General features: G+C 41.6%; 2 protein-coding genes across 2 annotated transcripts; both read right to left on the minus strand.

The window, feature by feature from the left end:
• Positions 1–2,844: 2,844 nt before the first annotated feature.
• LOC147882214 (uncharacterized) lies at positions 2,845–77,397 on the minus strand. Its single transcript, XM_087401826.1, has 8 exons — positions 76,831–77,397; positions 76,210–76,392; positions 54,461–54,609; positions 28,470–28,721; positions 13,126–13,287; positions 12,914–12,978; positions 4,186–4,274; positions 2,845–3,885 (listed from the first exon to the last, which is right to left on the minus strand). The coding sequence occupies exons 1-8, from the start codon at positions 77,150–77,152 to the stop codon at positions 3,809–3,811; spliced, it is 1,299 nt and encodes a 432-aa protein (XP_087257952.1). The 5' UTR covers positions 77,153–77,397; the 3' UTR covers positions 2,845–3,808.
• A 38,869-nt stretch (positions 77,398–116,266) lies between these two features.
• LOC147882215 (uncharacterized) lies at positions 116,267–119,606 on the minus strand. Its single transcript, XM_087401618.1, has 5 exons — positions 119,094–119,606; positions 118,885–118,999; positions 118,660–118,786; positions 117,478–118,434; positions 116,267–117,377 (listed from the first exon to the last, which is right to left on the minus strand). Exons 1-5 carry the CDS (start codon positions 119,230–119,232, stop codon positions 116,940–116,942), a joined length of 1,776 nt encoding a protein of 591 aa, XP_087257744.1. The 5' UTR covers positions 119,233–119,606; the 3' UTR covers positions 116,267–116,939.
• Between the last annotated feature and the right edge of the window lie 1,348 nt (positions 119,607–120,954).

Consider the following 120,954-nt stretch of genomic DNA (forward strand, 5'->3'; position numbering starts at 1 on the left):
CTACAGCATCGAAACTAACCAATGTAGCCATTAAATTAGTTCTAGCCACCTCGGCTTGTTCATGATAGCCTTCTTGAGATCCTTCCTCCATTGACTCCAAAAAACAAAGAGGTGATTGCAAGCTTTGGAGATCAGTGGTGTCCGAGACTGCATTAGGTATTTTTTTAAAAACTCACTATCAAAAGACAACTTTATGTTCTATGTTGCATTGAGTAGTTGTGTTCAAGAATATCTTTGCAAAGGTGTTGAGTAGTTTTGTTTACAAGCGCTTGTGAAGAAGAAAATGTTCAATTACTGTGTAAAGAGATTTAAGTTTATGATAGCAGCTCTTCTCTTAAGATAATGCTTAACCAATTTAAATGTAATCTATGTTCAATGTTGGGTTGTGAATGGAGGCTTATTAAATTTATAGTTGTTACCAATGCGAACCTAACTTTACATCATGTGACCAAAACATGAGAAAAACTTGAAATGCCAATAGCTTTACAAGTTTTGGTCACATGTCCAAACCTTGGAGAGCACACACAAGACATGGAGCCTTTATCACAAGTACTTGGAAGTTTCTAATATCACACTTAAAGGTCGGGTGACCTTAACATGAGCCAAATCGTGGAGATACTCACTAGACATGGAGCCTTTATCACAAGGACTTGAAAGCAATGTCAAAGGTCTTTGTGGGATTCATTTTCAACGTGCACCCATGTATGAGTTCCTTGTGTACTGATTAGATGTTTAATAGATACAAAGTAATATTTGGGATGCATACCCAAGAGTGTGATCACATGAGCTTTCCATAGATATGCATCTTTTGTTGCTTTTTAAGAATAAAGTGTAATCTTCTGGCTTTGCATGATCATGATTCCCTTTACTAATACAAACGTGGCAGCAAAATATGGTCATGGTAGTGCTGACCCTAAAGCAAACGAAACAAATGTCATAGTGACAAGTACAATTTGTTCTCCTCCTACTCCAATTAGTATCGCACAAGTGATGATATTGAGAACAATCCCACGAGTTTCTACACTATAGGAAACAGAGGAAGTCGAAATTTGATGTCAAGGTTGTCATCTTATATTTATAAGTAGTATGTCCCTTGATGTTATTTTTTTACATTTCTATAACAATTTATCGATATTCAACAAGGATCTATTCCCAAAGACGCTCCATGTCATTGTTCACAAGATAGTCATGAAAAGAAAACCACAAGTATGATATCTCATCAATGATATGAACACCACATATTAGGTGTGATATTTTATCGATGACTATCAATTCTATTGCTTTTATTCATGGACTTTACATAATCTTCTATATATTGAATTCAAAACTTCTAAATCTTGTAGTATTTGTCAATGGCCCATTATCAAGTATTATTAATGTATACTTTGAATCTATTAATTCATTGATCTATTGGTATAATAACGCTTTGAAAACTTGCATTTTAACGTACTAAAGTGGGAATTAGAATATGGTGCTATTGGGAAACCACCAAGAAGACCCTTGGGTATTGATGGTCTATTCTCTCCCAATGCCTTGAACGATTCACACTCATGTAGCCAAAGGACTTCCACTAAATTATCTTGATGGTTTAGTGGATGTGTCCGCTTCAGATCCACTCTAAATCACGACCTTTTCCTTTTCCCTTACCTACTACCATTGCCTTCATCTTTGTGGTAGCCCACCTCCGGACACCCTTGTGCTTTTTCCCTCTTTCTTTAGTGCCTTTGACTATAGTTAAGTGATTGCATTCAAGGAAATACTCACTACTTGTCCTTGTTGTATCCCTCGACAAATTGACACTTTTCATATTTGGGGTTACAAGTGTTGCTAGACTCCTAAGTGGGCAATCGTTGTAGAAATGCTATACTCCACATCCATTGCATAGAGATGTTGGTGAGGTGGAGTTCTGGTTCGCATGAAGGTTATATCTTGGGCACTCAACAATTCTGTGTGGCCCTAAGCAATATAAAGATGCAAGTGCTGCCTTTTTTTGAAGGTAAGACAAGTTGTTGCCTTGTTGGATATTGGATGATCTGCTATTTACATTGGGTGGCATCGTGATGCCCTAACCTTTCGTAGTATGCACAATAGAGAGCTTCTCTGGCTCAAAGGTGTAGAAATCCAGTGCTTGTGTGATTTGGGCAACATATTGCACTCCAAACTAGATCTCTTCTAGTGTACATGTGACAATTCCCATAACCCTCTCATCTGCACCCAGGTTGAGTTGGTTCATTTGATTAAAGATGTTTGCACTCAATTGTTCAAGCATCATCTTGATGATTGGAGTGTTAGTCTCCTCAAGCTCTGTAGCCTTTGGAGTGCTAGGCACGAGAGACACTTCTACTGGGGCAATCATTGATGTTGTGTTTGAGGATATCACCTCCATCTTGTTGTCCTCCATGTGGAAAACCACCTTACAACATAGCTTGAAAAAGTGAAACCAAAAGCTTGAACATAGGCACTCTAGTGTATACAACCAAAAGGTTGAGCGGTGATATTGAGTGGAATTTAAATATTTAAGGTCTCGGCTGCCCATCTCCCTACCATTGTATTCACCCATTCCAATGATGCACCTCATGGATGGGGAGGGCTTGCCCTTTCTAATTCTATAAATTCAATCGTATCGAAAAGTTTGGAGGTGCAGAGGACTTCACACCAACTGCATCGGGTAAGGGTTATGGGCTGCATATCTAGTTCATATAAGTTAGTGGGGTCGAAGAGGGAGATCGTGTATTCGTTAGTGTCAAAAAAGGGCTTGTGGTGGGACCTTCCTCAGGTGCCAAGAGAAAGTGTTGTGGTTGGAGGATGGCGGTGAGATGAGGGGGGGGAGAAGGTGTTAATGCATTAAAATACATGGCGAAGGCTTGTGATGCGGTGCCGGGAGCCAAGAAAAGGTTTGTCATTTCTGATGTTGTTCCTATGATTGTGTCAAGGCGGGCCTTGAGCTCTTCATTGACAGTCATCTCGCCTAGAAGGGCCAGGGGCTCTTGCTCCAACTGCTCAGTGAGCTCTGCAAATTTCTGATATTTCTCTTGCAGCCATATGATTTGCAGCAGCGATTGTCAGCTCCTTCAACTTGCATTCAAATTTTTAGAGGTGGTTTGCTGCTGTTGAAGCGGTCCTTCCACTTCAAGATACTTTCCAAGGCTGCCAGGTGCTCATTGTAATCGGCCTTTGCTTCTCGTTGTACCTTGCCTTGCCCTACAATGCTTATTCGTGGGCCTCCTCCTATGCCTCAAGGAGTTGTGGTAGCGTGACCATTTGTGCTTGGAGCTCTTGATTCTGCATTTGGGCTACTTAGAACTACTCCTTGAGTTGGGCGTGGTTGTGAAAATCCTTGGTAACCCATTCTGCCTTCTCCTTTTGTTGGAAGGCCTAGAGCCAAGCCTCGATCAGCTGACCTGTTGTCTTCATTGCCCCTTCCCTTTGGTGACTGAATGAATTGGGCCACAAGAGCACACAAGGGCACATCACAAGCATATGTTCATGTGCACCTACATGCACTGCACAAAGCACAATATTCTGGTGTGCATGTAGATGTGCATGCCTTAGTAGACTGACTGAATTGCACTGTGCTGCAGAACATTTCTCCTTTAGCAAAAGGATTCCTATTTTGTTAATAGATTACAACATATTCATCCACCTTATGGATATACCTCTGACAAACATGCCTTACAATGCTGCATAATGACATGCAGCAAAAGTCACTACACAAATGAGGCACTCAACTATGCCTTAGGCTTTCCTTTTTCTATGGCTGATACAACCAGGCAGAACACGTGCAAGCAGGAGGTCTATGCAGCAGCTGTCAAGTTGCTGTTACAGACCCAATGATAAGATGCTCAAGATCCTTCTCCACATCAACAGCATACGGCATAGCAGTTCCTACAAAAGACAAGATTCCTGACCCTAGTTAGTGAAAAACTTGGAAGATCCTAGTTAGTTAAAAACCTGAATTTGTGGTTTGTGCAAATTACTGCTACAAAGCATCATAGCCTCCCTTGCTGCACAGGTTATGGGGGACATCTATGCCTTGCTCCTAGACCAGGGCTGCCTCTTGGGTTAAACTAACCAAACTCCTAGTTTTAAAGTATCCAAATGTTAAAATCTGAAGCAACTGAGGGTGAAGCATTTCCACATCCTTTTGATATACATTTTGGTATTGTACAGGAAGAAGAAAGATACCTGGCGGAAGCATGTGTTTGTGTAGAAAGTCAAGGCATGCCCTGCTATTGATGTTCTTTGTGAGAACAGGATCCAATGTCCCTGCAACTCTGCATCCATTGCAAGTAATCTTAGCACTATTCCATGTGTACTAAACTGAGACATGAAATTATAGCAACCATTTGCAACGATCAAAATAGATGAGAATAATGATAAGCAGTGCTCCCTTAAGGAGTCACAAGTAGCAACACAAATAATAGAAACTTCTCTCTTTTGAGATCTGATTCCTGGAGTAGCAAAAACTTGCCAGGTTTCGCCTTTGGTACTTTGGTAAGGCTAGAAAAGGAGTAGGACCAAGGCCATCAGATGAACATCAGACTGAGATCTAGCCGATCATAGCTCAAAAGCGTAGTCTACAATCGCGGGTACATGAATAAGTGTAATAATAGTAGGTACTAAACAAACTACAGGCAACTCAATTTTTTATCTTCCCTTAAGCACCCATTCTCATGACTTCTTTCGCCGTTGCAGCAGGATCTAATAAAAGAGTAGAAGTCACTCATTGTGAATCGTGATGCCTTGTGGATCGGCCGACTTTGAATGCTCCGAAGAGAAGGGAGTGGCGTTGAGTCAGGAAAAATGCAAACATTGGTTGAAAGGATGAATTAAGCAATCTTTAAAGGGGTCGTTCGAGCTCCTAATGGACATAAAAGTCTGAATTCTGAACAGAAATCTCATTTAAAAGTGGAAATGGGTGATTTTTGTCACCCTTCTGTTTTCCGTCAAGATGGATTTTCATGTATAACTAACCTCTATTTGCTGAGGCCTGCTTTAATCACGTTGTTTTTAATCTAACAGCCGGAACACAAGCATGTGGATCAAGCAGGGAACAAAGAAAAAGTGGTTCATTGATGCCTGCATGACGACAAGTTCGCTTGGTCTGTTTTGATTGATTTACTGTAGAGATACGGTCTCAACCCTTAGAATGTTCTGTTCTCCCTTTCGCCGCAAAATGTCTTTTGGGCATACACATTATCCATACGATTACTCTGCTTTTACAGTATTTTGGTGTAGCTCCTTAATGAGACAACATTGAACACTCTTTGTGTTCCTCTCCTGTACTGATTAAGATGGGGTAATGTTTTCATGCCATAGAAATTATCAATATAAGCAGATACATTTCGTAGTCTTGCTTAGCATCATGTGTCCCACAGATTTTCAGTAATTAGTATGTAAGTGGAAATGTACAACTTAAATATCAACAAGAAAACCTATATTTGTCATTCTTCTTTTCGTGCATTTAGCTCGTCAATTTTAATGATGCCAGACTTCTGGCTCATTTTAATGGAGGTAAGATTCCATCACAGCTATTGACCTTTCTTTTTCAAAATATGAGTTGCTGATTTAAATGAATATATGAGTTGCCCCGTGGCTGGCATGAGGAATGCAAGTTATTGCACGTATTATGTATATGGATATGGCTTAAGACGCATACAGTGTGGGTTGTAATCTGTCTCAGTCAATCAACCATTGCTGTAGCTAATTCTTCAGCTTATTTGATGTATCAAGTTATCAGAAGAAAGGCCCTCCAAGTACGGACTCCCTTCAGGCTTCAGGTTATAGTGAGAATTTTTGTCATTTTTGGGGTAAAGGCACTGGCCACCCTTGTAACAGTATTAATCTAGTACTACTAAGTACACTAAGTACACATTGTACTTAGGTACTTAGTGGCCCTAGTCTTATCCATATATATACTAGTGTGTGTACTTGGGGAGGTACCACTCATTCCTTTATCCCCACCCACTGGTGTGTGACTACTGTGAGTGTGTCTCTCTACTCCCTACTCTATCTCTCCCTCACACTCTCCATCAACTGGTATCAGAGCCAACGGGCTCTCTCCCTCCGCTTCCACCCCCTCTCTCCCTAGCCTACCCCTACCGTACGGACAAGTCCGTACGGCCGTACATCGTCCGTACAGCCGTACGGACGGATTGCGACAGCCAGGCTGCAAGGCGGGAGCGCGGGCGGCGTAGCCAGGGAGCGGCTGCACGTCGCAGCCAAGGGCTGCTGCAAGGCGGGAGCGCGGGCGGTGTAGCTGGAGCGGCTGCAAGGCGATGGCGCGGGCGGTATAGCTGGAGCTGCTGAAAGGCGGGAGCGCGGGCGGCTCAGCCAACGCGTGGCTGCACGACGCAGCCAAAGGCTGCAAGCAAGCGCAAAGGCGCTGCTACAAGCTCGCAGGGCGCGGCTGCGAGCCAAAGGCTGCAGGTCGTAGGGCGTGGCTGCACGTCGCAGCCAAGGGCTGCATCTGCGTAGGCCTGGACTTCAAGGCGTGGCTGCATCGGCGTCGACAAGGTCTCCGGGCAGCGTGCACGCCCGTACCAGCCCCCCCCCCCTTTTCTTCCGGCTCCTTTTGTTACAGATGAACAGCAGCAACGGCCAAAAGTACAGCCAAAAGGCGGGGTACCGCAGCAAAGGTGTTGGTATCTACTGTGGCAGGGCATCACTCAACTCTGAGGCTTAGCTTATGCCGCAAACAGAGTTGAGACAGGTTATTCACTTGGCCAGTGAGGGTTGACACAGTGTATGCATTATCAGATTTGCAGTGTGTATGCTTGACACTTGGGCAGAGGTTTATGCTTTTGTCAGTGTGTACCCGCACATGCCTTGTGAGCAGTAGCAGTTGATGCCATTTACTGTGTTAATGCACGGAATGTGCAGTCAATTCAAGGGGCTTTTGATGCTATTATGCTTGGGACAAATGCTTTAGTTTGTTGCTGCAAGTACATCCACATTTGGTACAGATTTGGTCGATTTTGACCAAGTTTGACTTTAGTCAAATTTGGGGCTTTTGTAGCCTGACCGGAAATCTGTCAAGTGGGAGCACTCTACATGCATCAGGCTATCTCGTAAAGCACTACTATGCTTTGAAAGTGCAAATTTGACTTACAGTTTTTTTTTTTTTTTTGGTCAAAGGTCAATCTTTTTAATTGGAGGTCAAATCTCTGATTTTCTTCATGCATTCAAAGGGCTTTTGAGCAATCTCACTTCCAAACTGTGAATTCAGTTGGGGGGGAAGTTTCTGCAGCATATGGAGGTCTAAAATCAGAGATCTTCATCCACAATCAGAGATTCACTTTTTTTTTGACAGTCCGGGACTGTCAACCAGCAAGTTTGACCAGATTTCACTGTCAAAAAGCTCAACAAGTACTGCTACTTTTTCAGAAAACAGTTCTGGGATTTTTCTGGAGCACTTTGAAGGAGCTGTACCGCACTTTCGCCAGCAAAAAAGACAGGAACAGATTGCTGTACTGTTTCTGCAGCAAGTGGGAGAAAGACTTTCAGTTGGTTTTATGCCACTGAAACAGTACCAAGTTCATTTTCTGATCGTACTTCCGCTGCGGGGGAATTTTCTTGGAGTAACTAGTGCTTAATCGCACGACTACAGGGAGTCAAACTCTATTTTCTTTACCATGAGTTCCGGCAGCGATGTGTCGTCCTTGTTTCAGATAAAGAAGCTCGAAGGAGCTAAAAATTACGACATATGGAGGACACAATGCTACAATGTGTTGATGCAGAAGGACCAGTACAAACCTATAAAGGAGAAGGGTGTTAAGCCCTCCAACATTACTGATGAGCAGTGGGAGAAGATGGACGGCTTGGCCAGGTCGACCATTATGCTTACAGTTGTTGATTCACTGGTTGTAGGCATCAGGGATGAACCTACTGCGTGGGAGATGTGGCAACGTCTTGAGGATACTTATGCCAAGAAAAGTGCCACGGGAAAAGCTTACTGGCTAAAAAAGCTTGTTGGTCTTCAAATGAAGGAGGGGACAGCTATGTCCACTCATATTATTGAGTTTAACAGCATATTCAGCCAGGTGATCAACCAGGGGTTGAAGCTCGATGATGAGCTGAAAGCTACACTCATCCTATGTTCTCTACCTGAGTCATGGGACACATTCAGGACTTCTACCAGCAACTCAAAAACCATTCTGGTATTTGCAGATGTGGAGAGTGCTCTTCTACAGGAAGAGATGAACAGAAAGAACAATGCTATTGGGAAGTCAAATGCTTTGAATGCACGCAGCAGGTCCAAAACACGTGGTAAAGACAAAGAAAGAGAGAGGAGCAAGTCCCGCTCTAAGAGTGATCTTGTATGCAACTATTGTGGCAAGAAGGGACATATTGAGAAAAAGTGTTTTCAAAAGAAGAATGACCAGAGAGCCAAAGAAGGCAAGGCTCAAGGCAAGTCTAAGGGCAAAGAAAAAGAAGAGCTGAATGTTACTTATGTTAGTGACAGTGACAGTGGACATGAGATATGTTTCACCTCTTCACTGGAGGCTCATACACTTCATGCTGGTGATGGATCAGATATGTTTTCCTGGATTATAGATTCAGGTGCTTCCTTTCATGTGACATCCTACAGAGATTTGTTTGTCAGATATGCAGGAGGGCAGAAGGGAGTTGTCTTTCTTGGTGATAACCATGCATGTTCTATCATTGGTATAGGTGATGTCAGGCTTGTTCTTGAAAATGGCCAGCAGTTAATGCTTAAAGGGGTCAGGCATGTTCCTGAGGTGAAGAAGAACTTGATTTCCACAGGGTTGTTGGATGATGATGGTTATCTTACCACCTTTGGTAATCAGAAATGGAAAATCAGCAAAGGGGCAATGGCTATTGCCAGGGGTCCTAAGGTTGATACTTTGTACTCACTTCATGCTGGACATTGTCCGCATTCTGATGTAAATGCCACCGAGCTGCCAAAGATTTCATTGTGGCATAGCCGGCTTGGCCATATGAGTATTAAGGGAATGGAGCAATTGGCTCATTTTGGTTACTTGCCGAGTCTAAAATATTCAGATTTGCAGAAATGTGAATTTTGTCTCTACGGTCGTCAAGTACAAATACCTCATAAGAGAAGGTCAAATCAGAAATTACAGCTCTTGGAGCTAGTACATACAGATGTGTGTGAGATGCCTACACTCTCTTTAGGAGGTTCAAAGTACATACTGTCATTCATAGATGACGCCACCCGCAAAGTGTGGGTTTACACTCTCAGAAAGAAGAGTGATACGTTCAAGGCTTTCACTAAGTTTGTTGCACTAGTTGAAAATGAGACAGGCAAAAAACTGAAAGCCTTACGATCTGACAATGGTGGAGAGTACTTGTCCAAAGAATTTCAAGAATTCTGTGAGGCAAAGGGTATCCAAAGGGTTTTGTCTGCACCATATGATCCTCCACAGAATGGTACAGCTGAAAAAATGTTCAGGACCATTCAAGAGAAAGTCAGATCCATGTTGTCACATGCTGCATTGCCCCACACATTTTGGGCTGACGCTGTAAAGACAGCTGTGCACCTTATTAACAGGTCACCAAACAAGAGACTATGTGGTGGTGTGCCTGAACAAGCATGGACGGGCAAGCCTCCGTCTTACAAACACCTACGGGTCTTTGGTTGTGTCGCGTATGTGCATGTACGCAGGGAGGACAGAACTAAACTGGATCCAAAGTCTCTTAAATGCATATTCCTAGGTTACGGTGACAAAGGTGAGATGGGCTACAGGATTTGGGATCCCAAGAACAGAAAACTTATACGCAGCAATGATGTCGTGTTTGATGAAACCATCATGTTCAAGGAACCTGTTGTACAGCAGGAACCTTTAAAAGTAACTATTGATGATGACAGGCATCATGGGCAACACAGACAGGCTGTAAATCAGCCACAACAGCAGCATAATCAGCCATTAAATGATGCTGCAGCAGATCCTAATGGACAGCCAGTTATGGCAGAAAACATCCCAATGGATGAGGCACAGTTAGGTGATCTTCCTGACATGCAAATGCAGCCAGGAATCATGGAACAGCCACCTTATCTGGGTGATGAACAGGCTGGACAGCCAGCTCAAGATGATGGTCTTTGGGTTAGAAGGTCAACCAGACAGACGCGGCAGCCAGAAAGATTTGTTCCAGGCATTGATTATTTGATGCTCACTGATTGTGGAGAGCCTTCATGCTACAAAGAGGCTAGGCAGAGGGCAGACAAGGTTCAATGGGATCTTGCTATGAAGTCTGAAATGGACAGTCTTCACAAGAATGGCACTTGGGAATTGGTACCCTTGCCTACTGGTAAAAAGGTACTGCCATGCAAATGGGTTTATAGACTTAAAGTCACACCTGGTGAAAAGCCAAGGCATAAAGCCAGACTGGTTGCCAAAGGGTTCAAGCAGGAATATGGTGTTGACTTTGAGGAGATATTCTCTCCCGTTGTCAAGATGACAACACTCAGAACTGTATTAGCATTGGTTGCACATGCAGATATGGATTTGGTCCAAATGGATGTCAAAACAGCATTTCTTCATGGTGATTTACATGAGGAAATTTTTATGCAGCAGCCAGAGGGTTTTACAGTGAAGGGCAAAGAGAAGCTTGTATGCAGACTGAAGAAAAGTCTTTATGGTCTAAAGCAGGCACCCAGGGAATGGTATCATAAGTTTGATACATTCATGCGAACCCAGGGTTACAGGAGAAGTGACATTGATCACTGCTTATATACCAAGAAAGCTTCAGATGGCAGTTTACTTATCCTCATTTTGTATGTGGATGACATGTTAATTGCTGGAAAATCTCATAAGGAAATGAATGCCTTGAAAAAGAGATTGCACCAGACCTTTGATATGAAGGATCTTGGTGATGCCAACCACATATTGGGTATGCGCATACTTCGGGATAGGGAAAAGCGGTTGCTATACTTGTCTCAGAAGGAATACATTGGCAAGGTCTTGCAGAGATTTCACATGGAAGGGGGGAAGAGTATTGGTACTCCATTACCTCCTTATGTGAAAATCAGCGCTTTGGACAGCCCTCAGACAGATGCTGAGAGAGCTGAGATGTCAAAGATTCCGTATGCATCAGCTTGTGGCAGTCTCATGTATGCTATGGTTGCAACCAGGCCCGATATTGCGTTTGCAGTGGGAGTGGTTAGCAGATACATGGCTAAACCTGGCAAGAAGCATTGGAATGCAGTGAAAGGTGTCATGAGATACCTAAAGGGTACACAGGACTTGTGTATATGTTTCGGCAGTCAAGATGCAAAAGTGCAGGGTTATACAGACTCTGATTATGCCGGTCACCCTGATACCCGGAAGTCTACTACCGGCTATGTTTTCACTTTCACTGGAGGTGCAGTGTCGTGGGTATCTAGAATGCAGCAATGCGTTGCTTTGTCTACTACAGAAGCTGAATATATTGCAGCCACTGAGGCGTGCAAGGAAGCTATATGGCTATCTCGGCTAGTGGCAGATTTGGGCTACTCTAGTGATACTCCATTGTTGCATTGTGACAGTCAGAGTGCCATACAGTTGGCACGAAATCCTGTTTTTCATGCAAAGACGAAGCACATCGACGTGAAGTATCATTTTATCAGGGAGGTGCTTGAGAACAAGCAACTTCAGCTTGTGAAAGTTCACACTGATGACAATCCAGCAGATCTGTTGACAAAAGGATTGGCTGCTGAGCGGTTTGCACACTGCAAACGGCTTATGGGTATTGGATAAGCAGACCAACTGGTCCTGTACATGATGATGTATATTGCTGTTTTTTCTTTTACTCTCTTATGGGCACACTGCCTTTAAGTGGGAGGTTGTTGGGGTAAAGGCACTGGCCACCCTTGTAACAGTATTAATCTAGTACTACTAAGTACACTAAGTACACATTGTACTTAGGTACTTAGTGGCCCTAGTCTTATCCATATATATACTAGTGTGTGTACTTGGGGAGGTACCACTCATTCCTTTATCCCCACCCACTGGTGTGTGACTACTGTGAGTGTGTCTCTCTACTCCCTACTCTATCTCTCCCTCACACTCTCCATCAGTCATTAGCCGAAGTAACGCTTGCTAGATGTAGACTCTTGTGTTGTTGAAGGTGACTTCCACAATGTAAAATTTGCAGAAGACAAGCTTGGGCCGCTTCCTTCTCAGAGATCCTCCCATAGGAAGAGGGTCTGGGGAATCATTTCATGCTCCTCATCAAACGTAAGGATCCTTGGCGAGAGCCAAACATCAACCCAATTGTAGGGTAGCCTCAGACATGATAAACTTCAAGAGAGGCTGTATAATTTTTACATTGGGAATTGGTCTCTGTAGAAGGAGCTTCATGGCAGGTATGACAATGTCCTACAACATTGTCATACCTATGCCTAAAGCAATCACAACAGAGGCTACCACAGCATGGATTTAGGATCCTCAACTACCTCTACCAAAAGGAAGTTTGGGAGATCCTCACTTAGATCTGGACCCCCTCAAGATGGATGGGCACTGGGGATGGTAGAGTCCTTTCTGAGCCTATCTGAGGAGCAGTACAGAATTTCAGGAGCAAGCACTTAGTCCCCATCAATCTCTCTGGGAGAAGGAGCATCTAGGGAGCAGCAACCAGGCTACACATGGCTGGCATACCAGTATAAGAGTATGCAGTTGTTACCAGACGAGCAGAGTACTCATTCTTTCCAAGCTAAGTGCATGCAGCACTGGCCACTTGAGCATATTCTAAATGTTCTCACGAGTCCAACTTGCTCATGTCAAACCCCAAACACCATAGCCCAGTGTGATTTTCTGATTCACTATTTTTCTGAAACTCAATATCCATGCAACCACGGGACATTGGAATCTTCTTGCCACCATCAAATTAAATTGTGCAATGAAAACATTGCTGACACTAACTTCTTTTTTTTAAACTGTGACTTATAACATACCCGAGCATTTTCATTATCCTTGGAAAAAGCATGGTAAGATCAGATTGATCTTGATGGGATGTACCCTGCATCCAGCAAAATTCAAATGATGTAAGAAAAGTACAAGGCGCAAATGAATGACACCAAATTCTGTCAAGCACGGTCACCACTCGCAGAAAGCATAGGGTAAACTTTTCATACTCACTGTAAGACTTATTTAGAAGGGAATTTACCTTTATAGTTTTAAGTTCAGTTATTAGTGTTTTTCCATCTTCTGTTGCTTCTGCTCTTGCCTTGAGAAACATCATTCTTCCATCACGTAAAGCTTTCCAATCAAAATTTTCGGTGTTTAAGAGCAATACAGGCACTTTCCCTGCCAGTCTGTCATAGTCCACCTGTGGGACACAGATGCAACTATCAATCTGCCATCTGAAAGGAACAAATCCATTGTCCAAACAACTGTAGGGTCTAAAAGAACACACAAGCAGCACTATATTCCCTTTACAACATTTCTTTGGCTGTGATTCAGACTCTTATCAGAGTTGCTATGCATCGGTAGGAGAAAAAACTGGCATCGATATACGAAGCAAGCTAGATTTTAAAAACTGTAATTCAGACTCTTATCAGAGTTGCTATGAATCAATAGGAGTAGAAAACTGGCATCCATATACGAAGAAAACTAGATTTAAACAAACTGTCCCCAAATTCAACGACACAAAAAGGAACAAATCCATTGTCCAAACAACTGTAGGATCTAAAAGAACACACAAGCAGCACTATATTCCCTTTACAAAGTTTCTTTGGCTGTGATTCAGACTCTTATCAGAGTTGCTATGCATCGATAGGAGTAGAAAACTGGCAGCCGTATATGAAGAAAACAAGATTTGAAAAAAATCCATCCCCAATTTGGCAACACAAAAATCGGCTTCTCAAACCAAACCAAATGGATACAAAGCAGCAACATCACAATGAATATTAATGAATATACCTCACCATCGTCATCCTGCCATATTCTGGACTGCTGCCAATTTTAAGCATTCATTAAAAAATTCTCTTTTTACAAGATTGATCATTCGCTTTAAAAAATTCACAGATATGTGGTGGAAAAATCTCAAGTGTGCTTGCAGGAATAAGAATGGATAGAAAGCACAAGTCCAGCCATATACTATATGGCCTAACTTAGGACTAAATGTCCTAAGTGTCCTAAACCTAGATAGAACTAGTACTACCAGTGCGAACTGTCCTAACAGGGCTAAATCTAGCCTACAAGGCTCATACCATGGAAAATGTGGCAACAAACCACCCTCCCTGTAATGGCTTAAATGTCCGAGAACATCACAAAAATACCTAGAAACTAACAAGGATAGCAGTATCACATAACAAAAGGTAGAAAGTGTAAAGCTTGCCAAAAAGATTTAAACTGGGGTCATAGGTAGTAGAGCCTCCATGAAGAGATATGCCAAAGTTATCCTCCATCGGAACATAGGACAAGTGTATGTCTCCAGCTGACACTCGCTCTTGGACATAATGATAGTGAACCTCTATGTGCTTGGTACGCACATGAAACACGGGATCACGCACAATAGCCAAGGCAATCCGGCTTTTAGTGTAGATGGTAGTAGAAGATATATGGCCAACATAAAGATTTGCAAGTAGCGTACGAAACCTAACACACTCCACAGTAGCTGTAAAGGCTGCCTTGTGCTCAGCCTCCCAAGTGAAAGTAGTAGCTGTAGGCTGCTTCCTACTAAACCAAGATATGCATGAAGCCCCAAGCAATAAACAATAGCCACTGTGCGACACCTTAGTGTCATAACAACCAGCCTAGCCACTGTCTGTATAAGCAAGCATGATCAATCGAGATTATCATCATACAGAAGCCCCAAAATGATGTGTGCCTTTCAAATAATGGAAGATACATTTTAATGCCTGCCAATGCTGTGTACTGGGTTTGTGCTAAACCTGCTTAACTGGGTAACAGTATACTACAGATCAGGCCAATGTGATACAAATAAATCAGGCAATCAATAGCCTGCTAATATAGAGTGGTATGACATGGATCGCTGCCATCTTCTGAGGAAAAACGGAAGCCAGGCTCCAAAGGTGTTGCAACCATCTTACAACACTCGAACTGAAAGTGATGCAAGAGCTGTCCAATATACTTAAGACTGGCTCCTCATAATGCCCCCCTCGAGTCAACATTATACAGCCCTCTAGTAAGTACAATCCTGTTATCATGCCCAAAGTCATAAAAATCACTCTATAACCATTTGTAGCAATGGCTGAAATAGAAATCAAAATTTTCTTGATGCCTGGAACATATAAAACTTCCCAAAAAAGTGACTGCATCACCTAAAACTGATGTGACTTCCACTTGACCAATGCTTTTAATGAGGTAAGATGCATTGTTGGCACATGTGACTATGTCCCCCTTAGGTACATCCTCCAAGAACACTAACAGTTTCTTGCAAGAGGTAATGTGCTTGGAAGCATACTAGTCGTACATAGAAACAGCTACAGATAAACTGCATCATGCTTGGAGGATCATAGTGACATGTGACAACAAATGCCCAATCATCAAGAGCAATAGTTTTTGCCTCATGGCTGTGTTCACCTGCAGTAGCAGAATCTGAAACAGCAAGTCCTGATTACTTTTCTTCTTCACTCAAGCAACGCACTCTAAAATGTCATGTCAGGGCTTCCTGCAGTAATTGCATCTCTTTTTCTTCTTGCCATCACCTGGCCAGAAGGAGATGAGGTACCAGTATTATTGTTAGGCTTGCTGAAATTCTTGCCCCACTTACCTTTCCCTTTATGGTCACTGGCAAAGGCTTGATGGAGGCAATTAAATTTGCATGGCTCTACTCTTGCAAAAGCAATGTGACAAGCTGATCAAAAGTATAGTGGTTGGGATTACCCATGGCCACCAACCTCAATGTCGTGGCAAAGCCCGGATAAGAATCAAGAAGTCCTGTACTAGACACAACCTGAGGATTTGACACAATCTCATCAACATTAATAAGCTGCTCTCTGTAGTCCCTCATCTTGGTCAAGTAGGCATCCATGTTGTCCGTTGTCCCTTAGAACCATCAGACTGCTTTCGCAAAAAGGAAACTCTAGCCTCCTTCCTTATCTGATACAGAGATGCCAATTGATCCCATGCAGCCTTTGTTGTCCTGCAAGACTGATATGAGGAACAATAAATCTCTTCATTGACAAGGTAATCAAAGCATGTGCCTATGCATCTCTTCAATCCCATCGGATCTGGTCCTAAATTTTGCCTTATTTAGTCTCGATATGCCTCTTCAAGCAGTTAATACAATTTCATCTGTAGGCATGTCCCTACCTGTTTCAGTTAGCCCAACACTTATTACAGTCTGCAACAGCAGTGCTGGATGATCCGGGGTAGCAACCGTACCACCACCCATAAAACCGATGAAGTGGCAGCGGGAGCCTAAGACCCAAGTCTCACATCCATTCCTGTAGCACTACCCCAAAGATTTCTGGCAAACAAGTGGTGCACCATGTATGACGACATAGGATAGTTGGTCCCATCAAGCTTATCCTGTGCTGAAATCATCCTAAGCAAACCATTGCTGGCCATTGCTTTCAAGCAACAAGGCTAAAGAAAAAGTGATCTGCACAAATACAAATGTCCAAGCCTCAAGGCTATCACTGCAAATGAGCTTGCTACCCACAGAAATGTGAGAGTGCAGCGGAAACGGAACAAAAAGAGAGAGCACACACAAAAGAACCAAACTCCAGGAATGGAGAGAAAGGAAGAAAGAAAGATATATTAACTCATCGGAATCCCTCACGGGCCTATGGGACAAAGTACATCAACAAAAGGAACTCATACAAGCCTATGTGGGCAGAAGCAAAGGGCGCCCTAGGACCCCTTCTGAGTGCTATGCTAAGCTAAACCGCTCAAGAGCTCAAACTCAAAACTCAAGCTGAGACTGAAAGTTGCAACTGACAAAACTGAGACTCAAAATCCAAAACCCAGTGCCGTGGTGGCTCTCCAGTGGGCTGCAAGTATGTCATGGATCTACATCTAGCAGGCAATCTCTCGATGTGGCGGAGAACATGATCTCCTCTATCTCTGTATCTGATGGGTGATGTCAAGAGTGACACCTCGTCTCTAGCGATCTCCTTTGGGAGGAGGACTGAGATAGACACACCCCGATCATGTGTGCTCTTGTCACTCTCTATGACACGTGTGGTCTCTGAGTCTTTAGCTCGTCAACGTCGCGTCTTCTCTCCCTTCTGATCCACACTTCCCTTATGTCAACTAGCTCCTCCTCCTCCACCCCATTATGCCCCTGGAAGCTGACGCAAATGCATAGAAATTTGTGACATGTCGTTGTGCTCGGTCTACCTTAGCCTCCTACGGCGTGGTCACCTCTTGCTATTGTCTAATGTTTCTCAGTAGTGTCTCTCTATGCCCTCACATCTCCATCAAATAGAGCCCGATACAAACTTGATCATGGAAGTGTATCAGCCATGAGAGTGGAATCTGTAATTTCAGATTCCCACTTATGCCATGCAAGGTTGGGTCACCTCAACTACAGAAGCTTGATTAAAATGCATTCACACGACATGGTGGTTGCTCTCCCACCCATGCATGCACCGGTTAAACATGTTTGTGAGGGATGCTTGTTGAGCAAAATGCACCGTTTCTCATTTCCAAAAAATGGGATAGTTGGTGCATCCAAGATGCTTCACCTTGTGCATAGTGATGTGTACGGGCCGATGCGGACAACATCTCTAGGGGGCTACCTTTACTTTTCTACCCTTGTGGATGACCACACCAAATTTGCTTGGATATATGGCATGAAGGCCATATCTCATGTGTTCCCATGCTTCAGACATTGGCTTGCCATGGCTGAAAATGAATCAGCGCACAAGCTCCTTACTCTACGCACTGACAGGGGGGGAGAGTACATGTCCCGTGAATTCTCTGATTATTCATCAATGTACAGTGCCTTATACTCCGCAGCAAAATGGGCTGGCAGAGAGAAAAAATCGGTCAGAAATGGAAATGGGCAGGTGCATGCTCAAAGGAAAGTCTTTGCCAAATAAGTTTCCGTTGGATGCTGTCATGTGCTCCAACTATGTGCTCAATTGGGTACCCACAAAGGCATTGAAGACTATCACACCTTCTAAGGCATGGCATGGTGTTTGGGTCATTGGCTTATGCTCATGTGCCATCTCAGCTGAGGCACAAGCTTGAAGACAAAGATGTAAAATGAATATTCATTGGTTATAGCGTAGAGGGCAAGAGATACGGGTTGTATCAACCAAGCACGGGCAAGGCCAATGTCAGCAGGGATGTTGTATTCACTAAAAATGTGCCTTTACCTTGGCTGGAATGCAAAAAACAGCCTACTGTTGATTCCTCAAATGTCTTTGATACATTGTTGCCTCTCTTTCAGTCGCCCACAGATTTAGAGCAGCTAGTGCGTAGTATTGTGCCATACACTTCTACCAGTGCACATGCTCCACCGATAGCTCCTGCTCAGCCTAATATGCCTTTAGTTGATGATCATGCTATTGAGTAGGAAATTGCACAGGAGAGTGTTGTCATTAAACAGCAAAATTCAGTCCCGAGATGGCTTTTGGACACACTCAGGGGCACCTCTAGTGCGGGTTGGCAAAGGCTAAGCTTTGGCCGTAGCTTTGGCTGCTACTGCTTGCAATGAGGAACCTTATGTCACAAGGATGCCTTTTGACAGCAAGGAATGGATGGATGCCATGAAGGCTGAGCTTGAATCCATTCATGCAAACAACACTTGAGTTGTGTGATTTGCCAGCAAGCAAGCGTGCCATAAGCACAAAGTGGGTCTACAAGGTGAAAAGGAAAGCTGATAGCAGTGTCAACCACCTCAAAGCCCGCTTGGTTGCAAAGGGATATGCACAGCAGCACGGCATTGACTTTGAGAAGACCTTTGCTACCACCTCACGCATTACTACTATTAGGTGTGTTATTGCCATGGCATCTCATCGGCATTGGGAGGTTCATCAGGTGGACATCAAGACTGCCTTCCTTCATGGTGATCTTCAGGAAGAGGTCTATGTCACTCAGCCACCTGGTTTTGAGCAGCTAGGTTCTGAAAATATGATTTGCCGGCTCAAAAAATCCCTCTATGGCTTGAAGCAAGCACCCCGGGCATGGTATGCAAAGATACATGCATTTTTAACAGTCTGTGGCTTTTAGAACAGCCCAACCGAGGCCACTCTTTATGTCCGAAAGAGTACATCAGAATTTTTAATTCTGATTTTATACGTGGATGACATGCTTATCACTGGCCCAGATGTGGAACAAATTGCAGATTTCAAGGCTGATTTACAGCAGTCTTTTGCCATGACAGATATGGGCCAGTTGCACTATTATGTGGGCATACAAATGCATATGTTAAGGGGGGTATAATGATGAGTGAGTCCAAGTATATTGGACAGCTCCTTGATCGCTTCCAGGTCGAGGATTGCAAGCCGGTTTCTACTCCATTCGAGCCTGGCTCTTGTTTCTCCTCCGAGGATAAGAATTCGCCATTTGATGCATCCCTTTATCAGCATGCTGTTGGTTGCCTCACATACCTTTGTCATACCCGGCCTGATCTTCAGTATGTCATTTCCCAGCTCATCACGTACATGCACAAGCCTAGTACGCAGCATTGGCAAGCAGTGAAGAGGGTCTTTCGATACTTGAAGGCCACACAGCATTTGGGTTTACTCTATGGTTCACAGGCCCCCCTTGTTTTGCATGCATTCACGGACAACAACTAGGCAGGATGTTATGACACTAGGAGGTCACACAACAGCAACTGTTTTATACTTAGAGCTTCATGCATCTCTTGGTTCAGCAAGAAGAAGCCTACAGTTGCCACATTCAGTTGTGAAGCTGAGTACAGAGCAACTTTCACAGCTACAGTAGAGTGTGTTTGGCTTCGCAAGTTACTTGCAGATCTTGATATCATTCAGCCCGACTCTACTACGACCTACATCGACAGCCAAAGTGCTTTGGCGGTTGCTAGAAACCCCGTGTTTCATGCGTGCACAGAGCATATTGAGGTCCACTATCACTATGTTTGAGAGCGACTGTCTGGTGGAGACATCCAGTTGTCCTATGCTCCCACCGCGGACAACTTGGCACATCTTTTCACGAAAGCTTTACTACGGCCCAAGTTTGAGGCATTTCAACATGCTTTACACTTGGCTCCTTTTTTACGTGATGGATCACTCTGTACATATCATAGGTTGCTATATTCCCCTGAGACGAATATGTGCAACCATGCTGTAGTTTCCAGATATTCCTAAGATATTTATAGGATACTTCAGCCATACCATGGAGGGGGGTTTTTAGCACTTAGCCCTGGTATGAGCCTTGTAGCTCAAGTCAACTCTATGAGTAGACGTCTCAGCTCAACCATATGGTTGACTTGGGGGCCATATAGGCAACCCTTTGTATCCTTTTGAGCAGTAGTTCGCGCTTGCTTTAATCTGTTGTTTTCCTCCCTTTGCACTTCATACTCATTCCATTGCTTCCTGCACCCAACAACGGCTAGTTGACATTCCTATGATACATGAGCACACGTTTTCAGTTTCACATATCAGATCAAGGTAATGTCTCCCCCCAAGAAAAGATCTAGAGATATGGCCTCCAGCGTGGGCAGGAGCAAAGATGTGCACATTTCAGTAGCCCCAACAGTGTTCAATCAAGGTGAGCTCATAAGAGGACCGTTGTGTAGATAGGCTTCTCGGGGAAAGCTCCAGAAGTATGGTCTCTAGTGTGGGCAAGAGCGAGGGTGTATGTATTCCAGTAACCCAAGCCTTAGCCCCAAGAGGTGTTCCATCACAGTGAGCTTAGGCTGTGTGGAAAGACTTGAAGATATGGGAATCTAGGATGGGAATCCTGAACGTGTATGCGCCCGAATGTCGTTAGCAACGTACACCTTTCTAGAGATGGCTTACCGAGAGCATCTTAGACGTGGACTCTTGGATTGTTGGAGAGGCCTTCGACAATGTGAGAGTTTGGAGATGGACAGATCACAGCAACGTGGAGCTCGGCTAAAATGATATTGCTACAAGAGGAGTGTCAACATGACAAAACCCTTAGAAAAACCTAGGGTTTTAGGGTTTACAAGAATGAGATTGCAAGAATCAAGTACAAGAGAGCTTTCAACATCACAAAACCCTGAAACCCTAGCTTGACAAAAACAAGATTACAAGAATGAAGTACATGAGACTGTCAACATAACAAAATCCTAAAACCCTAGCATGAGCTGAGAGTGAGTCAAAACTCACACAATTGCTAACTCAACCACTAGCTATGGTTAGGGAAAAAACCTTACAAAGAAAACGTGTCCCTTACTCTCCTAATTAACTAATAGATGGGCCACTGCCTTCAATATTACAATATTTCATACACCCACTACAGTGACAATGTCCTGGTGCACAAGGCGTTACCTCAATCACCAAATGGAAGTAAGCCTAAAGCTTTGCAGGAAGCTTCAAAATTTTCTTTCGAGAGGCCCTTAGTGAAAAGATCTGCAACTTTTGAAGTATAGGACAGTAGATCATACTGATCTTTCTTGCATATAACCTCTCTCAAACATGATGATAATGGATCTCAAGCGTGCATGAAACACCGAATTCCGTGCCACTGAAACAGCACTCTGGCTGTTAGTGAGTATAGGAGTAGATGGCTGCAAACCACCATGAAGATTTACCATCAATCTCCTAAACCATACACATTAAACTGTAGTTGTTAAAGCTGCCCCATACTCAGCTTCACAAATGAAGTGGCCACAATGGAAAGGTTTTTGCTCGACCAAGAAATTTGCCAATAAAGCAACATTTTCCACTAGTGGAATGTCTAGTGTCATAATCACCACCCCAATCTCACGCATGAACAGCCTCCACCCTGGCTCCATGAGAGTTGAATAGGCTTGCAGTCCTGAAAATTAAACCTTTGTAACAGTCCTTGAATGTAATTTGACTGCACAATGCCTTCATTTGTTTGCATAACCTTGATACCAAAAAAATAGTGTAACAAAACCAAACCAGAAATCTCAAATGAAGCTTCAAGATCCTTCTTGAATTCTGCAATTTTCTTTCATTTGTGCCTGTGAGCAACATACCATCCACATACAAGATGACAATCAGCAAATCCTTTTTGTCTTTCTTGACTGAAGGGTACTTCTCAGTTGGACTATTCTATAGACCCTGATTGGTCAAAAATGTATGAATTTTCTCATACCAAGCCTGTGGGGCTTGTTTCAGCCAATAAAGTGCCTTGTGGAGTTTCCATACTTTAAGTTCCTGACCATGCACCTGAAAACCAATGGGCTGACTCACATACACTTCTTCCTACAAGTCCCCATTGAAAAAGTTTGTCTTATGCATCTGAAAACCAACAGGCTGACTCACGTACCCTTCTTCCTACAAGTCCCCCATTGAAAAAGGCTGTTTTAATACCCAATTGATGTATTTTCCAACCAATATGAGCAGCCAATGAAACAACACATCTTATCCTGAAACTGGGGGTAAAGGTTTCATTATAATTTAGCCCCTTCTGCAAAGAATAGCCCTTGGCAACCAACCTTGCTTGTATCTATCAATGGTACAGATCTTCTTTTAATCTGATAGCTTTTTTCCCTATGGGAAAATCCACAAATTCCGATGTGTTGTTCTTCGTGATAGAATCCAGTTTTACCTACATGGCCGTCATCCAATGATCATCATCTTCAGCATCCTCAAAACTGCTTGGTTCTTTTGTATCATAACTGAAGTCATCCAAGTTCAACAACGAAGTTTGCTTCACATGTCCCTCTTAAACCAGCCCTCATCTACTGGATAGAGGGGCTGAAAGTATGCTGTCTTGCAGAGTCTATAACAGCCATCTAAGGACTGTTCTAGCTTCCTGTGAAGCAGCCCTCTCTTCTCTGATCAGTCTATAGGCTGATCCTGTACCTAGTCTGGAGCATCCTATGTATCAGCATGTGCAGGCTAATATTCTATGCGTTGCCCTGAAGTGCCTTCAACTACCAAAGGAGTTGCCCCTTCAAACACATCCTGAGTGCCTGTAAGCAGCTGTAAATCAATATCAGTCATGGACTGATCTGAGTTTTCTGCAAATATCACATCTCTACTAACATAAATCCTTCTCATCTGAGGATTGTAGAGATGGTAATCCTTGCTCTCACTGCTAGCCAACCAAAATACATTTAACTCCCTTTTCATCCAGCTTGCTTCTCAACTGACTAGGCATATGTACATAGGCTACACAGCCAAACACCTTAACGTAGTCCACCTTGGGTTTTCTTTTGTACCAACCTGGCAACCTCTTCCCTTTGAAAATGCATCTGACCATTTAGACATGTGCTTCTCTGCAACACCATTTTGTTGAGGTGTATAAAGGGCTGTACATTGATGCATAGAACCCACTTTCCTTCAAGGATTCTTTGGAGGCATCTGAGATGTATTCCCCCTCTACCTATTCTCAAAGGCTGCACTGTGCACCCAGACTCATTCTCGGCCATAGCAACAAATTGCTTGAAGCACTTAAAGACATCAGATTTTTCTTTCGAAGGATACACCCATAAAAATGTGGAAATTTCATCTATGAAGGTAACAAAATATAGATGTTATCCCAAGATGGTATCCTCATAGAACCACACGCATAGTGCTGTGTACGAACTGCAGTTTTCTCTCAGCTCTAACAGATCATCTCTAGAAAAGGCATTGCTGTGCATTTTTCCCAGTATGCACCCTTCATAGACATGTCTAAGAGGAGTCGCCACATGAGGCATATCATGTGCTGTCCCATGTCTCTAAGCTGAATCAATCATGGATTGAGAGACACCAAAGTGAAGATTATTTTTGCCTTTTGCTGACGAGGTTGATAATTATCATGCACCATAACATAAATTATTTTATTTGTCTATTCTTCCTGCAACAACAACAGCCCCAACAAGATCCTAAAAAATGAGCAAAGATGTACAACCCCTCATGGACAAATTCAAAGATGTATGAAAATTCAAATACGTCTCTGGCAAAGAATTCACAATTGTTGATATAAGATGACTATCAGGAATGACTTCGTCAATGTTCAGCAACTATTCTCTAAGATCTTAGTCAAATGATTTGACATTGAGTCACTTCAGCATTTTCACATTATCAAGTTCTCTATTCAAGAAAGAGACCCTAGCCTCATTATGGTATGAAACAAGCACAGGCTTGGTAGAGAAAATACATACTTATTTAACCAGACAGGGTTTTAAAAACAACCAACTAAAAGTACCCTCTATGTCAAGAGTGATGGCAGTTGTTCTCTTGATGCCACTCTATAAGACCACACTGTTGTCTACCTCATTTACCTATGCAACACCCATCCTGAAATTCAGTTCGGGGTGTCATAGGTGAGAAAATATACCTAAGACCACACATTGGCATGAAATTAAGTCAGATACTTACAAGGCACTTAGCATCTTCGATTGTTCGATGCCAAGGGGGTGATTTTCAGTTTATTGCAATCAATGATTCAAATTGGGATGGTAGTCGGCACTTGGCAGCTCATGCCTATCTTGGTCAAGCTAAAAGCCTCCTCATGAGGCTAAGTGTAAGGCAGCCTTCACAAGAACAGTTGAGTGTGTATGGCTTAGGAGATTGCTAGGGAGTCTTCATGGAAGTTTGCAGTCACCCACTCCTCCACTCATAGTCAAAGCTCTATTGTAGTAGCACGGAATCCTATGTTCTTGCTTGAACGAAGCATATTGAAGAACAAATTGATGTAATGGGGTGTACGAAAGGGTACAAGGTTTGTGTGAGGTTGTGTGTTGGTTAGTGTGACCAGGTTAGGTGGTAGAAGGTTCTATTAGGTGTAATTGAGAGATTCATGGGCTTGGAGTGATTTGTGGATCTGGAGGTGCTCTCCTTTGGGGCACATGCATTGTATCAATAGCCCTTATAAGGGCCTCTCTACTCTTGAATAAACTATCTATTCACTTCATTGTTGATCTATTATATTCCTTCCTTGCTGTTCCATCATGTGGTATTAGAGCTTGGATCACCCTCCTTGATCCCTCTTTGAGTGCCATGTCATCATCTTCCCCAAATGAAGGTTTTCTTCATTCTCTTCCCATTGAATTTGCTTAGGCTTGTTCTCCTCATTCTCTGAGACATTTCCCACGTCCGCTGAGCCCAAGCATGGGAGGAATCCCTGGCTAGGAAAAATTAGGGAATAGTTGCTTCTTCTGCCCGTGCTGACACCTATTCCAATCGTCGAAATTTTGAGCAATTATGCCTGTAGAAGCCATCATTCATAAAATGGCTCTGGCTGCTTATGGGCGACACTATAAGGAGAATTCTAGTCTAAGCAACAATGCTCCAGTACATGACTGAAGAAATAATGGAAAAACAAGTCGAAAATGGCACTATTCTTTCTTCTCTAGGAGGTCCTCTCTGGTAAAAGAGCTTCCATTCCATTGTAAAAGCCCCTTGAATGCTTGACTCTACAGCTCGAATTTCAGCCTCCAATCTCTGCTCATTTTTTAGTTCAAGTTTTGGCAATTTTGTGGATTTGAGGGTTGACCAAGTCAACTAAGATTTGGGGCTTCTTATATTGACTGCAAGATTTTTGAGCACTAACTATGCTGGAGTGCTAAAGTTCAGTCATTGCACTTGTGGGAGTCTCATTCGCCTATAAATATTCTACTTGGTGTATTGACAATCTTTCCTTCATAGCTTTGTATTCATGGAAGGTTGTTATTGAAAATGCCTTCTTCTTGTGGTTCTAGCAATACTCCATGTGTTAGGAAGATAAAGAAGAAGAAAGCTCCAAAATACACCAATAGGAATGTCACTAGGCTTCAAGACAAGAAACAAGTACCTCACTACTATCAGTATAGAAAGGACCTTGGCTTTTCAAATTTTAATGCTTGCAATATGCATCTATATATGGTGATGGTTCATTTTGAAGAATTGTAGAGGGATTAGACACTACCAGTACTGGTAAGACCTTCCCTATGGCTCCAAAACAAAGATAGATAAGTTTGAAGAAGGGGTTTCACACATGGCAGCAGACCAAACTCAAGTTTATTCTCATGAAGAAGGGGATCTGGAATATTGCTAATGGGAATGAGAAGAAACCAACTACTAGGGAAGGAGGCTTTATGGATACATAGGGATGAAAAGGCACTAGCTATAATTGCGCTTGGATTGAGTGATTCCTATATTCATCACATTGATGATTGTGACACTGCATAAGCTGCATGGAGTCATCTTGAGATTGTTTTTGGAGCACAGGAGAAGTGTTCCAAGTATAGTATCTACAGAGCCTTCACAACTCTAATGACCTAGCAGCATCTACGGAGCTGCAGCATCAACAAGCTCTTCAACAGCTTCCAAATCTACAGACAAGAATGACAATCAGCTCTAAAGCAAGGCCAGCGAGCCTCGAAGCACTTCACACAGCGCCTTGCAACTCGGCGTCATGCTGCGATGCTTCATCAACAGCCATCACCTCCCCGAATCCTACCTCACTGCTCAACGACCACTCGACCTAGCTCATCCAAAACGCCCATGCAAAGGACTATGCTCAACTATCTGCCCATCGGTTCCATCTCAGAGACCAAAGCCTGGACATTTTGAGAAAGAGTGCTACGCAAAGAAGAAATTTTTAGCAAACATTGTGGAAGAAGCAAAGAAAGAAGAAGAAGAAGAACCAGAGCATGTTAAATTTCTCACTGCTTTCACCACCCAAGTCAATCTTAACAAGGGCGATGACCCATATATTTCTAAGTTGTTTTGTGTGTGTGGTCAATAAGGGTTCTCTACCCTGGGATGTCCCCCTTAAATAATTCTTAGTCTTATGTTTGGGTTTTACCTTCTTAGACCCATGGAGATTTTCATACATAGTCATTGTCCAATCTCCCAGTTGTAAACCAAGAGCCATAACTAGAGTGAGTCACAGGTTGGGGTCATGAGTGTTGTTACTAGGTGTGAACAAATCATGAAGCTTCCCATGTACTACTGCTAGGGTGAGGTCATCAATTTGTGGGGGGGTATGAAGGACAAATTGATGTAATGGGGTGTACCAAGGGGTACAAGGTTTGTGTGAGGTTGCGTGTTGGTTAGTGTGACCAGGTTAGGTGATTGAAGGTTCTATTAGGTGTAATTGAGAGATTCATGGGCTTGATTAAGAGAGATCAATGTAGTGATTTGTGGATCTGGAGGTGCTCTCCTTTGAGGCACATGCATTGTATCAGTTGCCCTTGGAAGAGCCTCTCTACTCTTGAATAAACTACTCTATTCACTTCATTCCTGATCTATTGCATTCCTTCCTTGCTATTCCATCACACATTAGATACATTATCACTATGTCAGAGATGTAAGAGACATCAGCTTGATCTATTGTCCTACACATGATTATGTCGTAGATCTTCTCACCAAGGCATTATCCTGAGAAAATTTTGGAGCATTTCGCAATGCTTTAGGCTTGATTCCTTGTAATGATTGATCTATTTTCTTGTACATGTTCGAAGTGCCACTACAAGGGGGATTTATTGAATATTAAGTAGTGTGGTGTGAATACCCATTGGGGCACTTTTTACATCTAAGAGGGTTTTTGCTAAGGGTTAGGATATTAGGTTTGAAGTACATAACATTTTTTGTTATACTTTTGTACTTTATGCATTTTGTAAAATATGTACAAGCTATTGCATGTGTATCCAGGCTTCGTCCTTTTCTAACAAAATTTGTAGAATAACCTCAAGTTGAGACTAGAAGTAGCATGGATGAGGTTTACATCCCATGGACAAAACTAATATAGGAAAAAGAAGCCTACCCTAGAAGAGCAAGGCGCTATGAAGAAGCGAGTTCCGATTTTAAATACAAGCAAAGGGCTTAATTCATGACCATCTTGGGAGAAGGAGTTCCCAAAGACCATAGGACAAATTGGCCTGGGAGGGATATAGGCTGATGGAAGGGGCATGTGGTCTAGGACACTTGACTTGACCTCCAATCGGACTAGCTTCCTAGTGGTCTAGCCTTTGGCTTGGGAGTGGTTGGAGAGAAGAAACCTATGGTTAAGAGGTAAGCTTGCTAGCTCAATCCTATGGGGTCTTGCTTCCTAATTACCGTTGCTCCTCCACCTCGTCCACCTCCAATCTAGAACACATTGTATAAGCCTCCCAAACATGATAAGTCCGACCACTGCTCCCTCACGTCACTTAATGGAAGCTAAGTCGTGACAAAGGGCCACTTCTCCTTCCAAGAAGACTCTCGTAGGTTGATAGCCTGCTCTTGTATTGTCGCACTGCAACTTAGGATGGCCTTTGCTTTCCATTGCGCTCGACCTTCTGAAACTGGAGCTGGAATTGACATCTCGATCAGGCTTTCACATTTTCCGTTTGGTAAGAAGAAACAGAAGTACAAACGTGCACCCCCAACAACCCCTTCCGCACACATGTGAGAAACAAGAACATCGGAAAACAGCTTCTTCCAGCCAGGAACTTTGTACATTCTTAAACACACAATTAGCCTTGAATAAGAGCAATCCTAAAAACTTCCTCTTTACCTTATCTATAGGTTCCCACCATACATCCATGGCAAGGCAGCATTTTATCCTTTTATCGACTCCAGCTGCAGCTACAGCAGTCGCACCCCCAAAGGAATGGCCTGCAATTGCAATGAAATGAAGATCTAGCCGAGCTTGAAGCATGCTCACATTTAATCCAGCCTTGCCACTAACAGTGTTGGCATTTTGTGTCAATAATCCTCTATCAAGGCTTTCAAGAACATCCACCACTTTACGGATTTCCAAGACCCTCTGCAGTCAAGTCAATCAAAGTGTTTTCAGAAAACAAGAGTAAAACAAAAACTACACCCTTGCCCATTCCATAAAAGATGCACTTAAAGAAGTCTAATGTCTGCTTTAAGTGCATTTCACAGCCAACGCTGGTTTTTCAGATTAGCAAAAGCTACATTGCAATCGCTTGTCGCAATTCCTAGGCAGACATCAAGAAAACACATGTGATAAAGAATTTATTCTTTGAGCTTTTAAAAATTGACTTCACCCTAAAAAGTGTTGACATGACTGTTAATGTCCTCTACAAGCATTCCTGCCGCAAATCATCCAGCAGAATTTTAAAAACTATACAATATCACCCATAATCTAACAGCCAAAGTCATCATTCAGCCTGTTTCAATAATCATCTGAATTTGATATTATAGCGCATCCTTATATGAAAGAGTTTTCTACATTAGCAGCATTCCTTATCCTTGTCCTCTAAGCATGCAACACATCAGTTCTGCCATGATGCGCTTCAAATGCTTGGCCACGCAATTCTCTTGTGGAGTGTGTGCCTGTGTGATCTGATGAAAAGGTTAAAATAATATTCTCTTTCTCCATGGGATCAAATAGTGAGAGACTAGCCTATGCCTCAACTAGAGCCTTAAATAGTTGACAATTTTCAAGGACTTTCCCTTATAGTGAAGAAGATGTATAAACACTTTATGAGAATGCTCATCAATAAAGGTCAAATACCATGCCCCTCCTAACCAAAATGTTTTCATTTCACGGTGCGGAAGCTAGAGAACAAGAGAACCACTGCACTCATCTTTACATATTGACGATGGCAAGACATGCAGCAAATTAAACAAGGAGTCAAAGGACCTTCAAGAACAAGCTATGCCTGTATAGAAACTAGCATCGTGTAGCATGCTCTCCTAGAATCTCAAATAAAATATGTGGCAGCATCAATCCAACTACTCAGTAAACTCTTGGACTTGCACTCCATGTCAGTTCTCGCACCTGCAACAATGGTGGTTCCAAGATGCATCCATTAGAACCTCTCTAAATGTGTCCAATACACTTCATGCTTTGGAAGTACTTCCCCATGGTGCAATCCAACCGGCCAAAAGCGAAAGACAAGTCCAACTACACAAATTTCGATCAAGATAGCTTTTTCTCCTAAGCACTTACCGAGTATCTATAGCCAACCTGCTCGAGCATATCCCTAGCCCTTTCTTGATGACTATTGAATGTTAACCAATCCCAAGTTCTTGTCCAATCCTAGGCACCTAAATCCATCAATTTGCAATAACCTTAAACCAATCCAAAATCCTGTGCCAATATTGGATACCTGAATCAATCAATTTGCAATGTTCAAAGCCTCTTCCTCCCTTGCAAAAACCTTAAGTAGATACAACAATTGAGGCTTACATCCCTACCAAATGCACATATAACTTTCCAATGTAATACCACTCCACTGTGACATCTTGTACAATAGAATGTGCTACAAAGTTTATGCCAACCCTAGTTTTTATTATCAATCCATTCAAATTTACCAATCCCACCAGTAGACCACTCTTGAGGCTAGCTCACCCCAATCTACGACTCTATCCCCTCTCCTACTGCCTCCCTCATGTACCACTTCCCACTTCCCCACCCTACCGTGCATCCAGTTGTTGTAGGAGGATTCGGTCTCTCCTCTACTTCAGAGGAATAGGATCCTCATCCATGTGAACTTGTGGGTGATCTCAAAGAGGTGCACGCTTGCGTAATGCAGCCAGTCGAGTCTCGTTCGACCCACTACGTCCCCTTAATGCCATGTTCTAATACCCCAAGGGTGGGGGTCACGAAGCTGGTAGCATTTGAGACGATGAAGGTGGTACCTGGACCCCACAGGCCCTAATCTTGAGAACCTTATTGGCTCTCTATTGTTGCTCAAGCAGGTTGGCTGAAAGGGTTGCCTTTGCAGAAATGAGTTTCAAAACATCCACCCACTTGGAGGCCTTCATAGTTGCCAATTGCATCGTAGCGTTGCGCTCCTCTACAATGGAAGTGCTCGGTGGGGCCACCTCTACTTGACGTGATAGGTCCTCTACCTCCTTTCGAAGATTAGAGGCCTTTGCTTGGATTGTGAGAAAATCACGCATGAGGGCATCTATCTGGGTTTGCTACTCCATCTCTCGGGCGCGCATGTTGTGTATCTTCATGAGGAGCAGCTGCATCTTGAGTGGTCCTAGATGAAAGTCCATTGACACACTCGCCTAAGGAGGTGGGGTTTATGAGACTCACAAGACCGAGACCTTGACCTGTACCATTTGAAACGGTAATAGAACCTCATGGTCAAAGCTAGGGAACTTCTTGGAGTCATACACAGGACGAGAGATTGTATTCTACATAAAGACTCGTCAGAGCCTAGAGTGCCCAATATGACCGGTTTGTGGGTACACTTGGAAGTCAACCTATTGGGAAGAGACTAGGGAGACGGGAGGGGTACAAGGATCTAGTATGTTGTTGTTCTATACCGATCCTCTTCTTTAAAGAGCTTTTATGCGCCAAAGTTCAAATCACATTGGATAAACTTCTAAATCTTGTTCTAGCATTCAAGAACCAATTATGTCAGAGTTTGCATTCTAGGGACATTTCTCAAACAAAAGATCATCCATAGAGTGAAGATGAAGATGAAACATCAGACATTTACACATCCACCATTGAAGATGTGGATTACCAAGTCCCACTCACAGATGTGGATTATAAAAGGCAAAGGATACCAGAAGTATTAGTAGATGGAGAATCAGGGGTGAACATCCTCTCTGAGGATCTATTTAAGAAATTTTGTTGCAATGAACTTGCACCAGCCCCATTTCAGGTCAGAATGGCTGATCAAAGAAGAATACAACCTCTTGGCATACTAAGAGGACAGGAAATTAGCATAATGGGACTATCCTTTACAGTCATATTTGTGGTACTCAGAATGGAGGAAAGAGTTTGTGCCTATTTCATGTTATTGGGTAGGCCATGGCTGAGAGCTCCCAAAGTGAAACAAGACTGGGGATCAGACAGAATAACCATCAGGAAAGGCAAAAAGAAGTTTAAGATCAATCTCTCTTCAAAGAGAAGTTTCCTAAGACAAATTCATCCACTACAAGCAAAGGGCATCAACATGATAGCAGAATTTGAGGAAGATAAGGAGGAGATTTTCCTTAGGAGAAATCCTACTATTTTTTCCATATTTGAAATTGATGTAATCAAAATCATCGATCAGTATACATGCTCGAATCAACAAATACAACAGCCTAACCTACAGCCGGCCACTGCAGAATAGAACATTATCAGAAAGCAATCAGAGGCAAATTCTACCAACCACAAAATGACAAATGACAATCATGCAGAGACAAATGACGCCCTACAAGAGAATAGTCAAAAATTAACTGCACAAGCCATCCTAGAGCTGAAACTCAATTTGAGGAGCATATGCAAAAGAGTGCCAAAGTCCAACAAGATGACTTGGAAGAGATGAACCTTGGAGACCCTGCCAACCCTATGACAGTTTTGGTAAGTACAGGTCTTCCTCCACCTATCAAAATGGCACTAAAGGACTTATTGACAAAGTATAAAGACATATTTGCTTGGCATTATACTGATATGAAGGGAGTAGACCCTAAGATTGCTAGATGTTGTCCCAGTGGTGCAAGGAGATACAAAATGAATCCCAACTATGCAAAGCAAGTCAAAGAAGAGATTGCTAAGTTGTTGAGAGTTCATTTTAGATATCCTCTCACCCATGTTGCATGGCTTTCACCTATTGTCATTGTGTCCAAAAAGAATAGAAAGCTCAAAATATGTGTGGACTACAGAAAGCTGAATGCTGCTACCATTACTGACCCTTTCCCTCTACCATTTTGTGACTCTTTGCTAGATGCTGTAGCAGATCATGAAACCTATACATAGTTTTCTTGATGGTTTCTGTGGCTACAACCAGATAAGAATGGCACCTGAAGATAAGGACAAAACAGCATTTGTCATTGAGTGGGAAGTATTTGCTTCTAATGTCATGACCTTTGGTCTTAGAAATGCTCCGCCAACATTTCAAAAGTACATCCAAGAGGTGTTTGCTGAGTATCTTACATCTCTTATGAAAGTCTTTCAGTATTTGGGAAAAGAATGGAACATCTGCAACACTTGGATTTATGTTTTGCAAAGTGTAGAGTGGCTGGTCTCAGCTTAAACCCAGCCAAATGTGCATTTGCTATGAGTAGAGGAATTCTCCTAGGGCATATTATCTCACAGGAGGGAATGGAGATAGATCCAACAAAGTGTCAACCATACAACATGCCAAACCACCCAAAAACATAAAGCAACTTCAGAGATTTATAGGCCAGATTAAATGGCACTGCAGATTTCTTAGATACCTTGCTGATATATGCTATCCACTCACAAAACTCACAAGGAAAACTGAGCCATACATCTGAGGTGATCCACAACAATATGCTTTTAATATCCTGAAGAAAATGTTGATGGTAGCACTTGTACTACAATCCCCTGACTGGACTCTTTCATTTGAGGTTTTTGTTGATGCTTCTGGTGCAACACTGGGTGCAGTGCTTATGCAGCAAAAAACACCTAAGTGGTTCAGACCAGATTACTATGCCAACAGAATCTTAACAAAGCATGAAAAGAACTATGCAATCACAGAGAAAGCACTTGGAGTGATCTATGCATTGCTCAAATTTAGGCATTATTTATTGGGCAACAAAGTGAATTTTCATGTAGACCATCAAGCTCTCATTTACTTGGTGAATAAACAGAAATTAACAGAAAGATTGGCAAGATGGATGCTCTTGTTGCAAGAGTTTAACTATAGCATTGTGCATAGGCCTGGAAAGCAACATGCCATTGCTGATTACTTAAGCAAGCTGTAATCAGGGAAAGCTCCAGCAAGTATAACAGATGAACTTCCTGATGCAAGCATTTTTATGGAAAGAATTAAAGAACCACCAAATTGATACGATAAAATGCTGTTCTTTCTTGCTGATGGTTTGATCCCTGAAACATTAACTAGGGATCAGAGAAAGAAACTCGTTTTATAGAGCAGACCTTTCCTAGTAATTGCTAGTGTTTTGTATAGAAGAGAAATTGACCAGGTGTTCAGAAGATGTGTGCAAGATCATGAGTAGCAGGCTGTCCTAGCTGAAGCCCATGGAGGACCAGTAGGAGGACACTTCTCTGGAGATATTACAAGTAAAAAGATTTTGCAAGCTGGTTAGTGGTGGCCTACAGTTTTAAAAGATCCTCATAATTGGGCCAAAGCATGTTTGCCATGTCAGAGAAATGATAAGCCACTTGACAGTGATAGGATGCCACGTCAACCAATTCTCCCATTGGGATCTTTCCAAAAATGGGGACTAGATTTTACTCGACCCATCAAACCTCCACCAAAGTTTTCAGGTAATCAATACATTTTGGGTGCCACTAACTATTGTACAAAATTAGTTGAAGCTATAGCACTCAAAACATGCAAAGCAAGGACTGTGGCACATTTCCTTTATCACAACTTTGTCACTAGATTTGGTGTTCCTATTGAAATAGTGTCTGACAAAGGGACCCATTTCATCAACAAAACAATTAGGAAGATGTCTAAAATGCACATGATGTTGCATAAAAAGTCTACAACCTATTACCCACAAGCCAATGGGTAGGCTGGGAGCTCCAACAAACTGCTGAAAAAAGTGTATAGAAGAACAGTAGCTGATCACCCAGAGGATTGGGATTAACACTTGGATTTAGTGCCATGGGCACTTAGAACAGCACACAAGGTTCCAATTGGATTAACACCTTTCAGATTGGTGTATGGCTGTGAGGCAGTAGTGCCTATAGAATTTCTTGCAGGTAACTTAAGAGTAGCAATAGATAATAGACTATCCCCAGAAGATTCCATCAATACCAGATTAGAACAACTTCTGCAATTGGATGAGGATAGGCGCACAAGCTCACATATTGCTAATATTATTCAAAAAAGGAGGGCAGCATGGATTAATAGAAATATAAAGTTTAAGTTGTTCAAAAAGGGTGATTTAGTGTTGATGTTCAACACAAAGTTGGAAAAAATGCCAAGGAAGTTTAAGCTGAGATATGATGGCCCATTCAAGGTACTTGAAGCTTTTGATCAAGGCACCTTCCAATTGGCTGACCTTCATGGCAATGCATTTGACAGACCAGTGAATGATTTCAAGCTAAAACCTTATTTTGGGCCTGATCCCACTCAAGCAAAGATAAATACAATCTCTCTGCAGCTCTCTATTGACATTAATGAAGATGATGTTTGTGTTTCAGCTATTTAAGTTGAAGGATTTGTGTACAACAGACTCCAATAGAAGTCCGACGCCAATTCGACAAACGCAAAAGAAACGAGTTGTCTCATCTCCAACAAAACTCAGTTATGCTCTAAACCATACAGATCCAATCACATAAGTGGTAAAGGTACACGGAAGTTAGCAGACGCGGCCACAGTGGAAGCTTGGACCCCACGGCGATCCGACGCCAGTCCCACTACAAAGGGTCCGACTCCAATCCAACTACTATGACGCCCACGACTAAGAACTACGAGTACGATCCAAGTCCGACCAGTGTGTCCGACTCCGACTCCAATCCGACACGCACGCGCAAGTGGACAAACAACTCCGACTCCGATCCGCCCGACACATGCGACATGAATCCTACCGTACGACCCGACTCCAACTCCAATCCGACGAGTCTATCTCATCTCCAACAAAACTCAGTTATGCTCTAAACCATACAGACCCAATCACATAAGTGGTAAAGGTACACGGGAGTTAGCAAACGTGGCCACAGTCGAAGCTTGGACCCAACGACGATTCGATGCCAGTCCCACCATGAAGGGTCCGACTCCAATCCAACTGCTATGACGCCCACAACCTAGAACTCCGAGAACCAATGTGTCCGTGTCCGACTCCGACTCCAACCCAAGATGCGCGCGAGTGGACAAACGACTCCGACTCCGACTCCGATCCGCCCGACACGTGCGACATGAATCCTACCGTCCGACCCGACTCCGACTCCGATCTGACGAGTCTTTCTGAGTTTGCTCTGACAACACAATCCGATTCCGATCCGACTGAGACGTTCGATTCCAATCCACTTCAGGCAAGAGAAAAGACTGCGCATCCAATCCGACCACTGATTCAGCATCTGACCCAGCTCCGACATTCAAACGAGACTCTGATAGCGCCCTGACTCTCCACCAAAACCAACACAATCTATATGCCACTCCACCCACACCATCAAAGTTCAGCTGATGGTTTACTTCCAGTGAAGGGTTCAAGTCCTCCACTTTTTTTGCAAAAAGGTTTTACCACCAGGTGTGCCAGGTGTTGAGGATGACTCCACCCGCGTGGACCTCAACCAAGGAGGGTTAGTAGACCTCTAGTAAGGGGGGGTTACAATAGCAAGTAGTGGATACTTTTGTAACTGTAGGGACAGTTATAACTGTCCCTACCAGCATGTAGTAGTGGCCTTATCCACCACATCATTTATGGGACTATGTCTCTTTTCTGACTGTTATCCAACTGAGGTCGGAATACCATCGGATGTTGTTATAAGCTGGTCATCACCTCCTGCATGGAGTTGAGTTGTTGCTATCTGCTGTAATACAAACTATATACAATATTTTCACTCTACAAACGATTGTCTCGGCTATTTGTATGCTTTGTACTGTCTCTTTCTTTTCCTACATTAGTCAGATTTAAGTCCGACCCTGGCATTCCCATTGCCAGGAGTGGATGTGTGTAGGTGTTTTTCAATCTTTTGGAGACACCGCTAACAGGCATAGTGTCACTTCAGAAGTACATACAGAATTGGTTTTCATGATTACAAGCCCATCTCTACTCCATCGGTATCCAGGCTGAGTACTTATGATGCAGAAGATACATGTCAATGCCCCACCTGTGAGCCCCCAGATGACGAAAGCTCAGGGGGGTGACACCTCCGCATACATGTGGGTAGATGAACAAGGGCTCAGGGTGCCATGTGAGCAGCAACATGGCTGCCACATGGGCAGCAGACCATATTCCTTGTTATGGTTCATTTGGGGCTGCCTAAAGGGCAACCAAGGAATGCCTACATGGGTTGGCTGTGGGCTGCAAAGAGCCCAGCCATAAGCCCAAGTAGGGAGCACAATATTGCACAGAAGCAGCAGGAAAGAATGGGTGCTGAGGACAGCCAGTGGAGAACAGCATGTACAGGTCAGGGCTGGAGCAAGCAGCAGACTTATAGCGGGTACACATCAGAGCAAGAGGCTGACGGACAGCAGGTCGAGGCCCAGCAAAGAGGCCTGGAAAAGGGCTACAGACAGCAGTAACAGACTGGTCAGCAAAGACCAGTCTGTGGTCAGTCTGTTTCCAGGGGGATGCACTTGGACATGTCGGCTGATCTGGTTGGCCACAGGGCCAGACTCCCTACTTTGGAGGGCATACTGTCATTTATAAAGGGCCCCAGGAAGGGGGCCAAAGATGTTCCAGAGAGCTTGGATTGGGCTGCATACTAGGAGTCTACTCAGCAGGCGGATCACCTCGCATGAGTGAAGAGCATTGGGAGCACGACATACAGAGTATTCTTGCAAGGTGCATACCTAATCACTGTTGGAGAGCATAAAGGTGCAGCAAACTTGCAAAGGGAGCTTTGTCTGCAATACATCATTGGAGCATATCTTTGCAGGAGTGCTCAGCCTTCAGCAGCTACTGAAGTCTATCACAGAGGCACATCGCAGAGAGGAGAAGTTTCCTTTAGAGGGTGCAGCAAAACAGAGCCTTGTTTTGGTACCTTGCCTCAAGGATTGTTTCTAGAGGTGTTGGTACATTTGTAGGCAAGTATTTTGTACTTGAGATTCATCTATATATCTATTAGATTTTGGCTACACATCGGAATACTATTTCAGATCTGAGTAGCACGGTGCTCCACATTACTATCTTGTGATCTCGGGGGAATTTTCCGCTGCGGAGTAGTTCTAACCTTAAGCAAGCAACCTACCTCCACTATTCTAGCAAGGTATCAGATCTCACATTCAGAGGTGCTTGTGAGGCTTGCAGTTAGCGCAAAATAGGTCAGCAGACTTCAGGTCATCCACACCAAACCATGGGATCAACCCCCAAACTTCAGAGAATCTGGGAAGCTCGACCGAACCAACTATCCGATCTGGAAAGTGAAGGTTCATAGCCATCTAGTGGCCAAGAAATCTAGCAGATGACGGAAGGCACAGAGCCGAAACCCATTGATGACACCTCAGGGAAGATCATAATTGTTAGGTTGCTCGGAAGCAATGGATCAGGAAAATTGAGCTAGAGAACCAAAACCGAGCTGTACAAGTTATTGCAGCAGTGCAAGAGTGCAAGAGACGTACAAGTGAATTGATGGTACATGAATTTTACGTCTAACCCTAAAGCCCTAACTCGGTCAACAAATTTTTTAATGTATAATGTTGACTTTATGCTAATGAACGAATGGTGAACAATGTGCACACTAGCACACAAACTAGTCCAGGCCATACCAAGGGCTAAAACCTATCAAACGCCCCTCCATGGTGTGGGTGAAGTACTCTAGAAACATCTTAGAGATACTTGGAACTAATGCTATATATGTTCCTCCAAGAGGATATAGCAACCTAAGGAATACAGGGAGGCAGAATCATGTAACAAATGGAATCAAGTGTAAGCTTGCCGAAAAGCTTCAAACTCTGGTTGTCGAAGCACCTTGGTGAATTGTCTTGGGTAAGAACATAAGACAAGAAACATCCCCTACTGACAGTCTGTATCTAGCATAGCGATCATGAACCTCAACGCGCTTCGTGTGTGCATGAAACACTGGGTTCCGTGCAATGGCCAAAGCATTCACACTATCACAATCGATAGTGGTAGGAGATATTTGACCAACATCAAGATCTGCAAGTAGTTTCCATAAACACATGCATTGCAGCGTGGCCATTAAAGATGCCCTCTAATCAGCTTCACAGCTAGACGTAGCAATTGTAGGCTGCTTTTTGCAGAACCAAGAAATGCATGAAGCTCCAAGCATAAACCAGTTGCCACTGTGCACTCTCGTGTCATAGCATCCAGCCCAGTCACGGTCTATGAAAGCATGCAGGATAAGTGAAGAATGGTGGCCACAGAGGGAGCCCAAACCATGAGGGCCTTTCAAGTATCGGAAGACACACTTCACAGCCTGCCAATGCTCTGTACTGGGACAATGCATGATTGTGCACAACTGGGAAACAACATACCTAAGATCTCACCATGTGTGACACAGATATATCAAGCATCCAACAGCTTGCTGATAGAGAGTGGCATCAAATGACTCAACAGCATCATCCATGGAAAAATAGAAACCAGGCTTAACAAGTGTAGAAACTGGTCTGCGGTCCTCAAACTGAAATCTCTGTAAGAGCTGTCAAACGTACCCCCCTCAACATGAGGCAACCCGATTCCGAGAGAGTAGTGCAGTTGGCCCAAATCTGTCATAGCCAATGGCTCCTGCAAACAGCCTTAAAGGCTGCAATATGCTGTGTAGAAGGTCCAGTCAAGAGCAGATCATCCACATATAAAATAAGAATCAGCTACCATGCCCGGTGTGACTGCTTCCAACCATATAGTGCTTTGTGCAACTGGCACACCTTACTTTCAGATCCTCTGACTTCAAAACCAGGAGGCTGAGAGACATAGAGACCTGCTCTTGTCAATATCAATGAAGAAACGCCGTTTTCACGTCAAGCTGATGCGCTTGCCAATGATGCTAAGTTGCTATGGCAATGATGCACGCAGTGGTTGTAATACATTACGTGGGTGCAAAAATTTCCTCAAAGTCAATATCATACTGCTGAGCATAGCCTTTTGCAACAAGGCAGGCCTTATAACGGTCAACGTTGCCATCGGCCTTCCTATTGAGTTTGTAAACCCACTTAATGCCTATCACACAATTACCTTAAGGCCAATCACACAACTTACAAGTGCCCTTTTGATGTATTGAATTCCAACTTGGATTTCAAAGCATCCATCCAATCCTTACTCTCAAAATCTTTGTGACACAGTGGCTCATTCCATGCTGTAGCAACAATGCATGTGACAAGAGGCGGCCCTCGTGCGGCCTGACAAAGGCTCAGCTTGTTTGCTGTCCATTAAGGTATCTAGGGACTGTCTTCTGCTGTCTTATGACAGCCCTCTCTTCAACCACTGCATGATATGAGGGGGTGAAACCAGCCTCAACAACGTAAAGGGTGGTAGGATCCCACTTAATTACAGCATACACAGTAAATTGACAAGTAAATATGCACCACAGAACAAATCACAGGGGAGCTAGAGCGCTCCTACTCAGAAACAAGACACCGATTGGCCCCAAACATTGGCGTCCCTTGCATTTGAAGCCAAGCGGCTGATTACAAAGGTCTTTGGGAAGCTATACCACAGGCAAACCAACACCCGCAAACTCCTCGTCTAGCCCACCCTGTAATTCCCTGCTCAACTTCAAACGATGAACGGCATCCAATCACTAGACAATATTATATCCTCAGCCAACCAAAGTATGCAAAAGAGACCCCAATAGCATCCACTATCTGAGCCACACTTGCAATCGCACAACCAAGTGCCCAACCAGCGAAACACGGTTAAACAACTGCAAAGACAAAGCCCTCAACAACTGAACTCAGGTGCAATCAAACAACCAAACACTCCCCAGGGAGTTGCCTCAATCTAGAGCCTCCCTGGCCACTGCCCAACAGCATAAATCAACCCTTCTTCGCAAGGAAAGAAACCCAAACGCAATAACTAGCCAGCAACCAATCAGGAAACGGCAAAGACAAGCCTTCTTCTACCCGGAATCCACAAAAGAAAGGTCACCCTGGCTGGAAAACCCTAGATCCTGCGGAGATAAGCTGATTCTGCTCTGGCACAGCCCCAAAAGCAGCTTAGAAGCGACCCACGCCTGAAAAGTTACCAAATCAGCTGGCACAGCCTGGACAGCCTAGAAACAAAATCACAATTTCCCTGGGACCGCCTAGACAGCCTGGAAACTCCTGAAAACAGATCGCTGTAGCAGCCTGGAAATACCTAAAAACAGCACCAAAACTGGACACAGTCACCTAGCACAGGCTGGAAGACCTGGAAATGGAATCGCAATTTGCAACAGACACCCTAGCAGAAATCGCAATCTGCAACAGGCTCTGAATCTGGTGCATTTTCCTCTGGTAGGCCCTAGATGCACTGGCACAAGCCCTGACTGGTGACGATTTCCTCTAGCAGGCCCTGGCAGCTCACAACTGATGATCTGGCTCCTCCTCGAATTGATTTGGCCAACTGAACCCAAAATAAGAGCTCTGGGCCCTTTTTGTAGTCTTGTGCTAAAAATAGCAATTTTTAATTGCACCACTCTTTTGGCCCCCATGTTGCACACTTTGGCCCTAGGAATTAATTGCCTAGTAATTGGGCGCACATTCACTATTTCCAAGGGCCCACTAGGACTTTTAATTCTCCAAGTTCCCACCCAATGGCCGGACCCTCGCGCCTAGAGGCTCAAGGCAGTCACGCGCAAATCACGGGAGTCGCAAATCAAAAGTCCCATAATTTCACGTTCTCATGACAGGGGGCACGATCAATGGGGAGGCATATCAGGCTGTAAATCAGATACAATATGTGGCTATAGAGCACATGCCTGAGGCTGAGTTGAAGTCTTAATGGGCTCATCAAAATGTAATAGAAGCAACAATACTTGGCTGTTTTTGAGCAACGGAGGCATGACAATGTCTTCAACAAAGACAACATCTCTGCTAATGATAACTTTGTTTGTACTACGGTGATATAACCTGTACCCTTTGCTTTTTGAAATGCATTTGGCCGCCTTGTTCTCAAGCTTAAGTCGAAGCTAAGATGTAAAATCTACATATGCTAGGCATCCGAACACTCTCATGTGTGAGACAACCAGCTTATGACCTGTCCATGCCTCATAAGGTGTGATATCTTAAATGCCCTGGTTGGTGATCTACTTAAGACATAATTTCCATGACAGCATCCAGCCAGAATCTATGTGGCAAAGACTCCCCTTTCATCATACACCATGCCATCTCTATCAAATTTCTATTCTTTCGTTCTGTAACACCATTATGTTCTGGTGTGTATGGCATTGTAATGCTCCAGAAGAAGCTCGAATAGTCAAGGTCGGACCTCAACTCTGCTCTGATACCACTGTTAGGTTGTTGTGAAGAAATGGAGTAGGAAAAATTGAGCTAGAGAGCCAAAAATGAGTTGCAGAAGTTTGCAGTAGCACAAGAGTGCAACAAAAGTACAAGGGAAGTGAAGGTACACCATTTTAGGTCTAGCCCTAACGTCCTAGCCTGGTGAACCCACTGTTAGGTTGCCTTTATGCTACACAAACTAGCCTTCAAGGCCATACCAGGAACTACCTATAAATAATTCTAGTAGACCCAAATAAAGTGAAGAAGTGGAACTTGAGACATACAGTTGCTCTTCCCTGATTATTGTGTCAACTGCGGATTCGGTGATACCTCACATCGAACTAGTGGACACAGCACAAGAGACATGCAAGACCTTACACAATCTCTCTGAGACAAAGAACACAAAAAGGACCATCATGCTTTAAAGTCAACTATTCAACTTGAAGATAGATGACGGAGAGTCAGCTCACGACTTCCTAATGAAGGTAAAGACACTCAAGGATCAACCCGGAGCAATTGGTCACAAGGTGGACAATAACCATTTAGCCATGCTCTTGCTGGTCAGTAAGCTTCCAAGGAGCTGCTGAGGGTTGGTGATGACTCTCACTGCCGAAGAACAAAGGAGGCCGCTCAAATTCGAGGGACTAAATCCATTGTTGCTTTAGGAGGAAGCTCAAACGAAGTTGTAAGGCGAAAGGGATAATAAGTATGGCAACGAGAGGGCTCTCATAGCAATGAGCAAGCGTGGCAAATGAAAGCCACAAAAAAAGAAGCATGCTAGGAATGACGACGGGACAATTCTAATGGTGAAAACAAAAGAAAAGGAAGAACCACTTCTAATGGTGGAAACAAAAGAAAAGGAAGAACTAGAAAAAGTGCTTCTATTGCGACACACCTGGACACTTTGCTAAAGATTGCAGAAAGAAGCAAGCAAGCCACACAAAAGAGGAAGACGGCATCTCTTAATGTGGTAATTGAGGAACTCTTCTTAGTGATGATGCCATGTCCCATTGAGATAGAGTATGCAAACCCAAGGTAGGATCAAAGGACTACTACAGTACCACCTAAAGACATAGTGTTTTTCAAACGTTACCATACACATATGACATACGGGTACTGAAGTATGATTGGAGTATGGATCAACCCCTGGGGCTGAATCATATACGTGACCCTAATTTTACTACAACAAAAAAAGCAGGAAAATATACATTGTACTAGTTCAGCCAACCATACAAGTACGGAACCAACTATGCCTGCAGAAATGGCGGGGCACACAAAGAGATGGAGCTTGATGAGCAAGCCCTCACTAGGAGTATAATGAGATGGTTACACACAAGCACGGAGGATCATGGTACTTATGGGTGTGGTACCTAGCTTGCTTAGATAGCAAGCATCAATAGACTGAATTACGGAGCATGTGATTGCATTATGTTTTTATGAAGATTTCAGTAGATTGCTTTGGGACCATTGTTTCTATAGGTATTCTTAGTTCAATGGAGAGCGCCTTGTTGGAATGGTCATCTCCCCATCTGTAAGCCCCCATATGAGGAGAGCATGGGGGAGGTAGACCTGGAGAGAATGGGGCTGCCACATGGGCAGCACATGAGCTGTCATGTGGGCAGCACAAAGCTATGGAATCCAGGTGCCAAGGAAGGGCCTGGCAGAGGCTGTACATGGCGACCTGCTTGGGCAGCTTGTGCACAGGGTTAGTGCCTGCAGCAGGTCCTGAACATGGCACGGACCTGTACAGCTGCAGTACGGCTGCTTGGCGGGGGTCCATGGGCAGGTATGCAGCCTGCAACAGGGTCTCCAGCAGCAACAAAAGGGCAGCCTAGCAGGAGCCCAAAAGGGCCTGGCTAGGGCTAGGGCTGGTTGGACCAGCCAACCAGGTCGGCCAGCAAGCAGACTGGTCAGCCAGTCTGGACGGCCAGGATGAGGCTGGCTGGTTGGTCCATTCAAGGGGGCCTTGTGCCCTATAAAAGGAGGGCTTCCATACCCTCATTAATCATCACCTGGAGCAGCCAAAAGTTAGCAGATTGGAGCAGCAGTAAGACCTACCTTGGGCCTATCTTCTGGAGGTGAAGGAGGTACATCATAGCCTGCATACAAAGCTGAGAAAGCGCTGCCCACCTAGGCTGGCTTCCAGACAGCAAGGTGGAAGGGATCTAGACAAAGAGTCTACATATGCTCGAGGTGGAGCACGTGGGCTCAGAGATCTAGAAGTGCTTGACATTTAGTAGGAGAACCTTTTAGTATTGTATCTTGTCCTCCTTTGTGGACTGAGAAATATAAAGTGTTGCTTCTATTTTTGTCTCTGAGCATTGTCTATTTACTGGCTTGCACATAAGTTTGAGAAGTTTGTGATTCCACACCCCACACCACCGTTGTGCGTACCCTGTGTTGGGTAATTTATAACATGGTATCAGAGCCCAAGTAGGAGGCTCACAGGTGTGGGAGCCTAAAGGCAGTTAGGGACCTTGCTGAAGGACCACACTAATTCAGAAGCTCTTGGAATCGACTTCCACGACTCGAGGACAGTGCCCTTGCGAGAAGGAGGGTGGCTCAGGTTCAATCAGGTGCGTTCGGAGTTCTGGTCTACTGAAGATTGAGTTTGGTTGACTTTGCCGTAAGGTATAACAGCAGAGATGTCGACCGCTACAAGCTCTTCAGCACCTGCTCTCCCTTCCTCCTCCCCCAATTTTATCTCATTCACACTGCTGAACGACCACACTAATTCAGAAGCTCTTGGGAATCGACTTCCACGACTCGAGGACAGTGCCCTTGCGAGAAGGAGGGTGGCTCACGTTCAATCAAGTGCGTTCGGAGTTCTGGTCTACTGAAGATTGAGTTTGGTTGACTTTGCTGTGTGGTATAACAGCAGAGATGTCAACCGCTACAACCTCTTCAGCACCTGCTCTCCCTTCCTCCTCCCCCAATTTTCTCTCATTCACTATCCCTAACTTCGGAGAGTCTAGGAAACTGGACGGGACCAACTACCCGATCTGCAAGCCTGCTGCTACAGATGTGGGTAACTGGTTGACAGGAACCTTGGGTGGTTGCTATGTCAAAAAAGTTCACTATGCAGCAAGGGGCTTTTTTGAAGTGACCATGGCAGATGAAGAGAACAGGCAGATTTTGTTTGAGCACTCCCCTCTTTTTTATGGGCAACAGATGGTTCATGTGTTGCCCGAGTCTCCTACCAGAGATTATCAGGCCTTAATCCAACACATATGCCCTATCTGGGTGGAAGTTGTGGATTTTCCTCAATGTATGGCTTCTCTTTTGCCAAAAATTGCAGCCTCTCTTGGCAAAGTGGTTTGTCCACCACGGCCTAATGGCAATTCAAATAGATTTTGTATTTTGTGGGACACAAATAATCCCACCCCGGACTCTTATTTACAATGAATAATATTTTGATGGATAGTGCCTTCTATAAGCTGAAATGGGGTCTCTTTGCAGGTGCTTGCTTTGAATGCAAGAAGTTCGGACATATAGCTTCGCAATGCCCTTCACATATTCCCAAAATGCCATTGCAGGCTGATTTGTCACCGCCTCCAAGCAAGACTTCTACTACCTCCTCTTTGATGAAGACTAAGAGGGTGAAACAGTTCTTTGCTGTCCAAGATAAAGGGAAAGCACCGGTTGCTTCGAATGGTGATGTTCCTCCTTCTGTGCCTTCAGCCTCTCATCCTCAGGCGAAGGAAAAAACTTTGAATGATGCTTGGCAAACCCCAAGAAAAGTCTTCTCACCTAGGAGACCGTTGCCCTCACAGACTTGGAATGGTGCTTCCTCTCAGGGCAAAACACCGGCTAAAAATTCAAGTATTGGTTTGACTTGGGCTGAGGTGACTACCAATCGTACCCTCTTTCCAGAAGAGGAAGTTGCTGCCTTATTGTCTTCTCCTCAGGCTGAATTTTTCTCTCAGGGCCGAGGCCCAGATATTGAGGTGGAAATGCAGATATAGAAGGAATTTTTGATGTTGTACATACCTGTCCTATATCTGTAAATATGCTTGATCATCTCAAATGTGTCACTTTGAATGTACAAGGCTTGTGTGATGGTCGAAAATGGAAACTGGTCTGGCTGTATATATGCCAATTGCAGCCTGATATAGTGGCTTTATTGAGGTGGAAATGCAGACATAGAAGGCATTTTTTATGTTGTACATAGAAAATGTCATAACCAGCAAAATGTCCAGATTTGCCAGCATACATATGCTGATTATGTCTTGTAAAGCCACTATATCAGGCTGCAATTGGCGTATATACAGCCAGACCAGTTTCCATTTTCGACCATCACACAAGCCTTGTACATTCAAAGTGACACATTTGAGATGATCAAGCATATTTACAGATATAGGACAGGTATGTTGGAGAGCACTCTTTCTTTGGGGTAGCCTTTTTGGTTAAGCATGATCTTCACCCTATTGTGGCCTTCAATGATCACCATGGTCAATGGATGATCATACAATGCCTTGCTCAAGGCAACATCTTTGAATTTGCATTAGTATAGCTTCTCAATCTTCTGGGAATCCAGCTTTAATTTGGGATGCCATGCATAAATATCCATGGCGGCATTATGCTTTTATCTGTGGTGATTTCAATAATGCCCCACAATCAAGAGATAATACCTCAAGCCACACTCACATGATGGCTTCTAAAAAGTAGACATGGTCTGATTTTTTGCTTCAGTTGTCTCTCGTGGATCTCTAGAAGGAATTGCAGCCCATGCTTCTAGGCTATACCTTTCAGCATAATGCTCAATCTTCATATCAGGCACGCTTGGACAGATGGTATCGGGTTGATCCGCTCACATGATGGCTTCTAAAAAGTAGACATGGTCTGATTTTTTGCTTCAGTTGTCTCTCGTGGATCTCTAGAAGGAATTGCAGCCCATGCTTCTAGGCTATACCTTTCAGCATAATGCTCAATCTTCATATCAGGCACGCTTGGACAGATGGTATCGGGTTGATCCGCAGCATTCTAATGCCTTCACTTGTCAGCTTTGGATAGACCATGCTTTTTGATCATGCTCCTCTTTGGCTCAGGCTCTCTTTGCATGACTTTCCACATGACAGATTGGCTTACAAACGCCTTTTGCTGATAAATAATGGTTACCTTGACCATGCTGATTTTAAAGCCATGGTTTCCGATGCCATTCAGCCTCTTTCTAATCAAATGCACATTTATGCATGGCAGGCTTTTGTTGCAAGCATGCAAGCTGTTATTCGGGATTATGGTAAATCTTACATGCAGGCCACACAGGAGACCGTGAAGCATGCCAAATACACTTACCAGAGTTTGATAGACCTCAGTCATCTTCGGCCTTTGTCTTCAGAAGAAAGCATGCTATTATATCAAGCTAAATTTTCTCTCTAATCGAATGATCAAAGAAAGCTTGCTAAATGGGAGACCCAATCTAGGCAAAGGGCTTTTTTCGATAAAGGTTGCTCTTCCAAGCAATTCTTTAAAAGTTTGCATTACAAAAGACAAGCTGCCAATATTTGTTGGATCCAGATGCCTCATGGTTCTTGGTCCTCATCTCCGTCAGAGCTTGCTGCTTTTTGTGTGCAGCACTTTTCATCTCGTTTTGGGCATGTGGACATTCTTTCTCCTCAGGTTGTGTCTGCCTGCTAGCTTCTTTTGCAGCATGTCCATCCCATCCTCTGATGCTCAGGCTTTGGAATTGGAAATTCCTTTCACTGAAAGAGAATTGTCAGATGCTGTTAACTCCTGTGGCAGATGGAAATCTCTCAGATGGGATGGTCTCACTGTGGAATTTTTTCTTGCCTTTTGGGATATCCTCAAGCAGACTTTGCTGCAAATGGTTAATTCAGCCTGGAAAAATCAGCAAATGCCTATATCGTGGAAAAAAGGACTTGTCAAGCTCCTTCCAAAAAAGCAGTTATGTGATTTGCTCACTGATTGGAGACCAATAACGCTCATGCCAGTTATTTACAAGATCATAGCCAAAATGGTTGTTGATCGTATTAAAGGTTATTTGCATGATGGGCTGCATCCTTCGCAATATGGCTTTGTTCCCCATAGGCATATCACAGATAATATTGCCAATGCTTATATTGAGATTGAATATGCCAAGTACACACATCACGATGTTCTGCTCTTACAGGTGGATATGCAAAAACCTTTGATGGAGTTCAATGGGAAGTCATCTCGCAAACAATGAGAGCTTTGGGGTTTGGAACAAAAATGCAGCACATTATTTACTAGCTTTACAAGGACAACAATGCATCTTGCATTCTTTCTGGGGATCTCTCCGATTAGTCGACTCTTCGTTGTTCGGTCCATCAAGGATGTCCCCTTAGTGATTTATTGTATGCCATTGCTACCCATCCTATGCTGCAATATATTGATCATTTCGTGGCTACAGGCTCTCTTCATGGTTTGGAATTAGATGCAAATCGCAGCATGGTTGCTCAAGCCTATGTTGATGATTCTTTCTTTACCCCGAAGAATACGTAGAATGATCTTTCTGCTTTGATGCAGGGTCTCTCTGTTTATGGTTTGGCAGCTCGTCTTCATGTAAATTTTCAAAATTCCAAGCTGCTCCCATTGCATTCTAAAGACTAGCATAGTCTTTTATGGCCCGGGGAAATCATTCCACCCACTCAGATTATTCCTCATCTTGGTTACCCTTTGGGGTGGGATCTCACTCGTCGTCAACAAACTGATTGGGTGATGGTCAAGCTTCGGAAAAAGCTAAACTATTAAAAATTGGCAACCTGGCCTTTCGCATGTTCAACTTCTGATAGTACAGTCCATCCTTGTGGCATATATTCAATTTTATTTGCCTTTGATCATGTTCACCAAGGCAGATCCTTGGGCTTTTATGATTAGATCTCTAGTTACACATATCAGTATTTCTGCCTTTAATCACTAGTAAATCAATTACTAGGATTTCTTATTTGGTCGCATCGATGGCACTTTGCATGGCTGCCCTTTGGTCTCCAATTTGCTTCTTGATTGGAAGCACATCCTCTCTCATCTGGAATGGAATGGTCGACAGTCTTTGCTGGGAAATTATTTGTGAGCTGGAAGCATTCACTGGTCGACAGTTTTTCAGTCTCCACTGGCTGTACAGGAACCTCGTCGTTCCTATTTTCTTTCTTTTAAGGACATAACTTATGTTGCTGATGTTATTCAGAATGATGGCTCTGTGCTACCTTTTTCTCTGAGAGCTACACAGTATGGCTTGGGCTCTAATTATCGTGCTTTGTGGAAACAAATTGCTTATATACTTTCGCCTTTTGTTCTGATTCCTCCTTTGGAACTTCGGGACAGGTTGGAGCATTGGACTTTGACTTCACCAAGGTCCTCTTCTTGCCCTTTGAGGCTATCTCAGATTACGATGCCTGCATTGTATAAAATCCATTTGCCTCAACCTTGGGTTTCAGAGAAAGGCAATTCTATTTGGTGAATGCATCGCACAGCCAAGTGCTGGAGAAAGAGATTAAAGCAACTTTGGGCTTACAAAACTCCTCTTCGACAACAAGTTTTCTTCTGGCGAGTGCTTCTGGGCATTTTTCCATCTGGACAGATGTTGGCCCGTAGACACATTGCTCTTGCTCGTTGCCACAGATGCTTGAGTCCTCAAGAGACTATGCCTCATTTATTCTGGTTTTGTCCATGTTCTCATGAGTTCATTGATCTTCTTCGGCAGTGCCTGCGAGTGAGATTCTCGACTAGTCTTTTTGGGAAGTCTTTCTGGCTCTTTGGTTTTCATCCACCTAGACCAAAGTTTCATCTTTTCTTTGTTTGGGTGCGCTATTGGGCACTCTTGACTTTATGGACAAACAAAAACTGTAAAGTCTTTGGTGATCCCGTATTTTCCTTGTTTAGTTTTTTTAAGCGTTCTCTGCAGCAATCCTTCTTTGATTGCTTGCAGACGCACTGCATAGATCATGATGTATATTTAGCATACACTGAGATTATCAGTTGATGTATTTTTTAGTACCTCGTTTTGAGGTTGCTACTCTTCTAATATAATCAATCAAAAGTTTTCACTTTAAAAAAAAGTGTGTGTGTGTGTGTGTGTGTGTGTGTGTGTGTGTGTGTAGTTAAGTGGTGGAGAAAAAGACTGTGGCAACTTTGAGCATACAAGGTTCCACTTCGGCAACAGGTTTTTTTCTAGCGAGTGCTTCTAGGAATTTTTCCATCTGGATAGTTGCTGGCCCGTAGGCACATTGCTCCTGCTTTATGTCATCGGTGTCTCATTCCTCAAGAGACTATGCCTCATTTATTCTAGCATAGCCCGTTTTCTCAATAGTTTCTGGATTCTCTTCAACAGAGGCTACGAGCGAGATTCCCGACTCTTCTCTTTGGGAAATTTTTCTGGCTCTTTGGTTTTCATCAACAGCAACTGGAGTTTCATCTTTTCTTTGTTTGGACTCATTATTGGGCACTTTGGACTTTATGGACACACCACAATTGTATTTCTTTAGTGATCCCAATTTTTCTTTATTTGCTTTCTTTAAGCGTTCTCTGCAGCAATCTTTCTTTGATTGCTTGCAGACTCGCCAGATAGATCAAGATGTATATTTGGCTTATACTAAGATCTTCAGTTGATGTATTTTCTAGCACCTCTTCTCTGAGGTGACTATTCTTGTAATATAATCAATAAAAGCTTTTACTTTTTTTTTTTGGAAGTGTGTTTACGGTTTGGCAACTGGTCTTCACGTAAATTTTCAAAAGTCTAAGCTGCTCCCATTGCATTCTAAAGACTGGCATAGTCTTTTGTGGCCGGGGGATATCATTCCTCCCACTTAGATTGTTCGTCATCTTGGTTACCCTTATCCTTTGGGGTGGGGTCTCACTCGTCGTCAACAAACTAATTGGTTAATGGTCAAGCTTCGAAAAAAGCTAGAGTAATGAAAATTGGCAACGTGGTCTTTGCATGTTTGGCTTCGAATAGTGCAGTGCATCCTTGTGGCATATATTCAATTTTATTTGCCTTTGATCCTGTTCACCAAGGCAAATATTGCTTCTTTCATGTCTGCCATTATGGAGATCTTTTGGCGTTCCAAACATGGCAGAAAAAGTATCAAGCTGCTTTCAGTGCATCAACTTTGTTCTCCCAAGATGCATGGTGGTTTGAACATCACGAATATCCAGGTGTACATCCTTGCTCACCGGAGAAAATGTTGCTGCAATTTTTGCAAGGTGATCAGCCTTGGGCTCTTATGATTAGATCTCTAGTTACACATATCAGTATTTCCGCCTTTGGTCACTAGCAAATCAATTACTGGGATTTTCTTATTTAGTCGCATCGATGGCACTTTGCTTGGCTGCCCTTTGGTCTCCAGTTTGCTTCTTGATTGGAAGCATATCCTCTCTCATATGGAATGGAATGGTTGACAGTCTTTGCTGGGATTGTGAGCTGGAAGCATTCACTGGTCGACAATTTTTCAATCTCCACTGGCTTTATAGGAATCTCACCGTTCCTGCTTTGTTTCTTTGCTGGAAATTTATTTGTGAGCTGGAAGCATTCACTGGTCAACAATTTTTCAATCTCCACTGGCTTTACAAGAATCTCACCGTTCCTACTTTGTTTCTTTTAAGGGCATCACTTCTGTTGCTGATGTTATTCATGATGATGGCTCTGTCCTACCTTTTTCTCTCGCAGCTACACGGTATTGCTTGGGCTCTCATTATCGTGCTTTGTGGCAACAAATTGCTTATATGCTTTCGCCTTTTGTTCCGATTCCTCCTTTGGAACTTCAGGACACGTTGGAGGATTGGACTCTGACTTCCCCAGGATCCTCTTCTCCCCTCTGAGGCTATCTCAAATTACGGTGCCTGCATTGTACAAAATCCTTTTGCCTCAACCTTGGGTTTCAGAGAAAGGCAATTCTATTTGGCAAATACATCACCCAACCAAGTGGTGGAGAAAGAGATTACAACAGCTTTAGGCCTACAAAACTCCTCTTCGACAATAGGTTTTCTTCTGGAGCGTGCTTCTGGGCAATTTTTCCATCTGGACAGATATTGGCTAGTAGACACATTGCTCCTGCTCGTTGCTTCTTCGGCAGCGTCTGTGAGCGAGATTTCCGACTGTTCATTTTGGGAAGTCTTTCTCGCTCTTTAGTTTTCATCCACCCAGACCGGAGTTTCATATTTTCTTTGTTTGGGTTCACTATTGGGCACTCTGGACTTTATGGACAGACACGAACTATAAAGTCTTTGGTGATCCTATATTTTCCTTGTTTGGCTTTTTTAAGCGTTCTCTGCAGCAATCCTTCTTTGATTGCTTGCAGACGCGCTGCATAGATCATGATGTATATCTAGCATACACTGAGATTTTCAGCTGATGTAATTTCGGCTACCTCGTTTTGAGGTCGCTACTCTTGTAATATAATCAATCAAAAGTTTCCACTTTTTTTAAAAGTGTGTGTGTGTGTGTATACATATATGTATATACATACATACATATATATATATATACAACTCCTTAGCTTACAACGCTACTCTTTTGCATATCTTTATCTGCACTATTGCGAGTCTAGAAATCTTCAAGAGCATGTGATTGTTTGATTTTACCCTTCCCACGACATGCTTACTACCTTTCTACTTTTCCTCGTCCTTCTATGAATTGCCAGTCTTCATATTTCTCCAGACATAGCTATTATATAGAAGGACGCGCGTGAAAATCTTGCAATTGCTCGTAACCTTTGTTGAGATTCTCAGGAGTGCAAGCAGGGATATCATGTACTTGTAGGTCCACAAGAGCTGAATGGAGCGGAATTTTCTTGTTCCGGAAGTTTACAGTAGGGTCATCCTTCAAGGTAAGCAAGGCAGCCACTCCTCTCGCAGGACTGACACCATTTTGTGTACGCTCCTTCACAATCGCCCCCCCTTCTTGTGACTTATTTTGCCTCTACGAATTTTGATGTCATGTTTAGACACCTCAGGCTGAGCATGACCAGGCTCTCTAAGCTGTTGGGGACTCTTTTGCAAAGGCTCACTAAACTGTTGGACTCTTTTCAAAGGCTCATATACATGTTTGGCTTTTTTGAAGCCACGGAAGAACATCCGAAACAGACTCTAGGAGCACCAAGCGCTTGGACCTCCCAGTTATGGGAGCATTTCTTGCTAGTATGCGTAAAACTTATGCATGAGGAGCACGAGTTGGGGATGTTTTCGTAATACAGTTTCATATTTTTACCACTCTGCCTGGCACATTAATTTGTATAAGTTCATGCACACTTTTGCTGTAGGCCACATGGAGAGAACAATAGCAACTTTACCTCTCCTAAGGGTTGAGCTATCTTTGTGACAGTGTCTTAATCCTACAGGACACCAGTGAACACGGGCAATCACCTTGTCCGTATCCTTGGACTTGATGACCACCTCCAAACTGTTCCATAGTTCAAAATCGCTTGTATACCTTTGTTATATGCAAATTGTTTGCGCAGCTTCCGCAGATTGAAGCCTGGGGTCCAGGGCCATATTTCCATGTTCTGTGATCCCAGTTTAGAAAAAATGTCTCCGATATTTTGTTATTTTGTTCTGCACTACTACAGACGACCTGGACAAAGCCTGTGCCTACAGCCTATACTTATGCCTTATCTTAGCTTCAAAGCTTTTCATCCATTGGCAGTAACCCAATTCCCTCAACAGTATAGAACTGTTACAAAAGAATGTGAGGTCTTCCTGTTTAGGGCTATCCTCCCTCATCAGGTAGGTGGTGGGGCAGCGCACATGGATTCTTAATATAGTCAACTGGAGCACGATCAGGGGATCTAGGAGAGTGTGTGGGTTGACTTAGGTGATGGCTGGAGGTATTTGACATTTTGCAGATGAGGCCTTTTTTGGTCACATAGGGTTGAAGGCCAGAATACCTCTCTGCATGCATCTCTGCATGCATGGCCAGAAGAAGTTAGAGCGTTAATGTTAAAAAAACTAGGAGACCAGATTGAATCTATGGCATCGCTGAAAGGATGATGGGAAGGAGCAGCCAGACGAATACGACACGAGCGGCTGCCCAAGATGAGTTTTTTGGTTTAGATTTCAAGTCCCTTAAAGTTGACATCTTCATGTCCAATGTACCAAAAGAGCAGAAGAGAGGAATTTATAGAGCAGAAGAGAGGGATTTATAGGAAAGATCGAGGACCTGGCACGAACAATAATTTAAGATTGACTGCTACACCTTTGTTACCTGATGATTGAGTGTTTATCTACAACTCTACTAGTGTGGACCATTGAGCCTATAATGGCCAGATTTGAGACATTCAATGACCCTGTAATGCATTTCAGAGAAATCCTTTGCCAGGTTAACTTTACATCCAATGCCTACAACTGTCTATTTTAGTCTGGAGCTGGACATATTGCACAATACAACTATTGTGACAAGACATTGGTCTCTTATGAGTACAATAGGTAAGTATCAAATCTGTAGCAATTACTTTCAAAGAACAACTATAGAACGCTACAACACAATCATATCTGCAACATGCATTCACAGGCAGCTTAATATGTGAGTATTTATGGCAACGACACTCTAAATAATAAGGTATTGTATCAAAGTTACCTGCCTGAGCTGTTTGGCACGATCCTGCATTGAGATTTGATCCACAGGAATACTAGCAAAGCTGTTCTGCAGCCACTTTCTTTTACCATTTTGATCAGTATAGCTAGCCATGTTGGCCGATCCATCGAGGTGCTCCGGGGCTACAATAACTGCAATTCCAAAAACAAATATTCAATCATTTGAATCATGGTTCTGTTACTGAAGACATCTCAATTTCAAGACCTCTTTGTTAACAGACTGGTAGCTAACAGACAAAGCAGCTGGTTAGAACTGCCACAAGCTAATTTAACAGTATTTTCTGCTTGTCCCACAAATCTTTATGGTCTCAAGAGAATAATTGTCTAACATATCTTTTCCTTTTCATTTTGTGTAATGAACCAAAATAGCTCAATGAAATCCTTGCCAATCATATATATCTAGATGAATCCACCAACATAACCAAACGGATCCTCTGAAACAAGCAAACAGTGCAGTTTTCACCTCGTGCCAGTGAAACTCCTTGCCTATCATGAATACTCCCATTTTGCACATGCCCGATCCCAAGCCACCCTGGATGCAGTATGTTGTTAACCAGTCGAGCTACTGAACCAATTCTGGAATTGGATGACACCAGATACTCTTTGTTATCTGGGCCTTGACTGCAATTATTCAAACTGTGATCCACTCTGCCATTGACAATACGCAGAACTTCTTGCATATCACGATTAGCACCCGAGACGTACAAGTTAGAAACTTATCAACCCTGTTAGCTATCCACTCTTTGAGTTTTGTACCTATCATCCTACCTCACCACTCCAAAACAAATACCATGAATGCAGTTCTTATGACTCCATTCAGCAACAATGGCCATGGAGAGACACTCTTTCCAAGCCTCAGTAAAGCCAGACAATTGGATAATCAAACATGGATTACTTTCAAAATTAAAGCAACGATACTGTGCTATCCTGGGAGTCAGTCTCTTGGAGGACCATATCCCAGCTAATCACAGCTGCCATGTCACCAGATCATACAACCTGTAGGCCATGGATTCTATTACTGCAGCTGATGAAGATGTATTTCCAGTTACTTCAATACAGCTTGTTCCTTGTATCACTTGACATCCTATGTATGCCTCTAGAGGTGTCTTTGCTTCAAGTGTCTTCATTGCAGTTCAGTTCAAAACATGAACTGCTGCATTGATTGCCTCTGCCAAGAACGAATGTTGAAGTTTGTTCCCTTTCAGCATGCTCAGCCCCATCTCAACAATCACTCGATTCCTTTGTTCTGCCACCCCGTTTTGTTGGGATGTCTAGGCCATTGCATCTTGATCCAGAGCTCCCTGCAATAACTGTCAAATTCGATCCATGTGAATTTGTTAAAGGCCAGAGAATTCTTGGCCAGAGTATATATAATGTCCTCCAACTGAAGTCGTCCACCAATATGAGGAAGGACACTGCTCCCGCATGTGACTTCATAGGAAGCGGCTCACAACCATCAAAGTGAACAGCCTGCAAATGATTTCATGGCCCGATTCATGGCCATTGTCATGGATGAATCTCAATGTTGCTTGATGTCCTCCAACTGAAGTCGTCCACCAATATGAGGAAGGACATTGCTCCCACATGTGAGTTCATAGGAAGCAGCTCACAACCATCAAAGTGAACAGCTTGCAAATGATTTCATGGCCCGATTCATGGCCATTGTCACCGATGAATCTCAATGTTGCTTACCCGATCTCCCATAATTCCTCTCAATGGATTCCATCTCGGTTTCCATTGCAATTTGCCATATCCTAGTTGTCCTCTGCCGCTTCAAAGGACCTTGGTGCTCAACTTGACTTGAGCCGTGAGACCTAGTTTAGTATCATCCAGTCACCTCGATCTTTGTATCCACTCAAAACTTGTCTCCCGGATACGGTATTGTCGGAGTCTTCCACTGTCTTTTTACACCAAAGCGGTCTTTGAATCTCCTTTGCCGATACCTCTCTCTTCCCTAAATCCCGATCCTAGGTTGCACGTGTCCGTCCAAGATGGATATAGGAACCTATCATAGTACAAGTAGATCAACATCACCTAATAAATGGTGCCAAGAGTAAGGCATGACAAAAAGCCTCAAACTTGGGTCATGATAGAGCCTTCATGAAGAGATCTACTAAGTTCTCCTCCGTGGGAACGTAAGACAATTAAAAATCTCTAACTGATAGTCGCTCTCGAGCGTAGTGGTAGTGTATGCGCTTCGTATGCGCATAAAACATTGTATTACGCGCAACAACTAAAGCACTCTGGCTGTTCGTGTCAATGATGGTAGAAGATGGCTGCATAATGTCAAGATTTGCAAGCAACTTGCATAGCCAGACACACTCTTCTGTTGCTGTGAAGGCTGCCCTGTACTCAGCTTCACAACTGGAAGTAGCTACTCTAGGCTGCTTCTTGCTAAACCATGAAATGCATCCAAGCATGAAACAGTAGCCACTCTGAGACACTTGTGTTGTAACAACCTGCCCAATTACCATCCATGAAAGCATGCAAAACTAGTGAAGACTCATGACCATAGAACAGTCCCAAACGTTGCATGGTCTTCAACTAACGGATGATCCGCTTCACTGTTTGCCAATGCTGTGTGTTGAGCATGTGCATGTACCTTCTTAACTGGGAAACGGCATACTGCAAATCAGGCTGAGTATGACATAAGTAAATGAGGTAGTGGGGCACTCCTATTTCGAAGGAGAAAAGGAAGCCAAGTTCCAATGGAGTAGAAACCAGCTTACAATCCTCGAATTGGAAGCGCTCCAAGAGTTGTAATATATTTAGATTGACTCATCATTATGCCCCACTCAACATTAGCAAACGAGATGCCCAAATAGTAGTGCAACCAGCCCATATCTGACATTGCATTAGTTTCAAAGTCCTATCAACAGCTTGCAAATCATTATTTACACCAAGTAGCTTCTGAATCTGATCATTTTATCAACCTCCCTCAGCCCACATAGGATTGAACCCAAGTTCTCCTTCAGCAAAGCTCTTCTACAGTCCATAAGGTCTTGGATATCATGTCTAATCTTTTGAGGGTCTTTCAGCTTGTAAGACTCGGGGAACAGTCATGTAAGCGAAGCTTGATTGTAGCACATTCGACCTTTTCAATGTATACTTCGATCTTAACAAAAACATCAGATTAACAGTAAGGCAATTCTGGAAAGATCTTATGCTTAATATAAAGACATGGAGGACTATGGTAGAGAGCCTCAGTAGCAGAATATTTGAACATTGCGTATAGCTAGAGTACTATAGTGAGCCAGTGTGACCCCATGAAAGTTATAAGAGAAGAAAGGATGTACAGTAGATTGTTTGTGCGGGCACTTCATCATTGACTATGAAGCTGTAACAGTGCCACATAAGGTCACCGTCACAAGACCTATTGTTGGCTGAGATATCAACCTCGCTGAAATTTTCATAGTCCATAATCTGGTAAACAGGATGTATTGGCTGAAACTGGCCTTCAGAAATCTAAAGGGCAGTAAACCTTAACTGACTTAGCATACACTTCATTCACAGCCACATTGCAACATTTATAGCCACTTCCATTAGTTAAATTCCACTGAAAGACAAACCTTAGACGCACTTATGATGAAGCTAGAGTGCCCCTGCTCAGAAACCAAATGCAAGAGACGCAGATTGGCCTGAAATGCTTTGGCGCCCCTTTCGCTATTTATTTAATTCTTCAAGCAACGGCAATTGTGCAATTACATGAACAGCTCACTCTTGCACTCCACTACACTAGCAGTTCACTACCCAAGCCAATACTTGGCAGCAAAATGCATCCAATTCTCATGTGTCACTAGAAAGCTAAGGCATTCCACACTCACTGTGCCCCACTGAAAGTGACAATGCAACAACACCAGCCCCAACAAATGCTCAAACAGCCTCAAGGCATAAGAACTACAATACAGTTTCCCTCTAGCACCTTTCCAGGCATACCCTCTGTGGTTGGGTGTCTGGTTACAGCTTGTATGGCCTAGAGAGAGCCTCAAAGCAAGCAGAAGCAATAACAACTTCAAAATTGGCAAATGAAATCCAAAAGGAAGTCACAATATCCATACCTGCTGTCCATGGAAGAGGAGCAAGCTCTATCCCTGCACCTATCCTCTGTCCAGGCCCCCATGGGTGCAGAAAAGGCTTCCAATCAAGGAAAAACTGAGAGAATAGGAGAGAGAAAGATTCTAGGAGCTGAGAACCGAAAGAAGAGCAAGGCTCACACATGCAGAGGCCAAAAACCGGAAAAGAGAGCTAATCCGCGAGCCAGAAGACCTCAGAGCGCATGCCAATAGCCCATACAGTAAAAGGGTGACCCATACAACAGCGAATCTGATCCATACAGCCATAAATGAGGCCATACTGCAGAATAAGTGGCCTTGGAAAGTGTGAAACTGTCCGTACAGCAGCTTAAGCAGGTCTGCATTTAATGAACCATACAGTAGCTAGAACAGATCCATACTGCAATTAATGCGTACGTATAGTAAAAAATGCACCCGTACAGCAGCTAGAAGGCACCTTGGGATACATGCCAAGAAAGAGAAGCGTGGAAAAATCCCACAATGAAGGAATGACCCAAACATTGGGTGCAAGGGGAGTTGGAGAGAAGGAGGCATGGGATTGATTGTGCCACGTGGCACATTTGACCCCCCTTCATTAAAGTCCTAACCCCTGGCCTAGCACTTGGGCCTAGTGATTTCACCTAGGCATTGGATGCATTCCTAGGGACTTCGTGGAAGTATCACTTCCCCGAGGCTAGTTTCCCAAGCCAAAGATAGTCACGATTACCTAATTCACGTCCTCATGACATACCCTCCTCTAGAAACAACAAACTACCCAGTTTGCTACTAGCCTTTACAACAAATAAATAACAATGAAAGAGGCATGAATAGCCCATACCAGATAATACATGATCTGTAAAATACAACCAGCAATGATGATATGGTCTAGGAGAGCGTGTGATACAATCCATAAATCAATGCATCACCTATGTAGAGTGACTAGTACACTCATCATAGGTAGTCACGGTTACCAAATACATGTCCCCGTGACATGCCCTCCTCTTGAAAAAGCAACCTACCCAGTTTGCTGCTAACCTTTACAACAAATAAATAACAATGAAAGAGGCATGAATAGCCCATATCGGATAATACATGATCTGTAAGATACAACCAGCAATGATGATAAGGTCTAAGAGAGCGCGTGATTTCATCCATACATCAATGCATCACATGTGTGGAGTGACTAGTACACTCATCATTGAAGTCCCGTGGCAAAAATATTGTCAGCAATCAGTACCTCGGTTGAGACCAGCAGTGTCACCAAGCGACCTCTAGATACGTGAGTCTATTTATCCTAAAGGAGTGGAGGTGCTACCCCCCTCTTGAGCATCAGGCAATGCTCTAGACCGTTGCTCTGCTGAGCCTAAAAGAGCCTCAACCGCAGTCGGCTCAAGCTGAAATGGTTCCAGGTAGAGCTGCAATACCCTGGGTGAATCTGCATGTTCACTTTCCTCCATCCACTTGGCATCCATTGCTGAATACCTTCTGGAAACTCTACCTCTGACTTTCCTTTCACAGTGTGCCAGGATCTGTTCTGGAACCAAGATCTCATCAATTTCCTCCACTTCAAGCTGTTTCTCATCAAGCATCTCTTCACGCACATCTCCTTGGAAAGGTTTCAACAAACTCACATGAAACGTGTTGTGAATTGTCCAATGCTGTGGCAGCTTCATCCTGTAAGCTACATCCTTTATCTTCTACAAGACTTGAAAGGGTCCATAGTATCGCATTTCCAGTTTGGTGTAGACTTTATCCTTGCCTTTCATATGCTTAAGTCTTGCTTTCTGAAAATGCAGCAGCACCCAATTACCTTCTTTCAAGGCCAACTCACGTCGGTGGCGATCTGATGCCCATATATACTTTCCCTGTGGAAGAGTGCATTGTATGGTTGTAGGCAAACTCAACCAGAGGCAAAAATTGCTCCCATTTTGACTGTTGGTCTAAAACATAGCCTTTTAAAAGAGACAAGGCAGTAGAATTTGCCTCTTCTAACTATCCATCTGACTATAGGTGGAAAGAGGATGAAAAATTCAGCGTAGTGCCCATGTTCTTGAAGAGACCTCTCTAGAAAAGGCTGGTCATACACGGGGGTCTCGATCACTGACAATGGATTGAGGCATCCTGTGGTGTTTGAAAATATTAGACATGAATAATCTCGCCACCTGATCTGCTGTAATTTTCTTCTGCACTGGAATAAAGCGGGCTTAATTATGGTCCAAATACCATCATGACCTGATGGTGTACGAGGCTGATCAAAAATAAAATCCATGGCAAAATGCTTTGTCATGGTCTATCCAGAATAGGCAATGGCTGTAGCAATCCAGTCGGCTTCTCCATGTCATACTTTACCTTCTGACAAGTGACGCATGTCTTCACATATGCCTCAACATCTTTCCTCAAAGCTGGCTAGTGCTCCACTCCTTTGACTATGGCTTCGCACTGGAATAAATTGGGCCTGCTTGCTGAATCTGCAAATTATGGTCCAAATACCATCATGACCTGATGGTGTACGAGGCAGATCAAAAATAAAGTCCATGGCAATGCTTTGCCAGGGTCTATCCGGAATAGGCAATGGCTATAGCAATCCAGCCGGATTCTGCATGTCATACGTTACCTTCTCACAAGTGACGCATGTCGTATGCAATGGTGATAGCTGAAACTTGCAGTTTCTTTGAACTGCATCAAGACTTGACTTCCTAAAAAGTGCATCTACAACAACATTCTTCTTGCCAAAAACATGCACAATCTGAAAATGAAACATTGAAAGGAAGTTTGCCCACTGCATGTGTTTTTCTGACAGCTTTCTCTAAGTGAGAAAGTACCTCAAGGATTGATGATCTGTCTGCACATACAAATCAGCACCTAAAAGGTAATGTTTCCAGGTAGAAACAGCATGTATGACAGCCGCCATCTCTTTCTCATAGATCCTGAAATTCATTTCAACATCAATGAGCACCCTGCTCTCATATGCAACCACTCTACCGTCCTGCATAAGCACTCCTCCTATGTTGTTCCCACAAGCATCACATTGGACAGCAAAGGGCTTGCGTAGATTTGGTAAGATAATGACAGGATCAAAGCATAGCTTTTCCTTCAACTCTTCAAAGGCTGCAATTTCCTTAGTACCCCTCAGACACTCCTTTCTTCTGTAGGGCATGAAGGGGTGGTGCTATATCAATAAAGTAGCGGATAAACCACCTGTAGTATGAGCATAAACCGAGAAATATATGTACTTTATGGATTTTCTTCAATGATAGCCAATTCCTTATGGCTTCCACTTTCACAAAATCCATCCCGACTCCATCTTTGGATAATAAATGTCCAGAGAAAGTGGATCTCATGCATGAAAAATTCACTCTTTTTAGCATTAATCAACAACTTATGCTTCCTAAGCTCTGCAAAGACAATTGCCAGATGCTCCTTATGCTCAACCTCACTCTTAGAGAACACTACGATATCATGAAAGAAGGTACCCATAAAAGCTCGGTGCTCTCTGAAGATTCTGTCCATCATTCTATTGAAAGTGGTAGGTGCATTTGTCAACCCAAATGGCATCACAAGAAATTCATACAAGCCAAATGTGGTCCTGAAAGCTGTCTTATGCACATCTTCGGGTCGTATCTTGATCTGGTGGTACCTGCTCTTCAAATCTATGCGGCTGAACATTGCAGACCCCTCTAAACTATCCAAGATATCATCAATTCTGGTATCGGGAATCTCCTTTGGCAACCCACAACAATACTTCTCAATCTGTTCGAACAAATCCACACACTTGTAAGAACTCACGGGTAGCAAAGCTTCCCAAAACTTCTTATTGTACTCTTGCAAGTTCTTACAATTGGCTGCGTCTAGCTTGTGCAAGCCTGTCATAATGTCCACCTCAAAAGTGGTGGTGAGCCAAGCAGATGAAAAGACTTGCTTGAACTCAACCCAAGTGGCAGGGGCTCTACCTTGCAAGAGCAAATTAGTCCACCAATGAAGTGCATTGCCCTTGAAAAATGTGGCTGCCTTCCTGACCTTTGATGTCTCCGTCAAGTTCCCACCAGCATAAGCAGCACCAAATTGTTGCACAATGGGCAAGGCTTTCAGTGTGTCCTGTGTCCCATTGAATGTCTCAAACTTTACAGCAGCCCACCCTCTTTCTAGTCTTTCAATTTGCCCTTGGGTGCAATAGTTTCATACACAGGTGGCTGCAAATAGGGAGGTGGAATCATCTAGCCCATACTCTATGCATTACTACCAATTTCCATTGTGATGTTAACCATTCCAGGTCCCATTCCCTACACCTGAAGAATTTGCAATGAACCACTTATCATTCCAAGCATGCCCCTTTGCATTCCGGACTGCATCCCTCTGTTGGCATACATCATATTGGGATTTCCAGCCTGCATACCCCCCGCCATTTGTTGCTGAAAATTTTGCATTCCTCGATCCTAGGTCCATCACCAAAGGAGGGAAGGGTTTCTGTCCATAATTCACCGACTGAAAATTGTTGCCCTGTGGAGCATTCCCCATGCCAGGAGCAACTGAAGGCATAATAGGTGGAGTCACGGGTGGTTGTCCACTTGAAGATGTATCATTGTGCATAGGCCTTTGCTTCCTCTGCTTCTTATTGGCTGTCTTTTTTCTCTTGGGAGGGGCATTCAAATTTCACAAGATTTTGGGTCAATTGTGTCAAAGTGCCCACTGCACTTGCCAATTGCACCTTGAAGAGGACTTCTACATCAAGTTCTTCCGTCTCATCGGCCTCCTCATGGTGGTCCACAGTGGCATGCTCAAAGGGAACATGCTGTCCTGCATTAAACTGCACGTGCTATGCTTCATTCTATCATGCCTCCCACTGTTCCTCCCGTTCTAAGTCTCTATATTCTGAGTCATAGGATTCGAAGGACACTTCCCGATCACTGGCTGAGTCAACCATGGTGGTTGAATTGTGTGGCCGTAATAAAAGTGCTATGCTTCATTCTACCATGCCTCCCACTGTTCCTCACGTTCTAAGTCTTCCAAGTCTATATATTCTGAGTTGTAGGATTCGAAGGACACTTCATTAAACTGCACGTGCTATGCTTCATTCTACCATGCCTCCCACTGTTCCTCCCATTCTAAGTCTTCCAAGTCTCTATATTATGAGTCGTAGGATTTGAAGGACACTTCCCGATCACTCGCTGAGTCAACCATGGTGGTTGAATTGTGTGGCTGTAATAAAAGTGCAGGAAAGACTTCCTTTGCCTAGCACTACCAGGGCTCACCTCTGTGGGAAGATGGTAGTTGTCTCGGCAACAAAACCACTAAAACCAGCCTTCAGAAATCTAAAGGGCAGTAAACCTTAACTGACTTAGCATACACTTCATTCACAGCCACATTGCAACATTTCCAGCCACTTCCATTACCATTAGTTATATTCCACTGAAAGACAAAAACACACTGTGGTGAGGCTAGACTGCCCTTACTCAAAAACCAAATACAAGAGACGCAGATTGGCCCCAAATGCTTTGGTGCCCCTTTCGGTATTTATTTAATTCTTCAAGCAATGGCACTTGTGCAATTACATCAAAGGCTTACCTTGCACTCTGCTACACTAGCAGTCCACTTCCCAAGCCAATACTTGGCATCAGGGTAATGCTTTGACTCTTGAGAATAGGGTAAGACAAAGGGAGAGAGGAAAGACCCCAAGACATCACAACAAGTCAAGAAGAAGAAAATCTAAATACAAAGGAAACCTGGAGTGTTGGTATCATGAGAAGACAAGATACTTGAAGAAAGATTGTTGGTTGCGAAAGAAAAAGCAAGGAGATGGACAATAAGAGACTACGTAGGAAGCAAATGTAGCAGGTTCTTTGTTGCAAGATTCCTTAATTATTTCATTGGATACTATCACTGATGCATGGGTAGTGGACTCAGGGGCTTCATTTCATGCTACACCACATAAGAAGACTATGTTTAGGGTGGGTGAATTTGGAATAGTCCATTTAGGTGATGATGAAGCATTAAAGGTTGTTGGAAAGGGGTAAGGTGCTGATAAATTGCAAAATGGAAACCAATGGTGGTTGAAGGAGGCAAAGGCATGTTTTTTATCTAAGAAGAAACGTAATTTCTGTAGGACAATTGGATGATGAAGGCTGCACAATCACATTTGCATGAATTTTTTGGCAGGTCACTAAAGGGTCACTGGTAATAGAAGGCAACTACATTGTATTTATGTATCGGTAATGCTTACTTATCTATTACTTTAGCTTCTACAGGAGCAGATACAACGTTGTGTCATCATAGGCTTGGACATAGGAGTGAGAAGGGGATGTAGATTCTTCAGTCAAGAAAGTTGTTTCCAGGTTTCAAGTACGTTGATTTGGAGTTTTGTGAGAATTGTGTTTATGGAAAACAAAAGAGAGTAATATTTCTTCTCTTGGTAGTTCTCACTATTATGTTACTTATATAGATGATGAAACTAGAAAACTTGGGTTTATTGCATTCAAAGAAAATTTGATGTCTTTGAAACTTTTAAGAAATTGAAAGCAAAGCTAAGGCATTCCACAGTGAGTGTGCCACACTGAAAGTGGCAATACAACAACACCAGCCTCAACAAATGCTCAAACAGCCTCGAGGCATAAGAACTACAATACAATGTCCCTCTAGGACCTTTCCAGGCACACCCTCTGTGGCTGGGTGTCTGGTTACAGCCTGTATTGCCTAGTGAGAGCCTCAAAGCAAACAAAGGCAATAACAACTTCAAAAGTGACAAATGAAATCCAAAAGGAAGTCAGAATATCCATACCGCTGTCCATAGAAGAGGAGCAAGCTCTATCCCTGCACCTATCCTCTGTCCAGGCCCCCAAGCGTGCAGAGGCCAGAAACCAGAGAACCGAGGGCTAATCCACCAGCCAGAGGACCTCGGAGCACGTGCCAATCAACCTGTACAGCAAAGGAGTGACCCATACAACAGCAAACCTGATCCGTACATGCCGCCATCCATGGAAGAGGGGCAAGCTCTATCCCTGCACCTATCCTCTGTCCAGGCCCCCAGGCATGCAGAGGCCAGAAACCAGAGAAAGAGGGCTAATCCACCAGCTAGAGGACCTCAGAGCACATGCCAATCAGCCTGTACAGCAAAGGAGTGACCCATACAACAGCAAACTTGATCCGTACAGCCATAAATGAGGCGGTACCACAACAAAAGCGACCTTGGAAAGTGTGAAACTATCCGTACAACAGCTTAAGCAGGTCTATACTGCATTTAATGAACCGCACAGCACCTAGAACGGATTCATACTGTAATTAATGCATCCGTACAGTCATAAATGCACCCGTACAGCAGCTAGAAGGCACCTTGGGATATATGCCGAGAGAGAGAGAAGCACAAGCGCCGTACAATGAAGGAATGACCCAAACATTGGGTGTAGGGAGGAGTTAAAGGGATTGTGCCACGTGGCACATTTGCCCCCACCTTCATTAAAGTCCTAACCCCCTACAACCAATGACACACTTAAAAACTCTAACCCACCTTACCAATGACACATTGGTTTCCCTTGGGCCCAACAATTAGACCCCTCTTGACCTTGCCTTGGCCTAGCACTTGGGCCTAGTGATTTCACCTAGGCATAGGATGCAGTCCTAGGGACTTCTCGGAAGTATCACTTCCCTTAGGCTAGTCCCCCAAGCCAAAGGTAGTCACGGTTACCAAATTCACATCCCCATGACATTGGCAATCATCAAGCTTGTGATCCAAAGCATCCATGTAAAAGACTGCTCAAACGTTTTGAACTAGTTGATGGAACAAAAAGCGACATGCGGCGCCTATAAGCAGTGAATTCTGTTTGCCTAATGGTTTCCTTTGCCTCAAAAAGTCCTTCAGTATATAGATACCATGCTTAAAGCATGATTAAAATATCATTGCAAATGTTACCCTTCCTATGCTGGACCAATGCAGCCTTTTGGTAAACATAGTAGCCTTTTTCTAGGTGCAGTAGAGTTGAAAAGTCCCAAAAGAAAAGTCTTAGACATAGCCAAATTGATTTACTACACACAACTTTAACAGAGATTTGCACTAGTAAGAAGTGTGAAAACATGTCTAAAGAGTGACATAGCACCCCACAATCTGACAACCTAGCCAAAACGGTAAATATTTCTCCTAATGAGTCTCATGGAAAATATTCTTAAGATTCAAAGGAATGATTGACTTGCAGGAAGGCCGATAGACAGTCAAGTCTACTAGACAAACTTCAACACACGAGCACCCTCTTTCTAGATGGTTTACTCTTACAACATCTGAAATTCCTCCAACAATATAGAATTTCACACCACGTAAGGATATATTGATAGCTTTACAAGAAGATTCGGCCTACAAAGATATACTCTAATATTTTTTACACAAACACACTTTTTTTTTTCTGTGAAATCCATATTTGTTTATATTACAAGAAGCAGTTCCCAAAGTGGGAACATGTCATTACAAACATCAGAAGACTTCAATATAAGACAAGTAGACAGAGGAATCTATCTGACGTGCACTCAGACCAGCATAAAAAGATACACACACACTTTTTTTTTTTGGGTGAAATCCATTTGTCATTATTAAAAAAAGCAATCCCAAATAAAAAAGGGACAGCTAGTTACAAACATTAAAAGATCTCATTATATGACAAGAAGGCAAGATAGTCAAGTTCCCGCCCTGAAGACAATCATAAAATGATTGCCAGAGAGAAGCGCGGAAGTAGTGATATATAACAATGGGGGGGTCACCAAAGACCCAATAATTGTGATCCTTCCATAGGGTCGAGAGTGCCCAGTAGCAAACCCGGTAAAAGAACAAATCATATCCCTATCTCTAAGGATGAAAGCCAAACAACCAAAAAAGCTTTGCCGAAGCAAGCACTCCAAAAACGAGCCTGAAGCCTTAGCTGCAAGAGAAGTAAGAAATCCCTAGATACAGGGCGATGCCAGAACAGATGAGGCACAGACTCCCGCAAAGACTAACAACATCGGCAAGTGGTAGGAGCAATATGACAATGAGCTAGAAGCTGTCCAACGTGAAGCGAAAACTGCCAGAAGATAACCTTTTGCCGTAGCGGAAGCTTTAAATATGCTGCAACCTTTTCCTCCACCAGCAAGTGGAGCGTGCCATGGGCCAAATGTGAGAATTGGGGAGAGAGAGAGCAAGAGAGGGAGCTGAGAGCTGAAAGCTTGAGAGCTTAGTTGCAATAGAAGAGTGTGAGAGTACAACTGAAAGAGTGAGAGATAAGGTTTTATCCTAGTGACAAAACCTTAGTAGTCACTAACCATAGTTAGTGGACTAACTGCGGTTAGGGGGAAAAACCTCTTAAAGAGGAAAAAGTGCCCCTAACTAGCTTATTAAATTACATTGGTCACTGCTGAATTATATCTATAATTCTAACACCCCCCTTATATCTATAATTCTAACACCCCCCTGCAGTACCAATGTCATGTACAAGGATGATTAATCACCAAACGGATATAAGTTCAGGGCACTGCGAAATGCCTCAAACTTCACGTGGTAGTGCTTTGGTAAAAATATGTGCAACATTGTCATGTGTGGACACAAAGATCATACTGATCTCTCATGCATGCAACTTCTCTTTGACGTAGTGATAGTGAGCCTCAATGTGCTTCGTGCGAGCATGAAACACTGGATTCTTTGCTACTGCAATGGCACTCTGACTATCAGTGAGAATTGGAGAAGGACCCTCCAATGACAGATGAAGATCAGCAAATAGACGTCGCAGCCAGACACATTCAACTGTTGCTGTGAAAGCTGCCCTATACTCAGCTTCACATGATGAGGTAGCCACTATAGATTGTTTCTTGCTCAGCCAAGAAATGCAAGCTTTACCCAAAAAGAAACAATTGCCACTAGTGGATTGCCCAGTGTCATAATCACCAGCCCAATCTCAATCACTGTAGGCATGCATCTGCAAGTCACCCCCCTAGGAAATAACAAGCCAAAAGACTTCGTGCCCTGCAAATAACGGAAGATGCGCTTAACTGCCTGCCAATGCATAGTTTTTGGGCTGTGCATATACCTGCTCACCTGAGATCATGCAAACTGAATATCAGATCTAGTGTTGCAGAGATAAATGAGGCATCCAACAGCCTGACTGTAAGATGTGGCATCAATTGATTCTCCTGCATCATGCATTGTGAGTTTCAGCCCCGGCTCCATGGGAGTGGCTATGGGCTTACAATCATGCATGTTAAATCTGTCCAAGAGTTTCTGCACATACTTGGACTGAGACATAACAATGCCACGTCTCTCTTGAGAGAACTGGATCCCCAAATAAAAGTGAAGCAGCCCCAAATCTGACATGTCAAAGGTGGTCTGCAAATCAGCTTTGAAATCTGCAATATTATCTTCATTGGAAGCTGTGAGCAGTAAGTCATCGACATAAAGAATGATGACTAAAATTTCCCCCCCATCCTTCTTGATGTAGAGGGTGCTCTCAGTAAGACTATTATGCAGCCCCTTGCTGGTCAAAAAGGCATGAATCTTGGCATACCATGCACGAGGGGCCTGTTTCAGCCCGTACAAAGCTTTATTTAGCTTGCATACATGAAGTGCATTTGCTGTAATTTCAAAGCCTGGAGGTTGTTTGACATAAACCTCTTCCAACAAGTCTCCATTTAGGAAGGCTGTTTTAATGTCCAACTGATGAACATTCCACTCAAAATGTGCAGCCATTGCAATAACAGATCGGATGGTGGTCATCCAGGATGTAGGAGCAAAAGTCTCCTTATAATCTATGCCCTTTTTTTGAGCATAGCCTTTGGCAACCAGCCTTGCCTTGTATCTGTCAATGGAGCCATCTGGCTTCCGTTTCACCTTGAAAACCCAGCGTGTACCAATGGCATGTTTACCTGGTGGCAAGTCTACGACATCCCAAGTTTGATTTTTCTTAATGGACTGCAACTCATCGTGCATGGCATTCATCCAATGCACGTTGTCCTTTGCTTCTTCGAATGTTGCAGGCTGCTCCTCATCGAGAAGAGTACCTGCATATGCTGATTCCACTGAATTAGCACCTTCCATGTGCCATACTGCACTGCGAGTCCTGCCAGGTAATGGAGCATCAATTTTGCTCTCCCTGAGAGTCTGTAACAGCCAGCGTGTACCAATGGCATGTTTACCTGGTGGCAAGTCTACGACATCCCAAGTCTGATTTTTCTTAATGGACTGCAACTCATCGTGCATGGCATTCATCCAATGCACGTTGTCCTTTGCTTCTTTGAATGTTGCAGGCTGCTCCTCATCGAGAAGAGTACCTGCATATGCTGATTCCACTGAATTAGCACCTTCCATGTGCCATACTGCACTGCGAGTCCTGCCAGGTAATGGAGCATCAATTTTGCTCTCCCTGAGAGTCTGTAACAGCCAGTTTGGGACTGTTTTTGCTGCATGTATGTCTGCAATTTCTTGCTGAACCACCTGTTCCACTGCCTGTGGAGGTGGCAAGACATCATGTGGCTGAACTGGAGCATCGGGAGGTGGCTGTAAATTCTGATTTGCATCAGAAATATCAGCAGGGGAACCCAAGGCAATGGGTAGCAACCCCTCAAAAACATCCTCTAAATAAGAAGGCATATGAAATTCAGCCTGAGTGTGAGCTGAATTTTCTGCAAATATCACATCTCTACTGACAATGATCTTGCGTGTAGCAAGATTGTAGAGATGGTACCCCTTGCTTTATGCACTGTACCCAACAAATATGCACTTAATTGCCTTACCTCACAACTTATGCCGAAATTCAACTGGCACATGAGCATATGCAAGGCATCCAAAGACACGGAAATGATCCACTGAAGGCTTTCTCCCATTCCAGACTTCATAGGGAGTTTTTGTTTTCAAAGCCTTAGTGGGAGCCCGATTTAAGATGTAGTTGGCACACATTAGACCTTCAAACCAGAATTTGTGAGGCATGTGTTTGCTTTTCAGCATACATTTGTCCATCTCCATAAGAGTTCTATTTTTCCTCTCAGCTTTGCCATTTTGCTGAGGGGTCAGCCTCATTGTGAGCTGATGCACAATACCCTTGCCTTTCAGAAAAGCATCAAAATCTGCAGACAAGTATTCCCCACCTCTATCTGTGCGCAATGTCTGTATCTCGAGTCCAGTTTCATTTTCAACCATGGCTGAAAAGTGTTTGAACACCATGAACACTTCTGATTTGCGCTTCAGCCCAAAGACCCAAGTGAAATTGGAGTAATCATCAATAAAAGTGACAAAGCAGAGATGACCACCCAATGATGGAGTCCTCATGGGACCACAGACATCACTGTGTATAAGCTGTAATTTTCGGACAGCTTTAACTGAACCATTCTTTTTTAAGGGAAATCTATGCATCTTGCCTAAAATGCACCCTTCACAAGCACGTGGAGGAGGTATCTCAAGAGGTGGCAATGCATCAACCATAGAGTGCTTCTGAAGTGTCATCAAGCTGTTGTAATGGATGTGGCCATACCTGGCATGCCATAACTTTGCATTCTGCATGGCAGCAGTAGGAATAGAAACTGCAAGAGCATGGGCTGCTCTTTTCTCAAAAAGATCAAGCTGAAAAAGCCCACGCAGCAGAGTACCAGATAATCTCAAAGCATAATCATTTTCCCTGTCTCGGACAGCACATTTGTCATCCTCAAAGATAACCTGAAATCCAGCCCTGTTAAGAGTGGACACTGAAAGGAAATTCTTGGTGATACCAGGCACATACAAGACATCTGAAAGTCTGAAAACTAAGCCATCAATGGCAGTAAGCTCAACTTCTCCTGTACCACGTACCGAATATGACGAGTTGTTGGCACAAGTGACTTTCTTACCAACGGGAGGTGGATGCAAGGAAGTAAAGAGACACTTTCTAGAAGTGATATGTTTGGAGGCACCACTGTCAAAATACCAAGTATTCAGTGTTTCATTGACACTGAAAGCTAATGCATCCGTAGAAGGGTCATAACTGCAAGTCAAAAAGGCATATGTATCATCATTACAAGTGGCTGTACTATCCCGAGCATCTGGAGCAGCCAGCCTAGAATCTAAAATGCAAGATAAAAAGGCATAATCCAGTCCAACAAAGTTGGCTGCAGCATCCCCACTGTCAAATGCATGAGGAGCTGAATCTGAAACAGCCATACCGGATCTGTTTTTCTTCTCTTTTGCAAGCCTTTTCCTGCATTCTGCAATGTGATGACCTGGCTTTTTGCAGTAATGACAAAAACCCTTCTTCTTGGGCTTACTTGCATCATTCTTAGCCTTTTGTGAAGGCTGTCCTGACCCACTGGAAGGCTGATTTACTGATGTCTTTGCCTGCGCCTTTGTTTTTTACTTGAACTTTGAGAGCATAGCCTGTTCACCTGCACGTGAAGCCAAGTTTTTCCTGGTTTGCTCTTCCTAAAGCAGAAGTCCTATCAACTCATGAAAAGTGAGAGGATTTGCAACCCCCCTCAATGATAAGTTCAGCGAGGTATGAAAGCTGAGATAAGACTCAAGAAGAGAATTCAGAGTGGTGGTAATCATCTCTGAATCAAGAATAATCTCATCAATGTTCAATAATTGCTCTCTGAGATCCTGTAGCTTTGTGAGGTGGACTGATATAGAGTCACCCTCTTCCATATGTGTATTACTTAACTCTCTTTTCAAGAAAGATACCCTTGCATCATTCCGGGCTGCATACATGCTTTCTAAGATATCCCACGCTGCCTTCGAGGTCTTACACGACCGGATATGCGGAATGATAAATCTTTTCACTGAAAGAGAGATGCATGACAAAGCTAAGGCATCCTGTGAATCCCATCTCTTCTGCTCTGGAGTAGTGGCTATAGCTGCACCAACAACTTGTCCTGCAGCTGCACCCTGTGCACGACATCTTCCACCTCCTTGCTAGGGAGGGGTATTAGGTGCTATACCTGCTGGTCGGATCTCACCCCCATTCACATAATCCCATAAATTGCGAGAAATCAGAATATTGCGTACCATAAAACTCCAGAGGGAGTAGTTGGTACCATCCAACTTGTCTTCCTGTAAAAGAACCGAACTGAAAATCATTCTGATTTTGTTGGGCCATATCTGAGAAAGAGATTTTAGCATATACAAAGCTGAATTCCCTTACTGGGAATGAAATGCACAACTCCCCAAAAAACACAGCCAAGCACTGGCTGTAAATGCAACTCAGATTTCTGCACTTGCACTGTCAGAAATCTGTCCAAGCATCAAAAACTCTCCAGAATCTGCCAAAAGTGCTGCAAAACACTTCAAGAAAGGCAGTATGAACTGAAATCTCCAAAATTGCTCTCCCAACACAAAAGCTGGGCCCAAAATAGGCCTGAAATTGCAACCAAAAGGGGGCAAATTGATCAAAAGCCCCAAATGTTGCAAGAATTGCGCTCTGTCAGCAAAAGCCCCGAATTTCACTGCAAAAGTACAATGTAATCACAAAATCCCCAAATTTCTACAAGAAATTGTACTGCAAAACTGAAAGGCCCAAATTTTGATCTTGAAATTGCAACCAGAAAGGGGCAAAAGCACAGGAAGCCCCAAATTTTGCAATTTCAGCAGAAAGCCCGAAATTTTTGGACTAAACCTGTGAATCTGCCTGCAATGTCTGCTTCACAAGCAACTATGAACCCAAAAATACCCAAATGACTACAAAAGACTGCTAATGTCTGCACAAATACCACCAGATCTACTGGTACGATGATTGTACGACAGAGTACGGATGAGCAGGTACAGATCTACCACACGTGCGGATGAGCAGGTACTGATGTACGGACAAGCAGATCCGGGATGTACGACGAAGTACAGGTCTACGGCGCAGATACATATGGCGAACTGCACGGAAGCAGGACCGTACGGCGAACTGTACGGACTAGTTGCATGAGCTGTACGTTATACGGGAGTTCCCTACAGGGCAACTATACGGCAACAAGATTGCATGTGTGCTGGTACGGGCATCAGCGCAGGTACGTACGGGCACCACAGTACGGACAGCGACTGTTGTACGGCGTGCAGTACAGAAGTTGTACGGCGAATGTACAAAACGATAAGGAAGCGCACGTACGGACGACGAACTGTAGGTTCGAGCAGGTGCGGCAAGACTGTACAGAATCAATAGGTACGGACAATCACGATCAGTACAGACAGCGCAGGTACGGAAGATCAGTACAGACAGCGAGCGATTGGAGCAGGGAGATGTTGGGCTAGAGCTGGAGGCAGAGAGCAGGAGCTGAAGGGAGCAGGGAGCACAGAGCTCTTGACCCTGCTCTGATGCCAAATGTGAGAATTGGGGAGAGAGAGAGCAAGAGAGGGAGCTGAGAGCTTAGTTGCAATAGAAGAGTGTGAGAGTACAACTGAAAGAGTGTGAGATAAGGTTTTGTCCTAGTGACAAAACCTTAGTAGTCACTAACCATAGTTAGTGAACTAACTGCGGTTAGGGGAAAAAACCTCTTAAAGAGGGAAAAGTGCCCCTAACTAGCTTATTAAATTACATTGGTCACTGCTGAATTATATCTATAATTCTAACACCAAATACGATTGGCATGTGGAGCAACCCAAGGAGAAGGTAACAATACCTTATACACAGATGCAACCTTGATATTTGCCAATGGCAACGCAAGGCGCACAATATCATCTGATTGAAGCACCAACGTCGGCAAGTGGCAGGAGCAATATGACAATGAGCTAGAAGCTGTCCAACGTGAACCACCCCAAGCGAAAACCGCCAAAAGATAACCTTTTGCCGTAGCAGAAGCTTTAAATATGCTGCAATCTTTTCCTCCACCAGCAAGTGGAACGTGCCATGGACCAAATACGATTGGCATGTGGAGCAACCCAGGGAGAAAGTTACAATACCTTATACACAGATGCAACCTTGATATTTGCCAACGGCAACGCAAGGCGCACAGTATCATCTGATTGAAGCACCCAATCATTGAGACGGTCAGAGATCTCAAGCCAAGGGACCGGCTGAAATCATGAAGCATGAGAGATAATATATGCCATAAAGGTCTATGATGCAGTCCCAATGCATACTTTCGGGTCGCTTCAAGAAAAGAGATCACTATACCAGCATCATCCAACACATCATCCACAGTGTATATCCCTTTAGAAGAAAGAAAATGGGAGCATCTAGACTCTTGGAGTACCAATGGGACGCGCGACGCGAGCACACACACACACACTCTTTTTTTTGTAAAAAAAATTTTGCATTAAGAAAGCATTTACATTCATAGCTGTCCCAAAGTGGGACAGCTACTACTCATATCTCAACACACACACACACACACACACCTTTGTAAGACTATAATATATCCAAGTGTACAAATTCAGATTTTTGTTGTTCTAAAGTCCACACACACACACCCTTTTTTTTTTTTTTGGGGGGGGGGGGGGTTGAAATCCAGTTCTATTTATATTACAATTTGCAGCCCCATAAAAGAAGGGAGAAGCAATGAAAAGGTCATTATACACACACACACACACACACACCCCTTTGTAAGACTAGAACATATCCAATCATACAAATTCAGATTTTGTTGTTCTAAAGTCCAAACTTCTACATTGAAATAAAAGAGAAAACGAAAGAGGAAAAAAATGAGCTAACAATTTTTTTTGAAAAGCTAACGGTGGACATACCTAGCAAGCCAAGCAATCCTTATGTGATCATCGGTGCCCAAGCATAAGCAGCTATACTGGGTTTCTAGAGGTATATTATAACTATACAAGAAGATTCAGCCTACAAAGATCGACTCTAATATTTAGGGACCCATCATGAGGCCCACCTCGTCTATCTTCCAAAGTCCCTATGCTCTACAGTATCATAATGATTATACAAAGCAATTCTAGCGAGAATCTTGTTGCCTATCTTTTTCCTATGAGGAAAATTCCTCTTGCCTTTAGCAATCATCCCCCCAAGAAATTGGACACAGCTCACACACAGGACATATTCAGCAACCATAGCAGCGCAAAACAGTATCAAGGGTAATGTTGGACCTACAAAAGGTAGCCTCCAACATTTAAGGTCCCATCATGAAGCTTGACGTCCTGTGTCTTCCACATCCCTGTATTTTCTACGCTATCATTACAATTATTTAATAAAAAGTCTTCTTGACTTTCCCATTGGCCCCCAAGTAATTGGATATAGCTCAGACAGGACATAATTCTGACAATTACTTAATCAAAAGCCGTGTGGACTTTATCATTGGCTGCCTTATCCATTGGCCCCTGCAACCTACAAAAGACAGCCTCTAATATTTAAGGTTTCATCATAAGGCTTGAACTCCTGCATCTTCCAAATCCATATATTCTGTACATTATCATTACGACTCTTGACTTTACCATGGGCCGGCCCCCTGAGTAATTGGATATAGCTCACAGACAAGACACATTAATTAAGCAAAAGTCTTCTTGACTTTATCGCCCCCCGAGTCATTGGATTCACAGACAGGACATAATCAGCAACCATAGCAGGGGAAACAGTATCAAGGATAAATGTTGGCGACCATGCAAAAAGAAATCATCTGACATTCGGAAATCTCTGCTGTAACCCAAAAAACAGCTGCCAGTTTCGCCTAATTCACCCTTCTATGATACCAACCATAAAGGCAAGAGCCTCCTTTGACAATAGATTGATAACTTTGATTTCAATCGTTATGATTCAGAAAGCATCAACCATGGTATCAAACTTACTATAGCCATGAGAGGCAAGATCACAGCACAGAGCACTGTATGCAGTTCTACAAGCCCATAAGCCATGAGAAACTATGACCACTGGGAGACGTCCCTCCTCACAATTATCATGCGATGGCAGAATAAGGCTTCCGACGGATGCATGTATTACCGCTTCTGGCCACATACATGAGTGGACAATACCTGCAAAGCAAAAAAACAACATCATGACGCGTAATCTAAAAGCATCGAACGAAGGTTTGATTGCCAACTCCATCCTGGGGACATAACAGGCCTGTAATCTTATTATAACAACAAATTTACGCTCCGTGCCACTCACATTTGAAAAAATCAAGTCAGCCACTGCTAGATTTCAGAAGTGGTTAATTATGCAGAAGCGTTTAGCTCTGTTGAAAATGCAGATACAACACTGTTCTACAAAGCTCTTTACAATACGCTTCGACGTGAGACCAGCGCTCTCAGCGGCAATGTTGGGGTGGTAGAGAATAGTACGCAGGCTCATAATTATATGGTTTTAAGAATAAGAAATGAGACTTGTTGTGGAGCACGCGGCCCATCGGAAAGCAACAATCGAACATATGGGTGAGAAGGCAAGCAGATAAAGCTAAGGAGACGATTCACCTGCCAGAACCCATATAGCAATGCGGTTCAAGAATGACGATGGAGGAATAAGCTTAGAAAGATAACCCCAGGTATACATAATGTTTGGCATCCATTGGGGAGAGCTGGACCAGCTGCGGGGGCAATTCAAGGTCTGGGAAGTGGGGTAAAAGATACGCATAAGGGGGGCGCCCTGGGCGTCGGCGAGCATAACGAAATCAGGGCTGTTTTGCTGAGTTGCGGGAGCAGCGGTGGCGAGACCTCCATGAACGCCCTCAGTGCGTCTGAGCTCAAAATCTGCAAATGCAACTGCATAAGGACCTAGAGGCTTGGGCAGGCCCATGGTGGCATTCAATTGTGAGCAAATTATTTGTACTGGTAAAGAGCTTGGAGGTGGCTCTGTGTGTGTGTGTGTATTATTCTGCTCGAATACTGCTCCTGCAGATTCCAGAATGCTTGCTTGCTTGGTTGCTTGCTTGCTTGTGAAGCTGTGAGCTCGTTCTTTGAAAGAAAGGTACCGTTATTGCTCTTTAAACATCCCACCCAAAAGTTGGCAGAACCACATCACCTGCCTGCCATGCTATTCAATGCACGCACGCTTCATCTCTCTACCTAGTAGCAGCTCTCTCATGTAATATATATTAGCTTCATCTTTCTTAAACCATCTCCATTTCATCTAACCACCATGTGCAATCTCATAAATTTGAAAACTTTGGAGGAACGTTCCTTGGATGATTTAGCCCAACACCGGAAGAAGGAAGAACCCGTCCAGAGAAAGCAACAAGCAGCAAACAAAGAGAGGATGAAGGTGGGGACCCCGAGGATGAGGCAAGTAATGTTAAAATCTAAAACCAGTATTTTGTGAGTGGCTTCATGTTGTAGTTTGAGGAATATTTGTTCAAGGAGCTCTAAGAATACCTTTATTCCAATTGAAGGGGGTGTGTATATGTTCAGAATTATATATTTGTGGCTATTCTTAGATATATGTGCCTCGGTAATTTCCACTCTGCCTTGTGCGTACTTATAAGACTCGTGTACTGTTATAAAATTTGCTCAGAAGAATGCATGAGCCGGAGGAGAAGGAGTGGGATACTGTTGCGTACTGCATTGGGTTTCTTGCAAGCAAATGACATCAGCCCCCGTGAAATTTCGTGTTCCTTGTATGTCGAGTTTGTATTTGGTGAAAGATCTTGTGTTTAATGATTGAACAACCATGTTCAATTTTTGGGAGACGACGTTCATTTCTCTTAAAGTCATCGAGGATTTCCAATTTTTGAGCAAAACCATCCGAGCATTTGAGCAAATTGAATCATAATAAAGTTTTTTGTGTCAAAGTTTATGAAAACAATCCATGTGTATGCACCCTTTTGTGAATAAAGGGGTCATATTGCTTAAGAAAAGAAATGGATATCCTCATTTCTGACTAAACAAGTTTTCTAACTCTTGAATTGCATGAAATGAGGCCATGATTATGAAACCCTTTTGTAAATGAAGGGTCCATATTGGTCAATAAAAGAAGTGGTTATCCTTGTAAACTAATATACCACAACAACCAATAATCAAAAAACAAATCAAGTTGCTAGACCCCTTTTTTTATTAAAAGGGATGTATAGTCCCAAAAAAAAAGAAAATTATGTTCGACCTTAGCAAAATGCAGTATTCTGTATCTTTGTTACACTAGCCCAATTTTAAGTCAAAATATTTTCCACTCATAGTTTTCTAATTTTTCTATATTGACAAGTTTAATATGTTTGCAACCTACATCATTACAAATGAAGATATGATTTATCACATAAAAGACATGTTCAAAGTTTTGTGATTATAAAATCATCCTACAAGGTGTCCCATCACAATTATCAAGTATCAAGTACAAAAATAAACCCAAAGTTTCCATAAGGAGAAATGAAAACAAAAATACTATTTTGGTGGTTCAAAATCTCCATGGTAAAAAGTATTATTATAATAGTTCTTTCAAATTTTGTTCAACATCATGAAGGTGTGCAGTCTCCAAAAACGAGGCCTTAAGGCATGCAGGATTATGCTGTGAACATCTCTTTTGTACTCAAGTTAGCTTGGTGACCAAAAATATTATCTTTGCTATCCATACTTCGAAGTAACATGTAAATAATATAGCCCAATTTTAAGTCAAATACTCACAATATTTTCCATTTTGCTATTTATTGTATATTCCAATACATGTTCATATTATTTCAAATAAGTTTTCAACCTATGTAATTGAAAATGAAGACATGATTTATTACATAGAAGACATGTATTACATAGAAGACATGTTCAAACCTTTGTGATGTAAAATCATCCTTCAAAATGCCCTACCACAATTATCAAGTGGATAATAATTAGCACACTATCCTTATGGTTCAAATTCCTCATGGCAAAAATGATTATTATAGTCGTCCTTCATGAAGCTCACTACATGCAAGACAATGCTTGGAAAATCAAGCTTGGTGAACAAACATATTATTATTTATATCCAATCCAAGGTACAAAAGGAAATGTAACAAATATAGCCAAATTTTAAGTCTTACACTCATAGTTTGGTATTTTGCTACTAGTTGTGTTGAGTTCATATTATTTCAAATAAGTTTCCAACCTACATCACTGCAAATGAAGACATGATTTATCACATAAAAGACATATTAAAAGTTTTATGATTATAGAATCATACTACAAAGCGTCTTGCCACAATTATCACAAGTAGAGAAACAAACCAAAAATTTACACAAGGAGAAATGCAAAAGACTCCAAAAACATTATTATTGTGGTTCAAAATCTTCATGGAAAAAAGGATTATTATAAATATCTTTTCATTTTGTATTCATCATCATGAAGGTTCAATATTCAAAAAAATACTATTTTGTGGTTCAAATTCCTCATAGCCCTTCCATTTTCAGTTGACCATCATGAAGGTGGAGTCTCAAAAAACTAAACCTCAAGGCATGCAGGACAATGCGTGGAAGATCTCTTTTTTACTCAAGGTGGCTTGGTGAACAAACGTATTATTTTTGCTATCCAATCCAAGGTATGAAAGGAAGATGTAATAAATATGTTTGCGTGAAATATAGGCATTTAATTTGCATGATCGTCCAATGAAGTCTTCACAATTGCAAGAAGGAAATGGAGAAATGTCAATCTTGTATTCAATACCTTTTTGCATTGATCCTTCTATAGAAACAATGAACTTAGCATGCTCCATGGCCTTCACGATTGTTGCATCCTTAACAATGCATTTCATGACCAATGACCTCTGAATTCTATTTTTCGTTTCTTTGGAGATTTTGTTTCGCCATCTGATTGCTTTGCCATCTCAACGCCGAGGTCTATCTTCATGCAATACTATTGTTTCATCATGGGCTTGAATTGGTGAAGCACAACTTCCACCCACCATTGGAGTTGATACTCCTAATATGACAAACCCTGAGCTTGTCAACCTGGCAATCTCTACACTAGTCAAGGATGTTCCTGATTGAACCTTCCACCTTCCTGGTGATGGTCCTGGAATACATGTAATGCTAGTTGATGGCTTCCACGTGTGGTTTACATCATTTCCACAAAACCAAATCATTTGGGAGCACACTCCAATTGCTGTTTGAATCCTCCCAAAAAATGATGGTGCAACAACTCCACGTCGGTTTTCACGATCCTTTATATTAACAAGCTTTGCTACATTATCCTCCTTGTCCAAGCCAAAGCCTGGCAACAGACTTGGCTTGTTGCAGGAACTCTTCGCAATGCCCAATTTGCATCATGCACTTCATATTCTTGCACACTCTTGGAATCATCATCCTCAAAACTCTATGTTGCAAATTTAGTACTAGATTTGGGAGACATGGAGTATCTATTCCTATTTGCGTAACTGTACTCAGGGCGGTAACTATCATCCTCACATATGTTTGAAGGCATTGACTTTGTCCTTTTCCTTTGCACAGTTTTGTCATCTCCATCATTAAAACATGCTTCAGATGGTGTTAAATTACATGGCGCAGTGAAACAGAAACTGAACAAAGAATAGAGAGTACACAGCAAACTGGAGACGAACAAATTTTCCTTCAATACTTGATGTAGTACAGATGATGGCTCCGTCCACCCGTGCACTCCCATAGTGAAGCTTAGATGGCGATCTAAATAGATACTAGGTGAGGAGCTACTAGTTGGAATATCTGATTTGATCTCAACTGATCTGATGCAATGGACTGGGAAGGTCGCCTTTTTATAACTATGAGGGCTGTAGTCGGATCAACGTAGTCGGTGCAGTAGACCAGTCAACCTAGGAATATTCAAGGATTATTTCCTATACCGTCCATGGAATATTCAGGAAATATTTCCTATACCCTAGTGACAGCAAGGGGCTCCCACACAATCACCTTTCTACCATCAACGGTATCATTTATAGACCTCATCTGACTTGCAAGTCAGGATCCATCCAGTGTCCTGAGCTCACACATGGCTTCTCCTCATATGGGGGCCTTACAACTTGAGCACCTTGGACCACTGATGGTTACCAGGAGGGTGGGGCATTAAGCATATCTAACAAGTGGAACACCCATTTCCTTTCCAACATTACTTATTATATCAACCATTGTTTTGGCACTAATGTCAATCTGGGATTTTGAAGATCTTCTTTTTTTAAAGGTCTCTAGACTCGACCGACTTCTAATGAACTGGCCCTTCAAAAAAGATGTGTATCTAGAACTTTGTAGAATTGCATTTGAGAGGTCACTGATAGAGGCATTGTAGAGACCAACATATTTGACATGGTTCAATCCAGCCCTCCAACTACCATGGATAGACTCTGATGGATTTGTTTGAGGTATCAAGTACTTCTCATTATCTAACATACTCTCCAAAGCAAGCATTGTAGAGATATTGTAATGGCAAAATTACATTATTAACATGATTTAAAAAAATTCTAGAGAAATAAAAAACCAACCTCTATAATGTATTGGCCCCAATGGGAAATCCTAGCATGCCACCATGCAAACCAAGTTTCAAGCCATGGCAAGTCTGAATCACTTGCATGGCCTGCATTCCACCATGCCCTTAGGCTTCTGATTTCGACTTCTGCAGCTTGCTCTATAGAGACATCCTTCCAGCGTCTACATCAAATTTTAAATTCCTCTTGGCTGCCAACTTTTATACATGCCTTTGCATGGGAATGAAGACTTTGCTCCCAATGGAAAAGGCAAGATTGCTCTTTCCCTTCCATTACATTGTCAGGGCCACCATTGAAAGTGGCACGTACAACTCTCCAGTTGGCTTGGGCCTCATCTGCCATGAACCCTTTGAATTCAGCATGGTCAAACCCTTCTGAAACCATTACTTTGTTGAGACTATCCCAAAATAGAATGATGCATCTTCCACCTTGAAGTCACAAGTTGCAATTGTTTGCAACTCTTGGATAAAAGGATTATACACATGACAAGCCATGGTAGTCCAATCTTTCATTCTCTTTACAAAATCAAACAACACCCAGCAATGACCTAGTTCTCCCCCAGGTCTCATTTTATTTACTAAGTCAACCTCTAAACTAGAACCTTGGGTAGACATTTTAAATACATGACACCTACTGAATGAACTATGTTGCAATTGTCCACGAAACATTACACTTTGGAAATAATTATATCTACAATGTCTTTTCAAGTATAAAATTCCATGTAGCCCATCTGACACAAGTCGAGAGTCACGTCAACCCATCTTGATAATCTATACACAGACTAAAAATTGGTCAATAACATAATTTAATAAACCAATGCAATGACAAATAGTATGGTAATTACCTTATTTTGTCGAGCAAAGGTTCACATTGTTTTAGCAAATCTTGTAGCTCAATATCCGACATCTTAATCCCATCTTGCACTTTTTTAGACAATAAAGTTTCCATAATAATGTATTGGACAATTATATTTTGTATCCCTTTAGGGCATACAGCACCACCATCCCTCACCATTTCAGAAACTTTGGTTTTGATGGCATCCTTTACTCTCCTAGTCAAACCATATCCAACGGGATGATTATGATGGCCATGGTGTATGACTGCACGAGTAAGATTCACACCATCTCTACATTATGGCATGCAAAGTAAAATTTCACAGTAGCATCTTTGCAAAGATTGTGCTATTTCTTCGAGGCTGTGTGTTTCCCATTTCTATATCATTTGCAATTGTTTTGCCAATCGTTCCTCTTTCATGTGCTTGGGCCTTGCTAGCTTCATCCATAGAGCTTAAAAGAAGAGGCTCAACTCCCGCTCGTCTTTGAATCTCTTTTTCATCAATGGTGACTTTATGCATTCTTCCATCTGGGCCGTCATATACCATAAAGATTGGGTTTGTACCATAGCCCCAGGCCACAGAGTTTTTACCAGGCAGTGCATTAGATTGTTCTAAACCTTCAATCTTTAGGCCTGCTTTCTCGAGCATCTCCAACTGAAGAGGAGTTTTCATCCTATGCTTATCGTTTTTTTCATCGTGGGGGCTGTGTGCTTGGTCCTCTTTTGCCTCCATGCCCAGGCTGAGAGAGGATCGGAGGTGCGAGCGATAGAGAAATCAGGCGGAGGAGGCCTCGTGATGAAGAGAAAGGCATTAAATCGAAATCTCTTCTAATTCTCACAGGAGCCACAACTAGTTGGGCACTTAACAAAATCGCACTTGGATCAGCGTAAAACACTGTGCATTCATGTCAGATGCTCTTTAGATTGACGCACTGAAAATCGACATGCTTCTTGTGTGTTGGTGCAAGGTTCAGCCTCTGTGACATCAGAACCTGCTTCAACGTTCCCTGAGTGAAAGGCAAAAGATAGAGAGTAGCCACCATGTTCAAGGAAGTGAGCGTGGAGCATAAGCGTCAAGGGACAGAGAGCATTTGTCAACATAGAACATGGTGACAGACATAAGAGCTTGGATCACGTAACTGGCTTGCGAGGTAGTAGAAAAGGGCCTTCTACCAAAAAGCAAAGAAACCATGCATTCAATACCCTTGCTTTTCAAGTCCACTGGTTTTGCAAAAAGTAACTAAGAGTGCTTTAGATTGCTTTTTAGAAGAAGGCGCTTCTCAAGAGAGAATGCACAATAGACAATGAACCTCTCAAGATGGAAATGCAGAAATGCACTGGCTTTAATTTTGACCAGTCTCTTGATTTATCTAGGTCATGTTCAATGCAAGTTAGACAAAGAAAATACAGTTGCATTTGGATACTTTCTAGTTTGTTTTCTGCTTATTGCCAGAATCTGGTAGTTTTGTCTTTATAGTTTACTTTTTTGTTGCTCACTCTTTAAGGTCTGATGTGGATAAAAGCTTTAATAGTTGCTGCTTTCTCTTTTTTTTTTTCTAACGACATGGCAAAATCTACTACTTTATATTCAAGGTTCACGAAAGAGACAACATTTGGTTGAGCTACCGAAGCTGTTTTACTTTTGGGTTGTTTAGGTTAGTCTTTCTATAACCTTTGTGGGAGTCAGAATTATGTCATCTTCCCTGACTTGCTGGTAGCATTACCTTTCCTTGAAATGCCTTTTTGACAAGAACTTGTGTTATCTTGGCCAATTGTTGTAAACAAAACAAATATGTGCATAGTTGTAAGTTCTGAAAGAAAACTAAAGTGGAGGCCTTCTAGATTGAAGTGCCTTCTGCATGTACAGGAGCCTTGACAGAGATGGTAGAGGAGTGTTGTTTATTCTATGCCATGCAAGGGCTTCTTTTTCCTTGATTTTTTTAAATGTATATTTGTCACATTGGCAGGATGGTAAAACTACAAAAATCTAAGAGGAGGGGGAGAGGTAGAAGAGCATAAAGAGGAGGTAGGAGAGGTGGAAGGACAAGTAGCAAGAGAAGCTTGCAAGTAGAATCTTCACCAAATTTAGACATTCAAAAAGAGGTGAAAGTTGGAGTTGAAGAGCACAAGGAGATGGAAGACTTTGAAGTAAGTACTGTAACTGTGGAGGAATCTTCTAAGAAGAGAAAGAAAGAGGATAAATAATTGGATGAGGAATTTGAGCAAGAGTTTCCTGCTGCACTTGATATTGGCAAGGGGAAGGATGTTATTGAATCTCTTGCAATCAATCCTGGAAAGATTGCTCCCTCGATCCCATTATGTCATTTTGTTGTAAACACGAGAGTGAGAGGTCTATGGACTGATATGGATAGCCTAAAGCAAGCTCTAAAGATTGAAAATATATTCAGCAGAAGGGAATGTTTATTTTATCTACAACACTTCCGGATGGTGTTTCACAAGAGATGACAGATGAACTTCAGCAATCATGGGATTCTTGTTGGAGGGATGTAAATGCAGAGTTTGAGGCACAGATTGTTGACGATGCTAATTGGCCATTTTTATCTCGAAATATGTTTTTTATGTGGGAGGGGAATCATCGTACTGTTGCATGGATGTCTCTAATTGAAGAGAAATTCAAGATAGCAAAGGCAAGGCATATTCGAGTTTTAGCAAGTTTTATTACTCCAGATAAAGAAACAAAAATGAAGCTAATAGCTACTCTTCAAAGGTTCAATGTGTAAGTGCGAGTTAGGAGAGGTTTCTTGCTTATATGTATTACCTTTTTTCAAGCTTTTAAGGATTTTGTGAACAATTCTTAATATGCTTGAAACTATATTTTTTTCATTTTTCAGCCTCAATGAGAGCAATTATTAAAACAAATCTCAAGGATTATTTATACAACACAAAGACAATGTGTTCGTGTGCTAAAATGAGTACTTATCACTTTTTTTAGAGGAAGAAAAAAAGCCACTTGAAAAGCATAGGGCAAATGAAAGCAGTAAAGGATCAAGTACTTGGTATCCCTTGACATCTCTGATGCTAGGGAGAATGGTATTTGCAGTAAGTTTCATACCATTTGTCTTGTATGTCTTTTGAATTAAAACTAACTAATTCATTGTACTCATTCATTTCTATGGAATATATTTCAACCACTATACAAGCAAGATTATAAGGCAAAGCTAAAGGAACTTCAACCAAATTTGAGTGTTGCTAATATGGAGAAAGCACTTAAAAGTATTTAAAAGGATGTGAATCTTAAGTTTGGTTGAAAAATGATCAAGGTAAGGTTTATTTAATGATTCTTAACATAAAGTTGATTTTTTAACATCTTCAAGTGTTTTTTGAGATCGAGAAAGAACTCATAATATTAAAAAAGGATGTGAATATGATGTTTGTTTAAAAATGATCAAGGTATGGGATATGCATGTATTGTATGATTAGAAAATACAGTTGAGTGTGATGATTGCATGTATTGTTTATATGTAGATTCTGTCTATTGTCAAACCAACAAATGGAGAAGATTGGTTTAATATATTGTGGAGCCTCCCATTTGATAATAAATCATCCATTGTCACATTGGAAAAGTTGTATAACATCTCCACTGCAAAAGTCTCAAAGGAGACACAACTGGCAACCCTCAAAATCTTAGGGTCAGATTCAAATTTGAGAACCAGTTATGGAATGCCAAAAGCTAATAGAGAATTCATAAAGTGGATGGCGAAAAAGGCATGGATGGATCAGTTGCTTTGTGACTCTATGTGGCTACTCTCTTAGGTCTTGGTTGCTAGTCAACGAGCTAGCTTTGTGCTTCCTCAAGATCCTAGGTTGAGAGAGTATTGGGTAGCACGTTTTAAGCAAAAAGATAACTCAAAATTTGTAGGTTTTAAGACCTTCTATTTGAAGGGGGATTTCAAATATTTGCCACACTTACCGTCAAACCTTGATTTCTCATGAACATTGATGGATGGGAATGAATAGCTCCCATTCCATCCACTAAAAGCCCATGGCCAGTCATAGTATGCAAACAAGGAAATATAAGGTCTTGTTTTCCTCTCTTTAAAAAGATAAAGAGGTAGAAATAAGGCCAAAATGTTACATTGGTCACCTTGCCCCTCTTCCTCATTTATTAATTAGACAATATCTTCCCCATATTTTTCTTTGGAAAAGACCAACAAAGTGACTCTTGGGGTAATTGTGTTCACATGTATGCCTTTCATGTGTTTGTCGTACTACTTGGTCGAGCTCATGTAAAAAATGTGAATTTCATTGTGAACACTTTGATTGTAGTCTTTTATCCCAATATCCAATGACTTTCACATGCCTTTCTACCATGTTGAAGCAACATATTCTCTCTCTCTCTCTCTCTCTCTCTCTCTCTCTCTCTCTCTCTCTCAGATCAATAGTTATGTCTTTATCAATAATTACAATTGTAGAGGGGACATGACATTGCATTATCCATAGCAAAAAATTTGGTAATCCAACAAGAAAGAAAATAAATTTTCACCTCTACCAATGTCTCCTTCCCATTGTAATTACTACCAAATACCAATCTTTATTGTTTCCACCCTTGCAATGTTTGTTGGTTTATGAGAGCTATGATTATAACAAACATCTAGATGAGAACTGTAAGGTGGTGAAGCAAGGCAAATTTTTACGTTCAATTACTAATATCTCTTCGCTTCGTCGATTCACGGGCACAATTCACAGGCATTCGCATCCGATTTTCCTCCCAGCCTCTCTCATGGATTGCATGCACACTATAGATACGTAATTCATTCACTTCATGCCTATCCACAAGCCCACAAATCCCTAGATGGTTCCATCCTGCCACATATCATCATTTTAGACCTTTAGCTTGGTACACCATTTACCCCTCTCTTGGGGCACAATTAAAACATTTGCCCCTTGGCATTCTTACACATTTAGGTACATCTAGGCCTGAGCACTTAGAATCACCTAGTCGATGCCAATACACCCTCACCTAGGACCTTCCCTTGACCATTTTATTTACGCACATAAAATATTACAAAAGTCGGTCATCTAAGGGAAAATTCCCACCGATCTTTCCGAGGTCATGCTATCTCGGCTAGAGCATAACATTCCTTCCCTCTTCAAGCATCAGCGTCCTCGATGATGAAATTTGGGAACACTCTGCGTAACCGGTATACAGATTCCCAGGTAGCTTTTGATAGAGGTAGACCATGCCATGCAACCAACACCATGGGTATCTTCCGATTACGCACTTGCATTGTTCCTTGGTCCAGAATTCCTGTTGATTTGCGTCTTGCATTATCCTCTCTCTCTTGAAACAAAACAACACCTTCGATTAGTGAGTCACCCTTATGTAAAAATTTCTTCAAACGAGAAACATGAAACACTAGGTGCACCTTATAACCCTATGGAAATTCTAATTTATAGGCTACCTTGCCTATTCTTTTTAGAATTAACCATGGCCCACAATATCGAGGTGATAACTTAGCACACTCTCCTGCAGTCAAAGACTTAGAGTGCGAAGGAACTCTGAAAAAAACTTTTTCTCCTTCCTTAAATTCTCTAGTGGATCAGTTTTCATCCGCATACGCCTTAGCTCTATCCATAGCTTAGCGGATGTTAACTCTCGCAAGTGCTAGCATCTCCCGCATCTGAACCACAAAGTTCGCGGCACTAGGCACTTTCTAAGGTATTCTAACTATAGTTGGATTCGTTGGTCTATAACCATAGTTCAGCTCAAATGGACTGAACCCTGTAGAGGAATGTTTTCTATCATTGTAGGTAAACTCCAACAATGGCAACCACTTGTCCCATGTTTGTTGTCTCAATGACACATATGCTCTAAGCATATCTGTCATTGAGGCAACATATCCTCTAAAATTTGGTTGATTCTTTCCATTTGACCATCCGTTTCTGGATGATCCCCACTACTCATTCCCAACTCAGTCCTTAGTGTCTCAAATACCGCAGTCCAAAAATGACCGGTAAATTTGACATCTCTATCTGACACTATGGATTTGGGTAATCCATGCAGATGAAATATATGTCCAATAAACAAATCCGCAACTTGCGGGGCACTAACAGATTCTCTAGTTGGAATGAAGTGAGCCATCTTGATAAGACGATCAACCTCCACAAGGATAGAATCATATCCACCTTGCGTCATAGGTAGCCCTATAATAAAGTCCATGGAAATGCTCTCCCACTTACTTAGTGGTATCTCCAAGGGCTATAAAAGTCTAGGTGGCTTCACCCGTTCTGCTTCACTTACCTGACACGAAAAACAACGTCACATATTAATGAATATGCTTTTTCATCTTTGGCCAAAAGAAATCTCGCTTCACGAGATCATATGTCTTCTCGACTCCTGGATGTCTCGCACATGGGCTATCATGGCATTGTCGAATGACTCTCTACTTGAGATCATTCTGACTAGGTACTACTATCTTGCCATTTCTTTTCAGCATACCATCCCTTATGGCATATCTTGCATAAGTTTGGCCTTTTCTGGATGCCAGGTCATCCTTTTCCCCGGGTTTTAACACATGAGCCTTAGGCCAAAGGCTCTGGACAAACTTGTCCACCTTTTGAGTTTCTCTAATCTCGGTCATTAGAGTACTCTCTAATATTGTGAAACTCATACTGTGCATAATGCATGACAACGCATCAGCAACTTTATTATCCTTCCCTCTTCAGTACCAAATCATCAAATTAAACTCCTGCATGAGTTCTGCCCACCTAGCTTGGTGGCCTCTCAAGTCAAGTTGTTTACAAAAATGTTTCAGAGTACTATGATCAACATCCACATAAAACTCTGATCCATACAAATAATGTCTCCATGTTTTCAAAGCATGGACAACAGCATACAACTCTAATTCATGAGTTGGCCAATTTTGTTGAGAGGGAGAAAGCTTCTTACTTTCAAAGGCTACTGGCCTTCCCTCTTGAAGGAGAACTTCTCCTACTGCAATGCCACTTGCATCGGTTTCAAGGAACAACGGTTTCTAGGGATCAACTATTTTTAACACCGGTCCTGTGACCACAGCTTGGTTTATGGTGTTAAAACTTTCTTGTTGATTCTGTCCCCATATAAAAGGTACTTTATCTGAGGTTAGATTAGTCAATGGTAATACTATTTCCGAATATCCTTTGATATGCCTTCAATAAAATTGGACAAATCCCAAGAATGATCGCAAAGTGGTCAAACTATAAGGGATTGGCTAAGTCAGTATCGCAGCCACTTTCTTTGGATCCATTTCTACCCCCTCAAGAGTAATTATGAATCCTAAATATTCAAGTCTTACCATACACAGTATAGTTTTATTTTTATTTACATAAAGACTAGCTTTCCTCAAAGTACTGAACACTATTCTTAAGTGTTCGTGATGCTCAGTAATACTTTTACTGAATACTAGAATATCGTCAATAAAATGTACTACAAACTGTCTGATATACGGACGTAGTAAATCATTCATAAGCATGACGAATGTAGCTGGAGCATTGGTAAGTCCAAAGGGCATTATTAAAAACTCATAATGACCAAACCTGCTTCTAAAAGCAGTTTTATGCACATCCTCGACTCTAATACGGATCTGATGGTAGCCACACTTAAGATCTATCTTACTACAAATTACGGCCCCATGTAATGCATCTAGCAAATCATCGATCTGAGCCATCGGATACTTGTGCTTAATAATGATATTATTAAATGCTCTGTAATCTATATAGAGACAAAAAGTATCATATTTCTTTTTTTTTAATATCAATGGCGAAGCAAAAGGTGAAAAACTAGGTTGAATCTGCCCTAACTTGAGGTATTCTTCCAGTTGTCTTTGCACCTCGGCTTCTTCTGTAAAGCTTAATCTATAGGGAGGTCTATTTACAGGTTTTGCCCTCGGGATAAGCTCAAATTTATGCTAAACATTCCGCTCTAGAGGTAACCCATAAGGTAACTCATCCCTAAAACAATCAGAGTACTTCTCCGATATCTCTTTAGCCAACTCGACCATTTCCCCACCTTGGGTAGCCTCAGTGCTAGCCGATGCATCATCAATCGACTCTACCGATGCTATACACAGACATAGAAACTCTTTTGGAGTCTTTCGAATTTCCATGGCTGAAATCAATGGTCCTCGAGGTAAATCCTTTTCACCTCGCAAAACATATTCTACCTCATTCATCTTGAACTGGTAAATATGCTTTTTCTAATCAATGATTGGATTTTTCCAAAAATGCCAAGCCATGCCTAGGGCTATATCTGCGTGAGCAAGCCTGGTCAACTCAAAGTCCAACTTCTCAACATAGTCCTAAATTCGAAGTTCCAACTGGATAACCCTCTGGTCCCATACTTCAGTTGAACTTCCGTCTGCCATCCTGACTGTATAAACATAGTCAGACGAACTAGTTTTCAACTTCGGCCCCTTAATAAGCTTCGAGTTAATTACATTATGTGTTGACGCTGAGTCAAACAATACAATCACATCATGATTGGCTACTTGCCCTTTCATTTTAATCAACTCGGGTTCATCGAAAACTGTATACCCCATTGCTACGGGCTTTGAAAGGATGTTATCGGATGCACCGCTTACTTAGTAACAGACACACTTAACAACACAAGTACTAACCTCTGAGAAGGTCCCGCCAATTGCATCTGCATATGTTCTGCATTGGGACTCTCCTCTGCATTTCCGTGTCGCATTCAGATATTATCATATTGGCCATGCGACGGTCTTTGTTTAGCGGACAATCTTTCCACTGATGTCGCTGAAGGCAGCCGAAGCACAATCCTTCTTTTCTAGTTTTTCTTTTTGCTTAGGGGTCAATGAGGACTTTGACCAAGCCCAGGCTACCATTGGAGTTACTTTTCTTTTCACCCCAATGGTGGTACTTGTCTTTGCTTGTCCCTCAACCGGCTTCACCTGCTTGGTTTGGCTACTTGGTTGTGAGACACTTGCCTTTGAAGTCCATTTCCTCTAAAATCCCCCTTTTCTCGGGTACTCATATTGAGTCCCTGCCTGCACAAACCCACTAGGTCTGCCTCTGGCATCCTCATAGTTTAGGGCTACTGCAATAGATTCATCTAATGTAGTCACATATTTAGCCCGAACTTCCATTTTAATCTTGTCGTTCAGTCCATAGATATAGTCCTTCAACTAAACCGACATAGGGAGAGGGTCTGTTATTTTCATAACACATTCCCTGAACTTGTTAGTGTACTCTGCCACCGACAAATTTCTCTGGTGAAGGCTTCCGTAAGCATCCCAAGCTTGGGACTCTTCGTTAGGTGGAAGAAAGTGTTTCTTAAATTCAGCCTTAAACCCTTCCCAGGTGGTAGGGGCAACCTGATTTTTCTATTGCTTTATCCGTTGCCTCAATAAATAGGTGAGTGGTCTCGCAGATTTTCTTTAGGTCAGATCTAATTTCACAAATGGTGAAGGCTTCTTTCCACTTGTGTAACCAAACCTTGATCACATCAGAACTACGCTCGGTCATCCGACTAGCATACTTTTTCAATCTATAATTAGCAATATTAGGTACCTTGACCTTTGCACGTTCTGACGAGTGTATACTGGGCTCTGGCTCTGCTGGAGCTTTGCCCTATTCATTTCTAGATGGTCTAGCCGACAAGGCTTGCACCATCTCTCTAATTTCATTTTGACCAGCATTCACTTGAAGTTGCTAGTTCATGATCTGTTGTAAGGCATCTTCTAGTATAGAAATCCTACCCACCAGAGTAGGTCTTGTGTGATGGGACACTTGTTGCATAGATCGCGCCCTAGATTCACCAGGATTTACCCTGGAATCTTGTCCCTCTGCCTCCATTCTTTCAAAAGGGAAAATAGATTATATATATATATATATTTCACTTCTTTTCACATGCCAAAACTCCAAAAGTATCACACTTCAAATTTCCCTTTGCTATACAGGAGTAAATAGACTGCAAACTGAAAACGAAAAATTTATATAGAAGGGAAAAAAGATGCCCCGTGGAAGCTCCACGTAGTCTTGAGAGGATACTTTCGAATTTATTTCCCTAGTCCCTTTCGAGATTTCTATGTGAACTGCAAATGCAGTCGCCTATTTTTAGCCTCAGTGTAGACAACCAAATCAGCATTCAACCACCAGTATGTAGCTCACAAATGCCACATAAACATGCGAACTTCTGTCTAGCCATTTCACCCAGCGCGTAGGGTCACTTTTAGAGCTGTAAAGTTCGAAAAACAGTAGCAATTCAGCCACTGATGAAGTCGCCCATTATTAGATTTCACAGTGTAATCCTGCGTTGAAGCCTTGCTTCTAGTCTTGTCGACTGAACCGGTACCCAACCACTTCGTTAAGGCAATCAGCCACATATCACCGTCCGAGCCATACATCTTCCAAAATTGCCAATCAAGTAGCCATGACACGAGAAGCTAGGTCCTCATGCCAAAAAGTCCCGCACCTGCGATGGCGTTTGTGACTATCAAACTATGCCATCACCTCATTACTATTCGTCGTCACACATCTCACACCTACGCTCTGATACCAAATTTTATGTTCAATTACTAATCTCTCTTCGCTTCGTCGATTCACGGGCACAATTCACAGGCGCTGGCATCCAATTTTCCTCCCAGTCTCTCTCATGGATCGCATGCACACTGTAGATATGTAAATCATTCACTTCATGCCTATCCACAAGCCCACAAATCCCTAGATGGTTCCCTCCTGCCACATATCATCATTTTAGACCTTTAGCTTGGTACACCATTTACCCCTCTCTTGGGGCACAATTAAAACATTTTCCCCTCGGCATTCTTACACATTTAGGTGCGCCTAGGCCTGAGCACTCAGAACCACCTAGTTGATGCCAATACACCCTCACCTAGGACCTTGGCAGTTACTTCCCTTGACCATTTTATTTATGCACATAAAATATTACAAAAGTCGGTCATCTAAGGGAAAATGCCCACCGATCTTTCCAAGGTCATGCTATCTCGGCTAGAGCATAACACAAACAAAGGCCAAAAAGAGAGGGATTGTCTTTGAAAGAATATAATGCTTCACTTTTTGAGAAAGTAGATATGGCTATATCTATGACTCTCTCAAAGAAACCTAGCAATGACATGTGTTTCAAGCCATGAGATAGTCTCACACACAAACTCATCTATAAGGAACTCATATGCTAACTTACATTTCTCACTTTCGAAACCTGGTTCATCCTTGTCAAGTTTAGTAATTAGTGTTACGTTGGCTATCTTAAACACGAGTCTCCACTAGAATGGCAACTTATATGATAGTGCCACTCTTTTGTTGTTGGGTTAGAGCACCTTGGGTAGAGTAATCATAGATTCCTTTTATCGATTGTGAGTTGCTAAGTCCTTGCATGTTGCATGGCTCCCCTACACTCTAGGATGCACTCACATGATGGCATCACTATTTGGAGGTGTAGAGAGGAGAGTGGGCTATGGAGGCTATGATCTTCAAGTCCCTCTATGAGCAACTTTACTCATTGGACCATCACTCTCAATGTTCATAGGCACCATGCTCACCATCATCTATTCCCTTCTTCATTCTCATCTTTGCCATCCTCTCCATAGCTCATCTTAACACCTCCATCACCATCCTCCCCACCATTCTCCGTCCCCTTTATTTGCCACTTTCTCCACATGAGGAATTTCATCATCGACACAGACATCCCTTCCTTCCACATGGCATAACTTGATGGATTCCCTCACTGATGACCTATCAATGGCACATGAGAGATACATGTAGAGCGAGAGGGTTTTAGGTGAATCAATCTACACTTTCAAAGCACTAAGGCTGATGCCAAGCCTAGGCACAAAGCTTGAGGCTAAGACACTCTAATCATAAGATGCATGGGTGTGTGCATCGCAAAGCTTTAGTCCTCCTATGTGGTTCAAAAATCATTAGCACTCCACGCTAGTAGGAGGAAATTTGATCTATAGGTTTAGCTCACATAAATGCTTCATATGGGTGATAACTTAAATGGAAGTGATCTAGAATAAGCATGAATGCATATTAAAGGTAGTGTTGGAGTTGCATGGATGGTCCACTTTTCACAAAGCCTAGATTCATGGTGGTAGATCCTATGAAAATGGGGGATTCTTATACTCTGTTCATTCATTTCATAGATTATAGAATGAGGATAGTTTAAATATATCCTCTTAAGAATAACTACATAAATTTGGTTGCAAAGTTTAACCACACAAGGTATCAATCTTTTACCAAAGAACAGGTACATGAAAAAAAAATTCACTCCAAACTTATTTTTATAAGTAATTTTGGATAAAAATTGCCAAAAAAAACACTCTTCCGAAAACAAATTAAAACAAGAAAGTAATCTATTTTTGTAAGTCTTTTTGAGGAAAATAAAATAAAATTATGACATTAAATGTAACATTTATAGAGACTTTCAGATCCTCTTCATCCAACCATATCATAACCATTAGGTAATCATGATCTCTCTCTCTAGGAAGCTAAAAGGAGCATCATGAGACATTTTCTAAAACAAACATTAAAAAATAGCATCATGATTGACATAATTAAATGCATTGACATCATTTAAACATTTAATATAATTAAAAAACATCATGATACATGTCATGTAATTGAAGAAGAGCACAAGAAATAAACATCATTAAGACATGAAATATAGTTGTAATTACATGGAATGTGTTTTTGTCACAATAGAAATTGGCTTTGGATTAAAGCCATTGACTACAAAATTTTTTTATGGAGAATGTGGATTAGACTCTTATGATGCTTCTTGTGGACGTTGTGATGCTTTTGGTGTACATTGGATCTCTACTTCTTCTAGAGGTTGAATCTCTACTTCCTCTATAGGCTATGAAGCTTTGGGTGTAGATTGAATCTCTATTTCCTATAAAGGCTTTGATACTTTGGGTGTACATTGAATCTCTATTTCATTTGGAGGTTGTGATGCTTTGGGTGTACACTGAATTTCCTCCTCTTGAATTGCACGCTTCTCCCTAATGGTAGCAATTAGGCCTTGAATGGTCTAAGCCATAAATATATGTAGATCCATCTCTGCGTAATATGCTGAGATTGAGGGATGTGGGCTTGTTTTAAAATTTTGACTATGGAGCAACATGACGTTGTAGCACACTCTCCACACATAACTGTGCCCATTCTCTTGCTCCATTACCTCTCATCTTTTGAGCTGCATTTTTCAAGCAAGTCACCTTCGTGTTGTAGGACTACCATGATAGCAAATACCAACATCATAACATATAAGAGAACTAGATTTGTGCATTTGGAACATGGTAGTAACAATACATTAAGAGTACACTTACTCTAACATCATGCCATGATAGCCTATAACTAAATTGACAAAATAATAGTAGTTGGCTTGAAGGTCCAAAATCAAGTGAGCTACACAACCAGTTAAGAACAAAATTTTATTATTCTACACAATCCTTCCAATGCAAGAGTGAAATAAAGTTGCGATGCTACTTATGCCTCATAATATGCCATAAAAATAACTTGCACTTCGTCCAAATTTTAGAGGTTTCAACCAAGTGCAAACATCCATTATGGACTTTTTCTTATTGGTAAGTACAATAGAAGAAGGGCATTGAGCATATATACATGGCTTTTTTTTTATCCAAAAAACTATGATACAACCAAAACATAAACAAAAATTTAGCTCATTAGATTGAATAAAAATACTAAAATATCAAGATAAGGAAAAGTTTATATCAAACTTGAGGATAGCATCATTACTTTGTCATTAACCTCTTTCTTAGGGTTGGAGAGGATTGAAATCTCCTCTCTACCAAATAAAAAATATTGAAGCTGTCAAATGGGATGCTCCCATTTTCTCCAATGTAGACACATTTGTAGAATTGATTTGTGTGATAGCCAACATCCTTTCTTCATGCCTCTTCAGCTCATTTGGGCTTGCAATAGATCAAAAACTGCTCAACAATGTGTCTTCATTTGAGTCAATGGACCAGAACTTGGTCAAGCCTTTGAGTAGCAAATTATGGACTTGTGGCCTTTTTGGTGTAGCAATGACGAAGGAAGGATTGCTTCTGGAGTTGGAATCTCTTTTCGTACTTGTTCAAGTGCAATCATTTCTTCCTCCTCCACTGCCTATAAACATATATGGAAGCTCATCAAATTGATAAATGTATATTAATTATCTTTAAATAGAATTCTTATTAAAGAAGTAGTAAATTTTGAGAGAGAGATTTCACACTAGTACATATTGTTGTGGTCTTTTTATGTAACCCTATGAGCCATCATTATGGTTAGTTTCCTCTTCATCATATGACCTCCCCTTCATCGCCTCATATGTGACCATCTAGTCATCATCATTTGCATCATCTTCTATGACCTCCTTATCTTTGACCTCATCTTCCATATCTTCATCTATGGCCTCCTTATGTTCCACCCCTTTATGATATTCTATGGCTAGATCAGCGTGCAAGCTAAAGTCGCTCATTGAAGTCTTTCTCTAAATAATATTTGTGGGACACCGTTTTTTGATAAGATCTCCAGATAGATATCCCATCCTATACAAGGTCACCTCCTAACCTGGCAGCTTCAAATATTCCATCATGATAAACAAAATACTGCCACTTTGCGCTGGATGTTCGATAAGATTTTTGTCAATGATGTTATGATCTAGGGACTTCTTGCTCTCTTAGAATTGCCGCTTATCTTATTCTGTAGGCAGCATTCAGGGTGTGGACTCTGTATACACAAGATGAAGGATTCAAGAGTTTTGGGTTTTCAAGCTACATTCTCTCTTGCTTCTTTTTATTGCATAGACATCATTGTAGATCCTAAAATCTTCCTCGTATAGTTTTTCTAAAGTGCATGCCCTCTTTGCCTTATTTATTTTCTACCAATGGTGTTATACAGTATCCTATTAATGAAGTAGTGAATTTCATTGCTATAAATTTTATCCATGAGGAATATTTGAAGCTTGTCTTATACTAAATTAACAAGTAGGAAATCCTCACTAAAACTCCCTGATTTGCCACACGCTTTCCAGATTTAGAAATAATCTTTAGTTGGAACTGAAGGACTTTGTTGCAATTTATTGATATCCTTAGTTAATGCTCACTGATCAGCCTTTCTACATATGTTAGCACTTGTCATGGGATTTCTTTTCACATGAATGGTAACTACTTCTAACCCATGTTCTTGTTTTTTTGTCCACTTAGGTGCCCATGCCTAAGTGGATAAAGCTACTATATGCTTCACCATATTAGAGTCAATATTGCATTGACCAATAGGAATGCCTTCTTGTGGGAGCAAATATTTAATAGCACTATCCATTGCATCACACTTCCCCTATACGTTGATGCACTCCTCCATACAATGGTCTTTGTCCATCTTGTTGAAAAATCATTCTTTATTGTGGAGCTTCTCTACTACCATGGTTATATAAATCTCTGATAAGCACTTTACAAGCCTTCACATCTTTGTGGTCACCTCTCTTTTCTTGACTACCGTTGTCATTTGTGTAGAAATGAAGGAGCTTTGTAAGTCACGTCTCCCTCACATGCAATGCACATGTCCACAATCTAGTGAAACTCATCATCACAATGAAAAGTTTTGGAGCAATAGAAGGTTGGATTATCTTAAGGTAGCAAAAAAGTACAGGAAGTTTGGGGAGTGCCAATTCATACTCCGTAATGTGGGAGTGAAGCGCAACACATAGCCTATCGTAGATAGGTTATGGAAACCATGTGTTGTCTCATCCTTTAACTTCAAATTTAGTGAGACATTCTTATAACACATTTCTCACACTTTTCCTCTATGTCTTTATAGCCACTAAGTTCTCTTATGCACTCACACTTACTTGCAGGCCATTATAGTGTTGACTATGGTTGGGGTGAATTCTAGCTTATACCAATCAGTTTGTGTTGCATGCAAAGAAACCAAAATATCATGAGAGTTAGATATAGTCTATTGTATGTGTTTTTGACAAGCATACCACTCTGCAAAAGATACAAAAAATTAGAGGTGTTATTACCTCTCTTAAGGGCACAGAAATCGAAGTAACTCTTAGGGATGGAATAGTTGACAAAGTGATGTAGCTATCTTCCCCCATCTCACAATTGCTAGAGGAGAGCACACAATACCTCATGTCTCAATTGCTTAAGGGTGATTTCTAGCCAACATCTTTGGCTTGGTCAGACGCTTCATTCCAGCCCGAGGTTGAGTAGAGGATGGATGCAGTGACTTTACGTTTGGCAACATTTGATATTACTTGGATGGTTTTATACCCAACATAGTACTTGCTGGCTACGTGATGCAATCATGTATAATTTGCAATAGAATAGTCCATTAGCCTTCTTGGTTCAATTTATCATTTATGTTTTTGAAATTCAATTATGTAGTTCAAATTTTATGGAACGTTTTGTTTGTAATTTAGACTGCCATCTATTGGTATGAATTGAAATAATTAAATATCAATGATGTTTGTTAACTATCTAGCCTTCAACATAGCAAATTATTTTGTTAAATAGCCTTCAAAGGCTTAATCTATATGACATTTGTCATATACATGTGGTTAACAAATAGCATGTTCCTATGTACAAGCATTATGATGTTTTTCCATATTAAAACCCTATTCAGTTAAAAGTATCGCATCAGCATCTAAATCTCTACTTTGGTTTGATACTTGAAAAACAATTTGATCTTCCTATCTAAACTTGTCTACATGAGAAATAAACTCATGGTTGGATATTTAGAAGACAATGTATTGATCCTATCTATTATTATACACATGACAAGCTAGAGAATCACTACAATTTACAGATTCACACAATCTTTGTAGTTCATAATTGTTTCAAGTTTCGTTCTTCCCTTGCCAAGTATTATCACAATATTTTATTTGTTCATGTTCATTTGTGAATTATATTTCCACTTACTTGGGGACTTCTTCAAAATATTTAGATGGACCTTGAAGTGTCTTCTATACACTTTGATTTGATGTCATCTTTCCATAAAAAATTTCCAAGTAACACAGGCATGTTTAATTGCATATCTTATGCTTTGAGCACATGACCCATGTTGCACTAAGAAATGTTGTTGACAAATTGGAAAAATATATTGGGATCCAAATGAATGAAGGAAACATTATGGAAGAACATTGGCTTGGAAAAAATTATATTCATTTACTCTATCCTCATGTCAAATGCATGGATGAATATTTGGAATTGATAGAAGGTAAGAATTTCATAGTCTCTCCTTTGGATTCACTCATTTACAAAAAGATAGTTGAAGTTTTTAACTTTAAAATATAAATATATCATCACAATGACAATAACATAAATGTCAAAGAGTATTTGAGTTTGTCAAATTCAAAGCTGAAAACAATCCAATTGGTCATTTTTTCCCTATAAGTAAGCTCATCTTCTCTTGTGTCTTCTGCACAAAGTTCAGCAAGAAGAAGATTTGGACTACAAATTTGGAATCACTTTTGGTAGAAAGTATGGAAAAAAATGACAAAAAGATCCTAAGAGTTATAGCAACAACATTCAAAAACAATTTCCCCAACACATAAATGTCACAACATACAAATCATACAAAAAATAAGAGATCATAGGAAGATGAAAAAATGTCTCATGCCGATGGACGTAGACAAAGGGCAAACAGAGAATCTCAACAATGCACAAAGCCCCAACATCGAGGATGGACATCATTCTACAACACAAAGTAAGAAAAGGAAAAGGAATGTTACAATGGATGAAACAATGGACAAGGCCAATTATATAGCTATGTTTGGAAAGCCATCAAAAGCAATATTGGCATATTTGAAGGTTATTAAAGACACACCCTTGCATGTGTGCTTTTCATGGGAATGCATGTTTTTCAAGAGGCATACCACCTTCTTGAAGAAAGGGCCTTTTGAATGGATACTTCAAAGGAGGATAGCATTTTATGAGTTGTTCAAAGAGAGAACATATCTTATATGCAAAGAATGTATTATATCCAATTAAAAAAATACAATGCCTAAGTACTTTGTTCCTATCCAAATATGTGTAAATAAAGAAATAGAGGAAGTAAGGCTATTAAATGAAACAAAAGAACGCTTAGTGGCCCCAAGAATGAAATAGAGGAAGTAAGAATATTAAATGAAATAGAAGAACGCTTAGTGGCCCCAAGAATAGCATTCACACAAATAACAGAACTTAGCTTCAATGGCCAATATGGTGTAAAAGGAAGCACTATGAACATACTCATAGACACGACAAAGGTGCAAAAAATTTCACCACACTTTATCAACAAAGACACTAGCATGATAATCGGTAAACGAAGAAAATGGAGTACAAATCAAACTTCCTCATTGGAAATGTAAGACCATTGATATTCATGGATCAATGTATTCACACTTGAGAACTCCATTGCACAAAATAAAAAATGTAGCTCTAAATGACAAATGGTACAATTATCTCCATAAAATTAGATGTCAACAAAACACTATTGATGAACAAGACACTGAGGAAATAATGGAAGAGTCAAAGATGACAACCTTGAGATAGATACACTAATACATACTCTCCACTCAACAAAGCAAGCTCTTTATTACCAAACATAAGTACATTTTGTTGCTCCATGTGAAAATTAGGAACCCCTAGGCATATTCCAAGACAAGCATAATAAAGAGCTAAACTTTCTAACACTTTTCCATGACAATTGGTAACATGAAGCTGATATACTTGGACATTGCAAAATGGGAATTAATGCACAAATCATTAAAGATTAGTCATAATATACCAAACTTATTTTTCAAATCAATTAAAGTCCTAATCTATCAAGTGATGTAATCAATCTAGTTCCATCTATGCAAGGGAGTCCTTCACAACACAACTCTACTAAGCAAAGATTTCATGAACAATACTAATATTGAAAATGTATTGCAATCAAAGATAGGATATAGAGATTTCGAGTATTTGAGGAAGCGTTCACGATGATGAGACAGCTAGGGCCGCTAGCTCTTTTTATAATGTTCTCTTGTGCTGAATGCATGTGGGAAACACTTATGTCATGCTTGAAATCACATTATTGCTCCACAACAAACAACAGAACATCTTCGTTATACATTTGAATCCATGTATGTGTGCACGTTATTACAATCACAAGTTGCGCAACATGTTGTCCTTACTTATAAATGATTCTACTATAGTAGGTGATGTAGAGGACTTCTTCTTTTTGAGACTGAATTCCAAAGCCAGGGTAGCTAGCATGAGCATGGAATTTTGTGGGTGCAGGACTCTCCTGTGTACAATCATGATGCTATGGAAGACATCTTGGCCTTTATTAATAAGAACATCACATGGACAAAGATTTATTGAGCGACAATACCAAGGATGTTCAAAATCATAAACATACATCAACATGCAAAAAACACATACATATAAAATGTCAGTTCAATGACCCAAAACCACCTCTTCTTAAGGGCATGATACTATTGCCCTTAGAGAGTGGCCAAAAGCAGCATTATTAAGAAATATACAAAAATAAATAAATCGGAATGTGCAATCTACCATAGGACACAACACTAAGACTAATGAATGGATGGAAGCATTGAGTTTAGACATATCGACATACATTATGTAGATAAGATCTCAAATAACGAAGCTAGCTCTATTCCTAAAAAGGCAACCTAAGGACATTTTCACAAACACTTTTATTAAGAAGATAAGCTACTTGTGGCAATCTAATATGGATATACAATACATTGTGGATTCATATGCAACTGCCTCTTACTGCACATCATACATCACAAAAGTGGAAAATACAATTACACACAACTTGCATTAGACTATGATGGAATGTATCCATAACAACACCACTACTCAAGCGAGGATAAGAAAAAAGGGAAATGCCTTCTTGCATGTTCAACAAATGAATGCTCAATTAGGTGCATTTGTGAATTTGCCATTACCACTGCACAAAACGTCTAGAGAGCTTCAATTCATAAATTGAAATGAGAAAGAGTCTAGAGCATTGATCTTGAAAAGCAAAAATCAACTTTAAAAACTACATGCTAATTTTGCCACATTACATGCAAAACAATCATTGACAAGTACAACAATCGCCAAGGCCCTAGCCAATGTATGCCTCGTGTCCTTTGCCTCATTACAACCACATCAATGGAACTTCAAAAAGAAGATACTACTAAGAAATGATGAATATTATAAGCAAATAGGATCTCTAAATAAAGAGAAAAGGGATATATTTGATGATGTCCTCCTATGTAAAAGAATTTGGGCACAAGAAAACATACACCTCTTCTTGACAGGGGACATTGGCATGAGAAAAACCTATATGGTGCTCCTCATTGTTCAAGGGCTAGTGAGATTTTTCAACCACCAGCAACTCCAATGCAATAACATAAACCTTCCAAAAGTCCTTGTGCTTGCATACACTGGAAAGGCGGCATTCAACATAAATGGGTCACCATACATTTTGCCCTACATTTGCCAGTGCATAGTAAGGACTTGACCTCATTGGCACATGAAAAACTAGATGCCTTGAGCACCTGTACAAGCTAGTACACTTGCTCGTGTTTGATGAGATCTCCCTAGTTGGAAGGCGGACGTTAAACTTTTTTGACCTTCAGATGAGATCTTTGAAGAGAAACTTTGAGGACTACTTTGGAGGTGTTGATGTTATTACTTGTGTAGACTTTTACTAGGCAAAGCCCATAAAGGATGCATGGGTCTTTAAAACAAACAAAAACAATATGGACTCAATGTCAAACACATATTGGCAAACAAAGGTAAAATATTACGAGCTCCTAACAACAATGAGGCAAGAGACAACTCATTTGTAGAAGCTTTGAACTCATTCAAAAAATGTACCCATGCGCAACAAAAATTTGACTTCATAAATGGTAGATATTTACACCCACCACCACATGACCACACATTTCCTCACATATTTTTCACCACCAAGGAAATGAACAAACACAATGATTTCGTTCTTCAAATTGCACAAGGCAAGGTTTACATGCTACATGCACCTCACAACAAGAAAATGTTGGAAGACCCAAAAGCAATAGACGGGTTAAGAACATGCATACAAATAAAGGAAGGCAGGCATGTTGAACTATGCTCAGGTAACATTGACCAACATGATGGCATAGTGATCGAAGTAGATGGCATTTTTAAAACAATGAAGACATGTGTGGGCAAAGGCATAATTTGGATACAATTCTCATGAAAGAGGTAGGCTTAAAAGTAAGGGAAGAAAACAAACATGCTTACAACAAAGACATTAACAAAGAAAGGACACCTATCTTCCATATTGCCAAATAGGTGCAAATTGGACCTTAAAAAACAAGCATCTTCACTAGGAGACAATTCCCTATTCAACCCACTGCAGCAAGAACAATACACCGAGCACAAGGCCTCACTGTGGAGCAAGTCACCTTCTCTCCCAAAGGAGTGCATGTGAACGGGCTTGCATACACTGCCCTCTCATGCGTGAAGAAAATTGAGAACCTTTACTTGCTCCATGCACTGGTCTCTGAGAATTTCAACGTTGAGAAGGACGGGCAAAAGGAAATGGAAAGGTTGAACACCACATCACAGTGGATGACTTGGATACGTCTTTTCTCTTTGCGTCTTGGTCTGAGCACATTTTTTTGAGCATGGCTGATATTGTGATTTCATAGACAATTTTGTCATAACATCACACAACCTTTAGTCATAAAACTACCCCACAAAGATACTATATACATTTCTACCCCACAAAGATGCTATAACATCACACACCCTTTAGTCACAAAACTATTCCACAAAGATGCTATATACATTTAATTGCATTTCTTCCCAATAGTATTTAGGGTTTATAAGATCCCTTTATTCACAAAACTACTTTTCATGTCTACTTCATTTCGACATCCTCCACCCACATCATCCATCATGCATACTATCATGACAAATAGTGATTTATCGATGAAATGATTGCAAGTCCCATGGTGAAGGATTTAGGGTGCAAATTTACATGCATTCAGGCCAAAACATTTATTAGTTTGCATCAAGGAGATACTTTAAGATTCAATTCACCATGATGATCATTTGTACACAACCAACATGTAAACCTTAACTAAGATATGACATGATTGTCACTATATCTCTTCAATATGATTACTACATCTCTAACAAATGAAATAGGTGGATGAAAGCAACATTCTTGAATATGTTAATAGTGAGAGAAATGTTCATAGGCACTCACATAATGTACTAAATGAAATCTTTTTGCAAGACGAAACAAAAGTTATGCATGTTCAGTACTAGGGCATCACAAGCAAAATGAATTGCTTGAAGGGCAAAACTCATGTCAAATCACTAGACACAATCTTCTTTACTCGTGTCATCCACATAAATATTGTGAAGATACCTCCTCTCTCTGATGGGGGCATTGAATGCAATGTCATTACACATCATCTCAGCCATAGCACCTGCATAAGAAGGCAAAAAGCTATAATACATCAATCAATATCGATGCCTCATTGATAATAATATTCTCTAGCAAATAGGTTTAAAAAGAATCATTTAGAGTCCCATAGTTGCTTAACACATTTCCCTTTCCTTTCTGTCCATCCAAAAATGGTTGCAATATAGAATTGCAAATGTCAGGATCATTCTCAATAGCATGCTCTCCTAGAATGCATGCATGCTTTTTGCATAGAACCAATCCAAGCCCCCAAGTCCACCACATGTCAAAAAATTGGACACAACAACTCCAAGAAGTACAACATCATGCATGAAGCCTTCTCCAATGCAGCTCTCCATGTAATACTCTCTCCATGCTTTATAGTCGGCTCACTTGTTGGTAAATAATGATGAAACAAACTACTTCTAAAAGCAATGCCCAATTTGGTATCAACCATAGAAGCATTTCCAGGATTACAAACACAAGACATACCAGCCCGATGAAGAAGGCATAATACCACAACATCCACCTAAAGACAAGAAAAGAATAAGACTTATGCTTAGTACAAGCCATTTTATTATACAAGAGCATAAATTCTTTCAACAGGTCATTGTAAGACAATTGTCTCACCTTATGATCAATACCAACAACTTTGATTGTGCAATATGCATCCAAGCATTGCATGTACATTCGACATGCAAACTCCAATCTACTAATTCTAGCATAATGCTCAACCAAATAAAGAACATGAGGAGCACACATAACTAAGACCCAACTAGAATCTGAAAAAACTGTGGCTGCTACTAGCAAGGAGTAGCATACATGGTCCTCTGTTAATAAATTCCAAGATGCAGATGTGGAATCCTCTACTCGAAGAGCTTCTAGAGCTGTGTAGGCAGATCAAGAATGATAAAATCAGTAGCCCAAGCAATACTCTTTCCATTTCTTATTTTTCTTTCACCTCCAAGACCCACAAAGTATTTCTTCATGTCTATATAGGCTTATGTGAAGTTTGAGACAAACAATTGCTTCCCAAAATCGACATAATCATAGCACTAGACCTTGCAATGTGAAGCATTACATGTGCCACTCCCAATCAAAGTTAGAGACATCAATGGAATGTACAAAAATTGGATAGAACTATCTTTCCATTTACATCCTTTCAAAATGGGTGTAAACTGCAGTACTTGCACATCTACATCCACACCACATATGTAAAGACACAAAGTGATAACAACACATGTTACACACACAAATAACATCTTGAAGAAAGATCAAGAGAACTTCTTACCATTATTAGTACCAAGATTTTTTGGTGGCCTACCACCCTTCTTTAGTTCCATACTTAAATCCTCATCCTTTTTAGTCATCTTCTCAAGTGTTTTTTGAACCTCGATGACTGCATCATCTTGGTGGATTGAATTTGAGCTTGATGAACCCATCTCTCCTTTTCTATGCTGTGTGTATAGCTCTACCTCCTCCTCGATGAAACATCCCTTTTTCATATCGAGCCACCATGGGTAGTTATTTCTCTCCCACTCAGAGAGCAATTACTTCCCTTCTTTTTCTATCATGTTTGGAGAGTACATGCAAAATCTTAAGTCCTGATTTTTTGTCCATACTCGACATATGGGCAACAATTTTTCAATCTTACCAATAGCTTTTAAGGATTGCAAGAATCTGCATACAATAAGGGTCTTAGTACACAAGTGAAATAATTAAGGATGGATTTTTAATTAAAAAGGATATTTTTCTTTAACTTTAAGGGATTTATATCTCCAAAGACATGTCTTCTTGTTCGGGCAGTGATTCTTTGCACACTAAGTGCAGATGATTTACCATTATTGTACCAAGCAACCTAAGAGATTTCCCACTTGGCGGTCTAAAAGCCCCGAACGAGAATTTGCATACTGGAGCCAAGGCGAGATAGTCAAGGCTGCGGCCGTCTCTAGATCTTTTTCACAGAACCAATGTTCTAGAATCAACCCTTCAGAGCATCCAAACCTCCTCGGATTCTGAATCACCAATTATATGGTCGTCCATCTCCGTCGCCCCTACGGGCTTCATTACCTTTCTGTTCGTGTTTGCACCAAGGATCATTTATTTGTGCACATGGGGTGCTGATGAGGGAGCTAGACACCCCTATTGCGTGGGTTCATCCGGACGGGTATGAGACCTGCCTTAGCATGATGATGATGATGACGCCGATGATGATGCTAAGAGAGAAGCTTTTCCATGCATCTCCCAACCAACTGCATTATCATCAACTCTGCACTATCATCATTAGTAGCAGCACCAGAAGCATCCTCCCTAGCATTGGGACTTGCTAGCCACTTGTGAATTCTTAAGTCCTTGTTGGCCACAGAATAGAGTGAATCCCAGGATGATGCCTTGCTTCTTCTTTCTCCTTCACTACCTTTGGGATCACCAGCCATGCTCATGCTCTAATCTGAACTTGCATTGCTACTTGTAGCAATCGAAGACTTAGTCACTGCTCGAACTTGCCCACTTCTACATCTAGCATTGCCAAATGATGATGCACTCGTGTTGGAAGACAAAGGTTTGAGCCGATTTGACGTGCTTTGATGAACGTCCTGCACATCGACTTGTTAATTTGTGAATATCCAGCAAGACTGAGAAACATCAATCAACTTCAATCAAGCGGGAATGGAGAGCAATGATCATCCACATTACCATACACCGAGGTGTTGTGTTTGTAGATTACTTCAACAAATTCACATGAGAGCTATGAGCTTCCTTGTTTGTCACAATAACAGGCTTCACTGATATTCAACAAATTCAATGAATTCACACGAGGAATTCGACAAATTCCTTGTGTGAGTTGTGCTATAGCCACATGTATCATTCTATAGATTAGTTGTATGAAGACTGCACTATCTTTTCTAGCTCACCTCGATAAGTGAAACTATGTTAGTGTAGTACATCATGAACATCATAATCTTGATCTTCCTAAGGTTAACTATCAAGTCTCTCTCCTTGCTTAACACCTCTAGTGCCTCTAGATGTCTTTGTATCGCCTCTGTTGAGGATGATATAAGGATGATGTCATTCACATATAGCAATATCTACATGATCAAGTCAACCAAATATGAACCCTTGCCTCCTAGGCGGTCAATAAAAGATGGAGAGAGAGAGAGAGAGAGAGAGAGAGAGAGACATAGAGGCATGGTCACAACTATCGTTGGGTTTGCAAAACGGTATTTAGGGACTAAAAGGTTTGGATGACCAAACCTTTAATGCCATGAGTTATGTGTGCCCACATTGACATGAGCAGTGTGAGAAAAACGTTCATAGACATTATTGTGCCATGTGCCCCCTCCGTTGATTGCGCCACTAGCATCCAAGATTTTTGAACCATTCTTTTAAACTTGTGAACTTTGAGATCATGATGGGTGTAGCTACAATGGACCTCAAATTTCTCTTAATGACTGGCACATACAAGACATCTGACACTTCAAGTTCCTTGTGTCATCTTAACAAATTTAAATTATATGGAAAATAAAGGTTACTTTAAGACTTTGTATTTCATAATTTTGCCATTGCAAAGCAAGCCTCACCTGGGTGAGTGAATTAGGACGTTTTCAAATTCCTAATTCCTATACTTTTTTTGTCTATGTATTTTCAAGCTCACTTGGGTAAGTTGGAAGCCTCCTTTGTCAATGCAATGGAGAAGATTGAAATTCATGGCTTATTGATGGGGAGAAAGTAGAGGCGATGACTTGGTCTCAGTCTACTTGATGATAAGGTTGCAAAGGCTTAATTGCCTCAACAAAACAACTACCATGTGTTGAAAGGAGAAACATCCTCCTCCTATTACATCTTTCTAGCCTCTCTTTTTTTGGAGTTTTATTATTGCAAGTGGAAATGGGGGTTACGAGTGCATTGCAAGTCTCATGGGAGCTCTATGCTCTACTCTCAAGCTTGATAGCTTGTTATTTAGCTCTAGCAGGTTATTTGAGCTACCTCTAAGTGATCATCTAGGTCACCTACATCTCCATAGCTTATTATCAATAGGGACTTAGATCTTGTTTTATATGGACCTATATTGATTACTTTATGTACTAAAATTTCAACAATCTTATACTTTTTTGGAAAAATTATGCTCACTTATTTGTTTGTTTCAAAAAATACTTAATGTGCAAGGCATGCACCACAATAGATCTGCAGCTTCCACTGTAGCTACTTTTCATTTTCTTCTTAACATCTATCATTTTTTTGTTGTCGTTTCTAGTAGGGTCTTCACAGGAGTGTCAAGCTTTAATTATCTTTTACTTGTTGGGCTTGCTATGTGCTATTGTATGATATTTTTTAGGTTTATGACAATAGAGTTTCTTTTGGTGTTCTCTATTATCTTATCATGTTCATTGGAGTTTGAGTGTTGGCTTGTAGCCTTTTATTTACTACTATGTTCTAAGCTCTACTACTCCACAACCTTGTTTATAGCTTTTAGACAAGCATTTAGCCTTTTTTATGTTACTATGATTTCTAGCATTGTTGATGTCACCATAGGCTCTAATGGGTTGTAGCCACTCATTACCTTGGCAAGATACTTGAGCTCTTAGTGGGCTGACTAAGATCATCATTCTTTTAAATGTGATCTATATAGGTCTCGTTCCTTTATACCTTTGTTGAGGTTAATGGAAATCATAGAATTCAATTGGAGCTTGATTTAGGAAGTAAGATCTAAAAGATATCATCTACAAAATCCATATGAGGTTTTACTCTAAGTATTAGGAAACTTTTTACCCCTCAAGATTTTTCTCAACACAAACCTCTCATCGACACGTAAAAAAAGCCTTCTCTAATCAGATCTCAAGGACACATCATCATAGACTAGTCGTAGGAATTTTCGCTCACAATTATTGAATCCCAAATAGAGCATCTTCTCACTCATTCAAGACAAGAAATAAAAGTACAAGTAGAATAGGAAGAGAGGGAAGCTAACACATAATATCCCTAGGATAAAAATAAAAGGATGTTAGAGAGGAAGTTAACACCAATACAACAACATGCTCTCACATTTAGAAAAAGAAACAACTAGCACAAGCATGGGATACATGACATAGCAATTAGTTATGAAAAATATACACACACAAAGAACATGAAGTGACACATCTTAAAAGTTCATATAACACATATGGTACTATGAAAATTGGTTTCCCTAAGTTCATAAGTAAAATCATGTACACAATTCCATAAGTGTTTTGTATTATCTTGACCACTATCCCATGTGTATGTGTAAAAACATATATACAATCATATGTGATACCGTTTGTTCATGGTTTGTGTGTTGATGTATAGGTGATATATACTTATATGTACATGGATGTAGAGAGTGGTGTATAGGAAATGATGTGGCATCTTGAAAGTATAGGTGTGAATACGCTTAAGGACATTTAAAGCAAAAGCAAATGTAAGCTTTATGGTGTAGCCTATAATGAGATCTCTCTCCCCGTAATGAAAGATAAGGTTTCATGAGCATTGTGTTTTTTTGGTCATCTACACCCTTTTCATATTCATTGTGGTATCAGAGCCTCTACCATCTGAGAGGTAGGTGCAAAGATTAGGCAAGCTAGTAATAGATCCTCTAAATAGTCTTGATTGCAACTCAGCATCCAAAGTTCAAGTCTCATAATAGCATCGAATTGAGAAACAACAATCTGGAAACTCTTATTAAAGACAAAAAGGATCTAAAAGAAGGCGAGAAAGCCAAGGTTGTATTTGAGAAAAGTTGATTAAGCAGAAGTGACACAAACACAAATGTTGGCCATTACATGCTAAATTCATGTCATGTTAGATAGGCACTTGAGCAGAGTTTGAATGTTTATCTAGTAGGAGCAGAGTTTGAGTGGGAGATAAAGAGGCATCTCATGGCAAAGCATCTAGAACTTACAAATGTTTTTAACACTGCACTTTTCCAGGAGCTGGGCAAACAAAATAGGCTGAAGAACATTTTGTTAGTTAGACCGACTGGCAAGGGCAGTGCATCTAAAGCAAGTAGAACTGCCCTCGTTATAGCTCTTCCATGAAATGTGCAAACTTGTGTGACGTGTTCCTATTGCTCCTCACTTGCAAAATGTAGCATAGGGTGTCATAGTGGTCATAGGTGATAGCTTGAGTAATATATGTAGTTTTGTCATATCTATGAGGCGACTGGATGACTTGGGTTAAAGGAGGGCCACCATAAGGACACATACAAAACACCGAGGTGAAATGACCAGAGATGAGGTAGCTTGAAATATTGTAAAGGAAGCGGTGCACTATGATTGACAATAGAGAGAGTCAAGTCAAGCAATCAACAAAAAACAAGTTGGCCCAATCCATTATTTATTAGTGTAGGAGAAGGAAGAGTAGACAGAAGCCGAGGAAACAAGGAAAAGGGCAAGAATTTAGTCGGGTACAAGGAAGTTGTGGGAAGAAGAAGGCTGAGGCAAATAAAAAGAGCTGAAGAGGAGAAGAGACTCAAGAGACAAAGAGAACATGAGGGAGATTTCCATCCAGCAAAAGGTTAACATCAGTACTAAAATTCTATCTAGTGCATGCCACTTGAGCTGGTGCTTACTGCATAGCGACATCTATGAAAACAAAGCCACTTCTCATTGACGGATCTGAATGCAAAGGAGAAGGCTCCCTTGTCACTATGAGAGCATTTGTAGCCGCGAACTGAGAAGGGCATGGAGGGTACCCACTGTGGCTAGTATCATAGTGTTGTAGGAAGTATTGAGGCATGAGGCCTTAACAGCAGTTGCATAAACAAATTCTAACTATAATCCCTCTACTAAACAACTTATATCCATCCTCTTAATCTTCCATTCTGGCCTCATGCAACAATATCAAGCTTCTATCAAACAAAATTGTGGTTCTTCCAATGATCTGAACACCGAAGGGTAATCATTACCTACCATCATCGTTGAAGACTGTGTAAGATGCCATTGCCCCTATGTGAGTGTAAATTGTGATTTTCTAAATTGCAAAAGTGAGCATAGCTCCCGTGGGTAGCACGTTGGAAAAAATTTTCGGTGGGGTAGAACTTATTTGCACGAATTTCGGGGAATTCCCCACAAAGAACCAAAAAATAGCATTTTCTTACATGAAAGTGTTGATACTAGAGGTTTGAATGCTTAGTTGGAGAAATGTGGATGCATTTGAGCACTTGAATTAATGTCTTCCCAATAAATTTATGTTGGAGGATGCATATGCGAGTGTGAATTCGCAAAAGTTTTGCAAGGTATCGCAAGTGCAAGTTTGGGATGCGCTTAAGGGTTGTTTGATACCCTAATATATGCATTTACAGAAAGTGGAAAATGCAATGAATGCAAGTACTATAATGCTTGGCAAGAATCCCATTTACCATGCAAGGACTAGACACATAGAGGTTCACTATCACTATATCAGAGAGAAAGTGATAAGTGGAGAGATTGACATGAGATATGTGAAGATGGATGCATAGGTTGGAGATATCTTTACCAAGTTTGTATTTTTAGAGAGGCTTTAGACATATGTGATGTATAATCTCATGCTGAGCTTGAGGGGGATAATTTTTCATGTATAGGTGGTACATAATAATATGTACATGGATGTAGATACTGGTATATAGGAGATGATGTGGAACCTTGAAAGTATAGGTGTGAATAGGATTAAGGATATATAAAGAAAAAGTGAATGTAAGCTTTGTGGTGTAGCCTGTAATGAGATCTCTCTCCCTCTTAATGAAAGAAGAGATTTCATGAGCATTGTGGTTTTTTCATTATCTACCCCCTTTGCATCTTCAATGTGTACATGATGGACCACTATTTATGACTAATACATTAATAACCTTTAGCTAGGATTATTCCTCAATCGGAGTTAGTTCCTTTTGGAACAATTGATAGCTTTTCAAAACTCATCAATTTGTGCTAGCTGAGTCAATGCATGTAGGTGTTTCTATCTCAATATGGAGCAATCGTGGCATTTGCTATAGTGCAATCTATTGATCTTAATGGACTTCAAAGACTTCTTCATGACAAGTTAGTAGTTATTGTTTCCAAAGTTCTTAGTCCAAAAATTGAACTCAAGAAGAGATATGGAGATGTGGAAACCCTTGGAGATATGGAGAACAAATATGGAGATGTGGAAACCCTTGGAGATTTGTAATGCAATACGCTCTATAGGACATATATTTTGTGGGTGAAAGACCAAACAAATACTTCATGGGACAAAGGACAAACTTATCCAAAAGATATTTCAATAAGTATGAGTATAAATCATTGATATTGGAATTGTAAAGTTGGAGACATCTTGTTTCATTTGATAATGAAAATTCTAGGAATCAAACAAGTTAAGAAAATTATTTTTGCCAACATGAAGTTTGCCAAAGTCACCAAGGGTGGTAGCATTGACAATGCATCCTCATTGAATATAGGAAATAGGAAATGTGATGACATGGTGCATTCTGTTCCTCAGTATAAGAGAGAAACATGAGACCTTTAATGAAGAAAGATAATGTATAATGTGGTGCAAAGCAACATGATGAATAAGTTAGACTGAATAATGATGAAACTACCATATGACATTGATTTCATTCAGAAGAAACTTCCATTGGGCCACAAGAAAAATTTAGTCTTTGAGAGTAATTATGGCACATTAAAGGAAAGAGGCCATAATGCAGTTTTGTCCTATACTCGATTCAAATTATGAAGAAAGGACTTTGGAAATGTGTTGCTTGTAATTACTTGAAAGAGCAATAGAGAATGTAGCACATCATAAAGAAATAAAATTGTAGAAAAGAAAGTGTACATGTCACATAGGCATTTTTTGGACATTCAAGGCAAAAATATGCACTTTGGAAGGAAAAAGTCATTTCAAATCTTGAGAAGTGCATGTGCAGAGTTAAAGATGGTATGGATCAAATACAACACTAATCATCTTATTAGTGTACCACTAAAGCTACAAGGGAATGCCTTATTGAACCCATTATGGGGATTTGGTGCATGATATCAAACTTATGAAAATGTATGGATTGGCTCATTCTACCAACATGACAACAACCAATTAAGTAAGTTCCATTATGTGAGCCCATCCATAGTGTGCATTTAGCAAAGGGTGACCTTCCACAAAGTTCGAGGATACAAATAGATAATTTTTGGAGAGAGAATAAAAGAATTTTTATGTTCTCTCTTTTTGTGCTATGTTTATTGCGCATTGAATCTGCATTGAGATAAACTAGGGTTGGTCCTTATTGTACATACACATAATGATATTGATCCTTACATCCATATGGTTGGATGAAGAGGATATGAAATTCTCTATACGATGTTACGTTAAATGTCATAATTTTAATTTTTTTCCTAAAAGACTTGCAAAATTATATTACTTTCTTGTTTTAATTTGTTTTTTGAAGAGAGTTTTTTTTTCCAATTTTTATCCAAAAGTACTTATAAAAATGAGTTTGGAGTGAAAAAAAAATTCATGAAATACATGTTCTTTGGCAAAAGATGGATACCTTGTGTGGTTAAACTTTGCAACCAAATTTATGTAGTTATTCTTAGAAGGATATATTTAAACTATACCCATTCTGTAATCTACGAAATGAATGAACAGAGTATAACTATCTCCCATTTTCATAGGATCTACCACCATGAATCTAGGCTTTGTGAAAAGTGGACCATCCATGCAACTCCAAGACTTCACCTTAGCTAGCTACCTTTAGAATGCATTAATGCTTATTCTAGATCACTTCCATTTAAGTTATCACCCACATGAAGCATTTATGTGAGCTAAAGCTATAGACCAAATTTCCTCCTATTGGTGTGGAGTGTTAATGATTTTCGAACCACATAGGAGGACTAAAGCTTTGCGATGCATGTTGCCATGCATCTTATAATTAGAGTGTCTCGGCCTCAAGCTTTGTGCCTAGGCTTGGCATCAGGCTCAGTGCTTTGAAAGTGTAGAGTGATGCACCTAAAACCCTCTCGCTCTGCATGTATCTCTCATGTGCCATTGACAGCTCATCAGTGAGGGAATAGATCAAGTTGTGCCATGTGGAAGGAAGGGATGTTTGTGTCGAGGATGAAATTCCTCATGTGGAGAAAGTGGCAAAAAAAGGGACGGAGAATGGTGGGGAGGGTGGTGATGGAGGTGTTAAGATGAGCTATGGAGAGGATGGCAAAGATGAGAATGAAGAAGGGAATAGATGATGGTGAGCATCATTGCCTATGAACATTGAGAGTGATGGTCCAATGAGTAAAGTTGCTAATAGAGGGACTTGAAGGTCAAAGCCTCCATAGCCCACTCTCCTCTCTACACGTCCAAATAATGATGCTATGTGAGTGCATCCTGGACTGTAGGAGCCAAGGCCTCTCGAAGAACATTGGACATGGCCATGTTCTTGGAGTGGGGCAACGTAAGGATCCTCCATGAGCTCAATTGGATTGTAATAGGTAGTTCTCATGGCCAAGCTATCATAGTTGAAAGACAAGGAGAGAACTTGAACTCCACACTAGGTAAGGCAAGGTTCGAAAACCACACTCCTTCCCGTTCCCATTGCTCCATGGTCAACCCCAAGTCAAACAAGGACCCATGTCAGAGTCCTTAATAGAGTATTCTTCTCAAGAGTTCTAAGAAGACTAGTATGTGCACCCATCAACAAATCGACTTTTAATCTTTTTATGTCTAAAGGAAGATGATGACAACAAAAGTATCAGTAGGCTAAGGTCCACTATGCAACATGCAAGGACTTAGCAACTCACAATCGATAAAAGGAATCTATGATGACTCGACCCAAGGTGCTCTAACCCAACAACGAAAGAGTGGCACTATCATGTAACAATTGCCATTCTAGTGGAGATTGTGTTTAAGAGAGCCAACATAACACTAATTGCTAAACTTGACAAGGATGAACTAGGTTTCGAAAGTGAGAAATGTAAGTTAGCATATGAGTTCCTTAATGTATAGCCATATCTACTTTCTCAAAAAGAAAAACAATATATTCTTTCAAAGATAATCCCTCTCTTCTTGGCATTCGTTTGCCTTGCTTCACCACCTTACAATTCTCGTCTAGATGTTTATTACAATCATAGCTCTCATAAACCAACAATATTGGATCCCCAACTCTTGACAAACATTGCAAGGGTTAAAGATTAGTATTTGGTAGTAATTACAATGGGAAGGAGACATTGGTAGAGGTGAAACTTTATTTTCTTTCTTGTTGCTAGGAAGGCACGTGAAAGTCATTGGATATTGGGATAAACAGACTACAATCAAAGTGTTTCACAATGAAATTCACATTATTTGCATGAGCACGACGAAGTAGTATGACATACACATGAAAGGCATACATGTGGCTTGCCATAAACACAATTACCCCAAAAGTCACTTTATTGGCCCTTTTTCAAAGGAAAATATGGGGAAGAGACTCTCTAATTAATAATGAGGAAGAGGGGCAAGGTGACCAATGTAACATTTTGGCCTTATTTCTTCCTCTTTCTCTTTTTGCACAGAGGAAAGCGAGATCTTATATTTCCTCATTTGCATACTATGACTGGCCATGGGCTTTGATGGCACTTTAGTGGATGGGATGAGAGCCACTCATTCCCATCCATCAATGTTCACGAGAAATCTAGGTTTGATGGTAGGTGTGGCAAATTTTTGAAATCCCCCTTCAAATACAAGGTTTTAAAACCTACAAATTTCGAGTTATATTTTTTGCTTAAAACCTTCTATTTGATAAAAATCTGATTCTTCAACTTTAAGGTTTTTATATCTCCAAAGATAAAAGTTCTACTCGGGCGGTGATTCGTTACACAGAAAGGGCAGATGATTTACCATTTTTGCAACAAGCAACCTCGGAGATTTCCCACTTGGGGGCCGAAAAGCGTAGAACGAGAATTTGCATACTGGACAAGATCATTTATTTATTACGAGGGAGCTAGACACCCGTGTTCGTCCGGACGGGTGTGAAACCTGCCTTAGAATGATGATGATGATGCTTAGAGAGAAGCTTTTCCATGCGTCTCCCAACCAGCTGCATCATCATCAACTCTGCACTATCATCATCATCAGCACCACCACAAGCATCCTCCCCAGCATTCGGACTTGCCAGCCACTTGTGAATTCTTAAGTCCTTGTTGGCCACAGAATAGAGCGAATCCCAGGATGATGCCTTGCTTCTTCTTTCTCCTTCACTGCCTTTGGTTTCACCAGCCCCGCTCGTGCTCTGATCTGAACTTGCATTGCTACTTGTAGCAATCGAAGACTCAGTCACTGCTCGAGCTCGCCCACTTCCAGATCTAGCACCGCCAAATGACGATGCACTCGTGTTGGAACTCGGAGGTTTGAGCCGATTTGACGCGCTTGGACGAACGTCCTGCACATCGAGTTGTTAATTCGTGAATGTCCGGCAGGACTGAGAAACATGAATCAACTTCAATCAAGCGGGAATGGAGAGCAATGAGCATCCACATTACCGTACGCCGAGGCGCCGTGTCTGTAGATTGCTTCAACGAATTCACACGAGAGCTACGAGCTTCCTTGTTTGTCGCAATAACGGGCTTCACTGATATTAAACGCTTCCCCTGTGCATTCATGGTAGGTTCCTCAGATGCTGCAGCCCTCCTTGCTTGTATCACCTTCTCCACCATCTTGCTGCCAATCACAATATGCCCGGATAATTCCCCACGATCATTCAATTCTTTGTCGTTCTGTAATTTTGAGCTCCCAGAGCTCGACCGGTCAGATTTGGACCGCCCCCTTGTACCGCTTGGAGAGCACGACTGTCTTCGGGATCTGCTACCTTTATCAGCTGCAGGTACCTCAATTTGGGTAGCTCTAGCTGCGGTTGCTCCTCCTGGCCTTGCAACAGCCAGAGATGCCCCTCTCGAGTTCGAGATCGCCCGCTCCGGCAGTGTTGTTCTGAGATTCGGAGGTGGTTCTAAAGAAAAGCCCGGCATTTCTGATGGCTGCCACGCTCGCGGCCTTGCGATAGGAGAACTGCCCCGTGAAGAAGGGGTACTTCTCGTCGGCAGAGAGCTTGCTTTACTGACGGAAGGTGACCTCTTGATTGCAGCAGCTGCCTGAGTTTGTGTTTGAGAGAGAACTGGCCTTTTTAGTGGCGTTGATGATCTCGACGACGCGGCAGACCTTGTTGATGATGGAACAGCGGAGGTTTTACACGAGTTTGTTACCGAAACGGGAATAGTGGATCTACTAGTTGGCGTTGTGGCTCGAGAGGTGGGGCGAGATGATGCTTGAGAGTTTGGACTTGAACTCGGACCCAAAGATGACCTCCTAGAGGCGGTAGATGACAGAGCCGAGGATGTCGAACCTGCCGAGCGAGAAAGGACATTGCGACGAGCTAATTTTGGCGCCAGATCCTGTCTGGACGATAGATCGGCTCTCTCCAGCTCGAATTTTCCATTTGAAAGCTGCAATTACAGTCCTGATTCAGAGCATCCCCTCAAAACCCTTCGACAGAAAAGCAACCTTCGTTTACCCTTGCACCTAACAGGCAGTGTCTCTCACAAAAGAAAAACCCTGTGACAAAAAAGCAACCTTCTTCTAGCCTTGTAGCTGAGATACTCTCGGAACAGTAAGTGTCCCTCACGAAAGAAAAAGTTATGCAGGAATGAGGGAGTAGTTGGAGTGCTTACCCTTGACGTCTGTAGAGCAGCAAGGGATCGTACCAAAGGAAACGCTTTTTGAGAAATGCAGAGAGCATCCGCAGTGGGACTCACATCTGCTGGAGTGAAGAGAGGTGTTGCTGGAGGAGTCAAGAGCCTGCACTCGACAAGTAGAGACAGAAGCTTGCTTGTTAGCGTCAAGACGGGATGGCAGCGGAGAGGAAGGGAAGACAGAATGGACAGGTACAAGCTCACCAATCGTAGTCGTTCTTCCCCGCATCGGATGTCATAAAATCGTCGCCTGCTTTCGTTCTCCATGTCGCCCCAGACGTCGCCATGCGATACAACGACGAGCTGCCCAACCTCGAAGCTGTGAATGCGCAACACAGATAGTTTTACATGACAACCATCAACAATCGCCAGACCCAGCTTGAATTGCGAAAGGGAAAAGAAGGATAACGCACCTAAATGAGCTTCCATGGTATCTCCAAGAGGGCGGATGGCGTTCTTTCTCTCCCGCTCTCGCTTTTGCATGTCATGGAAGAGAGCCAATTCTTCATCGCGCTCGTTGGCGATGCTCTGCCCATGCCCGTGTCGCAGCATTGCGCAGGGCTTCCGACCAGCTCTCACACACGGCTACATGGTACAATTCACTCGATCGTGCAGCAAGAGCAAATTCACTGCCTGCCCAAATGCGAGCGAGTCGTCGACAAACTCGCGACCGATTTGTTGCAATGGGACCTTTCGGGGCCCCAACAAACGCACTAAGGCCAAAGCGAGAGTGACGAGGGAAAGCTGCAAAGCCTGAGACTGTGGAATTCCAAATTCTTAAGGAGGAGGAAGGGCGAGCAACAAGAACAGGAAGGAGGGAAGAACAGAGTAGACAAGGATCCCCAAGACAAGACACTTTGTCTTTAGGCTTGCACACCTTTCGATGAATTGCATTCTCTATCTTTTGAAACTTTATTTTTCTTGTTTCTTGCCTATGGAACTATGTAACACATTACTTTATCCATCAGTTTGTGATATTTGGGGGCCCTCTTCTTGGGAATGCTTATAGATAATTTTGTATGTCTGCTCCCAATGAGTTATGCAATGAGTTATGAAGAGGGAGACATCCCACTCTTATCTTATCTTTTCCTTTTTAGGTTGGTTTTAGCCTATATTTCTCACCTCAAGGTAAAACATAGCTCATGTACATTCAAATAGACACATAGTAGGACAAAGGTTTTAGTGTCCAGGCAAGACAAATGTAATATTATTAGATAAAACTAAATAATATCACATGGTATTAATGAATATATATATCGCTTTATACAAACATCAAGTGTTTAAGCACATGTACCTTGCAATAAATAATGCTTACTATCTTATGGCATGTATAGTTTATCATGGAAGAATTCAATTATCGGTTGGGCCTATTCAATATCATACCCAAGTCATCTCTTTCCTACCCATAACAAAAATAACAAGATAACTTACATTCAATGGGCTTGCCATGGTTGCTACATCGGTAATGTATATGAAATGTCAGTGTATCTTATTGAGTGGTCTGACCAATATATGTAATGTGAACTTGCAAGGGTGTTAGTGTTGAATTTGTTTGTCCAAATATGATCTAATGTTGAACCATGAATTGTAGTTGGGTGACAAATGAGTTGTTTCATGTTATGTTTTGTCATGTAGAGTTGGAGTTTGTCCATGTTACTTGTTTGGATAGCATAATCAATATTGAAATCCCCCGATATATATGTTGGAATATTTACATCAAAATGTTTATAAAGTTGATCTAGTGTTTTTATTAGAGTGTGAATTTTTTATGTTGATGGTTTGTAAACATTTATTATTGCTACATTGTTAGAACTTTCTTTTTTTTTAATTGTTAGCAAGTATTGGATTCTATCATTGAATAAGTATTCTATTTGAACTAAAGTTAATAAGTTAAAATTCTGACACCCATTGTTTTTGTAATTTCTTTGAAGTTTGGTATATCTGTGTCTTGTGAAAAAGTGTTGTGTGTTTCTTGTAAGCATAATATGTTGGAAGCCCAAATATTTTCATTGCAAAGGATATCTTCTCTGTGTTTTTGAAATGTCCTTGTGTTTAAAGATTGCAATATGGGTACACATTTTGAAGTTGATATAGTCAAATTTCCATGCACGTGTTGTTGTTAAACGTTCAATCTCATTCAATACAGTCGTGTCAGCTTTAATGTGTTTCATTTCCAAAGTATTCAATATGTAGAGTTTAGAAGAATCTCTAATTCTTGACAATGCTATATAAGCAAGACCATGTGATTTAATGCCCATTGGCTCAAATGCAAGC

Source organism: Dipteris shenzhenensis, chromosome 30 (assembly GCF_047967505.1).
Source record: "Dipteris shenzhenensis isolate YYH24624 ecotype China chromosome 30, Dip_SZ_1.0, whole genome shotgun sequence".
NCBI classification, from domain to species: Eukaryota; Viridiplantae; Streptophyta; class Polypodiopsida; order Gleicheniales; family Dipteridaceae; genus Dipteris; species Dipteris shenzhenensis.

What these genes read in the sequence shown, in the direction of transcription:
- LOC147882214 (XM_087401826.1), bottom strand. Translation starts at nt 77,152, where the DNA reads ATGGGCCTGCCCAAGCCTCTAGGTCCTTATGCAGTTGCATTTGCAGAT. An exon ending in GTGCCAAACAGCTCAGGCAG is followed by an intron (nt 28,722 to 54,460) that starts GTAACTTTGATA and finishes ACTTGACTGCAG; the next exon opens with AGGGTCTTGGAAATCCGTAA. An exon ending in GGTGGGAACCTATAGATAAG is followed by an intron (nt 13,288 to 28,469) that starts GTAAAGAGGAAG and finishes TGTGTCCCACAG; the next exon opens with GTGGACTATGACAGACTGGC.
- LOC147882215 (XM_087401618.1), bottom strand. Translation starts at nt 119,232, where the DNA reads ATGCTGCGACACGGGCATGGGCAGAGCATCGCCAACGAGCGCGATGAA. An exon ending in TACCATGGAAGCTCATTTAG is followed by an intron (nt 119,000 to 119,093) that starts GTGCGTTATCCT and finishes GCGCATTCACAG; the next exon opens with CTTCGAGGTTGGGCAGCTCG. An exon ending in GGGAAGAACGACTACGATTG is followed by an intron (nt 118,787 to 118,884) that starts GTGAGCTTGTAC and finishes TGTCGAGTGCAG; the next exon opens with GCTCTTGACTCCTCCAGCAA.